The following is a 144179-nucleotide window of genomic DNA, read 5'->3' on the forward strand; positions in this document are numbered from 1 at the left end:
TGGATGACTATACTAGATACACTTGGACCTATTTCTTAGCTCACAAAAGTGATTGTTTCAAGTGTTTCTCTAAATTTTGTAAACTCACTCAAAACGAAAAAAGCTTCATGATTTCATCAATTCGGAGTGATCACGGTGGTGAATTTCAAAACCATGACTTTCAAAATTTTTGTGAAGTTAATGGATACAATCACAACTTCTCCACTCCGAGGAATCCTCAACAAAATAGAGTAGTTGAAAGAAAAAATAGAAACCCACAAGAAATGGCAAGAACGATGTTAAATGAACATAGTCTACCTAAGTATTTTTGGGCCGAAGCCGTGAATATGACTTGCTACATCATGAATAGGGTTCTAATAAGACCGTCCCTATCAAAAACTCCCTATGAATTATGGAATAACAAAAAACCAAATATTTTCTATTTTAAAGTTTTCGGTTGTAAATTCTTTATTTTGAATGAAAGGGATGCCTTAGGAAAATTTGATGCTAAATCCGATGAAGGCATCTTTCTTGGTTACTCTTCCGTTTCTAAGACTTTTCGGGTTTTAAACAAAAGAACCTTAGTAATAGAAAAATCTATCCATGTAGTTTTTAATGAAATTTCTGATTTAAAGAAAAATGATTTTGATGATGATCTTGGTTTTGATAATTTGAATTTAAATGAACCCCCTCCTCAAAATAGCAACTTGGATGCACCTTCTTCCGAAATTTCCTTACCTAAGGAATGGAAGTATATAGATGCTCATCCAAAGGAACTAATTATAGGAGAAACATCAAAAGGGGTTCAAATTCGTTCCTCTTTCAAGAATTTTTGTGCTAACACCGCCTTCCTTTCACAAATCGAACCTAAATGCATTGACGAGGCCTTAAAAGATGATTTTTGGGTTATTACAATGCAAGAGGAATTAAATCAATTTGAGAGGAATAAGGTATGGAAGCTTGTTCCTAGACCTAGTGACCATTTAGTCATTGGTACTAAATGGGTCTTTAGAAACAAGCAAGACGAAAATGGTATCATGGTTAGAAACAAAGCTAGATTAATGGCCAAAGGTTTCAACCAAGAAGAAGGTATCGATTACGAAGAAACCTTCGCTCCCGTGGCTCGATTAGAAGCCATAAGGATGCTCCTTGCCTATGCTAGTAGTAATAATTTTAAACTATTTCAAATGGATGTCAGAAGTGTCTTCTTGAATGGTTTTATTTCCGAAGAAGTATATGTCGAACAACCTCCCGGATTTGAAAATTCTCTTCTTCCTAATCATGTATTCAAATTGACTAAGGCTCTCTATGGCTTGAAACAAGCTCCTAGAGCTTGATATGAAAGGCTTAGTTCCTTTTTTATTTTAAATAATTTTACCAAAGGCAAGGTTGATACTATATTGTTTATCAAATATTTTGAAAATAATTTTCTTATTGTGCAAATTTATGTTGACGATATTATTTTTGGCTCTTCGGATGAATCACTATGTGAATCATTTGCCAAATGTATGAGTCATGAATTTGAAATAAGTTTAATGGGTGAATAAACTTTCTTTTTAGGATTACAAATCAAACAACTTAGTGATGGTATATTTCTTAACTAATCTAAATATACATTAGAATTGTTAAAACGATTTAACATGGATAACTCAAAAGCAATAAGCACCCCTATGAGTACTTGGACTAAGTTAGATATGGATGAAAATAGTGAAAATTTCGATCAAAAAATATATAGGGGAATGATAGGTAGTCTACTCTACCTCACCGCGACTAGACCAGATATTATGTTTAGTGTAGGACTTTGCGCTAGGTTTCAATCTAATCATAAATTTGTTGAATCTCATATTTTGATGATGAAACTACTTGATATATGTTTATGATTTAATTTGCGTTTTGAGTGACGTAGGATGCCTCGATCAGGATGAGACAATTAAAGCAGGAAAATCATGTTGTGCCGGAGGAACATGTCAGAAGATTGGACGTTGGGCCGGTGGATCGGTCGACGTATCGACAGAAGGCTTCGGGCAGTGGACTCGGGCATCGAGCCAAGAAGAGCGGGTATTGTGCCAAGGATATCGGAGTTGCGGAGTCAACTGGCCGATTGGGCAATAGGCTGCAGGAAAGGACGATGCGCCGAAGAATCGGACGAAGCGTCGAGGGACCAATGACATGCCGGACAACTTGGTTAATTGCTTAGGATTAATTGTCTCGATCGAAGTTTTTGTTTTAAGTGTGCAGGATTAACTACGATGAAAGTAAGACATGCAGCAGGAGTTGCGTCGGAGTCATGACAATGATCACGTTGGGAGTTCGAGAGCTCGACGGAAGTTCGGACAGTCGTCGGAGGTTTTGCGGGAACAAATCCGAGAAGTACAGAAGCTTGCCAAAGGAGCTCGTCAGAACTTGCCAAGTGGATCGTCGCAGTCCAGGAGTTTGCCGGAAGTCCGCAGGAGCATCACCGAGTGTTCATCGGATGATCGACGGAAGTTCGCCGGAAACTCGCCGAAAGAAGCGAGTGACGCACTGAAGCAAGCTGCAGAATATGTCTTAGGAAATAATCGTAGTTAGCACTTTGATTAAGTTAGAAATGGGAGGTGATCCCATTAGCTTAATCCTGGGGCAATTGGGCCCCTAAAGAACTCAAATTGGGTCGAATGGTTCAACCCATTCGGACCCAGGTTGCTGTGGGAGGTGCAACCGCCCAGGTAGGGAGGTAGCACCGCCCAGGCTATGTCTCCCAGCGAGACTGGGAGGTGCAACCGCCCCAGCCAAGAGGTGCAACCCCCAGGGCTCAGTCTCCGAGCGAGACTGGGCGGTGCAACCTCCTCTGTCAGGAGGTAGCACCGCCAAAGCTCAAGTTTCGAGCTCTGCCAGGCGGTGCAACCTCTCCAGTCAGGCGGTGCAACCGCCTGAGCTCAGTCTTTGAGCTCTGGCAGAGCGGTGCAACCGCCCCTGACAGAGAGGTGCAACCGCCTGGGCTCAGTCCTCGAGCTCTGCCAGGCGGTGCAACCTCTCCAGTCAGGAGGTGCAACCGCCTGATCCCGGAATTCCGGGATTTGATCGTTTTGAGCTCCAAATTTGAACTGGGTTGGGGCCTATAAATACCCCACCCATTCAGCACTGAAAGCACAGAACACACACTCGAAATCTTGCTATCTTTCTGTGTTTCTTAGAGCTCAAAACTGCTAGTTCTCCTCTTTCTATTCTTCAAGTTTGAGTTGTACAGAGAGGAGAGAAAACTTCTGTAAGGGTTGTCTCCTAAGCCCGCTAAAAGGAGTGAAACTGTAAAAGGGCAGTTGGCCTTCGCCTATTGAAGAAAGGCCTGTAGTTGACGTCGGTGACCTCGTCGGTGGAGGAAGCCAAAAGTGGAGTAGGTCAAGACTGACCGAACCACTCTAAATCTCTGGTTTGCTTTTATTTTCAGCACTTTATCATTACTGCAAACCTCCTACATAGCTACTGCTCTCTACGCTTTTACGAACAAGTTTCTAAGTTCTGATCTTTCTGAATCTGCATTTCGGTGTTTTCGTACGATCTTTACATTGCAGTTTACATTTACATTTTGATTCTATTTATAACTGCAAACTGTCTTCTACACTTTTACGAACGAGTGTCTAAGTTCAGATCTTTCCGAATCTGAGCTTAGACGTAAATTGCGCTTAGACGCAATCTGCGCTTAGACGCAAACTGCGCTTAGACGCAATCTGAGCTTAGACGCAAACTGCGCTTAGATGCAAACTGCGCTTAGACGCAATCTGCATTTAGACGCAAATTGCATTTAGACGCAAACTGCATTTAGACGCAAACTGCGTAAACTGCGCTTAGACACAAACTGTGTTTAGACGTAAACTGCACTTAATCATAAGTAATCTTAGAATCGGCTTTTGCATCAAAATAGTTTTTATCGAACGAACGCAGCTTTCGTTTTTAATCGCTGAAAGATTTTCGCTGCACTAATTCACCCCCCCCCCCTCTTAGTGCTCTCGATCCTAACAATTAGTATCAGAGCGAGGTTTTTCTCATTTCGGATTTACACCCGAGAGAAATGGCTCTTCATAGCTTTCAAGAGGGCTTTTCGGTCTTTCGTCCACCATTGTTTAACGGATTGGACTACACTTATTGGAAAACTCGAATGAGAGTTTTCTTGCTTTCTTTGAATTTGGATTTATGGAATATCGTTGAAAACGATTTTCAACTTCCCTCTAAACCGATGAACGAATGGTCGGATTTGGAGAAGAAGTATTTTTCTTTAAACGCAAAGGCTATGAATGCCTTATTTTGCGCTTTGGACAAAAATGAGTTCAATCGGATTTTTACGTGCGAATCGGCTTTTGACATTAGGCGAACACTTGAAATCACGCACGAGGGAACTAGTAGAGTCAAAGACTCGAAAGTTAACATTTTATTGCATGATTTTGAGCTTTTTCGAATGCAACCAAGCGAGACTATAGGCGACATGTACACCCGTTTCACGGATGTCGTCAATGGTTTAAGAGCTCTTGGCAAATGTTTTTCGAATTCTGAACTTGTGAACAAGATTTTGCGTTCTCTCTCTAAAAAGTGGGATTCAAAAGTAACGACTTTACAAGAAACAAAAGATTTAAATATTTTTCCACTTGAAGAACTAATTGGTTCATTGATCACATATGAAATGACGTGCAATGCACGTGAAGAACTTGAGAACCACCTTCCAAAGAACAGGAAGGATTTGGGACATAGAACATTTGAAGACCACTTGAGCATAAGCTCAAGTGATGGTGAACTTAAACTACAAATGAAACAAAAATTAAAAAGTAAAAAGAACGGAACTACTTGCTTTGAATGCAAGAAGAAGAACAAAAATTGGGATGAATCGAGCTCCTCCGAAGACGAGGAGAAAATCAACAAAGGCGAGGTGGCAAACTACGCCTTTACGCCTTTCGACGCTGAGGTAATCAAAATGCCTTTAATTTACTTTGAAATTACATGATGCTTTTCATAAAGCATTTTTTTTATTTTCTTGAAAATTGCATGTTTAATAATTTTATAATAAAAATACAAACAATTAGGAATCGTGCGTATCATTCTAGTAATTTTGAAAATAATCATGAAAATTGCATGTTTATGATAAACAAAATGATTTTGATTAAAAATACCTTATGAAATCATGCTATATGTGGTTGAGAAGTAATAATGTGTATCATGTTGATTTCCATTGTTATTTCTCGATTTTAAGTATATAAAATCATGTTTAATTTGAAGTTATGATTAATGAGTATATATTTTTGAAATTATGTATGATGATTCTTGATATTTATGGATTATCGATTTTCATGATAATAACAGTGGCTTTAAAAAAAAAAAAAATTGATGCATGTTTTCATAAATGAAAAGGCATGCTAACATGAAATCGACCACTTAAAATGAAACACTTAAAAAGGGAGAAAATATATTATCAATGAAATCATGAATCTGTTTATGTTATAAATTTTGTGAGCCATAAAAATTATTTTGATGATTTAAATTTGAAATGAGTTTTATCAAAATCATGATCTTGATTTATCAAATTGAATGAATTGAAAATGAATGATGATTTTTCTCTTGAATGATTGTGACTTGTATTCCTTGTATTCATGATATAATTTTTATGCAATTCTTTGTATTCATGAAATATTTATCTCATCACCCAATTATTTCTTTTCAATATTCCTCAAGTGATGATATGAATGCATGAGATATTCATGAATTTATTTTGATGTATGCAAATGAGAAGTTTCGATCATGCATGGTAGGATGCAATATGACAAATTAAGACCATGATGATTTGAAATATTTATGATTTGGAATGATGCATATGCTTTTTATTATGATAATGTATGATGTATCATGAATGCTTAAAAAATTAAATAAATAAATGTTTATATCATGTTAAATGGTTTTACATATTATGCATGATAAGCTATAGTGATGAGTGAAACAATGATTGAAATAATATGAATGATGATTTGGAATCATGCATATAATAATGAGTTTATATGTTTTGAAAATATGCATGTTTTAATTTGAAAATATAATGATGCACAAATGAGATTGATACTTACCTTTGTCATGATTTAAAAATTGATGTAAAGGGTTTTTCCCTTCTTTTTGACAATGACAAAAGGAGAGATAGCTAGCTTGCACAATTCAAGAAGAAAGAAAAAATTGCACTTCTCAAAAGAGAAGAAATTGCTATCTTGAACATCACCAAGAAGTGCTATCTTGCAAATCTTAAGACACACAAATGCAATCATGCAAAATTTGTAATTTTGCACATCATTAAAATTTATGATGCTTTGGTGATTATGCATGTTCTAAAATGTTATAAAATTCACTAGCTTGCATGATGTAGAACTTAGCTATATTGAACATCACCAAGGAATGCTATCTTGCCTATCTCAAGAAGCAAAAAGTTAACTTGCACATCTAGCAAAACTTATATTTCAAGAAGCAAGAGTTGCTTTCTTGAACATCTCAAAATTGCTAGCTTGCGGGCCTTAAAATGTAGAAATTTTTTGCTAGCTTGTATACGGTAAACTTGCTATCATACTACCATGATGATGAGCATGCCTTATCTTCATGATTATATTTGAAAAACTATGGCAAAAATATGTCCGAATGATTAAACGAGTTAAAATTATTTTTCGGACTTTTTTGATTGAATGATCAAATCACTTGATTGCAATAATGATTTTACACAATTACTTGCCATGATTACATGTTGGAAATTATGTGCTTGAATACAAAAATTTCCATGATAATAAGCATGTTTTACCTTCATGATTGTAATTGAATATCTCTAGTAAAACCGTGTCCGAATGTATGAAAGTGTCAAATTTCATTTTCGGATTTTCTTGATCCTAACAATTGGATTTTCTTGATACATTATCCTCTTCCGAACTTAACAAGCATATGTCATATCAAGTTTAATTCACATCATTGATTTTTGACATATGGAATCATCTAGCAAATGCACTTATCATGTGAAAAATATTTTTCGAGAAACATATTTGATGATTCCCTCTTATAAAAGGAAGATATTTTTACATACAAGGATTTGACTCACTTACATATCTTAATCCTTGCAAAAATGAAGTGTGCTTTAATATCTTATCGATTTGAACTTCACATATGGCTTTCCTCCTTCATGTAAAAAGATAACAAATAAAAAGGAAGAAGCAATAAAAGCTATCTCCATGTCATGTTTTCCTCGAGATGTTTGCATAATTGGTATCCTATCACTCACTGTTGGAAAATCACATGAACCAACTTATGGCATCGCACTTATATTTAAAATTTGCTTATATCGTTCTCCTTGTTGTTGATGACAAAGGGAGAGAAATATATAAATTGATACTATGAGTGCCATATTTGAAGAATATGAATAGATGTTATGAATGCCATATTATGATGAGATATCAAAAGCAGCATTCATATGAATAGGTGCTATGAATGTCATATCATGTTAAAAGATATCAAGAACTTGAATCACAATTTTACATGTTGATATCTTACCATTTAATAATAGCAAACTTGCATGATGGTAATAATAGATATTATGTTTTTCATGCAATGAGTTGAACCAATATCACAAACACTGGATTGTGGTACTTCTCCTTTTTGTTGATGACAAAGGGGGAGAAGTATGTTGATGACATGACATGTTATGCATAAGTTTATGATGACATGTTGCTTGGATTTTTGAATCCAAGAGTTTCTATCAATAGGGCATATTGATATGGGGAGTCTGTTTAAACTCTGGGAGTTAAGGTTAACTCCGTTTATGATGACATGTTGCTTAGATTTTTTAATCTAAGAGTTTCTATCAATATGGCATATTGATAGGGGGAGTTTGTTTAAACTCCGGGAGTTAAGGTTAACTCCGTCATCAAGTGGTTGTCATCATCAAAAAGGGGGAGATTGTTGAATCTCATATTTTGATGATGAAACTACTTGATATATGTTTATGATTTAATTTATGTTTTGAGTGACGCAGGATGCCTCGATCAGGATGAGACAATTAAAGCAGGAAAATCATGTTGTGCCGGAGGAACATGTCAGAAGATTGGACGTCGGGCCGGTGGATCGGACGACGTATCGACAGAAGGCTTCGGGCAGTGGACTCGAGCATCGAGCCAAGAAGAGCGGGTATTGTGCCAAGGATATCGGAGTTGCAGAGTCAATTGGCCAATTGGGCAATAGGTTATAGGAAAGGACGATGCGCCGAAGAATCGGACGAAGCGTCGAGGGACCAATGACATACCGGACAACTTGGTTAATTGCTTAGGATTAATTGTCTCAATCGAAGTTTTTGTTTTAAGTGTGCAGGATTAACTACGATGAAAGTAAGACATGCAGCAGGAGTTGCGCCGGAGTCATGACGATGATCACGTTGGGAGTTCGAGAGCTCGACGGAAGTTCGGACAGTCGTCGGAGGTTCTGCGGGAACAAATCCGAGAAGTCCAGAAGCTTGCCAAAGGAGCTCGTCGGAACTTGCCAAGTGGATCGTCACAGTCCAGGAGTTTGCCGGAAGTCTGCAGGAGCATCATCGAGTGTTCATCGGATGATCGACGGAAGTTCGCCGGAAACTCGCCGGAAGAAGCGAGTGACGCACCGAAGCAAGCTGCAGAATATGTCTTAGGAAATAATCGTAGTTAGCACTTTGATTAAGTTAGAAATGGGAGGTGATCCCATTAGCTTAATCCTGGGGCAATTGGGCCCCTGAAGAACTCAAATTGGGTCGAATGGTTCAACCCATTTGGACCCAGGTTGCTGTGGGAGGTGCAACCGCCCAGGCAGGGAGGTAGCACCGCCCAGGCTATGTCTCCCAGCGAGACTGGGAGGTGCAACTGCCCCAGCCAAGAGGTGCAACCGCCCAGGGCTCAGTCTCCGAGCGAGACTGGGCGGTGCAACCTCCTCTGTCAGGAGGTAGCACCACCAGAGCTCAAGTTTCGAGCTCTGCCAGGCGGTGCAACCTCTCTAGTCAGGCAGTGCAACCGCCTGAGCTTAGTCTTCGAGCTCTGGCAGAGCGGTGCAACCGCCCCTGACAAAGAGGTGCAACCGCCTGGGCTCAGTCCTCGAGCTCTGCCAGGTGGTGCAACCTCTCTAGTCAGGAGGTGCAACCGCCTAATCCCGGAATTCCGGGATTTGATCGTTTTGAGCTCCAAATTTGAACTGGGTTGGGGCCTATAAATACCCCACCCATTTAGCACTGAAAGCACAGAACACACACTCGAAATCTTGCTGTCTTTCTGTGTTTCTTAGAGCTCAAAACTGCTAGTTCTCCTCTTTCTATTCTTCAAGTTTGAGTTGTAAAGAGAGGAGAGAAAACTTCTGTAAGGGTTGTCTCCTAAGCCCGCCAAAAGGAGTGAAACTGTAAAAAGGCAGTTGGCCTTCGCCTATTGAAGGAAGGCCTCTAGTTGACGTCGGTGACCTCGTCGGTGGAGGAAGCCAAAAGTGGAGTAGGTCAAGACTGACCGAACCACTCTAAATCTCTGGTTTGCTTTTATTTTGAGCACTTTATCATTACTGCAAACCTCCTACATAGCTACTGCTCTCTACGCTTTTACGAACAAGTTTCTAAGTTCTGATCTTTCCGAATCTGCATTTCGGTGTTTTCATACGATCTTTACATTGCAGTTTACATTTATGTTTTGATTCTATTTATAACTGTAAACTGTCTTCTGCGCTTTTACGAACTTGTGTCTAAGTTCAGATCTTTCCGAATATGAGCTTAGACGTAAACTGCGCTTAGACGCAATCTGCGCTTAGACGCAAATTGCGCTTAGACGCAATCTGCGCTTAGACGCAAACTGCGCTTAGATGCAAACTGCGCTTAGACGCAATCTGCATTTAGACGCAAACTGCATTTAGACGCAAACTGCATTTAGACGCAAACTGCGTAAACTGCGCTTAGACGCAAACTGTGTTTAGACGTAAACTGCACTTAATCATAAGTAATCTTAGAATCGGCTTTTGCATCAAAATAGTTTTTATCGAACGAACGCAGCTTTCATTTTTAATCGCTGAAAGATTTCCGCTGCACTAATTCACCCCCCCCCCCTCTTAGTGCTCTCGATTCTAACAAAATTATCTCATCTTAAGAGTGTTAAAAGAATATTTAGGTATCTTAAAGTAACTCCAAATTTAGGATTGTGGTATCCAAAATCTGAAAAATTCGATTTAGTAGCTTATACAGATGCCGATTTTGGCAGATGCAGGATAGATAGAAAAAGTACATCCGGAACATGCTAATTTTTAGGACATGCACTTGTTTCTTGGACTTCCAAGAAACAAAATTCAGTTGCACTATCTACGGCGGAAGCCGAATACATTGCTGCAAGTGCATGCTGTGCACAAGTAGTTTGGATGAAAAATACATTAGAAGACTATAGAATTCAATTCAAAAACGTTCCCATAAAATTTGATAATACTAGTGTCATATGTCTTACCAAAAATCCAATTCAGCACTCTAGAACTAAGCATATCGATATTAAGCATCATTTCATACGCGATCATGTCCTTAACAATAATGTTGTTTTAGAATTTATTGACACAAAGCATCAATTGGCAGATATTTTTACAAAAGCCTTAAATGAAGATCAATTTGAATTCATTAGAAGGGAACTAGGCATATTAAATTGTCCCTAAAAATAAGCTTGTTTGAATGTATTTTCCGAAAAATGTCTCATCCTTTTCCGTTATTCTATGGATTTGACTTCATTATTCTCCTTCGATTCAAAATGACATATTGAAGTACAACTCATTATCTTAACCTATCTTGAGTCAAACACCTCTGAAAAAACAAAAAGGGGGGGGGGGAAGAAAATTTTTTTCTTCTTCTTCCGCAACATGCCAGCGGTGACACCGCCAAAACCGGCGGTAGCACCGCCTGAGCGCTCGGGCGCAAGGCGGTGGCACCGCTCGGTTTGGCGGTGGCACCGCCCAAGACACCCTATAAATATTTTTAGCAAATTTGAATGATTAATCTTATTGCTGGATTTTTTTTTTCTCTGTTGATTTGATGATCATAAATTGTGTGTTTCAAAGTCTCATCTCCTTTTTGTTGATGACAAAGGGGGAGAAAAGTGATGACTTGTACCATGTTGATAGCATGACTTATGTGAATTACAAAAGCTTGTGTGATATGAATGTCTTATATGCCTTGCAAAATCTTTGAGAATATCGCAAGTTTGATTGATCATATTGAAAGCATGCCTTACATCTATATCATGAAATTCATGTTGAAAATCTTTATCTCCTGTCGTAGTAAAAATTGTCTCTTATCATTCGACTTGAAAATGATTTTCATCGAAGTTTCGTATTTACTATTGCTTAATGAGAAAAACGATAAGTTCTACGGTTAGAACTTATCGGTTTATGCTTGAATTCAATGGGATGGAATTCAAGTGTTTTTATCTTCTCATAATATGGCATATAGATAGGGGGAGTTATGTTTAACTCCATCACCAATTGATTGTCATCATCAAAAAGGGGGAGATTGTTGAATCTCAGATTTTGATGATAAAATCAATTGATGGGTTAGTTGATCTAATTCATATTATTGAGTTAAGTGTACAGGATTAACTACGATAACCAGAAAACATAAAGCAAGAATACCGGAGTCAAGTTCGATGGACGTTTAAGAGACCGAAGAATCGTCGGAGATGCTGTCGGAACCAACCAAGAAGAAATCAGGAACCTGTCGGAATTTTCGGAAGTTCGCCGAAGAGATCGTTGGAGGTTCACAGAGATCATTGAGAAGGCTCGGCTACTCGTTAAAGTCATCACAAGATCGGGAGCTTGTTGGGAGTCCGTCGGAAGAAGTTCATCGGAAAGCTCGCTGGAACAAGACTCGACGTTCGCGGTTGAAAACTTGCTTAGGATGTTTTTAGTTATATAGTTCACATGTAATTAGGATTAGGATTAAGAGATAATCCTATATCCTGGTTAGAGGCCAATTGGGCTCAAAATTAGACTTGGTTTGGGCTAAATTTAGAGCCCAACCAGTGAACCGAAGGGTCTGGCGATGGCACCGCCTAGCACCCGAGAGCTAGGTGGTGGCACCGCTTGGCTGGGCGGTGGTACCGCCACTGACAGGCGGTGGCACCGCCAGCATTGGGAACCAAAGAGAATTCAAATTTTGGAGCCCAAATTTGAATCCTCTTAAGGCCTATAAATACCCCTCAAATCTCAGCTGAGATTATAACTTTTTGAGAAGCAATTCATTGAGAGAAAGGTCTTAGAAAAGTCTTAGCAAGTCTTATTTTCAATTTGCTAGAGTGTTCACCTCCTTCTTTCTTGCTGAAAATTTGTAAGAGTGTGAACCGCTTGTAAAAAATTGTAAGAAGGGTATTTGCCCTTCCCCTTCAAGAGATTTGCTAGTGGAAGGTGGGAGCCTCATCGAAGAGGGCCTCGCAAGTGGATGTAGGTCATTTGACCAAACCACTTTAAAATCGGCGTGATCTCTGGTTTGTATTTCATTATTGCTATTTACATTATGCAAACCTTCTTACATGCTTTATTTCCTTATTACCTTTGCTGCACAACTTTACGAATACGATTTCAAGTTAAGCACTTCCGAGTTCGATTTTTATCGTACGAAAGATTTGTCAAAATTGAAAGTTTTAATCCGCTGCACTAATTCACCCCCCCCTCTTAGTGCCGCTCTGATCCTAACATGTGTAATCTGTCCCATTAAATATGGGCGGATGTCTAATTGAATGACCCTCTTGGTTGCCGGCAAATGCCATCTCTCTTGGGTTTAAAACCAAATGAGAGTGAACCTTGCTCTAACACCAATTGTTAGGATCAAGAGCGGCACTAAGAGGGGGGTGAATTAGTGCAGTGGAAAACTTTCACGATTTCAAAAGACTTGTTTCGATTAAAACTAATTCCGACGAAAATGGTTTCGATTCAATCCATTTAGGAGAGAATTTGAACTTGAAAGCTTTCGTAAAATTAAAGCCAATCTTGAAAGGTGTTTACTTGAAAGCGTATGTAGGTGTAGTAAAAGCACAATAAGGAGGAAAGGCAGTTTGCTATAAAAGTAAATTACTCAAAGTAAATACAAACTGAGTTTTAGAGTGGTTCAGTCAATGTGACCTACATCAACTTTCGAATTCCTCCTCCGACGAGGTTATCGGCATCCACTAAAGACCTTCCTTTAATAGGTGAAGACCGAACACCTCTTTACAGCACTTTCTCCTTTTCTCGAGTTTAGGAGATGAACCCTTACAAGTCTCACTCCTCTTTCTTGGATGGTTACAATGCTAAGAGATGAAGGAGTAGAACTCTAACTTTTATAACACTTTAAGACTCAAGAACTCAAGATCAAGCCAATACTTTCATGCCTTTTCATGCAGAAAAGGGTGGGGTTTTTATAGGCCCCAATGGCTTCAAAAATAGAGCAAAAAAGTATCTAATCCCAGATTTCCAGAGTCCTGACAGTACCATCACCATTACTAGGCGGTACCACCATCTAACACCTGACATTGGGTAGTACTACCACTCAGTTTGGGCAATACCACTGCTTGACAAGGGCAGTATCACCACTGGCAACAATAACTGCCGGCGATACTACCACCTAGTCTGGGTGGTACTATCGCCCAGACCACTTGAGAGACTAGGTTTTCTGGGCGGTGCCACCATCGACCATATTTTTAGGGGCTGATTGGGGTGTTCAATCCAGGCCAAATCAGCCCTGTTAAGGCCCCAATTGGCCCCTAATTAAGTTAGTGGGATTATCTCCTAATCTTAACTTATTTTATGCTCTAACCACGACAATTAAGACATGTTTACTGCACTTCTTGTTTCGGTGCGTCAATTGCTCTTCCGACGAGCTTCCGATGTACTTCCGATGTACTTTCGGTGAACATCCGATGAACTCTCGGCAATACTCCGGTGGACTCCCAGCAAGCTCTTGGACTTTACAACGATCTTCTTGGCAAGTTCTGACGAGCTTCTTTGGCAAGCTCCTGGACTTCTCGGTTGGTTCTAGCAGAACTTCCGACGAATATCTGGACTTCCGATGAATTCTCGAACTGCCAACGTGATCTCGATCTTGACTCTAGCACAACACCTGCTTTATGTCTTACTGCTATCGTAGTTAATCCTGCACACTTTTCTCAACATATAGATTAGATCAAACAAATTACAATTGACTTCATCATCAAAATCCGAGATTCAACAATACTCATTAGTTGCAAGTGAATCTTCAAGAAAAAGATCTGAGTAGATGAAAAGGTAGAGACCTATAAAACAAGGCCAGTGGTTAAGGGATATCATCAAAGGCAAGGTGTCAACTATGACGAAACCTTCTCACCCGTAGCCATACTAAAATCCATCCGAATTCTATTGGCTATTGTAGCACACTATGATTATGAGATCTGGCAAATGGATATGAAAACCATGTTCCTTAATGACAACCTCAAGGAGGAGGTATATATGATATAGCCTGAGAGATTCATATCCAAGGACTGCCCAGATATGGTATGTAGTTTCTTAGGTCCATTTATGGACTGAAGCAAGGTTCCCGAAGTTGGACCATAAGATTTGATGAGGCAATCATATCTTATAACTTCATTAAGAACGAAGATGAGCCTTGCGTATATAGGAAGGTAAGTAGGTGCGCCATCACCTTCTTGGTGTTATATATGGATGACATCCTGATCATTGGTAATGATGTAGGAATTCTATCCACAATAAAGGCTTTGTTATCTAGACACTTTTCTATTAAGGACTTAGGAGAAATATCCTATATCTTGGAGATTCGGATCTATAGAGATAGATCCAAGATGATACTTGGCTTGTCCCAATCTAGGTACATAGACATCATTGTTAAAAGTTTTGACATAAAAAATTTTAAGAGAGGTCTCATATTGATGAGACATGAGATATCGCTTTCTAGGAGTATGTCTCTAAAGACTCATAAACAAAGGGCGAACATGGATAGGATACCCTATATCTCAACGATAGAGTCTATCATATATGCCATGCTATGTACCAGGCCTGATATAATGCATGCTCTAAATGTATCCTTAAGTATTTACGAAGGACTAAGGATCTTTTACTAGTATATAGAGATAGTAGCCTTAGGGTTGAAGGCTACACGGACTCAAGTTTTCAATCTAATGTTGATGAGAGCAAGTCAATTTCAAGGTATGTGTACACCCTAAATGAAGGAGCAGTATGCAGAAAGAGTTCCAAGCAAGATAGTACTGTTGACCCGACCATAGTGGTGGAGCAAATTGCTGTAACAGAGGTAACAAAGGAGGAGTTTGGATGAATAAGTTCATCGCAGATCTGGGAGTCGTGTTGAGCAGCAAGGAGCCGATTCCCTTATATTGTAATAACAACGGGGTGATTATTCAAGTGAAGGAACTTAGGTCTCATCAAAAGTCTAAGCACGTTCTGAGGAGGTTCCACCTAATCAGAGAGTTCATAACCTGAAGAGATATAGTAATGGAAAGAGTTTCATCCAAAGATAATATCACATATCCACTAACAAAGCCATTGTCTCATATTGTCTTTGAGCATCATAAAGATATGATGGGGATCAAACACATAGGTGATTGGCTTTAGGTCAAGTGGGAGATTGCTGGTTATAGGTGTCTTGCAAGCCAATCATATGAGTGATGGCATCTGTGACATGATATGCATTCTTTCTGCTTATTATATTATTTGATATTTTATCACTTTATATTACCAATTGCATGAATATATTACGATATCTATGGATCTATGCAATGGGAATCGGATCGCGATAAGATCACGATAATGAGACTGATTTGCCTTTAAAAACAAATCCTAAATAATCTCAGTCATAGGTTTCTCGAGAGGGATATCGCGATAACCGGACAGACAAGTGTACTATATAGCTATATATATGATGGAGGCAGCTAGTCTTATAGCTGCTCATGTCAGGACACTAGGGATACAGTTCAGGTGCTCATTGGAGAATGAGTTCACTAATTGATCCGCTCCTAGAATGCTGGATGGTTGATGATGTCTTATTGCAGACAGTGGTTCCGTAGTCCTAGTGGTGTATCTGGTCCTTAGACCTGAGACACCAAGGATGTCCTGTATGAGTACTCCACTCTTTGATACTGAATTTGTAGGTCTGAAGGTTCCAGATCTAGCACAACCGGTCATCGGGAGTGCTAGCCAACTTTACGATGGCTATTGAGTATCGATAGAGGATCATTCACTCTCGGTGTCATGAGAGTAATATCCCATATATTCTTGCTCAAACAAATCCCTAGCTAGGGTCATTCGAATTTAGAGAGAAAGAGTTCTCCGGAGAATCTGATTAGAGCGAGAGTTGAGTAGAAACTGTATGGGCTTGATATTACCATGCCCGGTATATGGTCTCTAGGATATTAGATGGATAAGGGACTATAGATACACAGTAACTAAGGATAGATAAGTCCAATGGATTGGATTCCCCTATATCATCTAGGGATTGCAGCGTAGTGGCCTAGTACATCCGTAGTCGATGAGTCGAGTGAATTATTATGGAAATAATAATTCACTGAGCCAGAAGGAGTTCTGATAGATATGACTTATGGCTATCTCGATATTAGGCCTAGAGGGCTACACACATATGGTAGACACTACGATGAGTAGACATTCGGATATGAGATATCCATCGGAGCTCCTATCTTATTGGATATCCAATTAGCCCATGAATTATTGGCTCCTATGGATGAGATCCAATAAGAGCCAATGATAGATTTTTGGATAGCGATCCATTAATCTAAGAGACTTGGGTATTTGGATGGAGCTTCAATACCTAATAGGATAAGATCCATTAGGGTTAAGTTGATAGGGGGATTCTATAAATAGGAGGGAATAAAAGGTTCATTGGTTAGAGCTTCTCTTGGTTGCCATCTCCTATTCTCCTCATCAGATAGCAAGCTTGGAGATTTGAGGAGCATCATCATAGCCCTATTGTGTGGATCACCGCTAGAGAAGAGGACTCTTGACCTCTATCATCCTCTTCTACATATTTGTAGGGATTCAAGGGTATACGATCTCCCTGGGTAAATCACAATCTTTCATATACGTAGTTTTCGATTTTACAGATTTTGCACACTAATCTTCGTATGACGATAAACATAATTTATGAGAAATTAGAGGATTTTTGTTCTTCTGCTGCACATGTGATGTTGCCCCTAGATTTCCCTACAATAGCTCTACCACCGATGGCGAAGCCATTAGACGACATCCTAGAGGCAATGGTTGCAGCAAACATGACTAACCCTACTGCTCCCATGACACCTCTATAGTGCTTGAGCTCTACCACTGTCGCACTAGCTATTGGTGTAGCTCTGGCTCCAACGAGCAACTATGACTTCCTCTTCCCCATCGTAGCAACCTACATTCATCTCTTCATCAAAGGCGATCGCTTGGCCCAATTTGCACTGATATGCTTCTCGACTATCGATCTCTCCCTTTGCCCCTAGTTCTCCAACACTAGTAGATTTCACAATCGATAGACGCCATCGCATCTACAGCGTCTGGTTGCCTATGGCGATAGCAATCCACAGTGGACTTCATGCCACCGCTGTCGCTTATTGCCAATAATTGCCACAAGCACCGCTCGCAGTGGAAGCCACCCTACTCCTACAAGCACCTTTATCCCATTGAGAGCTGCCTAGATCTACGAATATGAGAGCTTCTATACCCAAAGCCAGAGCACTTCTAGCATTCGACTTCACTACAAACAACAATGATGTTTCATGCCGCATTGTGAAACATAGACACCTGGCTTCATCTCTTGCTTCCATATCTCCAATAGTACTCCCATCACTATCGTTGTAGCCTTGATCTACTAGATCAGTTTGCTTCCTTCTTCAACAAAGCATTGGCAGAGTTCCTTCCTTGAGTTTCTGCTAGTCATAGGTGCCCTATAAGCCAATCATATGAGTGATGGCACGTTTTGTAGGGAAATATAGGGGCGACATCACAGGTGCAATGAAATAAAACAAAAATCCTAGATTTCCCAAAAGGTGTTCATCATTGTGCGAAGATTTATGTGTATAAACTTATGAAACTGAAAATCACATGTGAGATAGTTATGTTACATAGGGAGATCGTATATCCCTGAATTCCTACATATTTGTAGGAGAGTATCAAGGAGGTCAAGTGTCATCCTCTCTAGCGATGATCAACATGGCAAGGGCTATGAAGACGCTCCTCGAATCACTGCCCAAATCTCCACACCTATTATCTGAGAAGAAGAGAAGAGGAAAATAGGAGGTGGCTGCTAGTCATAAGTGTCCTACAAGCCAATCACGTGAAAAATGAAATGTGTGATATGACACACACTCTTTTTACTTATTATATTATTTGGTATTGTATCATTTTATATTACTTATTACATGAATATATATATATATATGTATATATATATATGTATATATATATGTATATGTATATATATGTATATGTATATATATATGTATATGTATATATATATATATATGTATATGTATGTATATATGTATGTATATGTGTATGTATATGTATATGTATATGTATATACACATATACATACACATATACATACATATATACATACATATACATATATATATATATATACATATACATATATATATACATATACATATATATACATATACATATATATATACATATATATATATATATATACATATATATATATATACATATATGTATATATATATATATATATATACATATATGTATATATATATATATACATATATGTATATATATATATATACATTGTGACGTCAATGGATCTGTGCAATGAGAATCAGATCATGATGAGATCATGATAATAAAACTGATTTGCCTTTAAACACATACCCTAAATAATTCCGGTCATAGGTTAATTGAGAGGGACATTGAGATAACTAGACAGACTGATATACTATATACATATCCATATGATGGAAGCAGTTGGTCTTATAGCTGCTCGTGTAGGGACACTAGGGATGCAAAGCAGGTGCTCATTGAAGAATGAGTTCATTGATTGATCCGCTCATTGAATGTTGTATGGTTGATGATGCCTTATTGTCTAACAACAATTCCATAGTCCAAATGGTGTATTTGATCCTTAGATTTGAGATACTAAAGATGTCCTATATGAGTACTCTATTCTTTGATACTAGACTTATATGCTTGGAAGTTCCAAATCTAGCACAACCGGTCATCAAGAGTGGTAGCTAATCTTACGAGCGCTATCAAGTATCAATAGAGAATCATCCACTCTCGATATTATAAGAAAAATATCTCATATATTCTCACTTAAACAAATCCCTAGCCAGAGTCATTCGAATTAAGAGAGAAATAGCCCTCCGGAAGAATTCAATTAGAGTGAGACTCGAGTAGAAACCGTATGGGCTTGATAGCACCATGCCTAGTATACGATCTCTGGGGTATTAGATGGATGAAGAACTATAGATATATAATAACTAAGGATAGACATGTCCAATAGATTGGATTCCCCTGTATCGTCTAGGGACTACGGTGTAGTGGCATAGTATGTTCATAGTCGATGAGTCGAGTGAATTATTATAGAGATAATAATTCACTAAGCCAAAAGGAGTTCTGACAGATATGACTCATAGCCAACTCAATATTGGGTCGAGAGGATTACACATATATGATAGGTGTTACGATGAGTAGAGGTTCAGATGTGAGATATCCGCTGGAACCCCTATCTTATTGGATATCAATAAGCCACTGAATTATTGGATCCTATGGATGAGATCCAATAAGAGACAATAAGAGATTATTGGGTAGAGACCTATTAATCTAAGAGACTTGGTAGTTCGATGGAGATCTAGTACCAAATATGGTAGGATCCATTAGGGTTAAGTTGATAAGGGGCCTCTATAAATAGGAGAGAACCAAAGGACCATGGGCTATGATATTTTTAGCTGCCACCTCCTTTTCTCCTCCCTCCCTCTCCTTCTTATACTGCAGCCCCTATTTGGTGCATGTGGACAGCAAGAAGGGGCAGCCCCTTCTTGATTGTGTGGTGTGCATGAGTAAGAGTTTTGGACAGCGATTTGAGGGGCGTCTCATAGCCTCTACCGTGTGGATCACTAGTAAAGAGGAGGGTATTTGAACTCCTTCATCTAATCCTATAGATCTGTAGAAATTTAGGAATATACAATCTCCCTAGGTAATTCTCTTATGTGTATTTTTTCGGTTTCGTTGGTTTTTTGCGCACCAACTTTTGCACGACGATAAGAAACCTTTTTCTGCGAGAATTCTAGGATTTTATTTTCTGTTCCTCTACTATGCATATGATGTCACCCCAGATTTCCCAACAATGGTATCAAAGCCAGGTTACTCATGCAAAAGATTGGTTTTTAAATTGCATGTGTTATGTTTAATCACGTTGAAATTATTTTGCACAATTACTGTAATTTTTTGTCATAGTTTTCAATTCTGTGCTGCACCTTTTCTTTATGTTAAGAGGTGTTTTAGAGAAGGCTTTTGATGTCAAATTTTTTTACACAAAAGGGGGAAGAAAGGGCAGCAACTGTTGCTACCCCTTGGATTGGCCGAAGGCTGCCTTGCTGCTCTTAACCTGTTGTATGGCAGCCTCTGCATCCAGGTTTCTTGGCTGTAGGGGGCACCATAGGTGGCTAGGGTTTCCTAGCCACCCAAGTGCCCTTGGCAGATAGGATTCCTAGCCGCATGGGGTAAGCAAGCAGCTAGGAAAGCTACCTTACAACTAGGGTTTCCTAGCTATGAGGGACTCCTTAGTGGCTAAGGTTTCCTAGCCACACATGGCAGCCTTGTGGCCTAGGATTCCTAGCTATAAGGGAGTCCTTAATGGTTGAGATTTCCTAGCCACTTAAGGAATTACTTGTAATTTTGGGGCACCCTATGGTAGGGTTCCCAAAATATTGTATAATAATTAATTAAATAATTTAATTAATTATTATAATTATTATCTAGTAGTACTACATGGTGATGATGTGTACATGTGATGTATGATATGGACGGATGATTATGGACCGTGTGATGTGTGTTGGAAAATCTAGGGGCGACATCACATACGTAGTGGAAGAACATAAAATAAAAACCCCAAATTTTCCAAAACGTGTTCATCGTCGTGCGTAGATTGGTGTGCAAAAAAATACGACACAAAAAACCATGTGTGAGATAGTTATATTACCTAGGGAGATTGTATATTCTTGAATCCATATAGATCTATTGGAGAGGATGAAGGAGGTCAAGCATCCTCCTCTCTAGCGGTGATCTACACAACAGGGCTACGACGATGCTCCTCAAATCTCCAAGCCTACTATCTGAGGAGGAGAAGGGGAGAGGAGAATAGGAGGTGGCTAGTAAGAAGCCTCAGCCTATGGGACTTTAGTTCCCTCCTATTTATAGAGGCCCCCAATTAATCCTAATGGATCCTACCTTATTGGGTACTAGATCTTCATTCAATTACCCAAGCCTCTTAGATTAGTGGGTCTCTACCCAATAATCTCTTATTAGCTCTTATTGGATCTCATCCATGGGATCCAATAATTCAGGGGCTTATTAGATATCTAATAAGATAGAGGCTCTAGAAGATATCTCATATCTGAACCTCTATTCGTCGTAATACCTACCATATGTGTGTGACTCTCAAGGCCCAATATTGAGCTGGCCGTGAGTCATACCTATCAGAACTCCTTCTGGCTTAGTGAATTATTATCTCCATAATAATTCGTTCAACTCATCGACTATGGATATATTAAGCCACTACGTCGTAGTCCCCAAACGATACAGGAGAATACAATCCTTTGAACCTATCTGTCCTTAGTTATCATATACTTATAGTCCCTTATCCATCTAATAATTCAAATACCATATATCGGGCATGGTGCTATTAGGCCCATACCGTTTCTCCTCGAGGCTCGCTCTAATCAGATTCTCCCGGAGAACTCTTTCTCTCTCCATCCGAATAACCTTGGCCAAGGATTTGTTTGAGTAAGAACACATATGATATTTCTCTTATGATATTAAGAGTGGATGATCCTTTATCGACACTCAATAGCCCTCGTAAGGTTAGCTGCCACTCCCAATAATCGGTTATACTAGATCTGGAACTTCTAAACCTATAAGTCTAGTATCAAAGAGTAAAGTACTCATACAAGACATCCTGAGTGTATTAAGTCTAAGGACCAGATATACTACTAGGACTATGGAATCGCTGTCTGAGAATAAGGCATCATCAACTATCTAGTATTCCTTGAGCAAATCAATCAATGAACTCATTCTCTAATGAGCACTTGCACTGTATCCTTAGTGTCCCCACATGAGTAGCTATGAGACTAGTTGTCTCTATCATATAGATAGGTATACAGCACACCAGTCTATCTAGTTATCTCAATGTTCCTCTCAAGTAACCTATGACCTAGATTATTTAGGGTCTGTGTTTAAAGACGAATCAGTCTCATTATCATGATCTCATCATGATATGATTCCCATCGCACAGATCCACATACATCACAATATATATGCATATATGCAACAATTAATATAAAGTGATAAAATACCAAAATATAATAAGTAAAAAGATTGAGTGTCAAGTCACACATATCATCACTCGCGTGATTGGCTTGCAGGGCACTTATGACTTGCAATGTGTGTGTATGTGTGATGTGATTATTATTATTATTGAGGCCTGCGAGCCTCCAAATTTATTCTCATTTATTGTTGGGCCTGCTTGCCTACGATTAAGTTATAATTATTTGAGGAGACGTAGTGGGAGCACGGAGGCCATAACGGAACCCACATGGCCGAGACGGACGATGGTAACTTATGGAGATGCATCGAGATGTCGACGAAACCAATGAGGACTAGATGGACGTTCACATCGCATGGAGATGCACCGCTACACACATAGATCTTGATATGAGTGATTGAGCCCACTTGCTTGGGCTTGATCACATTAGGCTATGGTCCATGATCATCTAGTGTGATTGCTCATGTGATGTGTGATTGTTTATACACCTAATAGATATGTATATATATTTGCATATGATGTAGATATATATTAAATATGTATGTGTATGGCACATCATATTAGGAGACTAAAAACAAAATCTCCTCTCTCGATAATATTAAGTGGTAAACGTGAGACAATTAGAATGACCCACATGGCCTTCCATCATTATAGGAAGAAATCGATTCCCGACAGAAGTTGAGTTGGTTGAGTCCCTCGAGGCTCACCTATATTATGATTCAAGATCTTCCCTATAAGATATAGAGATGTTATCGGTGACCTGAGTGCTAGTCATAGGTGCCTTGCAAGCCAATCATGTGAGTAATGACACATGTGACTTGACACGCAGTCTTTTTACTTATTATTATTATTTGGTATTTTATAACTTTATATTGCCTATTTCTTGAATATATTGTGATGTTCATGGATCTATGCAATGAGAATCAGATTATGATGAGATCACAATAATGAGACTAATTCACCTTTAAACACAGATCCCAAATAATCCTGGTCATAGGTTACTCGAGAGGGACATCGAGATAATCGGACAAACTGGTGTGCTGTATACCCATCCATATAATGAATGCAGTTGGTCTCATAGCTGCTCGTATGGGAACACTAAGAATACAGTATAGGTGTTCATTAGGGAATGAGTTCATTGATTGATTTGCTTACGGAATGCTGGAAGGTTGATAATGTCTTACTTTCAAACAGTGATTCTGTAGTCCTAGTGGTGTATCTGGTCCTTAGACTTGAGACACCAAGGATGTCATGTATGAGTACTACTCCATCCTTAGCACAACCGGCCATCGGGAGTAGTAGCCAACCTTACGAGGACTATTAAGTGTCGATTGAGGATCATCCACTCTTGGTGTCATGAGAGAAATGTCTCATATGTTCTTGCTTAGACAAATCCCTAGCCAGGGTCATTTTGATTAAGAGAGAAAGAGTTCTCCGAGATAATTTGATTAGAGGGAGACTCGAGTAGAAACCGTATGGGTCTGATAGCACCATGCCCGATATACGGTCTCTGGGATATTAGATAGATGAGGGACTATAGGTACATAATAAATAAGAATAGACAAGTCTAATGGATTGGATTCCCCTATATCGTTTGAGGACTGCAATGTAGTAACCTAGTACATCTGCAGTCGATGAGTCAAGTGAATTATTATGGAGATAATAAATCACTAAGCCAGAAGGAGTTCTGACAGGTATGACTTACGGCCATCTCGATATTGGGCCTATAGGGTCACACACATATGGTAGGCATTAAGATGAGTAGAGGTTCGAATATGAGATATTCGCTAGAGCCCCTATCTTATTGGATATCTAATAAGCTCCTGAATTATTGGATCATATGGATGAGATCCAATAAGAGCCAACGAGAGATTATTGAACAGAGATCCACTAATCTAAGATGCTTGGGTAGTTGGATGGAGATCCAATACCTAATAGGGCAAGATCCATTTAGGTAAGTTGATAGGGGACCTCTATAAATAAGAGGGAGCCAATGGTTTATAGGCTAGAGCCTTTTTGGGTTGCCTCTCCTATTCTCCTCCCCTTCTCCTCCTCAAATAGTAGGCTTAGAGTTTTGAGAAGTATCGTCGCAGCCTTGTTGTGTGGATCACTACTAGAGAGGAGGACGCTTGACCTTCTCCACCCTCTCCTAGAGATCTACAGGGATTCGGGGATATACGATCTCCCTAGGTAATACAATCTTTCATATACATAGTTTTAAGTTTCATTGTTTTTACACACCAATCTTCACACGATGACGAACACATCTTTTGGGAAATTAAAAATTTTATTTTTTACTATTCTTCCGCTACGAATGTGATGTTACCCCTAGATTACCCAACAGTGGTATCAGAGTCAGATTACCAATCTTTCGCACGAACAACCTGGCTTTGAACACACAAATGGAAAATTAGGAGATTTTATATTTTATGTTCTTCCGCTGCGCATGTGATGCCCCCTAGATTTTCCAACAGTGATATCAGAGCTAGGTTGTTTGTGCAAAAGATTGGTTTTGAACTACGTGTATTGTATTTTAGAAAGAGTTTTTGACGTCAAAATTTTTGATGCAAAAGATGAGAAAAAGGGGCATCAACTGTTGGTATCTAGGAGGTTGGTCGAAGGCTGCTTGCTGCCTTACCGAGAGCCTATTTAATGCTCTTGGCCTGGCCGAAATCAACATGATCGAGTGCAGTTCTCGGCCATGGCTGAATTGCCGCAAGTGGCTAGCGGCCTGCAACTGACTACTTGCGGGCAAAGGCACCTATAAAGGCGATGCCCCTGGGTAGAGGTGCCCGCGGGGTCAGCGATGCCTACGGGCAAAGGCTCTCGCGGGGGCAGCGGTGCTTACATGCATTGTGCTCACGATTAGAGGCATCACGAGGTAGCAGTGCCTACGGGCACTGTGCCCACGTGCAAAGGCACTGTGGGGCAACGGCGCCTACGAGTGCTGCGCCCACGAGCAACGCCCCTACCCCCCCCGTCGTAGAGGGCCACTACCAGCAGGGTGGCAGCGGCCGCAGCAAGTAAGCAAGAGAAGGGTTATGTTTTTTGGGCAAAAAGATAGTTTTGCCCCTATGAATTTTAGAAATTCTAGTTATGTACTTTTGTCCAAATTACAAAAATACCCTTCATAATTTGGAAAATTTCCTATATGTCCCCAATTCCAGAAAATAATAAAGAATTAAAAATTTTAATTGATTAGTATTATTATTATTATTTAGTAGTCCTAAATGATTATTATGTGTATATGTGATATATGATATGTGGATGGATGATCATGGACTATGTGATGTGTGTGTACTTGTGATTATTATTATTGGAGCTTGCTAGCCTCCATTCTATTTCTCGTTTATTATCAGGCCTGTATGCCTATAATTAAGTTGTAATCACATGAAGATGCGCAATAGGAGAGTGGAAGCGATAGTAGGACCTACTGTTGAATCTCGGATTTTCATGATATAATCAATTGGTGGGTTAATTGATCTAATCCATATTATTGAGTTAAGTGTGCAGGATTAACTACGATAACCAGAAAACATAAAGCAAGGATACCGGAGTCGAGCTCGATGGACGTTTAAGAGACTGAAGAATCATCGGAGATGCTGCCGGAACCAACCAAGAAGAAATCGGGAACGTGTCACAAGTTCGCCGAAGAAATCGTCGGAGGCTCGCGGAGATCACCGAGAAGGCTCGGCTACTCGTTAAAGTCATCACAAAGATTGGGAGCTTGCAGGGAGTCCGTCGGAAGAAATTCGTCGGAAAGCTCGCCGGAACAAGACTCGACGTTCGCGGTTAAAAAAAAAAACTTGCTTAGGATGTTCTTTTTGTGTTATGTAGTTCACCTGTAATTAGGATTAGGATTAAGAGATAATCCTATATCCTGGTTAGGGGCCAACTGGGCCCAAAGTCAAATTTGGTTTGGGCTAAAATTAAGCCAAACCAATGAATCGGAAAGCCAGGCGGTGGCACCGCCCAGCACCCGAGCGCTGGGCGGTGGCACCGCTTGGCTGGGCGGTGGAACCACCAGCACCGGGAACCCTAAGAGAATTCAAATTTTGGAGCCCAAAATTTGAATCCTCTTGAGGCCTATAAATACCCCTCAAATCTCAGCTGAGGTTACAACTTTTGAAAAGCATTTTGATTGAAAGAAAAGTCTTAGAAAGTCTTAGCAAGTCTTGTTTTCAATTTGCTAGAGAGTTCTCCTCCTCCTTTCTTATTGAAAATTTGTAAGAGGTTGAGCTGCTTGTAAAAGGTTGTAAGAGGGGTGTTTACCCTTCCATTTCAAGAGACTTGCTAGTGGAAGGTGGGAGCCTCATCGAAGAGGGGCCTCGCAAGTGGAGTAGGTCATTTGACCGAACCACTCTAAAAATCGGCGTAATCTCTGGTTTGCTTTTTATTATTATCATTTACATTACTGCAAATCTTCTTACTGCTTTAGTTCCTTATTACTCTTGCTGCGCAACTTCAAGAATACGCCTTCAAGTTAAATTTCTCAAGTTTCGTTCTTAACGTACAAAAGATTTTGATTAAAATCGAAGTTTTAATCCGCTGTACTAATTCACCCCCCCCTCTTAGTGCCGCTCCGATCCTAACAAGTGGTATCAGAGCTAGGTTATCTCTCATATTTGGTTTAATACCCAAGAGAGATGGCTTACTCCGGCATGCAAGAGGGCCATTCTATTGCACGACCACCTTTGTTTAATGGGTCGGATTACACATATTGGAAGACTCGCATGAGAATCTTCCTCATTTCTATGGACTTTGAGCTTTGGTCTATTGTCGAGAATGGATTTCAAAAATCTTCTCTTCCGATGAGCGAATGGGATGAATCGGAGAAGAAGGTTTTTGCTTTAAATGCAAAGGCTATGAATGCCTTGTTTTGTGCACTAGACAAAAACGAATTTAATCGTGTTTCAATGTGTGATTCGGCTTTTGATATTTGGAGAACTCTTGAGGTCACTCATGAAGGCACTAGCCGAGTGAAAGAGTCCAAAATCAACATCCTTGTGCACTCTTACGAACTTTTCCGAATGAAACCAAGTGAGTCCATCAGAGACATGTACACCCGGTTTACGGATGTCATCAATGGACTCAAAGCTCTTGGTGAAGATTTTACTAACTTTGAACTAGTAACTAAAATCTTAAGATCCCTCCCTAAAAGTTGGGATCCAAAAGTTACGGCCATTCAAGAGGCCAAAGACCTTAAAGCATTCCCTCTTGAAGAACTCATTGGGTCTCTAATGACCTACGAAATGACATGTCAAGCTCATGACGAACTCGAGAACCCCCTTCCAAAGAACAGGAAGGATATGGCACTCAAATCACAAGAAGACCACTTGAAAGGAACATCAAGTGATGAGGACAGTGACAATGACATTGCACTTTTGACTCAAAAGTTTAAAAAATATTTAAGAAAGAACAGATTTAAAAATAATACAAAAAATAAATTTGAACAAAAGAAGGACCAAGTGATTTGCTATGAATGCAAAAAACCGAGACACTATAAGAACGATTGTCCTCAAGCCAAAAAAAGAACATCAAAGAAGAAGGCATTCAAGGCAACGTGGGATGATTCAAGCGCATCCGAAGAAGAGGAGTCCAACACCGAGCAAGTTGCTCATTACGCGCTAATGGCGTTAGGAGAAGAGGTATGTGATTTATTTAATGAAGACTTATCTTTTGAAGAACTATCTATCGCTTTTCATGAATTATTTGATGAATGTAGAACTGTTAGCAAGAAGTTAAGTATCTTAAAGAAAGAGCATGCTTTGCTACAAGATAAGTTTGATAGTCTTCAAACTCCTCCATGCTCTAAGTGTGAGCACTTAGAAGCAATAAAAAATGAAAATTTGCTTCTTAAGGAAACCTTAAACAAGTTTAAGGTTGGTAGCAAAGATTAGATATGATCCTTGCACACAAGGGTCACATCGCAAATAGAAATGGAATTGGATTTGTAAAAGGATTATATCAAAATCCTACCACTTTCATAAAAGGACCTACATTACATGTTTCCTCTTATATGAAATGCAACTTTTGTTGCAAATCCGGACATATTGCCTACAAATGCCCATTTAGGAAAATTAGTTCACAAAAATTAATATGGGTTCCTAAAGGAACTATAAAGAATTCAATCATAAATAACAAAGTTAGTGGGTCAATTTTTGAGGCACCCAAAATCAAATGGGTACCTAAAAATCATCCTCTTTTGTAGACAAACCCACAAGCTAGGAGCAAGAGATGGTATCTCGATAGTGGATGCTCAAGACATATGACTGGAGATCCATCTCATTTCTCTATGCTCACTAGCAAAGAAGAAGGGTACGTTACCTTCGGAGACAACAACAAGGGCAAAATCATTGGTAAGGGAACTATTGGTAACAAATTTAATTTTTCCATTGATGATGTCTTACTAGTTGATGGATTGAAACATAATCTCTTGAGTATTAGTCAACTATGCGATAAAGGTTACATCGTTAGATTTGAATCAAATATGTGCATTATTGAAAAACCAAATCATAACATGACTATGATTGCTTTAAAACAAAATAATGTCTATACCATCAATCTTGATGAACTAAGTAATGAAATGTGCTTCTCCGCCGTAAATGATGATGCTTGGCTTTGGCATAGGAGATTAGGCCATGCAAGCATGAAAACAATATCTAAGATCTCATCTCAAGAATTAGTACGAGGAATTCCAAATATAAAGTTTATTAAGGACAAAGTATGCGATGCATGTCAACTAGGCAAACAAATAAAAACAAGCTTCAAACCAAAAAATCAAATTAGCACTACTAGACCATTACAATTGATCCATTTGGACTTATTTGGACCAATTGATACAACAAGTCTAGGTGGAAGCAAATATGCTTTTGTGATTGTGGATGACTACTCTAGATACACTTGGACCTATTTCTTAGCTCACAAAAGTGATTGCTTCAAGTGTTTCTCTAAATTTTGTAAACTCACTCAAAACGAAAAAGGCTTCATGATTTCATCAATTCGGAGTGATCACGGTGGTGAATTCCAAAATCGTGACTTTCAAAATTTTTGCGAAAGTAATGGGTACAATCACAACTTCTCAACTCCAAGAAATCCTCAACAAAATGGAGTAGTTGAAAGGAAAAATAGAAACCTACAAGAAATGGCAAGAACTATGTTGAATGAACATAGTTTACCTAAGTACTTTTGGGCCGAAGCCGTAAATACGGCTTGCTACATCATGAATAGAGTTCTAATAAGACCATCCTTATCCAAAACTCCATATGAATTATGGAATAACAAAAAACCAAACATCTCCTATTTTAAAGTTTTTGGTTGTAAATACTTTATTTTAAATGAAAGGGATGCTTTAGGAAAATTTGATGCTAAATCCGATGAAGGCATCTTTCTTGGTTACTCTTCCGTTTCTAAAGCTTTTCGAGTTTTTAATAAAAGAACTTTAGTAATTGAAGAGTCTATTCATGTAGTTTTTAATGAAATTTCCGATTTAAAGAAAAATGATTTTGATGATGATCTTGGTTTTGATAATTTGAATTTAAATGAACCCTCTCCTCAAAATAGCCATTTGAATGCATCTTCTTCCGAAATTTCTTTACCAAAAGAATGGAAGTATGTAGATGCTCATCCAAAAGAGCAAATTATAGGAGATACATCAAAAGGGGTTCAAACTCGTTCTTCTTTCAAAAATTTCTGTGCTAACGCCGCTTTCCTTTCTCAAATTGAACCTAAATGCATTGACGAAGCCTTAAAAGATGATTTTTGGATCATTGCAATGCAAGAAGAATTGAACCAATTTGAGAGGAATGAGGTATGGAAGCTTGTTCCTAGACCAAGTGACCACTTAGTCATAGGTACTAAGTGGGTCTTTAGAAACAAGCAAGACGAAAATGGTATCGTGGTTAGAAACAAGGCTAGATTAGTGGCCAAAGGTTTCAACCAAGAAGAAGGTATCGATTACGAAGAAACCTTCGCTCCCGTGGCTCGATTAGAAGCCATAAGGATGCTCCTTGCCTATGCTAGTAGTAATAATTTTAAACTATTTCAAATGGATGTTAAAAGTGCTTTCTTGAATGGCTTTATTTCCGAAGAAGTATTTGTCGAACAACCTCCTGGATTTGAAAATTCTCTTCTTCCTAATCATGTATTCAAATTGACTAAAGCTCTCTATGGCTTAAAACAAGCTCCTAGAGCTTGGTATGAAAGGCTTAGTTCCTTTCTTATTTTAAATAATTTTACCAAAGGCAAGGTTGATACTACATTGTTTATTAAACATTTTGAAAATAATTTTCTTATTGTGCAAATTTATGTTGACGATATTGTGTTTGGCTCTTCGGATGAATCACTATGTGAATCATTTGCCAAATGTATGAGTCTTGAATTTGAAATGAGTTAAATGGGTGAATTAACTTTCTTTTTGGGATTACAAATCAAACAACTTAGTGATGGTATATTTCTTAACCAATCCAAATATACATTAGAATTGTTAAAACGATTTAACATGGATAGTTCAAAAGCAATAAACACCCCTATGAGTACTGCGACTAAGTTAGATATGGATGAAAATGGTGAAAGTTTCGATCAAAAAACATATAGGGGAATGGTAGGTAGTCTACTCTACCTCACTGCGACTAGACCGGATATTATGTTTAGTGTAGGACTTTGCGCTAGGTTTCAATCTAATCCTAAATTATGTCATCTTAAGAGTGTTAAAAGAATATTTAGATATCTTAAAGGAACTCCAAATTTAGGATTGTGGTATCCAAAATCTGAAAAATTCGATCTAATAGCTTATGCAGATGCCGATTTTGGCGGATGCAGGATAGATAGAAAAAGTACATCCGGAACATGCCAATTTTTAGGACATGCACTTGTTTCTTGGACTTCCAAGAAACAAAATTCAGTCGCACTATCTACGGCGGAAGCCGAATACATTGCTGCAAGTGCATGTTGTGCACAAGTAATTTGAATGAAAAATACATTAGAAGACTATGGAATTCACCTTAAAAATATTCCCATAAAATGCGATAATACTAGTGCCATATGCCTTACTAAAAATCCAATTCAGCACTCTAGAACTAAGCACATCGACGTTAGGCATCATTTTATACGCAATCATGTTCGTAACAATGATGTTGTTCTAGAATTTATTGACACAAAGCATCAATTAGCAGATATATTTACAAAAGCCTTGAATGAAGACCAATTTGAATTCATACGAAGGGAATTAGGCATGCTAAATTGTCCCTAAAATGAACTTCACAAAAAGGACTCGTTCTTTTCCCTTCGTTTATGAATTTGAATTCTTCCTTCTTCAATTCAAAATGATCCATTAAAGTATAAATTATGATCTTGAGGGAAGAAGCTAAACAAAAAGGAAGGAAGAAAATTTTTTTTTTCTTTCTTTCTTTCCTCCGCGTGATGCCAGCGGTGGCACCGCCAAATCCGGCGGTTGCACCGACTGACGCTCGGGCGCCAGGCGGTGACACCGACCAGTTTGGCGGTGACACCGACCGAGTCACCCTTTTAACCCGAGGGGTTAGGGCAGGCGGTGACACCGCCCCCAACCCGAAGAAAGACCTCTCAAAACCCTCTCCCATTCCCTCTAAACCTCATTCTAATTCTTAGAAACATTGGAGAAGGATTCTTGGTGGTCCAAGCTTTCCATCTCTTAACATAATCTCCACGAGGTAACACTTGAAATCCCTCTTTTCTTTTCTCTTTCTCTTGCTTATTTTTCACAATTTCATCATCATGTTGTCTAGAAAATGGCTCCTAAGAGATCAAAAGGAATAAGGATTGAAGGAGATTCATATAACCATGACCTTTTTAGATCAAAAGAGGTAGCCCTTAGCTTTCCAAAATTTGAAACACGATGTGTCCATAAGGGAAAATACGTTGATTTGGATGAACTAGAGGACTTAGAACCCATTGGTGGTTTGCACACCTAGAAGCTCTATCTCTACTACAAATAGATGAACCAATCTATCCACGGTTAGTGAGATTGTTCTATGCCAACCTATATGAAGACAATGATAGCCTAAGCACTTACATTCTAGGAACACCCATTAGAATATTTGACAGCACCATTTGTGAGCTAATTGGCATAACTGAAAAAGATAGGGGATGTTATTTTAAAGGTAAATGGGACGTCAAAAAAATAGGAGCAACCTATTCCGAAGCCGTGAAAACAATTTTTGCAAATCCAAACCTTGACTTCCTACCCAAGAGCTGTGAACACTTAATGTCTTTCAACTCTAAAATTCTTCATCACATTATCACAAGCATCATATTCCCCAAACAATTTCATCTTGACGAAGTAAGTCAAATAGAGATAGGAACCATGTATTGGATTATGACCGGTCAGCATAATTGTTTTGGGTACTTGATTCACCAACACATGCAGGAAATTATGACTAAAGATACTATATTACCATATGGGAGGTTAATCACTAGAATTCTTCATGCCTATGACATTTGCATTCCACCCGATGAAGAATCTATTCAAAATGATCGATATAACATAATAAATAAAAATCTGCTGAAAAAACTTAGGTGCACTTTTAGCAATGGCATATGGGTTAGGCAGCCTAGAAGGACGGATCCAATTCCTACACCAATAGAACAACCCGAAACACCAATTCTTATGGGAAATGAATCTCCTCCTCCTAGTCCCTTTGGAGCAGCACCTTCAGCTCCTGTTTCCTCCACTGAAGATATCATTATGGCGGAGCTATCTCAGGTCAAATCACAGCAAGAACAAATTCAGAATCAACAAGTTGAAATTTTGAAGACACTACGACAGATGAATGAAAAAATAGATATCATGTATCAGCACTGTGGATTACCTCCTAAGGATTAAATTGATGTATCTTTTTATTCTGTTCTGTTTGCTTTTAAAAACAAGTTCATGTTTGTCATCGATTGTACGATAACTGATCTTTCCTTTAGATAACTACTGTCTTAATCTGCATAGATGATGATGTCTTTTGGATAAACTATTTCTGGCAAATTTGAATGATGAAATTTGATAAATGCTAAACCTTTTTCTATGATCATCAATTAGCTGGCTTGTCCCTTTTTGTTAATGACAAAGGGGGAGAAGTGATGACTTACACCAGAACGATAGCATGACTAATATGAATTACAAAAACTTGTGTGATATGAATGTCTTATATGACTTGCAAATCCTTGAAAATATCACAAGATTGATATCATGAAATTTATATTGAAAATCTTTATCTTCTGTCGTAGCAAAATTCGTCCCGTATCATTTAACTTATGATTTTCATCGAAGTTTCATACTTACTATTGTTTAATGAGGATAACGATAAAGTTCTACAATTAGAACTTATCGGGTTATGCTTGAATCCAATGGGATGGAATTCAAGTGTTTTTTTTTATCTTCTCATAATATGGCATATAGATAGGGGGAGTTATGTTTAACTCCGTCATCAATTGATTGTCATCATCAAAAAGGGGGAGATTGTTGAATCTCGGATTTTGATGATATAATCAATTGGTGGGTTAATTGATCTAATCCATATTATTGAGTTAAGTGTGCAGGATTAACTACGATAACCAGAAAACATAAAGCAAGGATACCGGAGTCGAGCTCGATGGACGTTTAAGAGACCGAAGAATCATCGGAGATGCTGCCGGAACCAACCAAGAAGAAATCGGGAACGTGTCACAAGTTCGCCGAAGAAATCGTCGGAGGCTCGCGGAGATCACCGAGAAGGCTCGGCTACTCGTTAAAGTCATCACAAATATTGGGAGCTTGCAAGGAGTCCGTCGGAAGAAGTTCGTCGGAAAGCTCGCCGGAACAAGACTCGACGTTCGCGGTTAAAAAAAAAAACTTGCTTAGGATGTTTTTTTTGTGTTATGTAGTTCACCTGTAATTAGGATTAGGATTAAAAGATAATCCTATATCCTGGTTAGGGGCCAACTGGGCCCAAAGTCAAATTTGGTTTGGGCTAAAATTAAGCCAAACCAATGAATCGGAAAGCCAAGCGGTGGCACCGCCTGGCTGGGCGGTGAAACCGCCCAGCACCCGAGCGCTGGCGGTGGCACCGCCTGGCTGGGTGGTGGAACCGCCAGCACCGGGAACCCTAAGAGAATTCAAATTTTGGAGCCCAAAATTTGAATCCTCTTGAGGCCTATAAATACCCCTTAAATCTCAGCTGAGGTTACAACTTTTGAAAAGCATTTTGATTGAAAGAAAAGTCTTAGAAAGTCTTAGCAAGTCTTGTTTTCAATTTGCTAGAGAGTTCTCCTCCTCCTTTCTTATTGAAAATTTGTAAGAGGTTGAGCTGCTTGTAAAAGGTTGTAAGAGGGGTATTTACCCTTCCATTTCAAGAGACTTGCTAGTGGAAGGTGGGAGCCTCATCGAAGAGGGGCCTCGCAAGTGGAGTAGGTCATTTGACCGAACCACTCTAAAAATCGGCGTAATCTCTGGTTTGCTTTTTATTATTGTCATTTACATTACTGCAAATCTTCTTACTGCTTTAGTTCCTTATTACTCTTGCTGCGCAACTTCAAGAATACGCCTTCAAGTTAAATTTCTCAAGTTTCGTTCTTAACGTACGAAAGATTTTGATTAAAATCGAAGTTTTAATCCGCTGCACTAATTCACCCCCCCCTCTTAGTGCCGCTCCGATCCTAACACCTACGAGACGAACGATCGTGATGCATGGAGATGCATCGAGATGCCAACAGAACCGATGAGGACAAGATGGACGATCATATGGTATAGAGATGTACTGTTGCACACATAGATCTTGATGTGAGTGATTAGGCCTACTAGCTCAAGCCTGATCATATTAGTCCATGATCATCTGGTGTGATTGCTCATGTGATATGTAATTGCTTATATACCTACTAGATATGTATATATATTTACATGCGATGTAGATATATATTAAATATGTATGTGTGTGACATGTCATATTAGGAGACCAAATTAAAATCCCCTCCCTTGATAATATTAAGTCGGTAAATGTGAGGCAATTAGATTGACCCACGTGGCCTTCCATCATTATAGGTAAGGATCGATTCTCGATGTAGGTTGAATTGGTCGAATCTCTCGACGCTCACCTATATCGCGATTTGCTATCTTGCCTATGGTATAGAGATGCCAATAGTGACCTAAGGACATGGTATGTTTGGTCGAGTCCCTTAAGGGTGTATCATCGAATCAGACTCATATTATAATGATAGTGTTAACTTAATTGGACATCATGGTTGGTCAAGTCCCTCGTGGCATACTTGATGTCAACTGCCTCACTGGTCCAAATTATACGGGTTGGCTCCGTAACTTGAGAATTGTTCTCACAACGGAGAAAATCGCGTACGTCCTTGATACAGTGATGCCAACGCCCGAGGAAGGGGCAAGCGAGGACGAGATCACTCGCTATGTGAAGTACATATATGACTCCACTCTTGCTCAGTATTGCCAGGCGGTGCAACCTCTCCAGTCAAGCGGTGCAACCGCCTGAGCTCTGTCTTCGAGCTCTGGCAGAGCGGTGCAACCGCCCCTGACAGAGAGGTGCAACCGCCTGGGCTTAGTCCTCGAGCTCTGCCAAGCGGTGCAACCTCTCCAGTCAGGAGGTGCAACCGCCTGATCCCGGAATTCCGGGATTTGATCGTTTTGAGCTCCAAATTTGAACTGGGTTGGGGCCTATAAATACCCACCCATTCAGCACTGAAAAGACATAGACCTACACCGAATTCTTAATCTTTTCTGTGATTCTAAGAGCTCAAATTTGTGTAAAGTCCAAAAGTTCTCCTCTTTCTGTTCTTCAAGTCTTGAGTTGTAAAGAGAGGAGAGAAAGGTTCTGTAAGGGTTGTCTCCTGAGCCCGTCAAAAGGAGTGAAACTGTAAAAGGGCAGTTGGCCTTCGCCTATTGAAGGAAGGCCTCTAGTTGACGTCGGTGACCTCGTCGGTGGAGGAAGCCAAAAGTGGAGTAGGTCAAGACTGACCGAACCACTCTAAATCTCTGGTTTGCTTTTATTTTGAGCACTTTATCATTACTGCAAACCTCCTACATAGTTACTGCTCTCTGCGCTTTTACGAACAAGTTTCTAAGTTCTGATCTTTCCGAATCTGCATTCAGACGTAAATCGGTGGTTTCATACGATCTTTACATTGTAGTTTACATTTATGTTTTGATTCTATTTATAACTACAAACTGTCTTCTGCGCTTTTACGAACGAGCTTCTTTGTAGTTTACGTTTACGTTTTGATTCCATTTATAACTGCAAACTGCCTTCTACGCTTTTACGAACGAGTGTCTAAGTTCATATCTTTCCGAATCTGAGTTTAGACGCAAACTGCGCTTAGACACAAACTGCGCTTAGACGCAAACTGCGCTTAGACGCAATCTAAGCTTAGACGCAAACTGCGCTTAGATGCAAACTGCGCTTAGACGTAATCTGCTTTTAGACGCAAACTACATTTAGACGCAAACTGCGTAAACTGCGCTTAGATGCAAATTGTGTTTAGACGTAAACCGCACTTAATCATAAGTAATCTTAGAATCGGCTTTTGCATCAAAATAGTTTTTATCGAACGAACGCAGCTTTCGTTTTTAATTGCTGAAAGATTTTCGCTGCACTAATTCACCCCCCCCCCCTCTTAGTGCTCTCGATCCTAACAATTGGTATCAGAGTGGGGTATTTCTCATTTCGGATTTACACCCGAGAGAAATGGCTCTTCAAGAGGGCTTTTCGGTCTTTCGTCCACCGTTCTTTAACGGATTGGACTACACTTATTGGAAAACTCGAATGAGAGTTTTCTTGATTTCTCTAAATCTGGATTTATGGAATATCGTTGAAAACGGTTTTCAACTTCCCTCTAAACCGATGAACGAATGGTCGGATTTAGAGAAGAAGTATTTTTCTTTAAACGCAAAGGCTATGAATGCCTTATTTTGCGCTTTGGACAAAAATGAGTTCAATCGGGTTTCTTTGTGCGAAACGGCTTTCGATATTTGGCGCACTCTTGAAATCACGCACGAGGGAACTAGTAGAGTCAAAGAGTCGGAAGTTAATATTTTACTGCATGATTTCGAGCTTTTTCGTATGAAACCAAGCGAAACCGTTGTTGACATGTACACCCGTTTTACGGATGTCGTCAATGGTTTAAAATCACTTGGTAAAAGCTTTTCGGATTTTGAACTCGTTAACAAAGTTTTGCGCTCACTTTCTAAAACTTGGGATTCAAAAGTAACTGCTATTCAAGAATCGAAAAACTTGAACCAATTTCCACTTGAAGAACTAATTGGTTCATTGATCACATATAAAATGACGTGCAATGCACGTGAAGAACTTGAGAACCACCTTCCAAAGAACAGGAAGGATTTGGGATATAGAACATTTGAACACCACTCGAGCATAAGCTCAAGTGATGGTGAACTTAAACTACAAATGAAACAAAAATTAAAAAGTAAAAAGAACGGAACTACTTGCTTTGAACGCAAGAAGAAGAACAAAAATTGAGATGAATCGAGCTCCTCCGAAGACGAGGAGAAAATCAACAAAGGCGAGGTGGCAAACTACGCCTTTACGCCTTTCGACGCTGAGGTAATCAAAATGCCTTTAATTTACTTTGAAATTACATGATGCTTAAAGCATTTTTCTTTTTTATTTAATTTTCTTGAAAATTACATGTTTAATAATTTTATAATGAAAATACAAACAATTAGGAATCATGCTTATCATTCTAGTAATTTTGAAAATAATCATGAAAATTGCATGTTTATGATAAACAAAATGATTTTGATTAAAAATACCTTATGAAATCATGCTATATGTGGTTGAGAAGTAATAATATATATCATGTTGATTTTCATTGTTATTTCTCGATTTTGAGTATATGAAATCATGTTTAATTTAAAGTTATCATTAATGAGTATATATTTTTGAAATTATGTATGATGATTCTTGATATTTATGGATTATCGATTTTCATGATAATAACAGTGGCTTTAAAAAAAAAAATGATGCATGTTTTCATAAATGAAAAGGCATGCTAACATGAAATCGACCACTTAAAATGAAACACTTAAAAAGGGGGAAAATATATTATCAATGAAATCATGAATCTATTTATGTTATAAATTTTGTGAGCCATAAAAATGATTTTGATGATTTAAATTTGAAATGAGTTTTATCAAAATCATGATCTTGATTTATCAAATTGAATGAATTAAAAAGGAATGATGATTTTTCTCTTGAATGATTGTGACTTGTATTCCTTGTATTCATGATATGATTTTTATGCAATTCTTTATACTCATGAAATATTTATCTCATCACCCAATTATTTCTTTTCAATATTCCTCAAGTGATGATATGAATGCATGAGATATTCATGAATTTATATTGATGTATGCAAATGAGAAGTTTCGATCATGCATGGTAGGATGCAATGTGACAAATTAATACCATGATGATTTGAAATATTTATGATTTGGAATGATGCATATGCTTTTTATTATGATAATGTATGATGTGTATCATGAATGTTTAAAAAAAAAAAAATTAAATAAATAAATGTTTATATCATGTTAGATGGTTTTACATATTATGCATGATAAGCTATAATGATGAGTGAAACAATGATTGAAATAATATGAATGATGATTTGGAATCATGCATATAATAATGAGTTTATATGTTTTGAAAATGTGCATGTTTTAATTTGAAAATATAATGATGCACAAATGAGATTGATACTAACCTTTGTCATGATTTAAAAGTTGATATAAAGGGTTTTTCCCTTCCTTTTGACAATGACAAAAGGGGAGATAGCTAGCTTGCACAATTCAAGAAGAAAGCAAAAATTACACTTCTCTAAAGAGAAGAAATTACTATCTTGAACATCACCAAGAAGTGCTATCTTGCAAATCTCAAGACACACAAATGCAATCATGCAAAATTTGTAATTTTGCACATCATTAAAATTTATGATGCTTTGGTGATTATGCATGTTCTAAAATGTTATAAAATTCACTAGCTTGCATGATGTAGAACTTAGCTATATTGAACATCACCAAGGAATGCTATCTTGCCAATCTCAAGAAGCAAAAAGTTAACTTGCACATCTAGTAAATCTTATATTTCAAGAAGCAAGAGTTGCTTTCTTGAACATCTCAAAATTGCTAGCTTGCGGGCCTTAAAATGTAGAAATTTTTTGCTAGCTTGTATATGGTAAACTTGCTATCATACTACCATGATGATGAGCATACCTTATCTTCATGATTATATTTGAAAAACTATGACAAAAATATGTCCGAATGATTAAACGAGTTAAAATTTTTTTTCGGACTTTTTTGATTGAATGATCAAATCACTTGATTGCAATAATGATTTTACACAATTACTTGCCATGATTACAAGTTGGAAATTATGTGCTTGAATACAAAAATTTCCATGATAATAAGCATGTTTTACCTTCATGATTGTAATTGAATATCTCTAGTAAAACCGTGTCCGAATGTATGAAAGTGTCAAATTTCATTTTCGGATTTTCTTGATCCTAACAATTGGATTTTCTTGATACATTATCCTCTTCCGAACTTAACAAGCATATGTCATATCAAGTTTAATTCACATCATTGATTTTTGACATATGGAATCATCTAGCAAATGCACTTATCATGTGAAAAATATTTTTCGAGAAACATATTTGATGATTCCCTCTTATAAAAGGAAGATATACAAGGATTTGACTCACTTACATATCTTAATCCTTGCAAAAATGAAGTGTGCTTTAACATCTTATCGATTTGAACTTCACATATGACTTTCCTCCTTCATGTAAAAAGATAACAAATAAAAAGGAAGAAGCAATAAAAGCTATCTCTATATCATGTTTTCCTCGAGATGTTTGCATAATTGGTATCCTATCACTCACTGTTGGAAAATGACATGAACCAACTTATGGCATCGCACTTATATTTAAAATTTGCTTATATCGTTCTCCTTGTTGTTGATGACAAAGGGGGAGAAATATATAAATTGATACTATGAGTGCCATATTTGAAGAATATGAATAGATGTCATGAATGCCATATTATGATGAGATATCAAAAGCAGCATTCATATGAATAAGTGCTATGAATGTCATATCATGTTAAGATATCAAGAACTTGAATCGCAATTTTATATATTGATATCTTACCATTTAATAATAGCAAACTTGCATGATGGTAACAATAGATATTATGTTTTTCATGCAATGAGTTAAACTTACATCACAAACACTTGATTGTGGTACTTCTCCTTTTTGTTGATGACAAAGGGGGAGAAGTATGTTGATGACATGACATGTTGCTTGGATTTTTGAATCCAAGAGTTTCTATCAATATGGCATATTGATAGGGGGAGTTTGTTTAAACTTCGGGAGTTAAGGTTAACTCCGTCATCAAGTGGTTGTCATCATCAAAAAGGGGAAGATTGTTGAATCTCGTATTTTGATGATGAAACTACTTGATATATGTTTATGATTTAATTTGCGTTTTGAGTGATGCAGGATGCCTCGATCAGGATGAGACAATTAAAGCAAGAAAATCATGTTGTGCCGGAGGAACATGTCAGAAGATTGGACGTCAGGCCGGTGGATCGGTCGACGTATCGACAGAAGGCTTCGGGCCGTGGACTCGGGCTTCGGGCCGTGGACTCGGGCATCGGGCCAAGAAGAGCGGGTATTGTGCCAAGGATATCGGAGTTGCGGAGTCAACAGGCCGATTGGGCAATAGGCTGCAGGAAAGGATGATGCGCCGAAGAATCGGACGAAGCGTCGAGGGACCAATGACATGCCGGACAACTTGGTTAATTGCTTAGGATTAATTGTCTCGATCGAAGTTTTTGCTTTAAGTGTGCAGGATTAACTACGATGAAAGTAAGACATGCAGTAGGAGTTGCGCCGGAGTCATGACAATGATCACGTTGGGAGTTCGAGAGCTCGACGGAAGTTCGGACAGTCATCGGAGGTTCTGCGGGAACAAATCCGAGAAGTCCAAAAGCTTGCCAAAGGAGCTCATCGGAACTTGCCAAGTGGATCGTCGCAGTCCAGGAGTTTGTCGGAAGTCCGCAGGAGCATCACCGAGGGTTCATCGGATGATCGACGGAAGTTCGCCGGAAACTCGCCGGAAGAAGCGAGTGACGCACCGAAGCAAGCTGCAGAATATGTCTTAGGAAATAATCGTAGTTAGCACTTTGATTAAGTTAGAAATGGGAGGTGATCCCATTAGCTTAATCTTGGGGCAATTGGGCCCCTGAAGAACTCAAATTGGGTCGAATGGTTCAACCCATTCGGACCCAGGTTGCTGTGGGAGGTGCAACCACCCAGGCAGGGAGGTAGCACCGCCCAGGCTATGTCTCCTAGCGAGACTGGGCAGTGCAACCACCCCAGCCAAGAGGTGCAACCGCCCAGGGCTCAGTCTCCGAGCGAAATTGGGCGGTGCAACCTCCTCTATCAGGAGGTAGCACCGCCAGAGCTCAAGTTTCGAGCTCTGCCAAGCGATGCAACCTCTCCAGTCAGGCGGTGCAACCGCCTGATCTCGGTCTTTGAGCTTTGGCAGAGCGGTGCAACCGCCCCTAACAGAGAGGTACAACCGCCTGGGCTCAGTCCTCGAGCTCTGCCAGGCGGTGCAACCTCTCCAGTCAGGAGGTGCAACCGCCTGATCCCGGAATTCCGGGATTTGATCGTTTTGAGCTCCAAATTTGAACTGGGTTGGGGCCTATAAATACCCCATCCATTCAGCACTGAAAAGACATAGACCTACACCGAATTCTTGATCTTTTCTGTAATTCTAAGAGCTCAAATTTGTGTAAAGTCCAAAAGTTCTCCTCTTTCTGTTCTTCAAGTCTTGAGTTGTAAAGAGAGGAGAGAAAGGTTCTGTAAGGGTTGTCTCCTGAGCCCGTCAAAAGGAGTGAAACTGTAAAAGGGCAGTTGGCCTTCGCCTATTGAAGGAAGGCCTCTAGTTGACGTCAGTGACCTCGTCGGTGGAGGAAGCCAAAAGTGGAGTAGGTCAAGACTGACCGAACCACTCTAAATCTCTGGTTTGCTTTTATTTTGAGCACTTTATCATTACTGCAAACCTCCTACATAGTTACTGCTCTCTGCACTTTTACGAACAAGTTTCTAAGTTCTGATCTTTTCGAATCTGCATTCAGACGTAAATCGGTGGTTTCATACGATCTTTACATTGCAGTTTACATTTATGTTTTGATTCTATTTATAACTGCAAACTGTCTTCTGCGCTTTTACGAATGAGCTTCTTTGCAGTTTACGTTTACGTTTTGATTCCATTTATAACTGCAAACTACCTTCTGCACTTTTACGAACGAGTGTCTAAGTTCAGATCTTTCCAAATCTGAGTTTAGACGCAAACTGCGCTTAGACGCAATCTGCGCTTAGACGCAAACTGCGCTTAGACGCAAACTGCGCTTAGATGCAAACTGCGCTTAGACGCAATCTGCTTTTAGATGCAAACTACATTTAGACGCAAACTGCATTTAGACGCAAACTGCGTAAACTGCGCTTAGACGCAAACTGTGTTTAGACGTAAACTGCACTTAATCATAAGTAATCTTAGAATCGGCTTTTGCATCAAAATAGTTTTTATCGAACGAACGCAGCTTTCGTTTTTAATTGCTGAAAGATTTCCGCTGCACTAATTCACCCCCCCCCCCCTCTTAGTGCTCTCGATCCTAACAAATGGTACCACCCAGACTGGGTGGTGGTATCGATGGCAGTTAATGCTACCAATGGTGGTAATGCCCCTATCAGGCGGTGGTATCGCCCAGTGGCAGGCGATAGTACCGCTCAGTAATGGCGGTGGTACCGCTAGTACCCCAAAATCCGAGGATGTGATACTTTTAGGCTCCAATTGTAAAGCCAATGGGGCCTATAAATACCTCACCCTTTTCTGCATAAAAGGGTACGAAAGTATTGGCATAATCTTGAGTCTTTGAAGTGTTAAAAGTGTTGTAAAAGTGCTAGAGTACTCCTCCCTTTCTAAGTTTTGAGATCATTCAAGAGAGGTGTGAGACTTGTAAGGGTTATCTCCTAAACCCGTGAAAAGGAGAAAGCACTGTAAAAGGTGGTTGGTATTTGCTTATTGAAGGAAGGCCATTAGTGGACGCCGGTGACCTCAACGGAGGAGAAATCCGAAAGTGGATGTAGGTCACAACGACCGAACCACTCTAAATTCTGGTTTGCATTTCGTCTTAAGCAATTTACCGTTCTTACAAGCTACTTTACCTTCTTACTGCTTTCTCTATGCACTCATATACTTTCAAGTTAAAATCTTTATGAAATGATTTTCATCGGAATCGTTTTTTATCGAAACAAGGACTTTTGAAAGGGGTAATTTTTTCGCTGTACTAATTCACCCCCCCTCTTAGTGCTGCTCTTGATCCTAACATATACCATATGATATATGGAAAGAAAAGAAGCCCGATCTTAAAATAGTTAAGATTTGGGTTGTCTTGCCCACGTTAAAAGACACAACCCCGATAAGTTAGAATCGAGGACGGAGCGGTGCAAGTTCATGGGATACCCCAAGGAAACTTATAGGTATTATTTCTATTATCCCGATGACCAAAAGGTCTTTGTAGCCAAGAGAGTGGTGTTCCTTGAGAAGGAACATATTCTTGGCGGAGATAGTGGTAGCTTGATAGCGTTGAGTAAGGTTGGAGAACCTAGCTCAAGCACCACTCCACATCCAAAGCCTATTCAAGTACCTAGCGCACAAGTTTTGACTTTACGTAGGTCCGATAGAGTATCACATCCTCCTGAGAAATATGTGGGACATATTGGAGGAGAGGATGTTGAGGATATTGATCCTCAGACCTACGAGGAGGCTATTATGAGTATAGACTCTGGGAAGTGACGAGAAGCCATGAATTCTGAGATGGATTTCATGTATTCCAATAAGGTTTAGAACCTAGTTGATGCACCCGAGGGTATTATACCCATCGATTGCAAGTGGATCTTCAAGAAGAAGATCGGAGTAGATAGAAAGGTAGAGGAACATGTTAGAAGAACATGTTAGAAGATTGGACGTTGAGCCGGTGGATCGGTCGACGTATCGACAGAAGGCTTCGGGCCGTAGATTCGGCCATCGGGCCAAGAAGAGTGGATATTATGCCAAGGATATCGGAGTTACGAAGTCAACTGGCCAATTGGGCAATAGGCCACAGGAGAGGACGATGCGCCAAAGAATCGGACGAAGCGTCGAGGGACCAATGACATGCCGGACAACTTGATTAATGCTTAGTATTAATTGTCTAGATCGAAGTTTGTTTTACATGTGTAGGATTAACTACGATAGAAGTAAGACATGCAGCATGAGTTACGCCGGAGTCAAGACCATGATCACGTTGGGAGTTCGAGAGTTCGACGGAAGTCCGGATAGTCGTTGGAGGTTCTGTGGGAACAAATCCGAGAAGTCCAGGAGCTTGCCAAAGAAGCTCATCGGAACTGGCCAAGTAGATCATTGCAAGTCCAGGAGTTTGCCGGAAGTCCGCCAGAGCATCGCCGAATGTTTGTCGGATGTTCGCCGGAAGTTTGCCGGAAGCTCATCGGAAGAAGCAATTGACGCATCGGAGCAAGTTGCAGTAAATGTCTTAAGAAATATCGTAGTTAGCATATAGATTAAGTTAAGAATAAGAGGTGATCCCATTAACTTAATTTGGGGGCAATTGGGCCCTTAACAGACCCAAATTGAGCCGAATGGATCAGCCCATTCGGACCCAAAATTCCTGTCAGGCGGTGGCACTACCCAGGAGCTCAGTCTCCCAGGAAAGCTAGGTGGTGCAACCACCCAGGTCAAGTGGTAGTACCGCTTGGGCTTAGTCTCCGAGCGAGACTAGGCGGTAGTACCGCCCCTATCAGACGATGGTACCGCCTGAGCTAGGTCTCCAAGAGGGTACCACCCAATTATGGTGGAAGTACCATCAGGACCCCGGAAATCCGGGATATGACATATTTGAGCTCCAAATTCAAATCAGTTGGGGCCTATATAAACCCCACCCTTTCCTACATGAAAGGGCAACCAAAAGGAACCGAAAGCTTGATCTTACTCTGTGATTTTAGAGCTAAAAAATGTTGTAAAGGCCAAAAGTTCTCCTCCCTCTTTTCTTCCAAGTTTTGATCATTCAAGAGAGGAGTGAAAATTCTGTAAGGGTTGTCTCCTAAACCCATCAAAAGGAGTGAAACTGTAAAAGGGTGGTTGGCCTTCGCCTATTGAAGGAAGGCCTCTAGTAGACGCTGGTGACCTCGTCGGAGGAGGAAGCCAAAAGTGGATGTAGGTTAAGATTGACCGAACCACTCTAAAATTGTGGTGCTCTCTGGTTTGCATTTCTTCTTGCTGCTTACCTTACTGTAAACCTCCATATGTGCTTTACTTCCTTATTACTTTTACTGCACTCCTTTATGAACTCTCTTTCAAGTTAAGTTTCCGAAAACGGTTTTTCGCTGCACTAATTCACCAAACCCCCCCCCGCCCCTCTTAGTGCTTTTGATCCTAACAAACCCGAGGACCAAAAAGTCTTTGTAGCCAAGAGGGCAGTGATCCTTGAGAAGGAACACATTCTTGGTAGAGATAGTGGGAGCATGATAAAGTTAAGGTTGAAGATCCTAGCTCAATTATCATTACGCAGCTCGAATCTATTCAAGTACCTAGCACACAAGTTCTAACTTTATGTATGTCTGATAGAGTACCCCATCCTCCTAAAAGATATGTGGGATATATCAAAGGAGAGGATGTTGATGATATTGATTCTTAGGCCTACGATGAGGCTATTACGAGTATAGACTTCGGAAAGTGGCAAGAAGCCATAAATTCTGAGATAGATTCCATATACTCCAATAATGTTTAGAACTTAATTGATGTTCAAAAAGAAGATCAGAGTAGATGAAAAAGTAGAGATCTATAAAGCAAGGCTAGTGACTAAGGGGCATCGTTAAAGGTAAGGTGTTGATTATGACGAAACTTTCTCACCCGTAACTATGCTAAAATATATCTGAATTTTATTGGCTATTGCAACACACTATGATTATAAGATCTGGTAAATGGATGTAAAAATCATATTACTCAACGGCAACCTCGAGGAGGAGGTGTATATGATACATCATAAGAAATTCGTGTCCAAATAAAGTCTAGATAAGATGTACAAATTACTTAGGTCCATCTATAGACTAAAGCAAGCTTCCTGAAGTTAGAACATAAGATTTGATGAGGTGATCAGATCTTATGACTTTGTTAAGAATGAAGATGTGTCTTGTGTATACAGGAAGGTAAGTTGGAGGGCTATCACCTTTTTAGTATTGTATGTGGATGACATCCTGATCATTAGAAATGATATATGAATGTTCTCTACAATAAAAACTTGGCTATCTAGATATTTCACCATGAAAGACTTAGGGGAAGCATCCTATATCTTGGGGATTTATATCTATAGAGATAAATCCAAGAGGATGCTTGGCTTATCCCAATCCAGGTATATAGACACCATTGTCAAAAGGTTTGGTATAAAAAATTCCAATAGATGTCTTATATCGATGAGACATGAGATATCGCTTTCTAGGAGTATGTTCCTAAAGACTCCTGAAGAAAGGGCAGACATAGATAGGATATCTTATGTCTCAATAATAGGGTTTATCATGTATGTTATGCTATGTATTAGGCTTGATATAACATATGCTCTGAGTGTCACGAGCAAATATCAAGCAGATCTAGGCTTGGAGCACTAGAAAGAAATAAAGTGTATCCTTAAGTATTGAGAAGGACTAAGGATCTTTTATTGGTATATAAAGAAAGTGGCCTTAGGGAGGGTTACACGGACTCGAGTTTTCACTCCGATGCCGATGATAGCAAGTCTAATTCAGGGTATATGTTCACCCTAAATGGAGGAGCAGTATGCTGGAAGAGTTCCAAGCAAGATACTATTATTGACTCGACCATAGAGGCAGAGTACATTACTGTGGCAAAAACAACAAAGGAGGGAGTCTGGATAAAGAAGTTCATCATAGATCTAGGAGTCGTGCTAGGTAGAGATGAGTTGATTCACTTATATTGCGATAACTACGAGGCAATTGCTCAAGCGAGAGAACTCAGTTCTCATCAGAAGTATTTTGAGGAGGTTTCAACTTATTAAAGAGATTGTGACCCGAGGATATGTAGCAGTAGAAAGAGTTCTATCCAAAGATAACATTGTAGAATCACTAATAAACCCATTGTCTTAAATTATCTTTGAGTGTCACAAGCGTCTGATGGGGATCAAACACATAGTGATTAGCTTTAGGTCAAGTGGAAGATTACTAGTCATAAGTGCCCTACAAGCCAATCACGTGAGTGATGACACATATGATATGATACGTACTCTTTTTACTTATTATTTATTTAATATTTTTCTCACTTTATATTGTATATTGCATGTATTATGATGTTAATGGATTTGTCTAATAAAAATCATATCATTATGAGATCACGATAATGAAACTGATTCACCTTTAAACATAGACTCTAAATAATCCCAATTATAGGTCATTTGAGAAGGACATCGAGATAACCAGATAGACTAGTATACTATATACTGGTCCGAGGTGGCTAGTCTCATAATTGTTCATGTGGGGACACTAGGGATATCGCATAGGTGCTCATTAGAGAATGAATTCATTAATTGATCCGCTCGTAAAATGCTGGATGATTGATGATACCTCATTGTCAAACAATAATTCCATCATCCTATTAGTGTATCTGATTATTAGATTTGAGACACCAAAGATGTCTTGTATTAGTACTACACTCTTTGATACCGAACTTATAGTAGACCTGAAAGTTTCATATCTAGCATAGCTAGTCATCAGGAGTCACAGCCAACCTTACGAGGGCTATCGAGTGTCGATAGAGGATCATCCTCTCTTAGTGTCATGAGAGGAATATCTTATATATTCTTGCTCAAACAAATCCCTAGCTAGGGTCATTCAGATTGAGAGAGAAAGAGTTATTCAAGAGAATCTGATTAGAGCGAAAGTCAAGTAAAAACCGTATAGTCTTGACAATACTATGCCCGGAATATGGTTTTTAAGATATTAAATGGATGAGGGACTATAGATACATGGTAATTGAGGACAGATAGGTCCAATAGATTGAATTCCCCCATATCGTTTGGGAACTATACGTAGTAACCTAGTACGTCCGTAATTGATAAGTCGAGTGAATTATTATTGAGATAATAATTCACTAAGCCAAAAGGAGTTCTGATATGTATGGCTAATGGCCAACTCGGTATTGGGCCTAAAGGGTCATACACATATGATAAGTGTTACGATGAGTAAAGGTTCGGATATGAGATATCCGTCGAAGCCTCTATCTTATTAGATATTCAATAAGCTTCTGAATTATTGGATTATACAAATAAAATTTAATAAATATTAATAAAAAATTATTTGATAGAAACTCAAAAACTTACCTCCTTTAATATGATCTATAGCTTTGTTTCCGAGTGGTACTTGCCATGTCCCACTCTCACCACAGCAAACTAAGTTTGTCTATCCATTGTGACTCTTATGTCAAGCTGTACGTATCTCTAATACCATTGATAAAAGTTAATGTACGTAAGTATTTCAGATAAGTGATTCGTGATTAATGGTATGATTCACTATTGTTATAGAATAGTGTAGCGAAAGGCTTAGTAAAAAAGAAGGGTATATAATAGTATGGAGTCATTACCATGCTAGAGATTGATCGTCACATCATCATTGTTTAAAACCATTAGCATGAATGACTGAAAACCAAATAAATAGTAATACAATTAGGATAACATCATCATAGAGTATCACGAGAGATCTGACTATGACTATAAAAAGTATGCATGAATACGATTAGAAGTGAAAAAAATTATAATACTATCCTGATAAAGTGTTATACTGTATTATCTTTCATTAATTTAGATTAAACATTTCAAATTAATATTTTATACTTATAAATTATTATTGTTGGGATTGACAGTTTGAAATTATTGAATCATGTTAAATCTCTTCAATTTTTTTTTTTTTTTAATATCCTCTCCCCCCCCCCCCCCCCCCCCCCCCCCCCCCCCCCCCCCACATCAATTATTTGTTCAATTATTGCATTTGGTTGGATGGTGACACCACCACCGGCAAAGCTCCCATCTCCGTACCACCGTACCATAGGATCCTCCAGCGGAGCCCACTTTCTCATCCTTCATTGGTCTTCTACATAATCAGATGACTTGGGCATTAATCATTCCAGCTTCAGCTAGCGGCACCCGTTATTTACACCGAGACATGCAGCCGGAAACACTCGTTTTATGTTCACATATTATATCCCGTGGGTGTACTTTCGTTACATTGTTTATCGTTTGAGAGCGTTGACTGCTGCTTGTATCTTTCTCCTGTTCTTTTCTCTGAAAAGTTTACCCGAGTAGGAAAGGGAGGACATGCTCGACGACTTCGCTGTGCTCCTCATGCTATGTCTTGTACTACGACAAGAAGACGGATCTGAGTTAATACAAGTCCTCCTCTTTCGTCGATACAACTCATGTGATTTCTAGTTTTACGACAAGAAGACGGATCTGAGTTAATACAAGTCCTCCTCTTTCGTCGATACAACTCATGTGATTTCTAGTTTTACGACAGGAAGACGGATCTGAGTTAATACAAGTCCTCTTTCGTCGATACAACTCATGTGATTTCTAGTTTTACAACAAGAAGATGTTTTGGAACTGGAACCAGCCCTCACTGAACCGATTGTTTTGGCTTCAGAATCGACGTTTTGATTTTTCAAAATCAGATTTGAACTGCTAATTTTTTTAATTACAAATAATTTAAAATATGATAAATTTATAATTTTATTTTTAAAATTTTAAAAATATATTTATAACTATAATGAGTGTAATAACATTAAAAAAAAGTTGATATAAAATAAAAAAATTATAAAATTTTTAATCACTTTCGATATTGGATATTTCGATTATCTCTTTAGTTGATATATTGAATCGAAAGTCATAATCTTCACGGATGATCTCTTAATTTTGTTTAAACATCTAGATTCGAACGTTGATGCATATTTGATCTTCAATTGCTTTGGGAACTGAGTTTTTTCTGTGTTGTATCCTCTCGTGTGGAATGCTTACTCGGACATAAAAGTTGTTAAAATTTCTCTTATAATCATCATAAAAATTAAAAATATACTTATATATATCGTGTTCATCATTCAAAAATAGAAAACTCTATACTTATAATAATGCTATCACCAAACTTACGAAAAGTTGTTAAATAAATATCAAGCTCAGGGTTTGAGCTTGATAATCCTCTTGGTTTTTTCTATTTTATATTAATAATTTATAATCTTTGCAAAGTTTCAAAGATGGTTTTTGTCTACTATAAAGTTTGTGACCAATTCTATAAGTTTGAAAGGTATTTATAAGTTTCTCAAAGGTTTTTTTTTTTAAATGCCCTTAAAACTAGGTGCTATTTAGCTATTGGAAGGGGCAATTTTATTTTATTTTTAGTTTTTATATTTTAATTGCGAAATGATTTGGATACACTTAAAATTGTGAAATAGTTTTTTATATGTTGGGAAGGACAAATTGATCATTTATCTCTCGAATTTCTAGGCCAACCCCATTTGAGCCATTGGACTGTTGGGCCGACCATTTGAGCCCTAATGGTTTGGTCAAGCCCAACATTGATTGACCCTTTTTTTTTTTTTTTTTCTTTAAACTGTGAAACCGATGAATTCGATTTCCAAAACTTCGGGACTGCTGACTCCAATTTGTCAAACTTAGAAATCACAACTAAACTGTCCGAGACACCGATTCTAGTTCGATTTGAAACCGATGAACGGATTGGATTCCGGTTCAAACCAAACTGCCAATCGTGATCATACATACACACCTAAGCGGATCTGATGGAGGTGCAGAATTGGACAGCTGCTGGAGTCAGTGTTAGCATGAGCATTAGGCCCCATCAGTCAAAATCATCATCTTTCTTCAACCCGGTCTACTAACACCACTAGATTGATTTGAGATATTCATTACATTTTTTTATTAGCTACAGGATGTGGTATATAAAGATCTTCAATTGTATGTACAACCAATGAAATTATAGAATGGCTTTGATTCAAACACCATGATACTGATGATACCAATCGCCGTATGATGCTGATGATACCAATCATGATAGTGGGCATGGATATCCAGCCATTGCTTTCGTTGCGTCAGAATGCTTTGTGCTTGAATAACCGGACGGACTTCCTTCGTGATTTGATACTAATTCTCTGAATGCAACTACGTTTGACCCCTTTGCTGCAAGACATAGCCTTTTCAGATCTCAGCCAATTCTTCAAGGCCTTTCTCAGTGTTCCTCATCACACAAGTGTCGAGTCTCAATTCACCGAAAAGATTGGTGGAATACACACATTATAGACAAATTGTTCATCTCTTGACAGACTATATAGATATCTGGTGACGTTTCATGACAAATCGTCTTTCTACATGGTGCTTTGTCTTTCTCCATTGATTCCATGATATCTGGTGACATTTCATGACAAATCGTCTTTCTACATGGTGCTTTGTCTTTCTCCATTGATTCCATGAATCAAATTCATGAAAGCTCAAGACAGCCGAATAAAAGAGTCAAAAAAGAAAATTGGTGTCAACTGATTTGTTTTCCAGCAAATGAAGAAAATAGTATCCAACATAATTATCTCCCGAAATCCATGGCACGATCCTAATCATGTAAGCGCACACCATCCTTCTTCAGATTATTCTCCGAGTGGCAAAAGCATTGATAAAACTGAGTCTGCATTATAAGTAGGATTAACAAGTCACTGGCAGAAATCCTGTAGGCTGAAGCAAGTTAATTAACCCGACATTAGAAACCGGGGAAGAAGAAGAGGGGACAAAAGGAGCCACAAATAAGCCCAAAGTAGTCACTAACTCACAATTCTGGCCATTAGAATGGACCAAGCTAAAGCCCTTTCGTCAAACATTTGTTTACATAAAAGGAGAAAAATAAACAGATGCAACTTTCATAGTCACTCGATTTCAAATCTTTATACAGAAACATAATAAGCACATCACACTAAATTTCCATTCGATATGAGAAAAATTAAACTAAAAAAAGAGTCGTTCATACAGTTATTCAAAGATAGTGAACCTTAAGAACGTTGGAACAAGGTATTTCCAATGATGTTTGGTGGGGAACTTTCACTTTCACTTGGTTCTCACAATCTCTGATCACCCTGTAATGTCATCAGCAGATAATTTGAGCAGTGAATTATAAGAACTTTCGAAAAAAAAGGGTTTACGGGCCTTTATAGTGGTCCACTCTGACCCCATCGCCGTTTTCTGGCAGGTCTTTGCTGCTTAACTTCATCTGTTACAGCTGCGACATCATGCTGCAACTTCAGACTCCTCTCTACTCGTTTTGGAGCAATTGGTTCTTTGAATCTCTCTAGACGTTTTTTCATTTTTGCCAGTGTCTCCAGTATGCGCTTGTTGTAGTATCCCCCACTGGTGTCACTATCTGTGGTGGATTCTATGGATTGTTTGTTTTTCTCCTCTAAATGAACCGACAAGATAGGTTTAACTGCCATGGGAATTTGATCCTTTGTTGATGAGCCAACCACTTGGTCATCAGGTTCTTCAATGAGCTGGCCCTCCTCGATTTCATCATCTTCATGATTTTGTGGGATTGATTTCTTGTCCTGGCATTTCTTCATGGTGTGGTCATCTGGGTTGTCTCTATCAAAGTCTCTAACTGCATCCAAACTAACTGCATGTTGATGACTTCTTTTGAGTTTTGAGATACATGAAGCAACCCCTTGCCGACAAGCCCTTTTTCTAGGCCTGGAACTCCTGGCCTTTTTATCTCCTTGATGTTGTGAGTTACTCTGCCTCCCAGTTTTACTTGTATCTAGATTGCCTTGTCTAAGGTGCTACAGCCAGTAAAGATCAACACTTCCATCAGAAAATGCCAATAAGTGACATTACTGGAATCTAATAGCTAAAGAATGTACGAGAAACATGAGCATTCTCTTAATTATCTCCAGTCTTAATCTAGACAGACAATTTGATGATAAATATCCAATGAAAAGCAAGTCCAAGGAGGTAAGAGATAGTCGCACTATTCTAGTTCAAGATCAATGCCACTAATATCTGACTATGAGGTATCAGTAGCCTCCATTGATCATTCATTTCCCATGTATCCATGAAGCTAAATCTACAGAGATATGGCTAAGCTTGTAATATCAAAAAATAAAATAAAACAGGTTACAAAGATCCAGCAAAATAAGCTCGATCAATCGCATGCAGAAAATAAAATGAACTGATGACGCACCTGAAAAAAAGAAAATATCTTATATGTTATGACAAAAATATCATCTTCTTAGGAGCATAAATAAAAGTCAAAAAATTGTGTCACTTCCCATAATGTTCCCCACCATTGAAAAAAAAAAAAAAGGCATATGCACATATACTAAGGATGAACTAAAATTTGTCTAATAGAGTCAAAAAGAGAACATCCAGAAAGAAATGAGCTCAGGCATCAGAAAATTGCACAGATGCTTTTAGGAGCCACCACATCTTTATTATGAGATGATTTAACCAAGCTAAGGTACTAGCTTTGGATAGATTAACTAACCAAATGACATTTATTTTTTTAATATTGAACACTCTTAATGATCAAAACTCAAAAGTCTGTTCATAAGAAATTCTATAAAATGTCTTATGGAAAAGAATTTTTTTAAATACACCTAATCATCTCTAAATCTTAGAATAGAAAGCAGATGCAAGACAAACAATTTCATCTGAAACACCATGACTGACATAGACTTTGTGCAACACAATCAATATCAAAGTATCTTAATACAAGCTAGCTAATCTACTCCATAATACATGACCATATATTCAGTAGCATCCTTTAACCTAGAATCATCAGTAAGTTTCTAATTGCAATACCAGGAATGTCCACTTAAGCACAATAAGTTTGAGACAACATGACAATCTAGAAGGCTTACAATACTGGATTCAAATCTTGACCATAGAGATGGGTTCAGTCCAGTTTTTACAGGTCCAATGGCTGACCTATACGAAAACCACCGGCAAGCGTGCTGCCTAGTACTTGTACTCCACCCTGTCTTTTCCTTCTAATTTTCATTTCTTATTCTCTTTTTCTTCCTATTATTCTGCTGCTATGTTCCTCCTACCTATCGCATCGCTGCCTCCTACCTATCACAGTTACTCTTCTACGTCCTCTTTTAGCACCTCTCTTTTCCTTTCTGCCAATCCAACCTATACTAAATATACTATGAGCTGGTACCACACCAATCTGATTGCCAAACAGATTCTTTCATTCATGGTTACAAATTTCCATTAAAACAGTTTTTTAATTTCCTAAGAAAAACTGCAGATTTTGTTGTGGCATGAGCAACTATATTTTGTAAATGGTCAATCTAACCCAAGCTACTCAAGTTTGTTCCATCATGCATGCTTCTGCAAGATCTTCCATTCATCTTTTACTAACAAGATTTTTCTTCAACACAAATAAGAAAACTATAAAATTCTGCTAGTTCACTAGTTTTCTCAATAAGTGACATTAAATAAAAATCTAAACAAAACTAACTAATGTGTAAGGAGAACTAAGATTGAAGTGATCAATAAGAACAAGGACATACAACAAGGAACATCCACAACTGTTTGCTAAATGTCTAGTGGAATTATTCTTATAGAGAATGAGTAGATAGAGACACTTGGAAGCAATAGAGCTATTTCTTGTTCATAATAGATTATGGGCAAAAACAAAGAAAACATACTTTGTCAATCACATGATATCACACATGAGCTGACATAGATATGTCTGGAAAACGAAAAAAAGAGCATACGAGATAAAGTATCGATAGTCTAAGAACTTGAAGTTGCATTAGAGAAGACTGACTAAGGCTTTCAATCTCAGTTTGCCATCAGATTTTTTGGAAGAATTATTGCATTTTAAGGAGAGTAGCATGTCCACAGAATTGGGTTTATATTCTAGAAAATCTAAAACTTAGGAAGAATTTCGGGCACTTGCCACTGTTGGACAGGCTAGAAAAAAGACAACATAATCTGACAGAATTTCTTTGTGTAGGAGTTCTGATCCCAGAGATAAATAAATCTTTCTCCCAGTTTGTTGATCTCATGAAACATGTATACAGTATCACTAGCATCAATGTCAAGTTTAATGGTGTATAAGATGACAATGTTGGATTGAGCATTTGAAATAACAATTTTTTTAATCTAGCTCCAGGAAATAATTAGAGTTTGTTGACTATTCAGAAATCAAACAGTAGAAAAGATGTCTGGAACAGTATGCAGAACAGAGATGGCAACTTTAGATCCAGTGCCTGCATGGGAATTGGCCTCCTCCACGTGGGATTAGATTTAGCTCTTAATTTTGATAAAGAAAACTGGTCCATACTTGATTGCTACAGGCAAAAAAGACATCATCTTGCTACCTTCTCAATATCAAATATGTTTTATGGGTGACAAGCTTAAGAGGGTAATGACCACAAAGTACATATTATGAGATGAACTGCCATAATGCATAAGTGTATCATAGCAACAGCTACATCTTTTTTCACTTAGTATGCAATAATTCCTCCAAATTTTGCACTTGAACATGATAACTACGAAAATCAGAAATACATTAATATATTGGACAATCCACATAATCCAGGATGATTTTATTGAAATCCTTTAAATAGAATGACAGTATTGAACTTGATTGTACCTTCAGAGTTCATATAGAAAAAGAAATGAAAGAATTATAAAGATAAAGCAGGCATGAACGTTTTATCTGAATACCAGCCAGAGATTACAAGATGATGTCACACCACATTAAGCCATAAACTTCGAACCAGGGTTTGTCATATTTGTGCCAGTCCATAGTCAAACGGAATCGGACCCGGTCGGTGTTGACATATCAACACACCTTACACTAGGACATACCGTAGTACCAAGATGGTAGCCGACGGGTAGACAAGCGCCGAACAGGCTGACAAACTAATGGCTGTGAGCTGACGGGCTGATGATGGCAAGTGGACGGGCCAGCAGCGTGCAGTGGCAGGCGACATGAGGGAGGCAAGCACGAAAGGCAAGAGAAATCATGACAGTGAGGTGGCAAGGGGTAACCCTAATAAGAAAAACAAAAATAAACAAATTGGACTTCCTACTCGCTCCAAGCGATAAGCCAAGCAAGTATTAGACCTGAGTTGTCTGAAAAGAGGTGGTTTGCATCCCAGTTTATGACCAAATTGGCAAATACCGGCTGCAGTGTGCCAGTCCATACGGAATGACAAACCTTGCTTTAAACTACGTGTAATAAAGACTACTATTAGAGTTTGTATAGATAATAGAAAAAGAAAAAGATCAAAGACTGGGCTTTAGGTTTGTTTAACTTTAAATGATTTCAGAACTTCACCAGTTGAAGCCATTCATTGAAGGAAAGGCTTTTCTTGAAAATGCACTTCCTTTTAGCCAGTTTTGTCTACCAAGCATTGTAACTTCTACTTCAGGTGTAAGTCTACTTCTGGAAGGCCACTTTCATCAAAAGAAACAAGATAACAAATAAGAAAACTGTTTAGCATTATTCAGACAGCCAAAGAATATCAATATAAGCACTATTTAGCTGAAAGAAATCAATTTAAATGGGTGGTTCCAGGAGAGTTTTAGGAAAACCTAAAAAGACTTATCAGAAAAGATGAAAAAGGGATGATGGGCCTTTGTTTGAGTAGTCATATAGCCCTCAACAGAGGTTAACAGAGAGAAAAGAATCAATGTAGCCAACCTAGATAGTTCATAGTTACAGCTTTCTCTTGTATGATTCTCCAAAGATCAAGCAGTAACAAAGACTTCTTCCTAAGGAGAATGAAATGTCAAATGTATAAGTTACACAATGTGTATGAATGTAAAATTCCTATATCAGCCAAATTAAACAAATGATAGTCAAACCAGCTTGGGCTTAGGAAAGGAACACAAACCAACCTCTAACAATGGTTAATAGTGGCTCCTGCCTCAACATAATGTGACCACTGCAACATGGATGCCACTATTCTGACAACACACTGTATATTGGATGTCAGTAAGAAATTATCTGCTTAGTTCCATTAGCTAAAGTCATTATCAATTTTGTTTTCCCTGTAATCCCATCTAAAATGGGTAAATCAAACCACATTACTACCCATTAAAATGTCGATTTCTTGATTAATGATTTTGGCATGTCCATGCTGAGTTCCAGCATGTTTCATCCATGATGCAAGTTTCATTCAAGGCATGTTCTTAATACCAAAACTAGAATCCAGGATGATAACAATCTGGATTTTTAAAGTAGATTAATGGCATCCAGACAACAGAAAGAAGTCAGATCCAGTTACCTATTTCTAGAGCATGCACTCCTTTATGATCGAACTAAACTAGTGATTTAAAAAGCGTTAGGCGCCAAGGTCCCAAAGCGCCCGAGGCTCGAGCAAGCACTCTGAAATATTAAAATATAAAAAATATATAATACAATTGATAAAAAGAGATTAACAGTGCTAAAATCTAAATATGATCTATTATATGATAGCAGTAGTTAACAATCTACTGTTAACAATATTTAATCTACTATTAACAATAGTTAAGAGAGGAGAAAAGAGTCAACAGTGGAAAGTGAGGAAGGAGAGGGCGGGGTGATGGAGAAACTTTTAGAGGATGGCGGCGGTGGAGGAAGCTGCAAACGGCAGCAACAGCAACGGAGGAAGCTTCGAACAACAGCGATGTTGAGTCTTGATCGAAATCGTTTAGAGTCTAATTGAGTTGGTTTTGGGTCGTAACCATGCCAACTTGATTAGGAGTCTATTGGGCCTGAACCAGGGCTGAATTAGGCCTGTTGAAAGGTCAGTTCAGTAACCTATAGTTGGGCTGGGCGTTGGCACCGCCAAACTATCAAGCAGTGGTACCGCCCAGGCAGGTGGTGGTATTGCCAGAGCCCTGGTTCCCAAGCTTTGTCAAGCGGTAGTACCGCCCGGCACAAGCGATAGTACCACCAGTACCCCGAAAACTCGAGGATTTGAATTTTTGACTGCATTTTTGAAGTCATTTGGGGTCTATAAATTTCCCACTCATGCTTGCTTGATAAAGCAAGAAATGAGCAATAATTCTTGAGGATAAAAGTGTTGCAAACTCTCTTAAAAAAGTATTGAGTCTCTTCCTCCTTGAGTTTAGAAGATATATTGAGGTGTGAGATCTTTTGTAAAAGAGGGGTGTGAAGGTTCTCTCCTAAGCCCGTGAAAATGAGAAAGGTTGTAACAAGGGTAGTTGATCTTTGCCCGTTGAAAATAAAATCAGTAGTGAAAGCCAGTGGCATTGAAAAAAGAGGAATCAGGAGTGGACGTAGGTCTGGACGACCGAACCATTATAATCGGTTTGTATTTCTTCTCTTGTCTTGATTTACTATTACATACTGTTTTATTTACTAAGCAATCCTTACTCGTACTTTTTGTTAATCACATTTCCGATATGGATTTATCGATTGAACTTTCAAATCAAAATTTTATTTCAAAAGCACTAATTCAACCACACACACCCCCCCCCCCCCACCCTCCCCCTCCTCCTCCTTAGTGCGTTTACGATCCTAACAATTAATATCAGAGCTTGATTCTCTCAATTGGTTTAACACCCAAGAGAAATTAAATGGCTTCTTCTGACAATCAAGAGGGTCACTCTATCACTCATCCTCCTATGTTTAATGGGACGGACTATACGTATTGGAAAACACAAATGCAAATTTTCTTGCTTTCTATGAATTTTGATTTATAAAAAATTATTGAGTTTAATTTTCAAACATTCTCTAAACCAATGAATGAATGAAATGATCTTGAGAAGAAAACATTTTCTTTAAATGCTAAAGCTATGAACATTTTATTTTGTGCTTTAGACAAAAATAAGTTTAATCGTGTTTTTACATATGAAACTGTACATGATATTTGGCACACATTTAAAGTTACTCATAAAGGCATAAATAGAATAAAATAATCTAAGATTAATCTTTTGGTACATAATTACGAATTATTTAGAATAAAACCAAACGAAACCATTGGTGACATGTACACCTGTTTTATGGATATTGTCAATGATTTGAAAGCCCTTGGTAAATGTTATACTAATCTTGAATTGGTTAATAAAATTTTAAGATCTCTTCTAAAAAGTTGGGATCCAAAGGTAACTGTAGTTCAAGAAGCAAAAGACTTGAATAATTTTCCTCTTGAAGAACTTATAGGATTATTAATGACCTATGAAATAACTTGCAAGACATATAACGAACAAGAAAAAAACTTTCCAAATAACATGAAGGATATTACACTTAGAACCAAAGAAGATCACTCGAGCGAAAGCTGAAGTAATGATGATGACGTAGCACTCTTTACAAAAAGATTTAAAAAGTTTATAAAAAAGAATAAGATTAATTCTACAAAACGAGAATCTAAGAATAAAAAATGAACTTAAAAGGGATACAATAATTTGTTATGAATGCAAAAAGTCAGGGCACTTTAAAAATAAGTGTCCACAACTAAAGAAGCTGCCAAAAAAAAAGAAAACATTCAAGGCAACATGAGATGAATCAAGTGCATCAGAGACGAAGAGCAAACCAATGAAGACGAAATGACGAATTACGCATTGATGGCCTTCAACTACGAGGTATGTGACTCACTTGAAATCTACTTATCTTATGATGAATTACTTGATACATTTCATAATTTATATGATGAACTTAAAATAATTGGTAAGAAATATAAATTGCTAAAAAAGGATCATGTATCTCTCTTTGTAAATTTGATAAATTGAAAAATGAGTATAACAATTGTTTGTTAACATCTTGCACTAAATGTGAAGAGTTAGAGTCATTCAAAAAGGAAAATATATTATTACAACAAACATTAGAAAATTTTAAAATTGAAAACATGATTCTTACTAACAAAGGTTATGCACATAAAAAGGAGGGAATCGACTTTATAAATAGTAACACTCAACAAAAGCTAACAAAATTCATAAAAGGACCCACACTTAATGTTCTCCCTAAAGATAAATGTAATTTTTGTGGAAGATTTGGTCACTATGCTTATACATGTTCTTTTAAAAAATATGACTCTCATAAATTAGTTTGGGTTCCTAGAGGAACCATAAATGATTTGATGCCAAAAGTCAAGAAAGGTAGATCTAACCATGAAGAACCCAAAGTTAAATGGGTACCTAGAACAAACCTATCCTTCTTATAAGTATATCTTTAAACAAAAGGTAAGAGATTGTATCATGATAGTGGATGCTCAAAGCACATGACCAGATATCCAACACATTTTTCAAAGCTCACTAGCCGAGATGGAGGATATCACTTTTGGAGACAACAATAAAAGGATAAAATATTAAATTTAAATCTAATGCTTGCATACCAAATAAGAATAATTCTATGAATGCTTTAAGAAGCAATAACGTTTATCTTGATGATTTTCGTGATGAAGTTTCCTTTTCGATTTTAAACGATGATGTATGGCCTTAGCATATGAGATTAGGTCATGCACTTGTTTCTTGATCTTCCAAGAAACAAAATTCTGTTGCATTATCTACGACCGAGGCTGAATATGTAGCGACAAGCGCATGCTGTGCACAAGTAATTTGGATGAAGAATACCTTGGAAGATTATGGACTTTACTTGAAAAACATCCCTATAAAATATGATAATACTAGTGCAATTTGTTTAACAAAGAACCCTATTCAATACTCTAGAACTAAACATATTGATATTAGACATCATTTAATTAGGGATCATATTAATCATTATGATATATCTTCATATTTCATTGACATAAAACATCAACTAGTAGATATTTTTACTAAACCATTGAATGAGGAACAATTCGATTTTATTAAAAGAGAATTAGGCATGTTGAATCCTTCAAATACATGAATTCTTCTTATATGATTTTTTTTAGGGATTCATTCAAATGGATCATTATCTTAATTTCTTGTTGTTTATATATTCATGACTTTATTACCCCATCATCAAATTGATCTCTCACGACTTGAACTTATTTTTTATATTAATATCCTTATGTGATATCAAAATAGTTGTACAATTGAAACATTGATGTAAATAAAGAGAAATAGCACCATGAATCCATGATATCCTTGATATCCTTCTCTTCTTTTTTATGATGACAAAAGGGGAGAGAGAAGTAGTAGCTTGCACATTTCAAAGAAAAGTAAAAACTTGCACATTTCTTCTTTTTGTTGATGACAAAGGGGGAGAAGTCGACTATACTCTTTGATGACATGAAAAAATTATTATGTTTTAACTTATGATATTTTAACTTATGATGATGATGTTTTGTGTAATGATTAGTTTGACATGTTGACTAAAACGATGTAAATCACTATAATTTATGATTAAAATTGTTTCGACTTGAATTCAAAGAGTGGCATTGAAAGGTTATCATTTTTTGAATTCGAGTTCATTTCAAAATGACATATAGACAATAGGAGTTTAGTTAAAACACCATCATCAATTGGATGTCATCATCAAAAAGGGGGAGATTGTTGAATCCCGAATTTTGATGATAAAATCAATTGATGAGTTTATGGACTAATATACGTTTGAGATAAGTGACACAGGAGAAACTTCGATCATGAACCATCGAAAGGCAAATTGTTGAAGCACGAGAATCAGACATTGGGCCGGAGAGCATCATATCCAAGATTGGACATCGGGACGGAGGATTGGTCGACATGCCGGAGGATGGACTTCGTGCAATAAGTTCGGGCATCGGGGAGGAAGGGTTGGGTATTACGCCAAGAAGATCGGATGTTATAGGAGGTCAACATGTCGATGGATCAGGCAATACGCCGAAAGAAAGGACGATATGTTGGAGTTTCGGACGAAGTGCCTGATGAACATATGACACACCGGACAACGTGCTGAAGGCTTCATGATTGTAATTAGAGTTGATGAGTCTTGATCGAAGTCGTTTAGAGTCTAATTGAATTGGTTTTGGGGCCTAACAATGCCAACTTGATTAGGAGTATATTAGGCCTGAACCAAGACTGAATTAGGCCTGTTGAAAGATCAATTCAATAACTAGAGTTGGGCTGGGTGGTGGTACCGCTAGAGCCTAGGTTCCCAAGCTATCAAGCGGTCGTACCGCTTAGGCAAGCGGTGGTATTGCTAGACTGTCAAGCGATAGTACTGCCTAGGAAAGCGGTGGTACCGCTAGAGCCCTAGTTCCCAAGCTTTGTCAAGCGGTAGTACCTACCGCCCGACGTAGGAGGTAGTATCGCCAGTACCCCGAAAACCCAAGGATTTGAATTTTTTGCTCTATTTTTTAAGTCATTTGAGGTCTATAAATGCCTCACTCATGCTTACTTAATGAAACAAGAAAGGAGCAAGAATTCTTAAGGATAAAAGTGTTGTAAACTCTCTTGAAAAAATGTTGAGTTTCTTCCTTCTTGAGTTTAGAGGATATACTAAGGAGGTGTGAGGTCTTTTGTAAAAGAAGAGTGTGAAGGTTCTCTCCTAAGCCTGTGAAAAGGAGAAAGGGTTATAACAAGGATAGTTGATCTTTGCCCGTTGAAAAGAATATCAATAGTGAAAGCCGATGGCCTCGAGGGGAGAGGACATTGTGGGCATTTTTTCTCTTAGTGCCTTTACGATCCTAATAGTGGCTTTACGATCCTAATAGTGGCAACGGCGACGAAAGATGCAAACGATGACATCGTGAGCAAAGGAAGCTTCAGATGTGTCCGTTAGTGGCAGAAGAAGCTAAGGTCCTCTCCCTCGATGGTGGAAGGAGCTGTATATGGAAGCTTCAGATGGGGAAATTGCACACGAAAGCTACACCTCCGGACTCGTATGTTGGCGGCAAAGGAAGCGTTGGTCCTGTGCGTCGGCAATGGAGGGAGCGATAGAGACGCGACGAACGCAGAGGTTGCGCTAGGGTTGCTCAAGGCCGTGCGAGGGGGTGCGGTGGGTGGGTTTTACAAGTAAGATAACTTTATGTAGCTTAATTCAATCGAACCAACTAGCTACTGTTGAACCAAATCATAGGAGCTAGGTTTCAATCAGGCGCTTGCCTGAGGCACTCGACGCCTGGGTTTGGGCGAGCGCCCAACTGATGCTTCACTATGCGGTGCTCGGACCTCGCCTCGCCTCACCTGAGCGACTATTTAAACCACTGAGCCAAACTCAATCTTAACTCCAAAAATTTGAGCTAAACTAAACCTGCTTATGATTTACTGATTTAAAAGACTGCTGATGACTTAAACCTGATATAAACATATGCATGAGGCTAATCTTGTCAATAACTCAACAAAAAGAGTCAAAATCTCATCTTTCTTTTATTCAATGTATAAGTAACTTTCTCTACAGGAAACTAATTCCATCAACTAGTATGAACTATATAATTATCATGCATATACTACCTACCTATTTGATTTTCAAGCTTTGCCAATCCAAATAAAATTTTTAAAAGTGATTTATTCATTTCAAACTCATCCACAACAAGCAAATTCTATTGAGTTATGCCTAAAGCTGAGAACAACTTGCTTATTCATCCAACAGCTATATCACAAGTATAAACTGTCTCTTTAAGGAACAAATATTTTGAAAACAAGATCTGCTAATTTACTGGCACCAAAGAATCATAGAGTGGGTTCTCTAAAAATTTTTCAACAAGAGCAACGAATTAAAAAGACTGAGATCAAAGATGACAATTGACAACATCTTACATATTTAAAGCAAGCTGTGGAACAATATCTGTTCCTAGGCATACCAAAAAAGCTACAACCAATGAAGGGAAGGGTATAAAAAGATAATAGATTATTACTTTCTACAAAAAAACATATACAGGCAAAAACTTCATCATTCAGTTTTAAGGTCCAGAACTAATCAGAATTATCAAACGCACAAATTACTATCACAACAAGGAACAAATAACAATTGAAAGTAATCAGAAAAAAAAATGTCAAAGGATGCATAATATACATGTACTTATAATTACTTGTCTGACGAGTCTGAAAAAAAAAAACACTAGATGAGAAGGAAGATTGCTAGTGTGAGATACACAGTAACATCACTATCTGAGGTCGCAAGAGGATATAATAATGGTCAAAGCATAGTCAGAAAATAACTGGAAGTACACTTTGATGGTTGTCTGAAGGGATATTTATTATTTTTTATATTTAGTGCAAATATAGTGTCATCATTCAATTTGGATAACCACGTGGGGAATATATTAGATTATAGGTCATGGATGACTACATTTTGATGATAAAACCTCCACTAAGTTAAAGATTAGTTTATTGCGGTCAATATTTTCGTTCCCGTCTACTTCTCTAATTGTCCTTCATGTTGATCATAACTATAAGCTTTATATTATTCTCAGGATGATGACATAACATGCAGGAAAGGTGGCTTACAAGTACAGTAGTTTGCTATGAGCAATAAATAACTAGAAGAAAAAATTATTGCTCTTACAGCAATTTCAATAACTATGCCATGATAGTAATCTTTTAACAGTGCTAATATCAACCATAGGATTAAAATTTGAATCCTGTACCAATACCATTCGACAACCAGACCGGTATAGTACCAACACCAGTACGAAGTGTCAGTGTCGGTTGGTACTAGTCTATACTGACAAAGACTAGCAGAGGAGAAAAAGGAGCCAGAGAGGTACCATGCAGCAAAGGAGAGTCAATGTGAGACTGTAAGCTTCCACCCGGTATAGCTAAAAATTAGCAAGCTTACTGCCCGATAAACCAAGTGTGATAAACTTACAGGGGAAAAAACTCTGTTTCAAACTGGTCCGAGTGAAATTGCTCAGTTCACATACTGTTTCAACAATCAGAACAATAAAAACTGGACCATACTAACCAGTATGCCGAGATTTGGATACATGATCCCAATGACATTCAAGATAGTTATAGACTTATAGCTGACAAAGATCCAAACTTTTGGTAGCAAGCTCTTGGAATCGAATTATGCCTTCATCTTAAATTACTTCACTCAATCAAATTTTTCAAAAAGTTAAATTAATTTCAAGGTGCTAAATAATTTAGTTTGTGAAGATCTTGATTATTGGTAACAAGATCTTCGGATTAAATCACACCATTACATTTAGTTACTGACATAATTCTTGAATGTACTGGCTTGACTTAGATGATAAAGACCTTGAAAGCAAGATCCCAAGAACAAATCCTACCTTCACCTTCGATATCCTACCAGTTTTTCTTACAAAGTCTAGCGGTCTGCATTATCCAATAAACAACGTTTCAAAACTCGGTTTGGTATTGATACTAGTCCTTGGATGGGACCAGATGGCAGTGATATCACACTGTGTGCCAATATGCCCCCATGCCAACAGGTACAGGCTTGGTTATGGGAGAATTGTATGGCAGAGAAAAAGAGAAAGAAATGGGGAGGAGGGAGAGGAGGCAAACAAGGATGCGGCGGAGGAGGAGCGGATGATGCATACACCAATATGAGACAAAAGAGACGATGGCGACTCAACTGGGAGGAGACAATGATGACAATGCAGAGAGGAGGAATAAGAGAGAGAGAAAGAGACAGGACCAGAGAGAAAGTGAGAAGAAAAAAAGGAAAATATTTGAGAGTTGTTATTGCCAAAAATTGAAAAAATTCCAATACCAAGTAGTAAGACTGCCATTCAATCTGATAGCATTAAGCCCAATATGGTGAACTTACCGGATGGTACACCTATACCGAACCAAATTGGGGAAGACCACTTGATATATGTCTCGACCTGTAAATATAAGCTCATACCATTTTTAAACCATGCTCATAACAAATTCTACAATTATAAAGAGGCGCTCTAATGTTCATGGTGTAAGTCATCATCTACAATGATTTAAAAAGCGCTAGGTGCCAAAAGGCGTCAAGGTCCAAAAACGTCTGAGGCGCTAGGCGCTCGTCTAGGCACTCGCACGAGCGAAGCGAGATGCTAAAATATAAAAATATATAATATAATTAATAAATATAATTATTTAAATAAAAATATGATATTAAATTAAAAAAATCTTATAAAATCACAATATCACATTTAAAAAAATCTCAAAATTCAAAACAATAACAATAATTTCAAATAAATAAAAATTAATAGTATTAAAATCAAAATAATATATTATTAATCTAATAAATAAAAAAATATTGTTACTAGTATACAGTTAACAGTATACTATTAATATACTGTTAACAGTATACTATCGAGTCGATGTGAGAAGAGGTAGCAGCGAGCAACGACAGCAGGAGCGGGAGCGAGAGAGGCGAGCGACAATAGTGGCAGCGGCAACGGTAGCAGCGAGAAGCGACGAGCGACGATAGTGGCAACGGCAACGGGAGCGAGAGCAACGAGCGACGATAGTGGCAGCGGCAGCGATAGCAGCGAGCAGCGGTAGCGACAGCGACAGCGGGAGCAGCGATAGTGGCAGTAGTAGCAACGACAGCAGTAGCAGCGACAGTGATAGCAGTAGCAGTGATCAGCGGGATCAGCGGGAGAGGGAGCGGCAAGCGGCGACAGTGGCAGCAGTAGCAGCGAGTAGCGACAACGGGAGCGACAGCGGCGAGCGGGGCTAGGGTTGGGAAGTCGCGAGAGGAAGGCTGATATTGGTGCTTTAGTTGGTTCGATTGAACCAACTAAAGCACCGGAGACCGAACCAGACCTAAAACGCTAGTTCGGTCGCCTGGTTTAACCTGGGCGCGCGCCCGGCGCTTGGGCTCGGGCGAGCGCCCAAGCACCTCTTTGAAGTGCGCCGCCTAGAAATGAAGCGAGGCGCTCGGGCCTCGCCTTGCCTCGCCCGAGCGCCTAGACGAGCGCCCGAGAGCCTATTGAAATCACTGATCATTTATCATGAACTTGGAGCTTAGTCAATAAATTGTTTGCGGCCACTTTTTGAACCTTCAACTAGAATTAAGATCACATATAAACATTGGTCTATATCACCATCCATTATTTGGATCTAACCCACTATTCGTATCATCCTCTATGCGACGTACACTTACAGTCTAACATTGGTTGGAACGGATTATTCCATGTATGACAAAGATTGTCATTTCCATCATAATAGTGGAATAAAGGTTTGGTTAGAAACTATATAGTCTCAACTAAGGATTTAAATCTTGGTTTGGTACTGGTGTGGTAATCTAAATTGAATCAATATGATTCCTAATATACATACCAAGCAGTATAACCCAAAAGAAAGATAAAAGAATAATAGCAACAACTACCAAACCATTATGGTCTGTAACTGGACCATGGTCGGACCAGTGAATACAAGTTAGTGCAATGCAACTCACATTGACAAAAACATGTAGTTTCAACCACTTACCATAATAAAGGTCATAATAATAAAGTGGGTACTCTCAATCTCCTCGGTTTATTATCTTTTAATTTTACTTACCAAAAACAAAAGGTCATAATAAAAATCACTTACTCCAATTCTTAGCTCGAATAATTGTGGATCATAATCGAGACTGAGGATGTACAATTTAATTTCCCCATGATCTAATAGGTCATCCTAGAATCATCCTATAACAAAGAACAATATTCGAATCAGGCCATCTCAAACAATAGTATCATTTTTTTATGGAAGGTCCAGTCCAAGATGCTTCCACCATTGACATGAGTCAATTTTGTCATCCATACCAAATTCCTTGCTTAACAACCTTCCTTGATTTATGTGTTACAATCAAGGATTCCTGTACCATGGACCCGAGTCAAATTATATTGCACCAAGGAAATATCAGCCTGACCAATGTGAGAGGTGTCAACACATAGCTAGTCCAACTTTGACCTTTGATGGCCAACATAAGAGTATCTCAACTGGCACAACATTATAACAAGTCATGCCCTAAGGATATTGGTAATGCCCATCTGCCACGGCACATGAAATGCTAATCCTTGATCACCCCCCAAGTCCTAAAGTGCCTGAGACCTTCACCTTGCTAAAGATCATCCATCACATCCAATTCACTAAAGACTTAGTGTATGGATTAGTTCAATAGTGATCAACTAGGTAAATGTTGTCCTTAGTTGTTCTCCTCTTTATTTCTTTCCTCTCACTTCTTTTTCCCCCAAGTAATATCAGCACAACCCAAAGAAAAATCGGTATGCCATGTCTAGAATATAACCAAAGGGACAGTATTAGTATAAAATCTAAATGGTGAAAATCATAACAAGAAAAGAATAATTTGTCCACAAAAAATAGCAGGATTGCAAATCGACAAAAGTTAGAAAGACAATTACCCACATTAATTAGCAGGAATGCAACTCCACAAGAGCAGAATTAAGGAATCCTATTTCCCTTTTTGTATGAACACTCATAGACAGGAAAACCAGAAATAAAATGAGAGGCGGTAAACGATGTCAGCAAATTAACATGAAAATGAAAAACACAATTCAAAAAATATCCAGAATGATCTTAACAGCAGCTTAAATGATATATTGCTCCACTCCAGTGTTTGGCATGCAAAATTTAAAAAGAAATTATCATCAAAAAAAGAAAAAAGGTTTTGAGTTGCATATGGAGTTTATTGCAATCTTATAAAACAATAGGAACACAATGGTACTGCAGTATTGTTTCAGTTTTCTTAACTGGAAGGGCACAAAATGTAAGAGCAGCAAGGAGATCAGAAGGATCAAATCACAGAGGACCATGAGGTTGCAGAAGTCAACTAGGACTTCTACACTTAAACAAGTGGTAAGTGGACAGTTTCTTGTGAATCAATGAGTTCACAATTTGAAATACCTTAATTAATAAAACAGCATAATGATGAAAACAAGATGGGGGATGACATATGAAGATTTTGTTAATCTACAGTGTGTGGGGAGTTCATTATTAGACACACGACCACTGCAACACAATAATGAAAAACAGGACCCAGGTTTTCTGTCTCAGCAGGCATGTGACTGTTCCACAGCATAGTCAGATACCTTGCAAAAACCATCCATGTAATATTTGCTAACAGGATAATCAGAATCTGAAAAAAGATATACAAGCAGAAAACATATCTAAGTGTAATATGTTTGCAGCAATCAATAATAATACAGTACAATTATTACATTAGATACTGCCACTGAAAATAAAACTGACCAATGTTGATCAAAGACATGACTTGACATACTAGCGGTCATAATATTCCAGACCAACTTTTTCACTAATGAAAAAAATTCAACACAGCCTAGCTATTTATGGTGATTAGAATCAGAAAGGCAACTAGTTAGTTAGTGGACATCACAAGATGAGTTATCTATCAGACAGCTTTCTTGCTTTCATTTACCAGTCAATAAACACTGATAAACAGCATACCCAGTGCACGAGACTCCCGCCAATGCGGGGTCTAGGGAGGGTCAGCCTTACATTTAAACCAGTCGATAAACACTCATGAATAAAAGAAACACATATATAATACATATAAACACACCCACAGATGCAGAAGTGTATACACACATAATACGGGTCTCTCGATGACCACTGCAAACATCACTTATTTTCTTCAAAATAATAAGGCATGAAACATCTACCATCCACTGTCCTAACACTTTTTCTTATGACACAACCCTATTGAGCCTGAGATTTATTCACATCTATCATTTTCTTTTAAATATCAAACACATATAAAGAGTTACTTCTATAAAGATGGACTCATGGACATACAAAAACCAGCAATAAATCAAATCATAGTTGAGCTGCCTGAGAAGTAGTCAAGATCTGCATATCCCTAATGATTTCCTGTGCTTTGTATAAAGTCAACATCAGTAGCAAGATTCTACTACTGTACAACAAAACTTTAATATCAGACCATGAATAATTATGTGACTGTCTCAACTTTCTACATAACTAAGTACATTTCTGCTTCTCTCAAGTCAACATAATTTAAAGGATAAAAGCTACTAAGGAAAAAAATTTTATAATAAAAGTTAAGAAACTCATCAACTCCAAATTCCTAACTGTATTTATAATCAGGACTATAAACATGGTGATCATTTTATAGTAGGAAGACAATCCTCAAAACAAAAGATAAAAAGATCAAATTGTAAATGTCTAATCAAATTAACAAATATAGCATAAACCTATTGCATGAAGTCCTCATCCACAATGCCACATTTAGAGATCTAAAAAATAAATGTAATATAAATAGAATCATTCTCGTGCAGTAAAAAAAGTAAAACTTTATACTTTGTGTTTTAACAGCTAGCTCAATAATAAATTGACACACCAAAATTCACTGAGTGCAGATGATTTTTACACATTCTTTTTCGAGAAATAAAAAAACTTGAGCAAGAACATGATATTTTATATCTCAAGGAAATCAGCTTAAAAAAAGCATATTCATAAGTTTTTATGGTTTGATGATCTTACTATAGCACTTTAAACCTGCAATTATTCTTTACCTTCTCAAAAGTGCATAAAGTGTATTTTCTGAAACTAGACACTTATGGCTCAAAAAGCCAAATGAACTTCAGAGATAGATGATCTATGAATTAGTGCGAACAAAAGCAACTCCCACAACATACACATATTCACAGACAAGGAAACGGAACCAATTTTGAGCTCTCCCTTTCAGTTCCTATTGATCGCTATAAGCAGAGTGATGTCTCATACCAGATGACTGGTCTGACACAATGTTCAACAAAAACATCTAATTAAGCTATAAACAAGCACATAAAATCAAGTCTGAAACAGAATAACTAATAGCCTTCAGTTACCAATACCAGAAATCATCAAGAAGCAATCAGTATCAACTAAGCATGTCAGGCTGACAGAAAAAAACAATAGACAACCAGCATCAAGGATTTATTGCAAATGCTTAAATGTATGCTAAAACAATCTGAAGCGATGACAATAAAATAAACATGTAGCAAAACGAATGATCAGGTATATCATAAAGACATATGACGATAGATTATAGTTCTAACCATTGCCATAACATCAAATTTTATACAAGAAAGATGAGTCAATTTCAGAAAACAAAACTAGAATTAAAGTTGGCCATAAATCAGCTAAGAAGTAATTTTCAATTATTAATACAAACTCACGACAGGAAATCAAGAAATTTGTTATCAGAATGGAAAAGCTGTAACAAGTGGCAACATCTAATGCAAAATTCTAATGTTGGTTTTAAATTTCATGGTTTATGCCTCTGGTCCATATCAACGGATGATGTACTAGCAATATCAAACATATAGTGCTAACATTTCTTTTTAGTTTGTTGTATTGGTGTACCAAGATGCACCATAGGTACCAATCTGATAGATTTCCAATTCAGGCACCAACACTGGTATTTTTAAACCTTGATTATGACATTTTAATGAAAGAATAATAATTCTACTTGATGGACCAAGTGATCTCTAATTCCCTCTGAACTTGCTAAATTTTTTTTTCCAAAAGAAAGACATAACTCCCTAATCAAATAACACCTCATATGCATCAAGTGAATGCCTAGATGACTAAAATAACTTCTAAAAAAAGCAAAAAGAAATTTCATTGGTCATCACCCATCATATTAAAAGATTAATAGCTTCAAGGTTAAGGCTGCAATCACAGTTGTCATAGCTCAAAAGCTGGTTCAGACTTGCATCCTGAAAATTTTCAGGCTTGAAATGTGGAAAGCTTTAAGAACATATTCATGGTTTGTAAACGAAACATGTGGAGAAAAAGACTGGCTCATCTAATTACAAGTTATTGCATTCTTCTCCAGGTAAATAAAAGACATGTAAAAGAGAAGCTGCCCAATGGTATAATGGCAGATATATTCAAAATGATACAAGTACACTGATACAAAGAATAAGCCTTGGCTTCCCCAAGTTTTACCTTTCTTTTCAAACCATTCAAATGCAAATTAACAGCCTCCTGGTGCTCTAAGGTTCCCAGCTCATGTCTTCTCTTATCAAAATTGTCCAAAACCAATCTATTATATTCCTTTGACAGAGGTGCAGCAGATTCTTCGGCAAATATTTTCTTTCTATCATTAACCAATACATCATCATCACTGTAACTAGTTGCATACTGGTTAACATGACTTTTCTCATTTCTTGAATTCTTTGCACATTTAAAGGATCCTTCATTAGTAGACAAGCCAACTTGTTCTCGATGCTCAAGCCAGATTTCATCATTAGAACAAAGTTGTCGCGTAGTCAATGGACTGAACTCGAACTCCACATTCACATCAGAATATAAACCCCTTTCATCCATTCTATATTCATTAGAGAAAAGTTTGATATCATTTTTATATGATGAATGGCCATGATAGTTGCCATTTGGAAAATGATTTCCATATCCCTTATTTCTACTATGTCTATCTCTGACAACAAGAGATTGTTTCTGGTCAACATATTCTCTTGGTGAAATGGCACCATGCAGATCTCTTTGATGCGGTATTGCATCATGTTCAATATACCAATTTGATATGTCCATCTCGCTACAGGAGCTTGTGTCATTGTATCTTCTTTTTGAGTTTCTTATTTCTGTGGCAGGGAGTGGTACATGTCCATCAGATTTGTGATAGAGGCTTCCCCCTTCCCTAATAAAGTTAGCTACAGGTCTTCTTTGCACTACATGCAAATTCTGTTCTCTATATCTGTGCTGAATTGTGTTTACATCACGTCCATCTTTGATCCTAAAATGATCCTGAACCACTTTTCTCTTCTGATGCCATAAAAATGGGTCCTTTTCCAAGAAAATTGTATTATATTTTAAAATGGATTCATTAGAATCCTCACAAGCATCACTTACTATCTCTCTCTCATCATGATACCATCTATGAAAGTGGTCTTCAAAAGCTGTTCCATTCTCCTCTGATGCAACACTTTTTGGACGAGAACAATCTCCCGCCACCAAGTGTCTCTTGTGATTGGTATCATGATTTCCCTTCCTCTGAGATGCTCTGGTAGAAGATTTTACACTCAAATGCTTTTCAGCATATATTCTGCTCTTATAATTTCTTGATTTTCTTCTTTCATAATCAAAAGACGAATATCCCCCAACATCTAGATCAGAATCATGTTTCCCTTCCCTTGTCCTACTGCCCACTCCAAAAGTATCAATGCCATTCTGGCTTGTCCTATAAGACAGGACAGAAGCTTCTTCACAAGACGCAGAAGCAACCATGCAGTCAAGTCTACTTCCAATATGATCTCTGTAATAATTTGGAGAGAGGTTAAGACAATCACTGTTACACTTCCAATCTTTTTCCTTTGACTTTATAATGTTGCTTCTGGAACCATTTGAATAATAACAAGAAGATTTGCTTGATTCTCGTGATCTGGTGACTGCATTCATAGGAAATTTTTTCACGAAACTATGCATCTTCTTTGAACAATCCAAGTCCTTGGATGCTTTATAATGGCTGTCAGAGTCTGAAGAACCTGAATTGTTATTAGCTTGAATAGCAGAATGAGATGCAGCTTTATGTTTAGAGCCATTTGCACTCGAAGGATCCTCTGTGTCATCAATCTTGTGGCGTAGTTTGGTCACAACTGCCTCAGTAGTTGCCTTGGAATTTGTTTCCGGTGTCTTGGGAGAGGACAAAATAGCAGGACCTACTAGGCCATCTAGGTTTAGGCACAACATACTGCATGCAAGGAAAAGAGAATATAGTAACCTTTTATGACATTGAAAAATGCAAGTTAACAGTTTTGATTACCTTCACTTTTTAAGTTTTAAACAACTCTGACAGTAAACAAATCAGGAACTAGTAGAACCAGGAAAATAAACTGTTACTAAAAGATAATCTGCCACGGATAAGACTCTGAATGCATGAAATGACAATTTTAAGTAATAAGCCTCGTGTGAAGTTGTGCACCATTTTTCTGTCACATACACCATGGCATTCAAATAAGATAAGTATGAATTTTTTCAACTTAAAAACCTACAATTAAAGATAGATCTTAAAAAAGTAAAGATAGGGTAGTTGGAAATTCTTGGGATCCCTTCTAAGGACAAGAAGCTTCGGGCAGAGGATGCTAGGTGGATTATGATTTGTTGTACACTTCAAAAACCACACACGTTATAAATGGTTCTCGAAAAGCATGGAAGAGGGTCGTACAACAAGGAGGATGCCTCATCGCATTCCTCCTTATATTGGTCACATATTCCTTGCACAAAATTTTACATGCAGCCAGAAATCTCTTTAAAGGAATAGAGATAACATATCTATAAGTTCACATAATAACCTAGAGTTCACAGACACATTTTATGCCCATGGCAGATCGAACCAAAAATATGCAAAAATTTATTGTTTTGAGCAAAGACTGTTATACCATGCCGATCGGTGGTATCAGTACATGGGCAGACAGGTACATACCAGTCAATATCGGCATACCATATGTCAATATCATGGTACGTACCGGTTTTCAAAACAAGACTGCAAAATGATTGGAAATTCACAAAAATACTTTTATGTTTCTTATACAAAGTTAATGGTAATTTTAATATATTTAATTAAGAATATAGTGTATATGAGGTATAAATGAATGCATAAGGCTGTGATTAACCCTAAACACCCAAATTTGGGCCTAAATGTAAGACAATAGGCCATATTGGGAGTAACACAAGAGAATAATCTTAACCATGTTTAATCTTTGTAAATATACATTAATACACCTCTAATTATATGAAATAATGAATAAAACATAGAAAGAAGCTAACTACCTTCAAATTGGAGAGAAATTTCACTAGATCCTAAATCAATAGTTCAATTAGCACTAGTCGCTGATTAGGAACCTTAATCACAAGCAAAAGTGTGAGAAAGAGTGAGAAAGAGAGTGAATGAGAGTGAGTGAAAGCGGGGGAAGGAAGGGATTTAAAGCACCAATGGTCAATTTGACCACCAGGGTCAAACTTGACCAAATTTGTGTTGGTATTGATCAAATTTCAACCAGTATCAACCCATATTAGCCAATACAGCATGAGTTTCAACTGTATCAACTGATATATCACCCATACTGGTCAATACCTAACCCTTTTCTGTGTACTGCCCAAAACAGGCTGGTCTGTGTACCGATTAATATACTGGTCAGTTGGCGGACCAATACAAACTACCTATTTTGTACTGTTTCGAGCGATACGTCAAACATTGGTTTTGAATACATTTCAAGTCTATTAATAAAATCCAAAAAGTCAATTATTTCTGACATTCAAGGGATAAAACAAGATGCAACTCTTGGTTAGCTACTTAATTGTATGTTAAGCTTGCTACCCTTTGAATACAAGAATATTCCACCCTCCTCAAATCAACCTAAGAAGAATGGTCTAGAAACAAGAAATTAGATTGTTGGAGAGGTTCCCTTCTTATGATAAAAAAGAGTGATTGTAAATTCCCTACCCTCTAAATGAGATGTTCCAAGCAACCAAAGTAGGTAATATTAGAACTTGAAAGGATTAAAAGGCATTTTCATATCAAGAGAAGAAAAGAGGTAGATGGTGGACTTAAACCCATGGCTTAGAGCAAAAGCTGTAAGCCTAGGCGAAAAGGATTCTTAGTTAAACTTGCTAGTCATAGGTGCCCTGCAAGCCAATCATGTGAGTGATGGCACGTGTGATATGACACGCAGTCTTTTTGCTTATTATGACATTTTCTCATTTTATATTGCTTGATGCATCAATATATTGTGATGTCCATAGATCTGTGCAATGAAAATCAGATCGTGATTAAATCACGATAATGAGACCAATTCACCTTTAAACATAGACCCTAAATAATCATAGTCATAGGTTACTCGAGAAGGACATCGAGATAACCGAACAGACTGGTGTGTTGTATACCCGTCTATATGATGGAGGTGGCTGGTTTCACAGCTGCTCGTGTGGGGACACTAAGGCTATAGTGCAGGTGCTCATTGAAGAATGAGTTCACTGATTGATCCACTCACAGAATGCTAGATAGTTGATACCTCATTATCAAATAGTGATTCCGTCGTCCCAATGGTGTACCTGATACTTAGACTTGAGACACCAAGAATGTCCTATATGAGTACTCCACTCTTTGATACCGAACTTATAGGTTTGGAAGTTTCAGATCTAGCATAACCGATTATCGGGAGTAACAGTCAATCTTACAAAGGCTATTGAGTGTCAATAGAGGATCATCCGCTCTCGATATCATGAGAGGAATATCTCATGTGTTCTTGCTTAGATAAATCCTTGGCTCATTCGAATTGAGGGAGATAGAGTTCTCAGGAAAAATCCGATTAGAGCGAGATTTGAGGAGAAACCGTATGGGCCTAACAGCACCATGCTCGGCATATAGTCTCTAGGATATTAGATGGATGAGGAACTATAGGTATACGGTAATTGAGGATAGATAAGTCCAAAGGATTAAATTTCCCCGTATCGTCTAGGGACTGCGGCGTAGTGGTCTAGTACGTCCGTAGTCAATGAGTCGAGTGAATTATTATGGAGATAATAATTCACTGAGCTAAAATGAATTATAACAGATATGACTCACAGCCAACTATATATTGAGCCTAAAGGGTCACACACATATGATAAGTGTTGCGACGAGTAGAGGTTCGAATATAAGATATCCGTCAGAGCCTCTATCTTATTGGATATCCATTAAGCTCTTGAATTATTGGATCTTATAGATGAAATCTAATAAAATATTATTGGGTAGAGACCCACTAATCTATGAGGCTTCGGCAATTAGATAGAGATTCAATACCTAATAGGGCAGGATCCATCAAGGTTAAGTTAACAGGGAGCCTCTGTAAATAGGAGAGAACCAAAGGGCAATAGGCTAGGCTTCTTGGTTGCCACCTCCTATTCTCCTCTCCCCTTCTTCTCAACCAACAGGTGTGGAGATTTTGCGTCAACACAACTATCTCACACGTAGTTTTCAGTTTTATGAGTTTTTACATACCAATCTTCGCACAACGATGAACACCTTTTGGGAAATTTAGGATTTTTATTTTTATGTTCTTTTGTTGTGCATGTGATGCCGCCCCTAGATTTCCCGACAGTAATATCAGAACCAGGTTGTTCATGCGAAAGATTGCTTTTGAACTGCTTGTGTTATGTTTTAAAAAGGCTTTTGATGTCAAAATTATTGACGCAAAAGGCAAGAGAGGGCAGCAACTATTGTTGCCCTCATAGGTTGGCTAATGGCTGCTTGTAGCCTTGTCCGACAACTTACGGGCCGCAGGCAGGCAGTCGCACAAGCGACGCCTACGGGCACCTGCCCGCAGAAGGGCTAGCCCGCAAAGGGGGCGCCGCAAGCGGGTGAGCCACCTACGCCCATCGCTCGCGAGCAGAAACGCCCGAGGGGGCAACACCACCTGCGGGGCAAGGGCGGCCACTGGTAGAGTGGCGACGGCCACAATGCAGCAAAGCAGGTAAGGGGATTAGGGCTTTTTGGGAGAAAATAACAATTTTCCCCCTAAGAATTTCAAAAATTTTAAGGTCTATCCTTTTGGTCCAAATTACCTAAAGACCCTTCACAATTCAAAAAATTCCCTATATGTCCTAAATTTCAGAAAAAATATTAGTTATTAAAAGGTTTAATTAACTATTATTATTTATCTAATAGTCCTATATATTGATATGTACATGTGATGTATGATGTAGACAGATGATCATGGACCGTGTGATGTATGTGTGTGATGTGATCATTATTATTATTATTATTATTGAGGCCTACAAGTCTATTTTTCTCGTTTATTATCGGTCCTACGTGCTTGTGAATCAAGGTATACAGTTTCAAATGATACCGCCCAGTACGGGCGGTACGTACCGGTTTGACAGTAAACCGGTACGCGGACGGATGATCAGGTGCAACGGGAGCATGGAAGCGATAGCGGGACCCACGACGCCAAGACGGACAATCGCGACGCATAGAGATGCGTCGAGATACCGACGGAACCGATGAGGACGAGATAGACGATCACAAGGCATGGAGATGCACCGATGCATACATAGATCGTGATGTGAGTGATTGGGCCCACTGGCTCGGGCCTGATCACATTAGGTTGTGGTCCATGATCATCTGGTGTGATTGCTCATGTGATGTGTAATTACTTATACACCTAGTAGATATGTATATATATTTGCAAGCGATGTAGATATATATTAAATATGTGTGACACATTATAAGAGACCGAATCAAAATCTCCTCTCTCGATAATATTAAGTCGATAAACGTAAAGGAATTAGATTGACTCACGTGGCCTTCCATCGTTATAGGTAAAAATCAATTCCCGACGTAGGTTGAGTTGGCCAAGTCCCTCGAGGCTCACCTATATCGCGATTCGATATCTTGCCTACGACATAGAGATGTCACCGATGACCTGAGGACATGGTATGCTTAGTCGAGTCCCTCGAGGGCATATCATCGAATCAGACTCATCTTATAACGATGGTGATGACTTAACCAAACATCATGGTTGGTTGAGTACCTCGAGGCCATGGTGGTTCGGAGGTCGAACAGGACAAAAATCACAAGGCGTTGTGATGGGCAAGACTTGCCTACCTTTACGGGCATAGCATGATTGTTTGAGTCCCTCGAGGTTACGTTAAGACGCTGATTGGATCCCAATCCCCACTAGGGATATGACGGGAGTCTCCGATTCACATACCGAAGGGAGTTGTGTGTTTCACGAGAAAATAATGGGAGTAGATTAAGATAAAAGTCCTTATCTTAATTGTTTATTTTTACAAAATCTATACGTTATCTCTACTGCATCTTTATTTTTATAAATATGTCGCTTTCAAATCTCTTACGTGGCATACTTGATGTCAACCGCCTCACTGGTCCAAATTATACGGATTGACTCTACAACTTAAGAATTGTTCTCCCGACGGAGAAAATCGCGTACGTCCTTGATACAATGATTCCTACACCCGAGGAAGGGGTAAGCGAGGATGAGATCGCTCGTTACGTGAAGTATATAGATGACTCCACTCTTGCTTAGTGTTACATGTTGGGCTCCATGACTCCTGAGTTACAAAGACAACATGAAAAAATGGATGTCAGATCCACTCTCCTGCATCTCCGCAAATTGTTTGAGGAACAGGGAAGGACTCAGCTATATGAGATATTCAAGAGTCTCTTTCGTGCTAGGGTGATTGAGAGGACACCGGTTCAGAACCATGTCCTAAAGATGATTCAGTGGATAAAGAAACTCACAGGTCTAGGAATGGTCCTATAGGATGACCTATGTGTGAACCTTGTGCTTCAGTCCCTACCAAATTCCTTTTCTCGATTCATAATGAATTTTAATATGAACAAGCTTGAGGTGACTCTCCCTGAACTCCTCAATATGTTGAGGGAGGTAGAGAACAATATCAAGAAGGAGAAGCCAGTTCTCTATGCTGGTAAGACCAGAAAGAAAAGGAAGGCAAAAAAGTCCCTTAAGAAGAGCAAAGGCAAGGGCAGATCGAGTAAAGCAAAGGTTGCTAAGAAGGACCCCGTAAAGGACAAAAGCCAGTGCTTCCACTACGGCAAATATGGGCACTAGAAGAGGAACTGCAAAGAGTACCTTGCAGAAAAGATGAAACAAAAGCTTGTAAAAACTTCAGGTACATTCATGATCAAGTCTCCATTTGTCAAACTCTTATGATAACTCATGGGTATTGAATACCGATAGTGCTTGTCACATCAGCAATTCATTGTAGGTTCTGGCAAGACCTAGGAGATTGGTGAGAGACGAGATGGATCTCAAGATGGGCAATGGAACAAAAGTTACTACAGTAACCGTTGGCAAGGTCACCCTACATCTGCTTGGTGGAGCTATTATTGCATTGGATGCATGCTATTTTGTTCCTTCTATTATCAAAAACATTATTTTCATTTCATGTTCGACAGTCGATGGATATAAATTAGTTTTTAAGAACAATAGTTGTTCAATATTATTAGATGATAAGATCATCACGAAAGGAACATTGCATAATGGTTTGTTAATGCTAGACATTGCTCCACATATCATAAATGTGAATCTACGAGGAAACGAGATAACGTGAACAATGCATACTTGTAGCATTGTAGGCTCGATCATATCAATGAGGGAAGAATTCAAAAGTTACTTAAGGATTGATACATATATCCATTCGACTATGAGTCATATACAACTTGTAAGCCTTGCCTTCACGAAAAACTGACCAATTCTCCATTTAGTGGAACTAGAGAGAGAGTCACTGAGTTGTTGGAACTCATACAGAATGATGTATATGGTCCCATGTCAACTCATGTCATAGGTGGTTACTCCTACTTCATTACTTTTATTGACGATTTCTAAAGGTGTGGACATGTGTACTTGATGAAGTACAAGTCCGAGGCCTTTGAAAAATTTAGGGAGTATAAGAATGAAGTGGAGAACTAGACTAGAAAAAGTATCAAGACTCTGTGATTAGATCGAGAAGGTGAGTACTTGAGTACAGAGTTCACCCAGTTTCTCAAGGACCATGAGATTTTGTCCCAATGGACACCTCCTTATACACATTAGCTCAATGGTATATCCGAGAGGAGGAATCACACACTGTTAGACATGGTGCAATCCATGATGAGTTTCGCCGACCTACCCATCTCATTCAGGAGATACACCCTACAGACCGCAGCTTACCTTTTGAACAGAATTCCAACTAAGTCGATAGTTTTTACTCCATATGAGATATGAAAAAGGAAAAAACTGGATATTAAGGTTATTAAGATTTGGGGCTGCCTTGCTCACGATAAAAGACACAACCCCGATAAGTTGGAATCCAGGATGGAGCAGTGCAAGTTCATGGGATACCCCAAAGAAACTTGTGGGTATTATTTCTATCACCTCGAGGACCAAAAGATCTTTACAATCAAGAGAGCAATGTTCCTTGAGAAAGAACACATTCTTAGTGGAGATAATGAGAGTGCGATAGAGTTGAGTAAGGTTGGAGAACCTAGCTCAAACATCATTCCACAACCAGAGTCTGTTCAGTTACCTAGCACACAAGTTCCAACTTTACGTAGGTTCGGTAGAGTACCCCATCCTCCTGAGAGATATGTGGAATATATCATCGGAGAGGATGTTGAGGATATTGATACTCAGACCTACGAGAAGGTGTTAGAACCCTTGCAGATTCTAAACTTGGGGTTGATCTCTTTAGGGGATCGGCCTCCTTGGAACTCTATAGGGGTTCCTCCCTCCAAGTTGCTGCTCAAAGGCGGCAGAAAAGATTCATCTATTGCTTATCAAAAGAGAAGGAATACATGGCTATTTATAGGGCTTCTAAACCCTAACTCCTAATAGGACTCCTACTCAAGACTCCTATTCCCTTACAACTCCTAATTCTTCTCTAAGAAAAAACCTCCTACATGAATGTCCCTCTCAATTAGGACTCTCCTAGCTAGAGTCCTAACAGAATGTCCCTCTCAATTAGGACTCTCCCTCTCGATTAGGACTCTCCTAGCTAGAGTCCTAACAGAATGTCCCTCTCAATTAGGACTCTCCTAGCTAGAGTCCTAACAGACCCGCCCTCTTCAAATCAGCCTTGTCCTCAAGGCTGAGATTCCATGAACCCAGGGAACCGGGTCTTCAGCTCCTCATATGGTTCCCATGTTGACACGGACTTAGCTGGATTTGCCTAAGTCGTGCGGCACCCTTGCGTGTCCGTCCGCAAAGGTCAGCCTCCCCGAAGCCTCCCATTGTCCCTTAGGACCAACAAAAGAGAGAACGGGTTAGAGAGAACGCCTCAATCGGGATCCACAAGCAAACATCTCCGAAAAACACTTCATAGACAATGCAAATTACAAACAGACTTTACAAGCTCTGAATAGTGGCACAACAAAGGGTAAAATGGTCCATTACAGACCGAAAAGCTCTCGCACGTGTCCACATGACACAACCATTATTTACAAGCCTAAAGAGACCACCAACCCAACTAAAATGAGACTATTATGCCTTCGGCCGCCCCTCTACATGTTGTACAAGGCATGAATATGCCAAAAGACACGGACATGCATAAGCATTACATCAAACACCCTGTTTCGAAGTTTGTCCGTGACATTCTCCCCCACTTATCCCTTCGACGTCCTCGTCGAAGCCTTTGTGAACACTGCAACTCTTCGCCTTTGCTGAGTCTTCAATCTTCTGCTCCAGCTGCAATGCGCCATCTGGCTCCCAGCTGCTCTCCGCTGCTGTTTTTGAGTAGTCGAACCTTTGATCCGCCATGCTGCTTCAACTCGCCAATGACTCTGACTCTGGTGTGGGGTTGGCTGAGTTGTGTTGATCCTCGTTGATTCCTGCGGATCCACCAAATGAAGGAAAAGACCATTCTTACTGCGCCAGTTTCTCAAAATTTCCACATGCTGCTTGAACTGGGTGGATGCTTGTTGGAGCTTTAACGAGCATCGCCTCACAAACTTCTGAAGTTTTGGGTCCTTCCTCCACAAAATCTGCTCATTGACTCTTCTTTCAGTTAGTTGTCACATCCAAGTAGGTTCGCATCACTTCCGCTTTCGATTGGCATTTCGTTGGGAAATGAAGCGGACAATCTACTCTCAGTAGCACTGATCACCGTTGGTGAGGATTTGACAACTATTATCTTCCATTATCCTCGAAGGGTCTTTGAACTTGTACAGAGCTCCTCTGCTGGATAAATAAGAGAACTGGGGTACTCGGTTTCGCCCATTCTCTTAAGAGTTGAGAAGGCAAAGATTACTTGACTTCGCCCGCCTCCTCGAGGTTGTACTTCATGCATCGAGCTGGTTACTGGCCTTCGCCTGCTCTTTGCTCACACTTCTGAAGTACTTGAAGTGTTTGCACTCCTTGCGTTGAGTTAGCTACTGTGATTCACCTTCTCAATGCCATTGAACTTCTGGAATGCAGGAAGTTTTCACCCCAACTTGGAGTAATTCTCTGATAGATGAGGTCGCCTCTGGGATTGTACCGTCTTCTCCATCAACCCTGCCGCCTACTCCACTGAGTAGCAAAGGTACAGCACCGCGTACTGCCTTCCTTGGTCGTGCACTCTTGCATGACCCGAAGTCCTTCACTTACGGCTATCTTGATGAGAAACTTGTTGACACCAGTCTTACGAAGTTTCTTGGCCTCTGCCCTTCAGCCTTGTCTCGGTACTTGGAGATTGCCTCTGCATGCTCCACCTCCTCGTCCCCTTTCACGACCAAGCGCTCTCCCTCCGTGAGAGCAAGGGATCAATGACTTTCACGGAAGTCCTGCCTCTGCGGTACCATGGCGCTGCCATGCCCATGGCCCTACTATCCGTCTCCTCGCATCTGTATCCCTTTTCTTCACGATCAGTAGATATGTCTCCGTGGCACTCCTCTGAGTCCACCTCCATTCTGACTGATGCTTGATTTTGGGTAGCTAAGTCCCTCTGGACTCGTCGTCGCTTCCTCGCCCCTTTCGACCTCTTGCTTCAACACCTCTGTGTTCTCCAAGCAGTCTGTTTGGTCGATGGAAAGACAGACTGCAACTCCCATGCATGGCCTCTGCCATCACATTGTAGGGTTTACACCGATTCTGTTCTTCTTAGCTTCCTTGGTAGCAACGTTCGCTTACTAGACCTTGTCCCCTAACTTGTCGGGCTCCCTTAAGCGAATATGAGCTCTGGAGCAGTCCAACTCTCCAGCTGCTTCGATCATACCTCTGCATGATCAAGTTCCTCCCATGGAACTCACTGGTACTTGCATTCGAACTTCTCCCTTGGTGGAACCCAGCCCCCATATGCTGATGACCAAGGCTTTCATCCGAAGCAAAATTCGATGCACGCACGGAAGACCCGCCTCTGCGGTACCATGGCCTTCACTCCTTGAATCCATAGCCCTTCTTGTCGTCGTGTTGTTCACCGAAGTGGAGCTCCCAGTAGCTCCCGATCATACCTCCATATGATCTAGTCCCTCCCGGGACTATGTCGTGTGTGTCGCATTGCCACGAACTGTTCCACCACGATCCGCTGCACCATGTCGCCTCCTGGTGACATCTCCATTGCATTCTGATCCTTGTGGAATAAACTCGAATTGTGAACCCTCCATGTGTGGCCTCTGCCAATACATCGCAGGGTCTCCTCCACCTTCGATTTTGTTCGCTCATTTGGCAATCGACCTTCATCCACCCACTCTTGGGTCACACCTAAATGAAGCACCGCTCTAGGACAGTCCGTCGCCTAGTAGCTCCCGAAGTCCACCGACTTCACTGTAATTTGTGCACCATTGTCTGGATCCTGCGCCTCTGCCCCTACCAGCACAATCTCCGCTGCGCATCGCTTCCTTCATAGCAACTCGAATGGCAACACTGTGGCATATTCTTCAAGAGTACCCGCCTCTATGTCCTCTTGCCCCGTGCTGAGGCCTTCTGAACCCAACTTCGCCTCCGCAAATTGAGTCGCCTTAGTTCCTCCATCAAATGCTTCTTCGAGATAAGGTGCATGTGCCCCGAAGCTCCCTTCGTCTTTGGCACCATGCAAGATGAGTCCGCTCCGTCAGAATGAAGGACCCATGGAACAACATGATCCTACTATTGCCTCTGCAAGAGTTCATGTCCTTGACCTCTGTCTAAGGAAAGCACTGTGACTCTGCTCCACGTTCCAACTTCTATGCTGGCTCCCTTCATGCGGCTTGGATACTTCGCCAAGTTACACCCAAGTTGCTCCGCTCCTCGTTTTTGCATTGAGTCGATGGTGGCCCTCGTGCCCACCATTCCACGGGTCAACCCTCCCTTGAGTCCGATCTCCACATCGACTCCAAGTGTGCCTTCATTTAAGTTGCTTTAGGTCGCTCCCCCACTTGATCTCGCAATGCATCCACCAATGCATTCTCTCGAGCGAGATCATGCGACAACTCCTCGCCGCTTGCTCAGTCCATCGAGCTTCGTGGAGTTGTTGTTTGTTGAGGTACTCCTCCTCAACATGTGAGGTCCGTCTCACATGATTCTCCCTCTGGAGAGCCGGGACTTATCCCTCCTGGATAACTATCCCGTTGGAGCAACATCTCTCTTCGTTTCGGAGACCACCATCCCCTTGGACTACTCCGATCTGCTGAACAAACTGTGCACTATTCTGCCTCCTGCAAACGCACTTGCTAGATTGCGACTCCATGTCAATACAGCCCCCGCTGCACCCCTCAAGGCCTAGCAACATGCTGAACTCGTTGCACACTTTAGCCTCCGACGGACGTATCCTTCACATGCCGAAGAGAAAGTTTCAATGCTCCATGGCGCCGAGTTTCGGTCGCCTTGGGATGGCCACGAACATTCCGTCGTCCACATACAAGCCCATGCATGAGTACCAAATTCTTCGAATTAGCAATTCCCCTCACCTCTGTGAGCTTTGCATAACTCTTTTGGTCGTTGAGCAACTCATTCCACCTTGCATGGTCTCATTCTTGCCAAGCGCCTCGCTTGCCTAGAGCACCATCAAGTATAGTTGTCAACGTTGAGCCGTAGCTCAAACTCAGCCATCCCAACCTTTGTGCGCTCCAAATCCTTCCAAGCTTGCCTGTTCTCGTGGTGCCTCTTGCACGAAGGGTTGGCCATTCCTCTGAATGCCAATCTCAGATGCCCGCTCCTCTGAGCGACTCTTTTCCCTACATCTCCATGCCCGTTTTCCCTCAAACGGTCGCGCGTGTGCTGACTGCCCTCAACGCAGCCCCGCTAGGTCCCCCACGTTTGCATGTCAAGTGTTTCTATGAGTGCTTGTCCCGCTCTGATACCATATGACACGGACTTAGCTGGATTTGCCTAAGTCGTGCGGCACCCTTGCGTGTCCGTCCGCAAAGGTCAGCCTCCCCGAAGCCTCCCATTGTCCCTTAGGACCAACAAAAGAGAGAACGGGTTAGAGAGAACGCCTCAATCGGGATCCACAAGCAAACATCTCCGAAAAACACTTCATAGACAATGCAAATTACAAACAGACTTTACAAGCTCTGAACAGTGGCACAACAAAGGGTAAAATGGTCCATTACAGACCGAAAAGCTCTCGCACGTGTCCACATGACACAACCTTTATTTACAAGCCTAAAGAGGCCACCAACCCAACTAAAATGGGACTATTATGCCTTCGGCCGCCCCTCTACATGTTGTACAAGGCATGAATATGCCAAAAGACACAGACATACATAAGCATTACATCAAACACCCTGTTTCGAAGTTTGTCCGTGACAATGTGGTGTCTTCAAGTGGTAGATTATTCCAATGCACTAGTACTTCAGTAGAGGGATGTCGGCGACGCATCACGATCCTGCGATCGAGGATGGCTTGTGGTTGGGCTTGAATAACTTCATCCTCAGTTGTGTTGGGCAATTAGATCTGAGGTGACTCGTGTTCTCCCAACTTGGGCTTTAGGCATGATACGTGGAAGACAGGGTGAATTTTGGCATCCTCAGGTAATTTAAGTCTGTACGCCAATGCTCCAATACGCTCTGTGATCTGATAGGGCCCATAAAAACGTGGGGATAGCTTCATGGAGGCTCGAGTGTTGATAGAGAGTTGCTTGTATGGTTGTAGGCAAAGATAAACCCAATCTCCTACTGAAAATTCTCTTTCACCGCTAAAAATGAGGATGCTTGACCTCCTTTTATCCTCTCTCATAGATCTGTAGGAATTCACGGATATACGATCTCCCTAGGTAACACAACTATCTCACACGTGGTTTTCAGTTTCACGAGTTTTTGCACACCAATCTTCATACAACGATAAACACCTTTTGGGAAATTTGGGATTTTTGTTTTTATGTTTTTCCGCTGCATATGTGATGTCGCCCATTGATTTCCCTACAAAACTATCTTATAGAAATTAGTATACATAAGTTCATAGTGGTAATGCCTTTATTCTAAATTCAATTTACAATGAATAAAGCTAATGAGGCACAATAACTGATGACAAGTTGATTGAGAAACAACTATTGGAAACCAAAGCAATGGAAAGAAGGCTCAAAACCATATGAGAGATCGAAAATTAGTTCCATCAAAGTTGAATTGAATCTAGTTTGAGTACCTTAATTACTGAATCATATTAAGTTTTAGGAAAGACTACTCTATTTTCATAGCATTTCTGATGAATTTTAGCGATGTTTCAATTGCATCCATATTTCATTATATTATAAAAAATATAGGTCTTCAACCTATCATTTTCCTTTGAGAAAAAATATGAATTCTACAACCAAACCTAACAAAGTAGAGTCAATAAACTCTTTCCCTCATTCTTTCATCACTTTACAAATCCAAAGGCCAACATAAATTCATTAAAAATATGTAACATATATTATGCAGCCATAGACATCTTAATATAAAAATATATATTTAGAGGAGCATAAATAATAACATAAGGAGATATTCTGGAATATGAAACAAATGGTACAGAATACAAGAAAAGTTTAAATTTCATTATTTGAATAGTGACGCGTGATAGAAAAGCATGGTTAAAGAAAATTATGATAATACAAGAAACACATGATTGGTAAGAGCTACTTAAAGGATATTTCCAGATCTTGACATCAAATATTAGAACTAAAAGATAATTACTTAACATCTGAGCAACAATTTCATATGTCCCAAACATAATATTTTTAAAGCATGCATTCTGTAGTTGTTGAAGTTTTTACTGAAATTGCTTAAAAGAAAGAGGAAGAACAAAAGCAAAGATGCATGCTCCAATGAGCCAAATTTGAGAATATAGCCACCCTTCTAAAACTCAATCTGAGACTTAACAAAGATCAAAAGATCTTGGTTGGTTACTATTATTTGATTGGTTTGCTAACATTTATTCGAGTTGGTTTTATCACATCGTCTGGTAAATTACAATTACACCTATCACTTTTCATTTCAACACATACCCTAGTCATAGCATTTTAAAACACTAATATATGTACTCATTCCAAACCAGTGATTTAAAAAGCGTTAGGCGTCAAAAGACGTCAAGGTCCAAAAATGCTCGAGGCGCTAGGCGCTCACCCGAGTGAAACGAGGTGCTAAAATATAAAAATATATAATATAATTAATAAATATAATTATTTAAATAAAAATATGATATTAAATTAAAAAAATCTTACAAAATCACAATATCACATTAACAAAGAATCTCAAAATTCAAAACAATAACAATAATTTCAAATAAATAGAAATCAGGAGTATTAAAATCAAAATAATATATTATTAATCTAATAAATAAAAAAATATTATTACTAATATACAGTTAACAGTATACTGTTAATATACTGTTAACAGTATACTATCGAGTCGATGTGAGAAGAGGTAGCAGCGAGCAACGGCAGCGGGAGCGAGAGTGGGAGCGGGAGAGGCAAGCGACAACAGTGGTAGCGGTAGCGGTAACAGCGAGAAGCGACAGCGGAAGCGGGAGCAACGAGCGACAACGGTGGCAGCGGCAGCGGCAGCGATAGCAGCGAGCAGCGACAGCGGGAGCGACGAGCGGCGATAGTGGCAGCGGCAACAACAGCGATAGCGGCAAGTAGCGACAGCGACAGCGAGAGCGGGAGTGGCGAGTGGCGATAGTGGCAACGGTAGCAACGAGCAGCGGCAGTGGTAGCAACGAGCAACGGCAACGGTAGCAGCGAACAGCAGGAGCGAGAGCGACGACAACGGCAGCAGTAGCAGCGAGCAGCAGCAACGGTAGCAGCGAGCCGCAGAAGCGGGAGCGGCGATAGCAGCAGCGGTAGCAGCGAGCAACGGGAGCGAGAGCGGCAAGCAACGGGAGTGGGAGCAGGAGCGACGACAGTGGCAGCAGCAAAGACAACGGTAGCAGCAAGCTAGCGGCAACGACGAGCAGGGTTAGGGTTGGGAAGTCGCAAGAGGAAGGCTAATATCGGTGCTTTAGTTACGCCTGGGCTCGGGCGAGCACCCAGGCGACGCCTCTTTAAAGCGCGCCGCCTGAAAATGAAGCAAGGCCCTCAGGCCTCGCCTTGCCTCGCCTAAGCACCTAGGCTAGGCGAGCGCTCGAGTGCCTATTGAAATCACTGTTCCAAACACTATAGAACAAGAAGATATGATGCCCATAAAAAATGAGGCACCAAGGAGATGAATCAGAAAGGCATCAACTTTCTAGAATCTAATTTAGTTAACTATATTTATCATGATAATTTCCATCTGAATACTTCAGTCCTTTTTCATATTGTAGGGAATGATTCTTCTCCCATCCTTTTATGTTTAGTAATTCATAAGAATCAAAAGACCAGCATCATGAGAGAACTTACAAAAAAACCATTAATTTCCTATGTACAATTGACGAAACTCAAAATATAAAAGTTTAGAAAAATTACCCATTAGTATACCCATTATCATATATTGGTTTTGGTTCCAAGTAAACTCTATCTTGCTTTTCTGAATTTCTTGATTCTTCTGCTAACCCATCCTCTATAGATTCCTCCATGGTCACCTAAGCCACAAAAAGTAACAAAGTTAGATTTTGATTTAACATGCTAAACAACAGAATCAAGAACATACTTGAATAACCACAGAGTCCCTATGTCTCGGTCGCCTTGTATCCATTGATGGAATGCGTTCACCAATACCATGTTCAACCTGAATTGCTCTACCTTTACTCTGCAAGCATATAAATGTAATTAGAACATGCAAAACAGTACAAAGATGCAATAAGTGCATGATTGAGTAAACTATCAAATGAAAATGAACCAAAATGGAAACAGAAGTTCAGTTTCAACAGACCATCTCAAGCCTTGTTAATCCCTTGTCAAGATTGTCCATGGCGTAAGGAACTCTTTCTCCATTTACAAATTGAACAGAGTCACTTGCATCATTAACTGTAGATGGCCTTTGCTCAAGTTTAAGTACCTGACTCAACCTTGATGATTCATCAACAGAAAATTGGGTAGACATTTTAGCTTGCTGCCTGATCTGGTCCTGAAAATATGGTTTCGATTATACTGACATAGATAGGCAGTGTAAAAACAAAAAAAAACACAACAATGACAAGAAGTACCAAGTTCTGACAGTAGGTTTTCCAACTCTCCTCATTAAGGTCAAAATTAAAATAATCTGTTATATCCACACCCTGTTGCCTCCAGGGTTTCTGTTCAAATGCTTCAATATTAATGTCAAAAATGGACCTAAAGAAAGCCAACCAAGATCTTCATGTCAGAAATGATAAAATGTACCAAGGAAAACAAAAACAAGAGCCACGTTGTGCCCAACATGGATGCCAACAAATACAAAGTTATAGATGCAATAGAATATAAATGGTAGATAAAATTGCACATAGTGGGCCTGATGCGTCTAAAAAAGAACAGGCGGTGATCATCATATGGTTAAATAAAAAGCACTTGCTCATTTCTTGGTAAGACAACAAAAATTCAAGTGCTATGTTTTTCATACCAATTAAGAAGGAAGATGTGCATATAGCTTGTATTGATTCCAAAACTATGATAAAGTTTCAACATATTTGTTACAGTTGATTTTAGACAAGAAAAGAGTATCTAGTAGTTACTGATGATATAAAGAATTGGATTATAAGAAGCATGCAGAAAGCTTTCCATAACTAAAGTGTTACACCAAGAATTGATTTTAAGTCTTATATTTTCACATTAGTAATTGATAAACTTCCTATTCACACTAAAGATGGACCTGCATGGCTGATGATATTGCTGACCAACTGGAGTTAGCTGGAATTAATTCTGAACTTGAATTATGGAAACAAATAAGAATATTAGGAGTTTCAGATTAAGTAGGAGTAAGTCTAAAAATATACGATATTAGTAATGAGAGAGAACATTAAATAGAATTGAGGGTATACTTAAGATAGATAAATAAAACTCTTCCAAGTAAAACTTTTAAGGAGAAATTTGATAAAAACATTGCTCATAGGAGTGATAACAAGGCAATTAAAGAGTAGAAGGGTATTGAAATTTGAAATTTGAAATTTTTCTGTCATCATCACGTGCCTCTTAAATTTTAAGGAAAAGTTATATAAAATAGTTTTACAGCCAACCATACTTTAAGTTTATGGATTAAGAAACTGTACAGTTAGGAAAATATTGTGGTAAACTAAGCAATGCATCTGAATTGAAAATATTGAGGTGAACGTATGGTGTGTTATAATCATAAAACAAAAATATTTTGATCATGAACAATTAGGTACTCAGATACGGATAAATGGAGTAATTGTTCACAAAGACTATTTACATTTGCAAAATGCAAACATAAGATCCATCTTAGGCAGAGATTAAAATAAGATAAAATAATTTAAGAGAGACATGTTCACTTGGCTAAACAACATTAGTCAATTAGGACTAATGGTGTGAAGATAGATAAAAAGAAGCTAAATATAAACTTAATAAAAATTACAAAAAGAACTTTGATTGCCTTTACTTTGCTTCGGATACTATCCTACACAGCTCAGTGTCAAAAAAAATCCATGTAGTCAACCTCACATAAGTAGAATAATTATAATTGTTGTACCTAAAATATCTCTCAGCAGTCAAAATGCAAAACAAACCTTTTTCTAGGCAAAGAAAAATGACACCCAGTTTGGGCTGCAGGAGAGATGCATGAATTGCAGGACGTAGAAACCCCTGAGGATGATGCCATAAGCTGATCCCATTCACCTCTCTCAGACAATGAAGTTAATAATTTATTATGAAATCCTCCCATATGTGATCCAACACACTAGGAAATGAAAAAAAAAAATCAAACATAAATATGTAGAGGATAAAACTTGTGAAGATGATTCGGAAACTAGCAAACGAACATACCAAACTATTAATGTAGAGTTAAACAAAAGAATGATAATCGACAAAAAGATTATTAGATAAGAGAAAAGAAAAGTGAAACCTATAGTTTAGCATGTGTATTTTGCCAAGAAGAGGCAAGGCACAATCTTGCCCTTAGTACATATGACTCCCTTAGTACATATGACTCATATGTACACAACAAATAATCATCATGAGTCATCTCAAGAAAAACTTAGGCCACAGTCCACCTGAACCAGTCATCACATATATAATAAGCTCTTATGAGGAGGGAGGGATAGAAGTAGAGAAGGGGGATACTTGAAAGCTAAGACAAATATGAAGATTTCATGGTTAGTTAAATGACCTAGAATTCCATATGCCACCTAAAGAGAGCAAATCAGGAATAAGGGTTGCTTTGAAATTTGACCTTCTGTTATTAGATCATAAAGGGACCAACGCCTTCAGGCTTTCTTGTTCGTCTGGGGGGTTGCCAGAGACTCAAAGTCATAATCCAAATGATGATAAAAAATTAATCTATTGGAAGACTAGGACAAGATTTAATCTCATAAAGACTTTCATTGTCAATTTTTTCTCTCAATTTTTAACAGAAGTGAATCACAAATGAGGGAACAGAAAAACATCTTGGACTAAAACAGGAAAACAGCAGCTATACTGAACACCACCTGAACGTAAACAATAAACCTCAAAATTATCATGCTAGCAATTTAAGATCGACATACCCAGCCATTACAGACAACCTTTGGCACACCAACTCTTTCTGCACTTCTTTGCTTCAGCTCATCCACATTGGACAACCGTTCACCGTGTTTCCGGCTATTATTCTGATGATGTTCGGAGCCAGTAACAATCACCAAATCCTCGTCCTCATCCTCTTCTTCTTCACACCATGCTACTCCCATCCCACCGTTACATCTCTCTGAGGTCGGTAAGTTAGAACCGTCCTCTTCGTTCAAAACTATGTGGAGTTCGTCTTCACTCTCACTATCATCCGCCTCCAAATCCAAATCCCGGCCCGCATGACAACCCATCTGCCTCTCACCCGCCTCACCAGCTCGTTCATCCGCGCAGCACTCCTCGCTCGTAGAATCGAACTCCTTTGCCGAGTGCGATTCACCGATGGCAGTGATCCCGGCGTTCACCTGGTCATCGAGGCCGGCATAAAGGTCCCCGAAATCATCCTCCTCCGAATCCATCGCACTCTATCGGACCGATTGAATTACGAAAACTGGAATACCCTTACGTCAATCCAAAAGATCGAGGGACGTTTGGCTTCGAATAGACAGGAAGAGACGGGGTTGATATATCTGGCAAGCTCCGTCGCCGCAGAGAGCGAAGGACCCGAACCCTAACTTGGTCGATCGATCGATCTCCTCCGGCGTTAGGGTTGGGTCGGGATTGCGAGCTCGTGTTCTCGTGGGCCGAGAGATGTGGCACGATGGCTGCTACTGGCTACGCCAACATAGATAATTATTTTTTATTATTTATTTATTTTATAGGACCGACGGGAAGATAGTTACGGCTTGAAGTTACGACATACGGTATTATCCCACATCAAGAATGTCACCGTACCGATCCAATTGAAATACCTCGGCTGCCTCAGGCAAATGCTTAATGGAAAGCACCCACATTTAAACCCCGCCAGGTTCGTATTCCCACTTGTATTGCCTCGTCTATGCGTAAAAGTGGAAAGAGCGAATGAGTAGGGGAATAGAATAGGACTCTTTTTCATCATAATCACAAAAGTTTCGTATTCGGACAAACTCTGATCCAATTTGATCTCATTCGATGATTAATTATGTAAATATGAGACGTCAATTGACTAAGTAAAGTTCTTGATGATAATAAGATCTTGAAATCTAATCTCAATTTCGTCATTTGGTCTTTGTAAAAAAAAGAAAAATACAAATTTACATGGTAATTTTGCAATGTGACAAGTGTTTTCCAACATAATAATTTGTGAAATTAATAGTTTTTTGGAATCGAATTTGACTAGTATATCATCGTTAGTAAGATTTTGGTATTGAATCCCGCATGCACACCTTACTTTTATTGTTTCTCCTACCCATTTAACTTCAAGCAGTATTTTTAGAACATCAAGTTGAATCACATAATCATAGGAAAAATCTTATTGCTTCTTTGCTCTTAACAGGAACACCGTAAATATTGTAACAAGTGACAATAATCTCTATGATGAAAGTGAGCATATTGAATACACTAGAAAAAATTACAACCCAGGAGTTGAGCTTTTAAAAGCTGATATCATAGAAAATGCAGCTAAAGAAGGTGACAGATGCGTACGCCTTCAGTACCTCATCATAGATGATCGATAGGTGTGAACGGCACAGCTTTGGTTTTGGAAACCCAATATCCAATGAAAACGGTAAGGCAGAAGGAGACTACAGATAGGAGCAAAGCGAAGACAGTTACAGCATCCCATGAGCCAGAGGAAGATACCCGAGAGACGGATGGTCCTGACACTGATGCAGCTTCCAATGTCAACCAATTGCAGCTTGCAGAGTAGTGCTGAGACTTGCTCCATGGATTTCCATCGGTTGGGTACCAGAAAGCAACAGCCACCTTGCTGGACTGGCCGATAGTGAATTGAACATCCTGCAACCAAATTCGTGAACTTTCTGTTCATTTGTGATAACATATCACCATCAGAATTTGAGCCTCAAAGAGATAGAACTTTCAATTTACCTGTTGAAGACGATCCATTGTCCTTAATGGTCTGGAGAACTCAAAAGAGTAGGTGCCTTTCTGACCACGTTTTCCAAACGGACTATCCTCTTCGATGAAGCCTGAGGAGAGATACCAAATAAGGAGGAAGGCTGAAACAAATTCCCCATGAAGCATCCAAAAGGCATGTTGATGTGTGGGCCTCGTGAAAGAGGGCAAATAAATCATTTCTCTTTTCAGATGTAGGTAATCGACTCATTTGTCATTCGAGAGCAACACACTGTTTGGGGAGTTTCTTGAGGAGCCAAAATGTTTTCCAATAAAGAGAGTAAATAAGATAAGAGTAGTATCAAGGATAAACTATACTATGGGAGCATTTTGCAAAACAGGACCTTATACAGAATAAATTACAACAAACAAATCATGCCATCCTTAGAAAAGATACCTGTAATCAATGTTTGAACTTGGAATGATCTGTCTTATGAAAAAGCTAATCGAAAAAATTGTAAACAACTGTAAACAACAAAAATAGGAACAACCAATACATAGACCATAAAGCACTAAATCATAGTTGATATAAGATAATAGGTAAGAGCAATCATCATATTCTTACAACTTCTACTTCTGAGCAAGGTTTTTAATTTCAAATAATACCGCTCGTACCAGGCGGTATGTATCAGTCCGCCAGCAAACTGGTATGCGGACCGCTCACTACCGGACAGTACTGTCGATTAGAGTTGTCTCCGCTCTATTACCATCTTAAATCTGTCAGTGACGATCGATTTCGATAGTCACCACCCGCTACCGGGTGGTATTAGCCGAGGGAGAAGAAAAGGAAAACCTGGAGATTCGGCACCACTCTCCCTAGACGATCCCGATCCGTCGCCGCCCACCCTCGTCGGACGCCACAAAAGATGTCGCCTCCTCCTCGTCTAAGGCGATGAGGCTTTGGTGTCATCGTCGACCTCTCATCCATGCGAGGAGGGAAGAAGCCTCGGCAACGTCGCGAAGAGAAGAAACCGAGCGTCATCGAGGCAGCGTTTCTTCTGCCCACGCAGGCAGAAGAAACGAGGTGACGAGGCGGTGTTGTCGCCTCATCGCCCTTTTTTATGCGGGGAGAAGGAACCTTGATTTCCTCTCCCCATGCGGGTAGAAACCGAGCACGCATTTTTTTTTTTTTTTTTGTACGGGGAGGTTTATTCTCCCCACACAAGCAGAAACCGAGCGACGTCGTCCTTTTTTTTTTTTTTGCTGGGGAAGAAGGAAATGTCGATTTCTTCTCCCCAGCGGGCAAAAACCGAGCGACACCATCGAGGCGACGTCATCTTTTCTTCTTTTTTTTTGCGTGGGGACCCCACGTGGGCAGAAACCGAGCATGAGAAGTACCAAGGCGACGTCGGTTTTTTTTTTTACTATATATATATATATATATATATATATACCGAATGGTATACCAAAATATACCACTCGGTATACTGTACCATACCGTACTGAGCTAAGCTCAATACTCCACTATGATACGAAATTATAATCCTTGCTTCTGAGATTCAAAATTTAGTAGATGACCGATCAATCAAGAATTGAGAATAGCCATAAGTTAAGGAATTGTAACATAATACCAGGCGGCCTCAAAAGGTGATATGTTACTGTATCATAATAACCCAATCATCTTATAAGGTGGATATGCTAAATAACCATTAACCACTACCTTGCACCTATTGACATCAACATTCATTAGCTCCAATCTCAAGATATTGTGTCCTTTGCTCTAACAAAGGTAATGTCATATTGCTGCTATAGGCTGTTTGTAAAGATATAAATCCTACAAATGAACTAACCCATCAACAATGTGAGAACTTCAATGATTATTTGATGCAACACTAAATTAGTACATTCTTTTATCAATGGGCATCTATGGCAAGTCATTCTTTTGTTAAGAATTTTTTACACTGGAATCGCTTTCCTTACAAGGATTTTCATGTTTATAAGCCTAGATAATTCTTAAGTTACTTCATGCTTCACAGGCTCTTCTGATCCATATACAGCGGTCAGAAAAATATGCAGTTCTATTGGTATTACTTTAAGCATACTCAACTTTCACATTACTAAACATGAAGTAGAGACCCGAGCATATTAAACTCTAAACAGGACACTGGTTTTTATGATATTTGTGCATGAACTGTCAGGTTGCTCCATTACCATGAATTCACATTAAGTTTTGTTTTGTTCTCATTTCAGTAATATTTTGAAAATCACACCATCTTGGGCTCTCTCTAATTAGTCGAGTTCTCTTCAAGAATCTCTGTTCTTCAATATCCGAAAAAGACGTTATTTGAGATACATAAGGTAATCATAAAATTCCACAAAACTCAAATAAAGGTAATCATCATTACAATGTGACTCAATTAGCCTAATTATTGGCAAAAGGTTGATGCTAATGGGTGGTTTCACAGGATAGAAATCTTAGAACATGAGCAGCAAAATTCATAAATTATGCCATTATGGGTCTTTGTCAGGGATTATCAACCTAAAGATAAGTTGATTGAAACTGAATATGCACCAGAAGAAATATAAAATTACACCAGGGACTATTCTTTTCTACTCAGAGAAGCAAGAATAATCATCAAATAAACCACTGTTGCCAGAATTTCAAGTAGGTATTGTTTGAATTCAAGATCCATTCTGAGCAAGTACTTTTAGGGAAAAAAAATATAAAGAATTTTGACTTGATCGATAACTTAAATTTTTAGGACTTTTTGCACCTGTTTATTATCATTATGTTTTTCAGCAGTCAAGAACTATGAATGTCACTGTCCACATGTAACAAAAGATTGTACCTTTAGGAAGTCCAAAAAGGAGAACTTAGGTCTTAGTATATCATCAGCAACAGATGAATGGCCAATGGATTTCCTCATCAGGGACCTCTATCGGTAGGCCTCATTAGTTTAATACCAAAATCATGTTCTTAGTTACATAAGATTCTCATAACAGCAAATGCGCATCAAAAGATTGATTATAAGTTTAGACTAGAAATTAAATCAGTTTGTCAAATCTATAAGAAAATAGGCAATCAGTGTATCATACTTGAACCAGATATTAGAGAACTGTGCCACCAAGCTCCTTTCCAATCATTTTGAGCATTTGAAATATGTCCTGAGGACACAATGACAAGTTAGTAAAGCTTGTTCCAAAATTCCAACATAAATTTGCAAAATGTTAAAACTGAAATGGAAGCAAGAGAAAAAGGACATATATTTAATTTAACAACAATGTACTGAGACATGCTCATTGTGCTGGCTCCAACCAATATTGACTCTGGGAAGAATCAATTTATGCAGGTACCTTAACTACAAGTAGAAATGCTATTTCATGACCCAACTCTTGGTCATCCAAGTTGCAAACAAACCATGATGCCAAGGCTTGACCAACATAGAGATAACACAAAAGGTATAAACAAGAAATATCAACTTTTTCAAGCAACCTTTAAGGCACCATTTGGTATGGAAACTTCATGAAATTTCCTATGATATACCATGAATTTAGTCAAACAAATTTAGAACCCCACCCAAGAATCTCCACCCTGCAAATCCTATAATTAGTCAGTATCCAAATCCCACCCTTCAAATTCCATACTCTGAAACTCATTTGGCAAGAGAAGTACACAAGATTTTAAAGAAATCACTTCCTAAATCACACCATCTAAGTTCCATCCTCTACATCCTAGAACTGAATTTCAGAGGTACAATTTGCCAATCCCAACATATAACTCTCCTAACGACAAAAAAATTTGACCAATATGTGAGATTTGGAGAATTTCATACTTGAAATCTGAACAATTCAAATTTTGGAAAACCATAGGGCTCTCTTAACAGATAAATGACTATATAGAGCAGAGGGACATAGTTTGTGCAGTGAACAAGCACAAAGAAGGGAGTAAAAAGAATAAATACAGTAAAATGGTGACTGCTAGCAAATTTTGTGCTCAAAGCATGCCTCAGCATATATCAAATGGCAATTGAGGCCGTTGCTTTAAGAGAGGTCCAGACAGAAGAAACATTTACAATAAAAAAGATCATGCTTTAAATTAAGATAAGCAATGTAAGAAGTAAGATTACCGGAAGGTCCTATCCCGTCAAGGTAACGGCAGTGTGGATTCCAAGCATACACATCAACCAGGTGCCCAAAACTGTCATAAAATTAGCAATAGGATGCAAGGTTTTAGTATATACTACTTTGACAAACTACCTTGCAGCAGAAAGACAAGGATCTCAATTTACCTATCATTTCCATTTCCTTTCCTGTTGTCTACAACATTGCCACCATATAATCGTCCAGGAATAGCATTTCCAATTGAAAAATGCATAATGTCTACTTCATGACCACGGCAGCTTTTTTCAGTGCATGTACCAGGTAAGTTCGAACATCCTCCCATCTAAAGAAACAAAGTGATTTCTCCATTTTACAAGAAACAGACAAAAACAAGATCAAACAAGGATAGGTAGAGGTACCTAGCAATGTAAATATCTGACAAATGTGCAATATTAACAAAAGGTCAGAATACAAGTTATGCACTAATATAAGCCCAAAAAGGATAGATATCAATGAATGTTTCTTGTCTCATATGAAATACAAGTAATCGGAGTGAGGAGCACTAGAAGACCTTACATTTTGATATGTAGCATTTTCCCCAACTTGAAACATAAGAGCAACAGAAGGACACTTATAATCATCACTGGTTTTCAAAAGAAAAGAAGAAACAAAAAAAGAGTTATTCAACTATAAAATTGAACTATCACATATTCCATGAAGAATAGCAATCATATAGTACAGCTCAGCAGGAAGTTAACTTAAGAAATGGCAAACGAGTTCAAGCAGTTGTGTAGTTGACAAAGCAAGGTAAACCAATGATTATTAGTTCCAAAGCACAATACCAAACATTAGTTGCAGCAGCAGTAGAACTACCAAAACTATGGTCAAAATCAGAGCAGGTGACACAAAATTAATAGTCAAATATAAGTTTATTGTTTAGCTTTGTTAGGTCAAGTTGATATCTGCATAAGCCTAGGATTGTGTCACGTTGAGTCAAGATCCACGAACTATATCCAGATTCAATGTATTTGGAAATATTTTTGTTAAAGAAAAAGTCCTACTGTGAAGATTTTTTTATGCAGGACCAAATAGAAGGCCTGTAATGCGGTCAAGTCTGCTATTTCTGACATATTATTTATGACCACAAAAAACATGTAAGGACTCTCCTCAGGAAATAACACACCAAATTAATCCAATTTTGTAGAAAAGAACCAAAACAATATGATTGATTGGTTGTGACATCAGCACATAATTTAATATAGAAAACTATGAGTACAAGAAAGAACAGAGAATATAAGAAGATAAACACTACATGACACTGATACTTTTACACAGGAGCCATGTCACTTTAGTGCACATGGGACACCAGTCTTGGGTAAATGGTATTTGGATCTCACTAGACCAGATTGAGTCTTCTTTAAGTCCTGTGTGATACCAAGACAAGATTAAGATTTCTATTATTCCAGTATCTTCTGGTGGATTTTCGTCCTATTTTGTAATTGTAATAAATATGTCTAGATTCATTGTATGATTGTATCTATAACCTATTCTTTTTTACATAAGAATAGATTTCCATTTGGGGAAGTTATTATTTTTTAAGACTTCTCAAAGTTATTATTTTCTAAGACTTCTCAATCTATAGATATATGCTTATATGATCTGAGAAAGTTCTAAGTTGACTGTAACTTCCTCATGCAACCCTTCTTGTTCCATGCTTAGGACCAATAGTAAATTATAAAAAAAAAGCTAACAGTAAGCAGGCACAAGTACGTTTTGACCAGTCATATTGCCCTAACTAGAGTTCAACGGAAAGGAAAAAAATCCACATAGTCAAACCCAAAAAACTACAATATTTTGGCTTGTATTATTGTTGTTGAGGATTCCTTCCTGCAGAGGTTGTAAGTCTATTTTAGTTAGACTAAGATGCTTATCTTTCTCTCACTTGTTTTCGTTTGGACTATGATTTTATTAGATAGGTATTTCTTTTCTTTTTTTTCCTGAGTTAACAGGCCTATTATTATAAATAAGAATCATTATTGAGTTTTGGATATATGTTATGGAGGTGATAAATAAGCTAGGAGTTTTATTAAGACTATTTGGATATGGTTGTTTATTCTTGTACTTTTTTCCTTAATCTCCCATTACACTTCCATTCCCTATCTGGAGAGAATACATAAGTATGTTTGGTTGTCGAGGCTTTAGATCAAGGATTCCAACACCGAATGATACCGCCCGGTAGCAGGTGGTACCGTTGATCTTGTCACATCCTGAATTTTTTTTTTTTTTTTCCACACAGGCCAAATAGGTAAACATCACTTTATTCATCATCTATAACCATTTATTACAATTCATTTATTCATCAAATTACAAATAGAAAAGTAAACATAGTGATGTTAACTTCAAGAGTCATCCTAGTGGCTCTACCTAGCGGTAGAGGAAGGTCCGCTCTCCACTGGAATCCGATTTAGTACTAGAGAGAGGCTGCTCTGAAAATCAAAAACAAAGAAAATTCAGCAACGCTGAGTAGAAACCCCAAAAGTCAAATCAAGATAAATACATGACCAAAATTCAATCAATCATCCCATTGGCGTATATCAAATACCCGAAGGAGCACTCCCCCAACAGCGGATGGAGAGGCTTTATCCTACGGGATGAGTTTGTGTTCTCCCAACAGCGGATGGAGACAAACTCATATCACATTCCCAACAGCGGATGGAGTGGTGTCCCACACCCGCCAAAGTGGGGACACGTTCCTCCCAACAGCGGATGGAGGAACCGTCCAGCCGCCACGTCTGACGGCCTGCTAATCCCCAAAGGGAATCGCCCTACCTGCCCTTGGTAGGGAAATAACATAATCTCACACTAGTCATGTCCATATAGGGATGAAATAACACATTTAAACATTTCTTTCAAATATCATCAATACCAAATAATACAAATTAGCCCTCAATTGACTTGAACTCTAGTTCAATTGGTCCAATTGAACTCAATTTACTAGGACCTAACTGAACCGATCTATAATCCTTATTTAACTGGTCTGGAACCACCCTAGACTAGTATAATTTGGATTAGATTAGGTTCAATTTAGGTTAAACTAACTTGAATAAGTCAATCAATTTGGAATCACCCTGAATTGATCTAGACTAATCAAGCCTAGTTTAGTTCAATCAATACTTGGGCTCAAATCCAACAATAATATTGAGCTAGATCAAGCCAGCTCATCTACTAGTCATGTGCATTATACATGACTGGGCATGCATCACACAAAGCTGGCCCAGCCTTGGCCCATGGACTGGTCATGTGCATCGCATGTGACCGCCCATGATGGTTAGGCTGGGTTAGCCTACGAGCCAAGGCCTAATCCGTGGGTTGGGCCTGGCCTACGGGCTGGGCCTGGTCTACTGATTAGGCCTAGCCAATAGGCTGTGGCCTGACCTATGGGTTGGGCCTGGCCTGTGAGCAATTTCAATCCAAATAATATATAATTTCATACCGCAACATATATTCATTAGCAATATAAATAAAAAACATAATAACGCATTGAATGATAGACAAGGAGATAAGCTTTAAAACAAAGAAATAACATTCTAATTTAAATGGAAATCATAATTCATTAAAAGACATAAACTTTAATATAATGAAATAACCTTCTAAATTCACATAAAAATCATGATTTCAATACATATAAAATTTCAACATATTCTAGTCAAATTCTAAATCATTCAGAATAGCATATTCTAAATTTCAAATTAATGAATATCACAAAAGATTTTAGATAACATATTTTAATCTAATAATATTTTAATCTAAATAAGATTAAAGATAAACAGTAATATTAGGAAATATTAGATAAAACATATAAATTTTTTTTTAACATCTTTAAATCTACAATAAAAACTTAATCATGGGTCAACATTATACAAGTGATTACTTTAATGTAATAATAAAAAAATTTAACATTTAAAGAATTGATAAATATTTTTCAAACTACAAGCTTTCAACATTCAAAGAATCAAAATAAAAACTAAAACTTTTAAATTTAAGAAAGGCAGGGAAACCTACCTCTTGTCAACAGGGTGTAACTCCTCATTCTCTTGTCAACAGGGTGTAACTCCTCGTTCTCTTATCAACAGGATGTAACTCCTCGTTCCTCCCGCTGCCAGGCTCGACTAGGTGAGGAACGAAGGAGAGAAATCCCTCCCTTTAAATAGGAGGAGGTGAGCCTCTATTAAGGGAAATAAATTTTAATTTTCGTATTTATTTAATATAAATTATTTCTATTTAATATACTAACAAATATGATATTATCATATTTGGAATACTTACTAGTTATTTCCTTAATTCATATCAACAAACAAGGAAGTAGATTAAGATTTCCTTAAATTATAATAACAAGTAAGGAAAGAAAATCAATTCCTAACTTAAATATTTGATGTGATTACATTTCTCCTCTCCTATAGGAAATTTGGTCCCCAAATTTAGCTTACCTTAATAAAATAGATGAGGATACTGCTCTCGCATATCTTCTTCTCTTTCCTATGTTGCCTCTTGGTCTGAATGGTGTTGCCAACAAATCTTTACCAAAGGTATAATTTTGTTCCTTAGAACATATTCTTTTCATTCCAAGATCTGGGTTGGTTGTTCTCTAAAAGTGGCATCATCTCGTAGTTGTAGAGGTTGGTAAGATATGACATGTGATGGATCCCTGATATATCTTCGAAGCATTGACACATGGAATACATCATGGATGCTAGCCAAAGTCGGGGGAAATGCCAATTTGTATGCTACAGGCCCAACCTTTTGTAAGATCTCAAATGGGCCAATAAATCTTGGGGCTAACTTTCCCCTTTGACCAAACCTCATAACTCCTTTGGTTGGTGACACCTTTAAGAAGACGTGCTCACCAACTTCGAACTCTAGATCTCTTCGCCTTCGATCTCTAGATCTCTTCGCCTTCGATCTGCATAACTTTTTTGACGACTTTGAGCTGTTAATAATCTTTGGCGTATAATTCGAATATTATCAGCATCTTTTTGAATTAATTGAGGCCCCAAAAGCTTCCGTTCTCCCACCTCATCCCAATATACAGGTGATCTGCACTTTCTTCCATAAAGAGCTTCAAATGGAGCCATCTGTATGCTAGAGTGGTAATTATTATTATAAGAAAACTCAATTAGATGCAAGTGCATATCCCAACTCCCACCAAGGTCTAAAGCACACGCTCTTAAGAGATCTTCAAGAGTTTGTATTGTCCTTTCAGATTGGCCATCAGTTTGGGGGTGAAAAGCTGTACTAAATTTTAACTGCGTGCCCAAAGATTTTTGTAGACTTCCCCAAAATTTAGAGGTGAATCTTGGATCTCTATCTGAGATAATGCTAACTGGCACCCCATGATATCGAATAATTTTCTTAATATATAAGCTTGCTAGTTTATCCAATGAATACTTTTTGTTAATAGGAAGGAAGTGAGCAGATTTAGTAAGTCTGTCTACTATTACCCAAATTCCGTCATATCCTTTCACAGTCTTGGGTAATCCTATCACAAAATCCATAGTGACTTGCTGCCACTTCCATTCAGGAATTGAAATCCTTTGCAACTTTCCCGCAGGTACTCGATGTTCTATCTTCACCTGTTAACATATCAGACATTTAGAGACAAACTCTGCTATATCTCTCTTCATACCACGCCACCAATAGTTTTGGCATAAATCTCGATACATCTTAGTAGTCCCGGGATGGATATTAAATTTTGATCTATGTGCTTCCTCTAATAATTGCATCTTTACTGGATGGCTTTCGGGAACACAAAGTCGATTGTGGAATGTAATAGAACCATCTTCGGCTTGGAGGAATTCAGGTCTAGATCCTTGAGCTATTTCCTTAACTATCATTTGAAGATATGTATTTTCCTTTTGACTTTCTTTAACTTTTTCCACCAAAAATGATTGTGCCATCAAACACACAAGAAAACCTTTATTTGTCTCCGATAAAAGTTTAAGTTTTAAGTCTGCTAACTCCGTCATCATAGAATTCCTTTGAATATTCATATAGGCTACAAGACTGTAGGTATTTCTGCTTAAGGCATCAGCAACTACATTAGCTTTCCTAGGATGGTAGTTGATATTAAAATCATAATCCTTTAGAAAGTCCAACCACCTTCTTTGTCTCATATTTAAATCTTTCTGTGTGAAAATATATTTGAGACTCTTATTTATGATCTGTGAAGATTTCGAAAGTCTGTCCATATAGATAATGCCTCCAAATTTTCAGTGCAAAAATGATAGCTGCTAGTTCTAAGTCATGAGTAGGATAGTTCTTTTCATGAGGCTTTAATTGCCTCGATGCATAAGCAACTACCCTCTCGTTTTACATTAGAACGCAACCAAGCCCTTGTAGTGAGGCATCACTATACACTACAAAACCTTCTCCCCCTGAAGGAATCACCAAGATAGGAGCACTGGTTAATTTCTTCTTCAATTCTTGAAAACTTTGTTGACATTTATCATCCCACATAAATTTTATATTCTTTTGTGTCAACTTAGTCAATGGTGCTGCTATTTTTGAAAAGCCTTCTACGAATCTTCTATAGTATCCAGCCAAACCTAAGAAGCTTCTAATCTCTGAAACATTAGAAGGCTGCTTCCATTTTATCACAGCTTCAATTTTGTGAGGGTCAACAGATATACCAGCGCTCGAAATTACATGACCGAGAAACATAATTTCATTGAGCCAAAAGTTACACTTACTTAACTTGGCATATAGTTTCTCTCGCCTTAGGACTTCCAGAACTGTCTTAAGATGGTGTTCATGCTCTGCTATGCTTTTGGAGTAGATCAAGATATCATCAATAAACACAATTACAAATTTATCAAGATAAGGGTGGAACACTCTATTTATGAGATCCATGAAGGCAGCTGGTGCATTTGTGAGTCCAAAAGGCATTACTAAGAATTCATAATGACCATATCTTGTTCTAAAGGCAGTTTTCTGTATGTCTCCTTCCCTTATCTTTAGTTGATGATACCCGGATCTCAAATCAATCTTTGAGTATACTTGAGTACCTTGAAGTTGATCAAACAGGTCATCTATTCGAGGAAGAGGATATTTATTCTTTATGGTCACTTGGTTGAGTTGTCTATAATCGATGCATAGTCGCATAGATCCATCTTTCTTCTTCACAAATAGGACAGGGGCACCCCAAGGTGATACACTAGGTCGAATAAAACCCTTGTCCAAAAGCTCTTGGATCTGTTTCTTTAACTCCTCCAACTCAACTGGTGCCATTCTATACGGAGGTTTAGAAATAGGTGCAGTACCAGGTAGAAGATCAATTGTAAATTCAATCTGTCTATTTGGTGGCAGTGCAAGTAGATCTTCAGGAAAAACATCTGGAAAATCCCGTACAATGGGGATGTCCTTTAATACTGGCTTCTTAGATTCTTCTCCAGAAATAAAGGCCAAGTATCCTTGACATCCCTTCAGTAATAGTTGGGTAGCACTTAAGGCTGAAATAATAGAAGGGAACTTTTCTTAAATCCCAATGAACTTGAAAGGTGGTTGATCTAGAGGTGAGAAAGTAACAATCTTCCGAAAACAATCGACACTTGCATGGTATGCGGAAAGCCAGTCCATACCCAAGATAGCATCGAAATCTTGAAATTCTAGTAGAATAAGATCTACTAGCAAATCATGACTTTCAATTGTAATAACACAGTTTCTATATATTTGATCAACTATCAAAGAGTTTCCAACTGGTGTTACTACCATTAATGTATTATTCATTGTCTCACGATTCTTATGCAGTTTCATAGCAAAATAAGGTGATATAAAAGAATGTGTAGAACTAGAATCAATAAGCACAGATGCTGGCATACCACAGAGTGTGATGATACCTTTAATAATAGATCCCGAGGCTTCAGCATCTTGATGAGTCAGTGCATAGACTCTTGCCTGTCCTTCCTCTCTGGGTCGTAGCTGTTGTTGTCCAGTTGTTTGGGGTGGAGCTCGGTGTTGATGTTGCTTCCGTGGGCAATCCTTCGACATGTGCCCCGGTTGTTGACAATAAAAACATACGCGTTGTCCCATGGGGCATGAGGTGGAAACATGATCTGTCTTCCCACAGAAATAACATCTTATAACAACTTGATTGCTAGGAGCTCCTGCTTGTTGATGCCCGAACTGTTTGCCTTTTCCTTTCTTTGAGGGTCCAGAATGTGATCCCCCATACGTAAATGGTGCAGCACTAAAAGGTTGCTTTCGATCCTTTGCTTGTTGTAATTCATTATCTAATTTCTCTACCACCAAAGCTCGATTTAACACTTCAGCATATGTTGGTAAAATCAGTACTGCAACAGACTTTCTAATTGATGATCGAAGTCCCCTCTCAAAATGACGAGCTCTTTGACTTTCATTAAAAGCAATATATGGAGAGAACTGAGCCAACTCAGTGAAATGATGATCATATTCCATTACAGTTCTATTTCCTTGGTGGATGCTAAGGAACTCTTGTTGTTTCTCAAAGCGAACTGAATCAGGAAAGAACTGCTCATAAAATGCATCTTTAAACTGCTCCCAAGTTACTACATTACCTCCTGCCTCTAACATCCTCCTTTTTGAGGTCCACCAAGTGTCTGCCTTCCCTTCCAAAATGAAAGAAGCGAAAGTCACTTTCTGATTTTCCCTACATTCGATAGCTTCGAATGTCTTTTCCACTTGACGAATCCAACGTTCAGCAAAGATTGGATCTGGCTTGCCTTCAAAAATTGGTGGTCCCAATCTCTTAAAGTGATCTAAAGTATTATTCCTACCCCGTGGAATTTCATCTCGTTCCTCCTGACGCTCAAAGTATCCTCTAATAGCATTGAGGACTCCGTGTACGTCATCTTGAGCATTGACGGGTGCTGGGGCATGAGGGGCATTCTGCGAAGTCGGAGAAGCTGGCCCATAATTAGTGACAGGTGTACGGGAGGACTGGGTTTGCTCTACGATGCGTGGAGCTTCCAAGTTATTATTTGTTTGAACACCTCTTCGAGTGCGTACACCAGTAGCATTGCGACCATGAGCACCCCAAGTGACAGGACCACTAATCTCTGGAATTGGCTTCATTACTCCTATAATAGGTTAAAGATAATCATTGGTTAAAGTCAATCATGGGACCTAATACACCTACAGGCCCTAGACCATGCTCTGATACCATAAAAAGATGTCACATCCTGAATTTTTTTTTTTTTTTCCACACAGGCCAAATAGGTAAACATTACTTTATTCATCATCTATAACCATTTATTACAATTCATTTATTCATCAAATTACAAATAGAAAAGTAAATATAGTGATGTTAGCTTCAAGAGTCATCCTAGTGGCTCTACCTAGCGGTAGAGGAAGGTCCGCTCTCCACTGGAATCCGATTTAGTACTAGAGGGAGGCTGCTCTGAAAATCAAAAACAAAGAAAATTCAGCAACGCTGAGTAGGAACCCCAAAAGTCAAATCAAGATAAATACATGATCAAAATTCAATCAATCATCCCATTGGCGTATATCAAATACCCGAAGGAGCACTCCCCCAACAGCGGATGGAGAGGCTTTATCCTACGGGATGAGTTTGTGTTCTCCCAACAGCGGATGGAGGCAAACTCATATCACACTCCCAACAGCGGATGGAGTGGTGTCCCACACCCGCCAAAGTGGGGACACGTTCCTCCCAACAACGGATGGAGGAACCGTCCAGCCGCCACGTCTGACGGCCCGCTAATCCCCGAAGGGAATCGCCCTACCTGCCCTTGGCAGGGAAATAACATAATCTCACACTAGTCATGTCCATATAGGGATGAAATAACACATTTAAACATTTCTTTCAAATATCATCAATACCAAATAATACAAATTAGCCCTCAATTGACTTGAACTCTAGTTCAATTGGTCCAATTGAACTCAATTTACTAGGACCTAACTGAACCGATCTATAATCCTTATTTAACTGGTCTGGAACCACCCTAGACTAGTATAATTTGGATTAGATTAGGTTCAATTTAGGTTAAACTAACTTGAATAAGTCAATCAATTTGGAATCACCCTAAATTGATCTAGACTAATCAAGCCTAGTTTAGTTCAATCAATACTTTGGCTCAAATCCAACAATAATATTGAGCTAGATCAAGCCAGCTCATCTACTAGTCATGTGCATTATACATGACTGGGCATGCATCACACAAAGCTGGCCCAGCCTTGGCCCATGGACTGGTCATGTGCATCGCATGCGACCGCCCATGATGGTTAGGCTGGGTTAGCCTACGGGCCAAGGCCTAATCCGTGGGTTGGGCCTGGCCTACGGGCTGGGCCTGGTCTACTGATTAGGCCTAGCCAATAGGCTGTGGCCTGACCTATGGGTTGGGCCTGGCCTGTGAGCAATTTCAATCCAAATAATATATAATTTCATACCGCAACATATATTCATTAGCAATATAAATAAAAAACATAATAACGCATTGAATGATAGACAAGGAGATAAGCTTTAAAACAAAGAAATAACATTCTAATTTAAATGGAAATCATAATTCATTAAAAGACATAAACTTTAATATAATAAAATAACCTTCTAAATTCACATAAAAATCATGATTTCAATACATATAAAATTTCAACATATTCTAGTCAAATTCTAAATCATTCAGAATAGCATATTCTAAATTTCAAATTAATGAATATCACAAAAGATTTTAGATAACATATTTTAATCTAATAATATTTTAATCTAAATAAGATTAAAGATAAACAGTAATATTAGGAAATATTAGATAAAACATATAAATTTTTTTTTAACATCTTTAAATCTACAATAAAAACTTAATCATGGGTCAACATTATACAAGTGATTACTTTAATGTAATAATAAAAAAATTTAACATTTAAAGAATTGATAAATATTTTTCAAACTACAAGCTTTCAACATTCAAAGAATCAAAATAAAAACTAAAACTTTTAAATTTAAGAAAGGCAGGGAAACCTACCTTTTGTCAACAGGGTGTAACTCCTCATTCTCTTGTCAACAGGGTGTAACTCCTCGTTCTCTTGTCAACAGGGTGTAACTCCTCGTCCTCCTGCTGCCAGGCTCGACTAGGTGAGGAACGAAGGAGAGAAATCCCTCCCTTTAAATAGGAGGAGGTGAGCCTCTATTAAGGGAAATAAATTTTAATTTTCGTATTTATTTAATATAAATTATTTCCATTTAATATACTAACAAATATGATATCATCATATTTGGAATACTTACTAATTATTTCCTTAATTCATATCAACAAACAAGGAAGTAGATTAAGATTTCCTTAAATTATAATAACAAGTAAGGAAAGAAAATCAATTCCTAACTTAAATATTTGATGTGATTACAGATCTAGCCCCGTATCGGACGATACGGGGTTATATCGAGCGGTAACAGTCGATATTTTGAACGTTACCGCCCGAAACAGGTCGGTAATAGTCGATTTCGACCGTTGCCACCCGCTACTGGGTAGTATCAGCCTGGCTGTGGTAAGGGAAAAGAAGCGTCGAGGGAGAAGAGGGAGAAGGCGCTCGAAGAAGAGGGAGAAATGGGAGAACCTCGATGCTTCCCAATCCAGCGCCACCCTCCCTCGACGATCTCGATCCAGGAGATAACGGAGAGGTGACGGCTCGGCTTCTTCTTCACTGCGTTCTTCGTCGAAGGCCGGAGATGCCTACGGCCCTCATCGCGTTATTCGTCGAAGGCCTGAGACGTCTACAACCTTCGACGCCTTCACCGAACACCGTAAATGAGCGATCTTCTCCTTGTTTGACGAGTTGAGGAGAAGAAAAGGAGGCGACATTGTTGAGGCAACATATGCCTCCTTTTTATTTTTTATATTATTTTTATATCTTTATATGTTGATTTTTATATTTTTTATATTATATATATATATATATATATATATATATATATATATATATATATATATATATATATATATATATATCGAGCAAACCGTTCGATTCGCCCATATCTTACCGTATTGAGCAAAGCTCGAAACGTCGATACGGTACGAAATGACGAACCTTACTTTAGATAGCAAGAATTATAAACAAAATAAAATTTTGTAAGAAAAAAACTTTTTTGTTACTTAGTGAAATGACAAATCACAAGAAAAAAAGTAATAAAAGAAGAAAATCAAACAATAAACAGACCATATATATCAACCAAGACATAGTAACTAGTAACTATTAAGTACATTGAGAGCTATTGGTAAGTTGTGTAGTTAAGCCCAAATAATTAGAATATTATGGCTTGCATTATTGTTGTTGAAGATTCCTTTCTCTAGAGGTCATAAGTTTATTTTTTTTAGACTAAGATGCCGATCTTTCTCTCACTTGTTTTCGGTTGGATTAGGATTTCATTAGATAGGTATTTCTTTTTTTTTAATTGTTAGCTTAAGTGTTAACGGACCTATTATTATAAATAAGAATCATTATTTGAGTTTTGGATATATGTTGTGGAGGTGATGAATAAAGTTAAAGAGTTTTATTAAGGCTACTTGGATATGGTTGTTTATTCTTGTACATTTTTCCTTAATCTCCCATTACACTTCCATTCCCTATCAGAAGAGAAGACATGTGTATGTTTGGTGGTCATGGCTTTAGATAGCAAGAATTATATGCAAAATAAAATACTGTAAGAAAAAAATATTATTTTTAGTGAAATAATGAATCACAAGAAAAAGGTAATAAACAGAAGAAAAATAAATAATAAGCAGACCATATATATCAACCAAGCTACAATAAGTATTAAGTACATTGAGAGCTATTGGTAAGTTATGTGCACCAAAATTCACTTACCCTGTAGAATATGTATACTCTCCTTCAACTTGTAGCATGAAGAAAATGTTTCGCCCATCATGCAAAGCCTATAGATTGATTCACAGGTACATCAAATAAAATAAAAAAACAAAAGTATAAAAGCAATGCTGATATGATATTGTTAGATTACAGCATAGACATGAAGAATCAACCGCTATAAACAAAATTAAGAAAAGGTTCTCTTATCTTCAATAGCAATATGTTTTAAGTGCTTAAAATTAATTACTCATTTTCTAACATATACCAAGTTCCTTTTATAGAAGCCCCACAATGATTCATCTAGGTCTATGTCACAACAATTACATGTTATAAAATTTCAATAACTAAACCATAAACCTGAAATCCAGAATTCCTATTTAAAGAAAACAACCAAGACATAGCCACTTCTTCAAGACATAAAATGACATCAACAACAACAAAACCGCAAATCTCAACTATTTGACGTCAGCTACATGGTATCGCGATTAAGATATGTAAAAAATCATATGTTTAGTTAAACTTAATATATTTAAATATTTATTTATAGTTTCTACTAAGATCTTTTTAAGTCTTCCTTTATCTCTCCTCTTATCACTAACATTAATCATTTCACTTCTTCTAACTATCGCATTCATAAGTCTCCTAAGCACATGCCAAAACCATCTTAAATATTATTTTCTCATTTTATCCTCTATCGAAATCACGCCTAATTGTTCATGAATAAAAATATTTTTTTCTTATTTTTCCAACTAATTCTACACATTCATCTTAATATTCTCATCTCAATAACATAAACTTTTTGTGTATATTATTTTTTAACTATCTAACATTAAAAACCATAAAGCATTGCCGATCTCACGGTTGTCTTATAATTTTTTTTAAATCTTAAAAGTATCCGATGATTACATAAAAATTCCAATATCCCTCGTCATTTTAACCATCATATTTTTACAATATGAAAAATATCTGCATCAATCTCTTCATCTCGTTGATTAATCAATCCTAAATACCTAAAATTTTTATTTAAAGGAACTTATTGTCCATCTAACTAAAACTATATTCTCCTATTTATTCCTCGTATTACAAAAATTGCATCTCATATATTTAGTTTTGGTCCTACTTAATTTAAAACTTTTAGTTTCTAAAAATTTCCTCCATAATTCAAGTTTATAATTAATTTCACTTAGACTCCCACGAATTAAAATAATATCATCAACAAATAACATACATCAGAAAGGTTTATCTTGTAAATGATTAGTAAGTTAATTCGTTATCAATATGAAAGGGAAGGTACTTAATGCAGATCCTTAATGTGATCTTATACTAATAGGGAACTAACTTTACACACTCTTTATAGTTCTAACACCAGTACCTACATTATCATACATATCTTTAATAACATCAATATAATTAGAAGATACACTTTTCTTTTCTAAAATCCACCATAATAAATCTCTAGGAACTCTATTATAAGTATTCTCTATATCAATAAAAACCATATACAAATCTTTCTTTTTCTCTCTATATTTTTTTATTAATTGTCTTAATAAATAAATAGTTTCTATAGTTGATCTTCTAAGCATAAAACCAAATTGATTTTTGGATATATTTGGTTTAAGTCCTATCCTTCTTTTGATGATTTTTTTCCTAAGTTTTATAGTATGACTCATGATTTTATTTCTTCTATAATTAGAACAGTTTTGAGTGTTGCCCTTATTCTTGTAAATTGACACTAAAAATTTTTTTCTCCATTTATCAGGCATCTTTATGAATATCATAAGTTTGTTAAATAAACAAGTTAACTAAATTATTTTCTTGTCCCATAAACTATTCCAGGCTTCAAAAGAATAACCATCAAGTCTCATACTCTTAGTTATTTTCATCTTTTTTAATACATCTTTTACTTCACTAGCTCTAGTATTACAAACAAATCTATGGATATTAAATCTACCACGATTATTTATCATTAAAGCTAAGTCCTACATGGAATGTTTATTAAATAATTTATAAAAATAAATTATAGATACAATATTACATCGTATATTACTGGCACGACATAAAAATCTTGTAAATTAGCACAAAATAAATTATAGATACAAGAATCCCTATTTAAGACATAAAATGAAATCCACCATAATGATTTTTACTAATTTAGATACAAGATTACAGAAAAAAAAACAAGAATATAATAAGTGAAGTTCATCCTTTTATTTTCACCAAATACCCTAAAAAGAATTTATTTAATCATATATCATCTTTATAATGAAAAAAATTCACATTAAAGAAAAAAAAATTAGTAGTCATGAATTATCACATGAGTAACAACCTTGGCTAACTATTTTCCCCATCTAATCTAACAGCATATAAAGAACCAATGACCTGACAAGCATGATGGATATTTTCCTTTACAACTGATATTAAGTTCTAATGGTTCAGGCCTAGAAATTAGGCTATTGGGAATTGAAATTATTGTTTACTATTCTAATAGGACCTCTCTCTTCTCAAGGTTTTATTCTTTTGTAGTTGTGACATTATTCTAAAGGTAAAAGGCATGGTGTTAAAAACTAGATTGTACCAACTACTAACAAGCAAATACTATGTTAGAACCCTAGCGGATTCTAAGCTTGGGGTTGATCTCTTTAAGGGATCGGCCTCCTTGGAACTCTATAGGGGTTCCTTCCTCCAAGTTGCTGCTCAAAGGCTGCTAAAAAGATTCATCTATTGCTTATCAAAAGATGATGAATACATGACTATTTATAGGGCTTCTAAACCCTAACTCCTAATAGGACTCCTACTCAAGATTCCTACTTCTAACCAATTCCTAATAAGACTCGTACTCTATGAAGCAACCTCCCAACTAACCCTAACCCTAGCCGGCCTCTTCACCTCTTTAATAGGGGTCGGCTAGGTAGGTTTTACATGAATGCCCCTTTCAATAAAATTCAATTAGGACTCTCCTAGCTAGAGTCCTAACAAACCCGCTATCTTCAAATCAGCCTTGTCCTCGAGGCTGACGATCCATGAATTCTGGGAATTTAATCTTCAAGTCGTCATAACTCTCCCAAGTGGCATCTTCTGCTGGTAGGTTCGCCCACTGTATTAGCACTTCAGTAGTGGGTCGTCGTCGTCGAGTCACGATCCATCGATCAATATTGGCAATCGACTAGGTCTGAGTTCTCCTTTGGTAGTCATATTTGGTAGATGGCTTTGGGTTGTCTCGTTTTGTCCCAGCTTGAGCTTTAAACACGACACATGGAAGACTGGATAGATTCGGGAGCTAGCGGGTAAGTCCAATCTGTATACTACCGCTCCGATGCGCTCTAAAATTTGGTAGGGTCCATAGAACCGATGTGAAAGCTTCATAGATGCTCTGGTCTGGATTGATGTTTGCTTATATAGCTGGAGCCGTAGGAAGACTCAATCTCCTACTGAAAATTCTCTTTCGCCTTTGTGTTGATCATATTATTGTTTCATCCTTGCATGGGCTGCAGTGAGATTATCTTTTAGTAACTTCAACATTTTGTCTTTGTCCTGTAGTTCTCTGTCTACTTGTTCTACTTTAGAGGTACTCAATATATATTTTAGGATCATAGGGGGAGGTCGGCCATACATAACCTCATAGGGAGTACATTGTGTGGATGAATGATAAGTTGTATTATACCACCACTCGGCCCAGGGAAGCCACTTTGGACAGAAAAAACGCAGTAGCAAGATCAAACAAACTGTGCTATGCGGTTGGAATTCTGTAGTGCATCTTTCGTCATAGAGATAAAAACTTTGCGACGAAAAGTTTATGCAGCAATATAGGAACGATTTTTTTAGATTTTTGAATAAGGATAACTAAATTGCAGCAGTAGTAAAGTAGAAAACCAGAACCTATTGCAATTCACGGGGAGATCAAAGGATGATCCACGATGGTGGAGATGATGGCGGAATTCGATAACGATCTTTTAAGCAATTATGGGAATTTCTTTGGGCGGCTGTGGAGGGCTGATGGATAGCTGGATTTTTGAATAAGGATAACTAAGTTGCAGCAACAGTAAGGTAGGAAACCAGAACCTGTTGCAATTCACAAGGAGATCAAAGGATGATCCATGGTAATAGAGATCATGGTGGAATTTGGCGACGACCTTTTAAGCAATTGTGGGAATTGCTTTGGGCGGCTGTGGAGGGCTAATGGATGGCTGGATTTTTGAATAAGGATAACTAAATTACAGCAGCAATAAGGTAGGAAACCAGAACCTGTTGTAATTCACGAGGGGATCAAAGGATGATCCGCGATGGTGGAGATGACGGCGGAATTCGGCGACGACCTTTTAAGCAATTGTGGGAATTGCTTTGGGCGACTGTGGAGGGCTGATGGATGGCTGTGGAAGGGCAGCGAGACGCCAAGAACACTGCTCTAATACCAAGTGTTAGAACCCTAGCGAATTCTATGCTTGGGGTTGATCTCTTTAGGGGATCGGCCTCCTTGGAACTCTATAGGGGTTCCTTCCTTCAAGTTGCTGCTAAAAAGATTCATATATTGCTTGTGAAAAGAGGATGAATACATGACTATTTATAGGGCTTCTAAACCCTAACTCCTAATAGGACTCCTACTCAAGATTCCTAATAAGACTCCTACTTTAGAAGCAACCTCCCAACTAACCCTAACCCTAGTCGACCTCTTCACCTCTTTAATAGGGATCGGCTAGGTAGGTTTTACATGAATGCCCCTTTCATTAAAATTCAATTATGGCTCTCCTAGCTAAGGTCCTAACATACTACATTGTGAGTCAAGGATGACTCATCAAACAACATCCTCAATCATCAATGATATCCTCCTCGACGCATTGAAACTACTATTGTTTATTATGAATATTTCTAAAGCAAAATTTGAAATTTAAAATGTGCATATTTTGAGGAAGCTGACAATGTCCGATTAGCGAATCAACAATGGCTCATGGTTTTACTTATACGCATCCTGATCTTTCCTTGGGATTTCACCTACATTTTGGGCATCAATCTTTCATGAGCTTTGGTACTTGTAAAATTTTCTTCTCTAAGAAAAAAAAGGAAATCTAGCATGTTCAACTCGGTAGATCTAAACACGAGAAAACAAAACTATGAACACATCAAGAAAAAGATTAGTACAACATTACTTTTTCACCAAACTTATTAATGCCTGTACAAAAAGGGATGGACTAATGTACAAGACTTGCGCCAATATCGATATAGGAGAAGACATACTAAGATTTTTATAGAATACTGAAAAAATTATAGTCTTGTATAGAATACAGAATAGTCTCAAGTGTATAGCTGTTCACTAGGTTTTTCAGGTTTCTTCCATAATAGGCTAAAATAAGAGACTATTTTCTCAAAGAGAACTTTCTGTTGGAAACAATTCTACAAAAGATCCTTTGTTTTAAAAAACTGCAGAGAGGAGCATTCAACAAGTCTCGTCTTTTCACGGTTAATGAATCCAAGCTGTGCCAAAAAGGAAAAAATCAGCTTATTTGCATTTTTTTTTTTTTTTGCTTTTTGATAACTTGACAATCAAAATCAAGTTCATCCGAAAGGAAGTGTTGATGCAAATAAATTTTGCAAAACTAAACAACATTTTCAGAGGTACAGTCCCTCAACCAGTTGCTACAGATAATTACTGCTAACTCTATCCGTATTATAACTAATGTCGTGGACAACCTCGCATACACATCCTGACATACAGGAGAGGGAGTCAAACTTTCATTGCAATGGAAAACTTGTCACCTTTTAGACTAAAAGGGCATTTTTCTTGCTTGAGTTTCAGACTAAACTTGAGCAGATAGAAGGATAACAAACTGGATGGGCTAGGCATGGTGATATTTTTCACAAATTGATGAAAAGATACACGACAATAGAAACTTCAGGGATTCATGCAAAGCTCCTGGTTCATCTCTAAGATGATAGAATCCAGTCCTCATTCTCCTCTTCTTTAAGTTAGCTCAAATAATATGCATTAACAGATCCTTCTAGGTTCATATTTCTAACTAGTAGGTCTACCACTTCTTTGAATTCAAGATACATTTGTAAAGATAACTGAACTCCCATATCCCCACATGGACATCCTTTAGCATACCAATGCGAAGGCTCAAAAAGGTTACCAAGTCAATCACAAACAGTAGCAAATCCTAGTATACAATAACTTCTCACACGTTGAAGACATCAAGCAACAGTGGTTTATCGACATTTATTTTCGGTATCCTTCGTATGGCTCTGACACACATATCCATGACATGCTACACATGCTTCATATAACTTCTAATTTAGATTTTGCTTATAATACTTTCATAATTCCCATTTCCTGTAATGAATTCATCATGGTCGTAGATCAAGCAGGCATTGGTCCAAGATCTCGTTGGCTAAAAGATTACAGCAGCCAAAATGCATATACAACTTCAATCTGCAGCTTACCGAAGTCAGTTAAGAGTTACACTCGTTGATCCACGAAAAAGAGCGAAAAATTAGGAAAACAATTGTAACCTTGTAGTGAGAAAAACGAAAGCCTCACCTTGACGGTCATCGGGCCGCCACCATAGGCCTTATCCTCATCGAAATCGAGGGCGGGGAGGAGGGCGAGCTGTGGCCCAGCAACATCGGCCCAGTCTTCGGCGCGTCCGTCGACGGTAACGATTCCGGGCCGGAATTCGGCGTCGACTCGGACGTCGGGGCTCTGTTCGCAGCTCGACTCGTCCTCCTCCTCGTCGTGCTCGTGGGCGCCGCCAAGCCGGATCGTCGAGGAGAGAAATAAGACCGCGAGAAGCAGCAGCAGGAGCAGGGGCAGCGGTCGCAGCATGGCCGCACGGCGAGGAATCGGGACGGAGACAGCGCGGAATCGAGTAATTTGGTAATTCCCATCGAGTTGGGACAAAATCAAGCAATTACTGAACCAGAATAAAGGACACAAATAGAGAAGGTTTTATATCTAATTTTATTTTTCATTTTAAAACCAAATAACATTATTAAAATATTATAAAGTTTATTTCTAATTCTAGGGAGGAGCAATCTTATTTTCCCAACGTGTATATGGTGGTGATATGATACTTGTTAAAAGTGGTCTACGCAATTAAATGCCAATTACAGTTAAAATATTAACTAAGTCATTTAAATTGGGTAAAAATTTGAACTCTTTTTCATATCTTCTTCTAATTTATATGTAAATATATATTAATTTATATATATATATATATATATATATATATATATATACACATATATATGCACATATATATATATATACATATATATATATAACATTAAATTATAAGAAAAAGTTAGTTCTGGTAAGATACAGATTGTCAATATATATATATATATATATATAAGTAAATGATCATATTCATTGCATCTAAAACTATGTCTCAGTAACGTTGAAGCATTATAATCTCAGTTTTTCATCATTTCAGCATCCATTTTGCATTTATTTTTACTTTACGTATATGTGGGCAAGACAAATAGTTGCGGAGGCAAAGAGTTATAACTAGTTGATATGGCTAATATTGAAGGTAGATATTGTTAAAATTGAAAGTCATCTACACTGCACGAAGAGTTTATAACTGATACACACTTTATGCTATAAAAGATGATAACATTTTTGGAAATATTTTTCATTCCAAGGATATTCCCTTACAACCTCATGAATAAGATAATCTCAATTTGAAAATATTTTTTTATTCTCGTGTTGGGCTTTTCATGAACTTAGCATTCTAAGTAGTTTCATCATGCATATCTCCAATACTAGTTTTGCATATAATGCTTGGGACATAAATGACTTATTCCCATAGAATCATCTTTAATAATCAGCAATGATTCGGTATTCATAAAATAGCCTACGTGAAATAAAAAAGTTCATTTTATTCCTTAATATGAATTGTTAATACTAACACTACAGGAGAACAATATCCAAAGTAGTTTACCGAAGATTCAATATAAATAACAATTTTTTGCTTGTTCATTATAATTATTATCAATTAAAGGATTGATAGTTTTAAATATGTTAAATATTAAAGGTGTTAATTAGCTTAATTTATAAAGAATTTGATAATTCATTGTTTTTACCTAACATATCACAAACCAACTAATATATGTATATATATATATATATATATACATATATATACATATATACATATATACATATACATATATATATATATATATGTATATGTATATATGTATATACATATACATATATAAATACATATATACATATATACATATATACATATATATGTATATGTATATGTATATATGTATATACATATACATATATACATATACATATATATGTATATATGTATATATGTATATGTATATAAATGTATATGTATATGTATATATGTATATATATATTTATATATATATATATATATATGTATATACATATATACATATATATATAAATATATGTATATATATATGTATATACATATATACAGATATATATATGTGTGTATATACAAATATATATGTGTATATATATATACATATATATATGTGTATATATACATATATACATATATACATATATACATATATATTTTCAAACTAGCACTACTGCTTGCCCGTGCCTTTGCCCTAGGTCGATGAACTGTAGTTAGTAGGGTTCCACTGGAGCTCACAGGTTTGAGTGCTAATGCCTTTCCCCGCTCTAGCTCAAAGTACTTAATTTCATATTGAGAGTCTCCCAAAAAATACGAGTATCTTTGCGTGCTTGCTGGGTTTTACCTTGTACATAAAGCAACTTAGACCACGAGGAATATGCTTAGCTATGCTTAGCGCAGTCTAATATGAATATAACTCAAAACTAATATCAGAGATTAACAAAACAGAGCACTTAAGTAAAAATCATATATGCCCGAAACCATAAGTAAGCTAACTATGGGCAGCCCTCACTAACGCGAGCTTATGTGGCTTGTTCCCCGAAACTAAACACTAAGTAAAATGGAACTGCTCCTAATACTAAGCTAAGTCAGAGAATTACCCAGGAATATGAAACAACACTTATATAAAAAGGTTATGGAAAGCAATAAGTTCGTTTTGAAGGAAAGCAAAATAGTAGTCATATGTCCGCTCTTAGCTCTTATATCAAATTATCAGAATATTGGATTTTATTATATTCTTCACTATGCATGTAAGAGTGTTGTATATTTGAATAGTAATGTTACTGCAGACGTTGCACTTGCTGGAGGACATAGGCAAGAAGCACCGTGCATAGAATTCAAATAATCTACAACCGCACTGCTTTCCTTAGTAGCATCATAATTAGAGCTTTCCTTAGTAGCATCATATGGCTCTGCTCCACCTATTACTGCTGGCTTTAAGAACGAATGAATAGGCGCACCCCTTGAAATAAAGTAAAAGAATACTAGCATATCGGCACTCAACTTTAGGAACTCAGCTAAGCATCCCAACGCTAGACTTGCTGGAAGGACAGAAGTGGAGGGAGTAAGGTACCCTAAATAAAGGACAGAGAAATAGGAATGGAATAAAGGACAGAGACATAGGCAACTGAGCGCAGCTTATTAAGGGACATAGGCAGCCGAACCTTTAACAAACCTTTAACTAGACTTGATAAGGTAGAGGCCCCCTTTACTGTTTTTAAGAATTACTCCTTTGTGCGCCGTTACTTCTTCTTTCGACTAAGCTTGTTCCATTGCTTGTTCATGTTCCGTAGCTTCTTTATACTAAGCTTGTTCCGTTGCTTATTCATGTTCTTTCTGTAGCTTCTTATAGTTCAGTTGCCGTTGTGCTTACGTTTGTTGTGCAAAGGACGCTTCTGATCAATAGGAATCTGCTTCCTCCATTTTACAAGGACGAACTCTCAGGGTGGGTGCGTTCACTTGTTTGTTAGTTACCCTTGCTTGGTATCCTTACTCCTTACTCTGAGGCGGAGACACCGTTATCCATACTTACTCATTGGGGAGAATTGGAAAGAATTCATTCTAGTAGGCGTAGGGGAGCTTACGGGCCAGTGGGTGAAGTAACAAGTCCCTAAACTCACTGCGTTGCTTTGCTTTTGCTTTCTTACTTAACTTGTTTACTGCTTCCTTTAATCACTCACATTAGATTATGGGCGCCTCCTTTTCTAACCCGCTTAATTAGTAGTTGTTCCCCGAACACAATCAATAAGAAAAGACGGATTTCTTCCCTTGCTTATTGAAACCTCTCAGCATTCCTGCTTTGCGCTTTTGATTCCTTTACACTGTAGAGAAGAGAAGGCAGGAGAGGAGATAATGATGCTATATATCTGTGTCTGAAATTATAGAACATCAGTATAAGAAAGAAAAGAAAGAAAAGAAAGAAAGAACAAATTCTCAGTATAAGAAATGAGATAACAAGCAAACACACAATGGAACAAGAGCTTCGTAAGCGAACGGAAGGCCTTGTGCTAATGCTTTGTTGAGTGTAGAAAGATGTCGTGTGTCAGAAGGAGTTCAACAGTTTTCAGTTATCGACGCCACTACGGGTGCATTCTTCCCCTGCTCCCGGCACAACTGCTAAGAGCGAAAGTAAGGAAATGCAGTTTGAAAGCGAGGCACTAAAGTTTGGAAGTCAGATTTGATATTAGCAGCTTAAGAGTCCGGCTTGAGGACATTGGGTGTATCCTACCGTGACACGAGTGTCTTGTCTACTTGTTGGATCCTTACTTGCTAGTGAAATAATCAAACACTCTCCGATAGAATGGAACTATCACTAACAAGGCGGACGCTTCGACAAAAGGGAATCAATAATATAACAAGGAATTCCTCTACTAGCTCCTATTCCTTAGTTCCTTACTTTTCTTTGACTTATGAGTTTTCGGGTTCAACTAGATTTTATCGGGCTTAGGCTCGTTCCTTGCACCCGGGCGTTTAGTCTGATCTGTCAAGGCAAATACCATAATAGCAGGTAATGTGGCACGACTAATAGTAGTCTAGTAATCAGTAGAAGAGTGAATGGCAGGAAAGTTATAATGGCTAGCCAAGGGAACAAAGAAAGAAATGAATGAACTAAGCAGTATGGGAGCGAAACTTAAACTACTATAGTCACTGTCCCTCTCCTCTCGGATTGGATACTCAGAATAGTGTTACTAAATACTAATAATAGATATGTGGACTAATTAGAATGAACCGCGGAACTAGAAGAATGGAACTTACCGAGTCATAATTCAACGAGGGGGCAGAATTCTATCACTACCAACGATACTTTAATATAGAACCCACGCTTTGACTACTATTGCTAACAAGGCAACAGTCGCTGCTAACAAGGCAACAGTCGCTGCTTATGGGAACTCAATTACCACTAGTAAGCATCGAACTCGAAACTATGACTTCAATCAAGCATTGGGCCTAACCCGGTAATTACACTGCTGCTAACGAGACTTTCACTCCTAATATAGAATCCTAACTCCTATAGCAACAGACGCCCACTTAACGAAAAAAAAAAGACAGAATAAACCTTTTACAATAGAAGAATTGAACACAGTATTACAAGAATATAGATAGTATGATAGTAGCGTACCTAGAATACACTCGGAATGAAACTCATTAGTCTAACTCTTTCTTCTAGGGTTAAAGAAAACAACCAATAGGAGCAAGGATGAAAATGAAGAAAATGAACTACTCTATCAAGAGCGAGGATACAATTAGTAATAAGGAAAGTTAGAACCGAACTAGAGAGTGGGGAGACTAATGCTAACATTCAGAATAAATATAAATATATATATATACATATATAAATGTATTTATATATATATATATACATATATATATGTATATACATATGTATATACATATATATATATGTATATATATAAAATGTCTGAATAATTAGTCATAACATAAAATTTTAATCATCTGCCACTATTTGTGTGGTAGTGAACCCATTTTATGTGTACTAAATGAGATACATCTTGTGGATTCTAGGGTTTCAGTATCTATCAAATTAGTTACAAATCCAGAACGAGGAATAATTTATTTTCATCAGAAATTTCAGAGAATTAAGATAAACAAGGAGATGCATTTGTTAGGTTCTAGTCTTTTCAATCCAATAAATACTTAAGTTTAAAAATAAATGCTCACATTCAACACAATCAACTCCATTCAACAAGTGGAAAGATATTATAGAATTCAAAGACAAAGTAGGTCGCTGCTAAAATCAACTGAAAATACAAAAAACAAATATTCTATTTTCCCTTTGAAAGAAAAGGGAAGAAAAACGGATGATATGTAAAACCATTTTGGCAATATAATTATCATGAGAAACACCAGGTGCTAACATCATCCTTGGGTTCTTCTGAGGGTCAACCCACGACCACCCAAAGCCCCAGCTTGTCCTTTTCAAAATATATGATCCACAGAGGGCATCCAAAAGCAAATGCAAGCCCATTGGTTAATCCTTGGACCCATCTGATCCAAATAATCAGGAAAAATAATAACATGTTATGTCTATAAATTAAATGTGGCTATGATAACAACAAAAGAGCGGACCGTCATGTCACATGGACGGGTCCAAACGGCTGACACGTATTGGTCCGGGAGTGAATCATTAACCAGGGAACACTGATCGACCCTGTTTTGGGTGGTCCCATCCGACGTATTAAAGAAGAAGAAAAAAAAAAAAAAGGTTATGTTCGTGAGTGCTGGACGCCCAGCTCTCGTCACCCGTTTTGCTTTCCTCCTCCTCCTCCTTGTATGAATTAAACGAAGAAGATAGAAAGATAAAAATTGTAAAAGAAACTATAAAATGTATAAGATATAATTGACAAATACATTTGATAGTGAACTCTTGATAGCTATTTATACATACTCAGCAGGGAGGTTATACATATTCAGCAGGGAGGATTTTTCTCAACTACTTAGAGATTTCCTCAACTGCCTTGAGGAAATCTTATCTACTTATCATGAGCTTCCATCAAGGATGCCGATTTTGGACCGATGAGATGAAAATGGTTTCCGAGCGAGAGGCTTTGTGAGTGAGTCTGCTAGTTGATCAGCTGTATGTACGTGAGAAACACGGAGTTGATGTCTGACAACTTGATCTCGCACGAAGTGGAAGTCGATGGCAATGTGTTTCATGCGGGAATGGAACACTGGATTGGTACATAAGTAGGTAGCACCAATATTGTCACAATATATTGTAGGAATAACCGTGGAGTTGATGTTGAGTTCCTTGAGCAGGTTTGTGACCCAATTGAGTTCAACAGCGGTGGTGGCGATGGCACGGTATTTAGCTTCAGTTGTAGATCGTGCAACCGTCTTTTATTTTTTAGAACTCCAACTGATTGGAGTGGCTCCAAGAAAGACAATGTATCCTGACGTAGATGTTCTATCATCAAAGTTCCCTGCCCAATTAGCATCAGCAAAGGCATGAAGATAGAGTGAAGTATTTTTGTGAAGAAAAATGCCATAATTAAGAGTCCCTTTAAGATACCGCAAAATTCGTTTGACCGCAGACCAATGCATAGTAGATGGTCGATGCATGAATTGTGATAATTTATTGACGGCAAATGAAATATCTGGACACGTGAGAGCCAAGTACTGTAAGGAGCCAAGGACTTGTCGATATTGAGTCGAATCTGTAGCAGGACTTCCATCACATAATTTAAGTGATTCACTGATAGAGAGAGGAGTTGTAACCTCTTTCGCATCCTGCATGTTTGTCTTTGATAATAAATCTTGAATATACTTTCTTTGTGATAGGAAGAGACCTGAAGATGTAAATGTTGCTTCCACTCCCAGAAAGTAGCTTAAAGTTCCTAGATCTTTGAGGGAGAAGCGATCGACCAAGTTCTTTAGAAATGCTTGAGTCTTCAAAGGATCATTTCCTGTGACAATAATATCATCCACATATACTAAAAGATATATTATGCTTCCATTCTGCTGGCAAATGAATAACGAGGTATCAGACTTGGAATTGATGAAGCCAATTGAGGTCAAAAACGAGCCAAGCTCGTTATACCAAGCCCTTGGAGCTTGACGAAGTCTATAAATAGTTTTTTGAAGTTTGCAGACATGCCTCAGAAATTAAGGATGAACGAAACCAGGAGGTTGCTGCATAAAGACATCTTCAGTAAGTGACCCTTGTAAAAAGGCATTGTTAACATCCAATTGTCGTATATGCCAGCCCTTTGAGATGGCCAAACTCAAGATAAGACGGATTGTTGTGGGTTTAACAACGGGACTAAATGTCTCTGTGAAGTCGACACCAGGTCGTTGATGAAACCCTTTGGCGACTAGACGTGCTTTATATCTGGCAACGGATCCGTCTGGGTTCCGCTTAATTCGAAAGACCCATTTACACCCGATGATATTTTGTGTGTGATGAAAGGGTACTAAGGTCCATGTAGAGTTGTGGAGGAGAGCATCATATTCGTCACACATGATTTTACGCCAATGAGAAGATTTTTGGGCTTGAGTGATTGTAGTGGGTTCACTAGCCTCAGTGGAGGAACCTGTTATAGCATGTAAGTCAAGGACCTGACGTGGTTTGAAAATACCACTTTTGGAGCGTGTTGTCATTGGATGTCTAGGGGGAATGGAAGTGGTAGATTGTGTTGGTGGTATAGCCGAGGGTGAGTCATTGTCATGGACCGGGCCAACCGTCGGCACAACAATATCACTAGGTCTAAGAGAAGGTAAAGCCAGTGGCAATATTGCCGAGAGTATTACCTCATTAATAGGGGAAACTTGTGAGGAAGGAAGCGGAGAAATAGAGGGAGTGAGAAGCTGTTGAACAGGAGTAATAGTAGTATGCGGATCTTGAGGGTAAGGACTGGACTGTGTCATTGGAGGTTCGTGTGAAGAGATCGGAGGGATATTCCAGTGATGTATGTTTATCGGAGTAGCTTGCATGGTAGGATTATTTTGAAAAGGAAAGACAGACTCCTCAAAAATAACATGACATGATATAAAGATTTTTTTAGTTTGGGGTTCATAACATCGAAAAGCATTATGCTCAAGGGAGTAGCCTATAAAAGTGCAAGGCTTAGATCGTGGTGTTAGCTTATGTGACGCATAGGGACGGAGCCATGGATAACATAAACAACCAAAAACTTTGAGTTTATGAAGGTTTGGAAGCTTGTGGAATAATTTTTCAAATGGTGACTGGTATTGTAAGACTGGAGTGAGCATACGATTAATGAGATAAACTGCAGTTTGAAAGGCTACTGACAAAAAAGGTGGTGGCATGGAAGCTTGATGTAGAAGGGAGAGACCATTTTCAACAATATGCCGATGTTTACGTTCGGCAGAGCCAACCAATTGGGGAGTATGTGGGGGTGACTTGAGGTGTTGTATACCACAAGCAGAGAGACAAGATGTGAGGGCTTGATATTCGCCTCCACCATCAGAGTAAACCGTTTTAATGGAAGATTGAAAAAAATTTTCGACCAACTTTCGAAAGTTGGTAAATACTATGGAAACATCAGACTTATGGTGGAGAGAATATAACCATGTGTACTTAGTAAAATAATCTACAAAAATGATATAAAAACAAAACTTGTCAAAAGAAGGAATTGGGGCAGGGCCCCATACGTCAGTATAAATGATTTCAAATGGTTTAGAGCAAGAAATGGAGGTTGTCCCAAAAGGCAGTTTATGACTTTTATTGCAAAGACAAGCATCACAATGATTGATAGTGCTATTGATTTTCAAGGTAGGAAGATAATAACGAGAAAGTAATTTTTGCTGGATAAAAGGGGAGGGATGACTAAGACGACGATGCCATACATCAACCGGAGCTGCGATTGAAGAGTGAGCAGTAGGAAGGGTAATTTGCGAAGCGGATGGCCACTCATAAATGTTATCTTTGTTCTGGCCCTGGACCAAGGATGCCCCCGTGCTCAAATCCTTGACAAGAAAAAAGTTAAGAAAGAATTCAATTGAGGTATTATTTTGTTTACAGAATTGAGAAACAGAAATGAGGTTTCTTTTAATGTTAGGTGCACACATAACATCATCGAGTGTAAAAGTTGTGGTAAGTGATAAGATGTAAAGATATAGGAGGGAGAGAGGAGGAGAAAAGCAAATCAATGCGCTGCAGAGGAGGCTGCAACGATGAAGCTGCAGTGATGAACTGCAGAGGAGGCTGCAATGCGATGCAGAATGCAGGAGAGATTGTTGCAGCGAGGTGGGAGAAATCTCTGCAGCTTGCAGCGATTTCTGCAGCGATGCTGGAGAAATCTGCAAGGATGGAGATAGTTGCAGTAATGCAGTGTTGGAGTTTGGTGGCCGGAAGAGCGGCGGAGTTGTCAGCGGAAGACTTCGGTTGGTAAGGGAGCAGCAGCCGGCGGTAGAAACAAAGGCCGTGACTGTGCTTCCTTTAGGAGCGTTGCCCACGGATCTGATATTAGCAGCTGCAAGTGCTGCAGTAGGCGTCGCCACGAGAGGGATGGTAGAGCGGCTGCTCTGATACCATGATAAGAGGCGGTGGACTCCGGTCGGGAAGCAGTTGTGAGGAGTCAAACAACGAGAAGAGGGTTTGCTTCTCTGATACCATGATAAGAATTAAACGAAGAAGATAGAAAAATAGAAATTGTAAAAGAAACTATGAAATGTATAAGATGTAATTGGCTAATACATTTGATAGTGAGCTCTTGATAGCTATTTATACACACTCAGCAGGGAGGTTATACATATTCAGCAGGGAGGATTTTTCTCAACTACTTAGAGATTTCCTCAACTGCCTTCAGAAAATCTTATCTACTTATCACTCCTCGTCCTTTCTTTCCTCACTGCCGCCTCTCTTCTTTCTCTTCCTTCTCCTCTTCCTCCGCCACCTCCTCTTTTCTTCTTTCCTTCTTCCTTTTTCTTTCTCCAATTACTCCATCACCTCTTTCTCTTCTCCTTATTCTTCTTCCTCTCCATATGTCGGTGCTTGAGTATCAACTAGTAAGTCCAATGCTCAAAATGTCATTCCTTAACCTAAAAAAAAAAAAAATACCAACTTACAATATTGTTTTCCACAGCTGACACCTATTAGGAGAACGACTAAAATGCAGCACACCTGAAACTTTGTATTATTTAAAGACAATTTTAGCCACAAATGTTTTTACCGTGCTTAAAAATATAGAGTAAATATATGATCAAGAACTTAAAATACCTAATAATTATGGTTAAACCTGTAATCAATAACAAGAACAATAAGCCAATATTTTTCCTTTTCTGTGCATATTTGACTAGCAAAGAGGGGTTAATGCACGCATGTTTTCATAATAACAGAAAAAACATAGTGAAGCAAGAATTGTGACGCACTCTTACAACTGTTGTTGAAAGTGAAACATTAGATTTTTATATCGGATTAAAAAAATAATTTTATATGGTTAAAAATCAAGAGAGAAAAAAATTTATTAGAATAATCAGATTAAATATTTTACTTTCATAAGTATATAAGGATTGAAAGTATAGAAATCAAAATATTAAAAATAATTAACTACAAAAGATAATCTATAAATAACTCTCATTTCATCCTATTTTTTAAAATTTATTTCTTTAGTCACGTATATGGGGACAAGACAAGTAACTATGGAGGCAAAGAGTTCTATTTAATTACTAGTTAGTTAAGTAGTATCCTCAACTGTGGAGGCAAAGAGTTCCATTTAATTACTAGTTAGTAGTTAAGTAGTATCCTCGTTGACCACTTGCAGTGGACAATAGGAAATTGATTTAAAAGATATTATGTTGTCACATTATCAATAATAGTTATGTATATATATAATAACCAATTAAGAAAAGTGACGTTAGGTGAACTCGAAATATTTAAATTTGTTTTTATCAAACTTTATTAGTATCAGCATAAAAATCATCCTTATATTTTTATTATAGAAAAAAATTAATACTAAAATTTGGAATCAAATAATAATATATCACATTTACGATACATATCTTTTGATGTCATTCATAAAGCTTTTATCTGATCTATGGGCACACCATTTTCAGACCTAAAGGCTATAGTAAAACTGATGTACACGAAGAATTAAACTCGTCTTCTCCTCTCTTTCTATCCTTCGTAGGATTACTATGAGCAATGAATTTAGGAAAAAAAAAAAAGATAAGAGAAGATCTATAATCATTTATTAATTAGTTTATATTTTTGAATCTCGGATTTTGATGATGAAATAAATTAGTAAATTGTTTGATCTAATCCATATATTGAGAAAAGTGTATCGAGTTAACTACAATAGCAGTAAGGCATAAAGCAGATGTTGGGCTGGAATCAAGATCGAGAGTTTGTCAGAAGTCCGAACGTTCATCGGAAGTTCTGTCGGAATTAATTGAGAAGTCCAGAAGCTTGCCAAAGAAGCTCATCGGAACTCGCCAAGAATATCGTCATAAAGTCCAGGAGCTTACTAGGAGACCATTGGAACATGCCGAGAGATTGTCAGAAGTTCGTCGGAAGAACGCTGGAAGCTCGTCGGAAGAACAATTGACATACCGAACTAAGATTACTTAGTTAATGTCTTAAATTATTGTAGTTAGACTTTAAGTTGAGTTAGGATTAGGAGGCAATCCCACTAACTCAGTTAGGGACCAATTAGGCCCTTAACAGGACTGAATTGGGTTAGTTGAATAGCCCATTTAGCACCTGAAGTCACGGCTGGTGGTGGCATGGCGTAGTGACTCAGTCTCCCAAGTGGTCTGGGTGGTGGTACCATCGACAGTTAATGCTGTCAGGCGGTGGTACTGCTAGAGCTTGGTCTCCGAGCTCTGTCATGCGATCGTATCGCCTAGACTGGGCAGTGGTACCGCCTAGTGTTAGAGTGTCAGGCGGTGGTACCACCCATAATAGTGGTAGTACCACCAATACCTCGAAATCTGGGGATATGACACTTTTTGGCTCAAATTCTGAAGTCATTGGAGCCTATAAATATCTCACCCTTTTCTACATTAAAGGGCAACAAAAGTGCAATCAAAGTGTTGAAAAATTCTAAGTGTTGGGGTGTTAAAAGTATTGTAAAAGTGAGAAGAGTTCTCCTCCTCTCTCTCCTTATATTTGTAATCATTCAAGAGAGGTGTGAGACTTGTAAAGATTATCTCCTAAACCTATGAAAATGAGAAAGTATTGTAAAGAAGTGGTTGGTCTTTGTCTATTGAAGGAAGATCATTAGTGGACACAGGTGTAACATCCCTCACTTTTTAAAAATTTATAAGGACTTATTTGTAAATATAAGGATTTTTTTAATAATTCTTTAGTACTAAATATTATATATATATATATATATATATATATATATATATATATATATATATTGAAAGTATTGTGAGGGATCAAAATGTGAATCTCATTAATTGGAGGTGATTTGTGAAAGATTCACACTAAAAAAATAAAATAAAATAAAATAAAATAAAACGGAGTACTTGTGGCATTAGCAAGGATGAGCCACTTGTATTTATTCTAAAGATGACATCTAAACCTCCATGCATGCTTGCCACCTCACTATTTTAGCATGAGCCAAACCTAAGTAATTTAAGGCATAATTAAGGGAAACTTTGTAGCCAACGTAATTTGAGAAGAGGAGAAGGAATTGAAGAAGAAGAAGTTTTATCTTGGATTAAGGCTTTGCATCAATTCCCCCATATTTGGAAATTAAAACTTTTTAAGGCAAGTGTTCTAACCTATCCTAGAGATAAATTTTGATCCTTTTTTTCACCTTGATTTTGAGAAAATTGAAAGATTGTGGCTGCATGTAAGATATCTATGCCGTTTATACATCAAATGTTGAATTTAGAATTTTTCAAATTTTAACCTTTCAGTACTCGTGTGATCATAACTTTTTACACTAAATTTGGATTGAGGAAAAACCTCTTCGTATAGACTTATAGAGCTTTCATTTGATATAAAAAAATTAAAAGATTTGGAGTAAATTTACCTATCCAAACATATGAATGAAAAGACCTCATGTATTCGGTAAAACAGATACTACACCTTCTGACCTTCTATTACTAAATTGCTCATAACTCTCTAGTAAAAATTCTGAATTATACAAAACTTAGTTCTTTGGAAACTAGATTCATATATCTTTCTTTTGACACCTAATTTGGAAATTTTAAAGTATGTTTGTCTTCTAAAACATCTGTTTAAATTGATTCTATCAATTCTATAAAATAGAGATGATCAATTCTAACATTCTATTACTAAATTGCTCATAACTCTCTAATGAAAATTTTGAATTATACAAAAGTTAGTTCTTTAGAAACTAAATTCACATATCTTTCTTTTGACACCTAATTTAAAAATTTTGAAGTATATTTGTCTTCTAAAACATATATTTAAATTGATTATATCAATTCTACAAAATAGAGATGATTAATTCTGACCTTCCGTTACTCTATTCGTTATAACTTCTTGTTAGGAACTAAAAAAAAAAAAATTACAAATCTAAGTTCATCTGAAAATAGATTGATAAAGCTTTCCAATGACACCTATTTTTAGTGAATTGGAGTATGCTTGGTCACTCAAACAAATCAGGAAATGTACCATTCGAATTCTGTCAGAATTAAAAACTTTGTTTAGTTTTGCCTATTCAATTTTCATTCTATTGGAAATTTGATTTCTGCTAAATTCTTCTTCAATTGAGCTTTATATTAGTTCTTTGAAATTCTTGTATTGTTTATCCTGAAATTATTATATGTTTAAAATTTATTATGTAATGCTTTGTTTGTATTTCCTTGTTTGATAAAGGTACACGCATATCTTCATTGTTCCGCATGTGCTTCCGATATGTGCCAATGTTATTGTTCATACTATCCTTTTGTACTCTGTTGTCTTATGGGATATTGTGAACCTTTACTAGAAATGGTAAAGGGAGTTATGCATAGAGCCCGCGATGCTCTGTTGGCCCCCATTGACTTCACTCAGATGTGGGTAGATGGAGCTCCCAGATGTGGGAGACTTATACTTAGTGGTCATCTTGAAATAAATGAATCACATTATGTATATGGTCCCACAGCGCCCTCTATGTTTTTGATATGATATCCAAAGCTTTGCTTATGAGTTTATATTTATGCTTTGGATAAAAATAGAATGCATGCTACATAAAAAATGATATACAAGCTTGTGTTTATTATTCGGTTCACTTGTTATATTTTGAAGTGTTTCGTATGTCATTGTTATGCTCCCAAACACTCTTACGCCTTTGATATGCACCTAAATGCTTCATGTACCATTTGATACATGCCTAAATGCTTCTTTTGTCAATGAAATACTCTAATTTCTGTTCTCTTATTATTATGTCTAACGCCTATTTTCGAATGAGGTAACCCTTTATGATTTTTATATCAAATGAGATGATTTCAAATGAACACTGGTATTTCTGCTTTTGTTATCTTGATACTAAGTCTGCTTGAACGTCTCCTATCGCCATGGATACGTTAGTCGCTTGCTGAGCTCTATATGCTCACCCCGTTGCTATATAAATTTTTTAGGGTAGCTTGTCACGCATTGAAAAGCTGGAATTTGGTTGAAGCAGTGAAAGGCTAGAAGACTTTTGGGCTAACCTTTATTGGTTGATGGGTTTTTGTTGTATATTATACTTTACTTCTAATGTAATGTTAAGGATATGTTGATACTTATGTGTTGTAAAAGTTTAAAGGACCACTCATGTTTATGGAATGATATGTTTAAATTATATAAGGATAAGAACTCATGGTAAATAATTATCTTTTTATGATTGTATATATTTCTATGATTATGGATTTGTGTTGTGGTTGATGTTTAGTTGAGTTGCCTTTGGATTTTATGAATCTCTGAGTGAAGTGGAGTATGATTTATATAACGTACAGGTTTATGAATTGTGAATATTGATTTGAATGGTTCTTAGTATCATCAAATTGTTAGATTGGATCCTGGATTGAATTGACGATGAATTTTGATATTATTGATTTTAGATAGGGTCACACCTCCTGAATGCGATAATTCAGGGGGCGTGGCAAGAGTTGGTATCAAAGCGTGATTTGAGGATTTCTAACAATTTTGATATACTAGATGTGTAATAAATTTTGAGGTTTAGTGATTTCTATTTAGAGACTGGTCATAAGTTTTCTTTTGCTATGTTTAGGAAGCAAGGATGACGAGATCATTTGGTTCTCCTGTTACATCTACTTCTAATCAATTGAGTGGAATTATAAAAACTCTAGAGGTTATGACATAAGTAATGTAATAACAAGTCCGACAAGGAAGAAATGATGAAACGGGGAATTCAAACCAGACTGAGTTGGGAATTGAACAGTTTAAGAAGCTTAGTCCTCCTAGTTTTAGTGGTGAGCTTGATCCAATAGTAGCAGAATAATGGATGATGCTGATAGAGAAAATATTTGATGTTTTAAATTGTCCAGATAATAAGAAGGTTTCTCTTACTACCTTCATGCTAGAGGATTTCTGAAGCTCGATCTTGCTACCTTCATGCTAGAAGGAGAGGCTGAGCACTGATGGCAAACCATGAAGAGGATTTCTGAAGCTCGATAGGAGCCAATCACTTAGAAGGTATTTACAGAAAAGTTCAATGATAAATATTTTTCAGATTGTATCAGAGAGCAAAAAGAATTAGAGTTCTTGAATCTCATCCAGGGAAATTTGATAGTAGCCAAATATGAGTCTAAATTTACTAAGCTCTCTAGATTTGCCATGCATATGATTGATGATGAATATAGGAAAGCAAGAAAATTTGAAAGAGGACTAAGGCCGACAATAAGAAGCCAGATATCAGCTTTAAAACTCCAAGTATATACTGATGTAGTAGAAAGAGCTTTCACACTTGAAAATTACTTGGAGGAGATCTAAGAAATCAGGGACAAGAACAACAAGGATAAGTTTGTTGGTAAAAGTAAGAGAGGAAATGAAGTAGAAAGAAGTAACAAGAGGGTAAAGATACCTAGATTTGAGAAAGGAACTCTATCACAAAGAACTCTATCGTGTCCAAAATGTGGACGTAATCATGAAACAAGTGAGTATTTTCGGGTGACTGGAGCCTGTTTTGCCTACGGAAAGTTAGATCATAAAGTCAGAGACTGCCCACTAAACAAGAAGAAAAAGCCACTAACCCCTAAGCCAACAGCCCATGCTAGAGTATATGCTATCACATAACATGATTCCAAAGCCTCTAAATCAATGGTTGAAGGTATTCTACATGTTTCTAATATAAATGCAAAAGTTTTGTTTGATCCTGGTTCCAACTTATCTTTTGTTTCACAATATTTTGCTTGTCACTTGGGCATTCAACCTAAATCACTGGATTATTTGCTACACGTTACTAGGGTATTCCTTGACTACAAATCTGGTTTATCCATCTTATTTGATTTCTATCGGAGAACATGAACTCCTTGTCGATTTGATACTCCTAGAAATCCAAGGTTTTGATATTATACTGGGCAAGGATTGGTTATCTTCCTATCATGCTAGTATTGATTGCTATACAAAAATAATTACTTTCTGCATACCAAATCAGCCTATCTTCTACTTTGAGGGTATTAGGCATGATTTGCCTCTTTACTTAATATCGATACTTCAAACTCAATGCCTTACGCATAAGGGATGTTTTTGTTATGTTATATGTGTAAAGGAACATTCAGAAAAGGAAGCTCACCTAAATGAAATTTTCGTGGCTAAAGAGTTCCCTTATGTATTCCCAAAGGATTTGCTTGGACTACCTCCAAACAAGGAAGGTGAATTTGTTATCGATTTAGTCCCTAAGACAGCCTCAATATCTAAGCCTCCTTATAGAATAGCACCACTCGGGCTCGAGGAATTGAAGAAGCAAATACAAGAGTTGTTAGATAAGGGTTTCATTCAACCCAACGTCTCACCGTGAGGGTGCTCCAATGCTATTAGTTAAGAAGAAGGATGGGACGTTGAGACTTTGTATTGATTATAGACAGTTGAATCAGGTGACCATCAAAAACAAGTATCCCCTACCCAGGATTGATGACTTGTTTGATCAATTATAGGGTGCACAAATATTCTCCAAGATTGACCTAAGATCAGGTTACTATCAATTGAAGGTCAAGAAGGAGGATATTCCAAAAACAGCCTTTAGAACTCGATATGGTCACTACGAATTTTTAGTAATGCCTTTTGGCTCGACTAATGCTCCTGTAGATTTTATGGAACTGATGAATAGAATATTTCAGCCACTCTTAGATGATTGTGTAATCGTATTCATTGATGATATATTAGTATATTCAAGGAGTAATCAAGAGCATGATAAACACTTGAGAGATGTATTATCTATACTAAGAGAAAAGAAGCTGTATGTAGAGTTCAGCAAATATGAATTTTGGTTGAAGGAAATTACTTTCTTAGGCCACGTGATTTCAGGAAAGGGTATATCTATTAATCCAAAGAAGGTGGAAGCAGTAGTTAATTGGGAAGTGCCAACAAATGTAATATAAGTTAGAAGTTTCTTGGGCATGGCAGGTTATTACAAGAGATTTATAGAGGGATTTTCTCAAATTGCTCATCCCCTCACCAAATTGACTCAAAAGAATGTGAATTTTGAATGGAGTGGTGATTGTGAGCAAAGTTTTCAAGAATTAAAAAGAAGATTGACTAGTGCCCCCATTCTCACTATTTCGAGTGGTAATAAAGGATTTGTAGTTTATACTGATGCTTCAGGAAAGGGCCTTGGATGTGTTTTGATGCAAGAAGGGAAAGTAATTGCTTATGCTTCAAGGCAGCTAAAGAATTATGAATTGAATTATCCAACTCATGATTTAGAATTGGCAGCAATCATCTTTGCTCTAAAGATTTGGAGATATTACTTGTATGGGCGGACATTTGATATCTTTACTGATCATAAGATTCTAAAGTACATTTTTACACAAAAGGAGTTAAATATGAGGCAGCGAAGATGGATAGAATTTCTAAAGGATTATGATTGTACCATCCGTTATCACCTAGGTAAAGCAAATGTTATAGTTGATGCACTTAGTAGAAAATCTATAAGTTTTATGGCTAGTCTGATTATGAAACAATGGAAGCTATTAGAAAGAAATTATGATTCGAATGTAATGAGGAAAGGGCAAGACTCAATAATATTGATGGCCTCTATCCAGGTGCAAACTGATCTCATTCAATAAATTAAAGAAGGACAACTACGAGATCCACATTTAATATACTTGAGGAATGAAGTTGAAAAAGGATTGAAGTTGAATTTTCAAATTTCAGGTGAGATTTGGGATAGAATATGTGTTCCAATGACCCAGATATCAAGAACCAAATCTTGAACGAAGGTCACAATTTAAAGTACACAATGCATCCTGGTAGCATGAAAATATATAGAGATCTCCAAAGTCATTATTAGTGGAAAGGCATGAAGAAGGAGATTGCAATATATGTTTCAAGGTGTTTGATATGTCAGCAAATCAAAGCAGAACACCAGAGACCTGGAGGTTTATTACAGCCCTTAGATATTCCTGAATAGAAATGGGAATGCATTACTATAGACTTTATTTCAGGACTACCCAGAACCTCTAGAAAGCATTATGCTATTTGGGTCATTATCGATAGGTAAACCAAATATGCACATTTCTTACCAATCAATATGACTTATTCTCTTGATAGGCTTACAGATTTGTATGTTGATGAAATAGTAAGACTTCATGGTGTCCCGAAGGAGATCATCTCGGATGAAGACTCAAGATTTCTTTCTAGATTGTGGAGGAGATTACAAGATTCTATGGGCACCAAAGTAAAGTTTAGCACTGCCTATCACCCTTAGACTTGTTAGTGTAAACAACTTTATGCCGTGGCCTCGGGGCCGACGCGGCTTGGTCAGGGGTCCGAATGACGGGGATCTCGTGCAGCGTCCCTCGAGGTCTCTCCGTGGCCGATCACGGCGGTCGGTCGGGAAGGGTTCACCGTTCCCTTCGGGCAAGAACTCCTCACATGCGCGTTCGGTGGGGACCTTCGGCTTCGCACCTGCACAAAGGTTGGGTCGGAAGCTCGGCCCGACCCCTCCGACGATCAAGTCAGTGGATGCGGAGGGGATTTCTGTATGAAGGAGTGCTCTCCCTTTTCATTTAGAACTTTGGGGTATTTATAGGTAAGTTTAGTGTTACCTGATGTGCTTGCCTGCAGGGGCAGGACCGTACCTCTGATGGCGTCTGACATTGCCGTTGGCGTTGCGTGGAGAACCGAACTGCCGTAGGGTATGGGCAAGCCTCGGTCGTCGTCCTCCTTTGCCTCGGTCAAGCGTGCAGGCTCAGGCGACGATGAAGTCATTGTTTGAGAGCGGGTGACGTCGGCGCACATCGAGTAGGCATTATTGCCCTTCTCCTCGGGCAGAGTGTCGTCCAGGCGTGGGTGACGTTGTGGCGCATCATGTCGCCATTATTACCCTCATCATATTCCTCCCCCGAAAGGAGCTATGCATCGGTTGTTGCAAAAAAAGGGGGGAGTCCGAGGCATGGCTTCAGCCTCCGGTACCATGGTAATCTCAGGTGATATGAGGTCAAGCACGTCTCGGGCGGGCAAGCCGCGCCGAGGAGGTGGTCTTCGAGCGACATGAGACCGAGAAGCACACCTCGGGCGCGCGGGACGCGCCGCGCAGGTGTGGTCTCGGGGGGCATAGAGCCGAGGAGCACGACGTAGGCGGGCAGGCCGCGTAGGTATGGCCTCGGGCAACATGTGGCCGAGGAGCACGACGCAGGCGAGCTGGCCGCGCAGGTGTGGTCTCGGGCAACATGCGGCTGAGGAGCACGACGTAGGCGGGCTGGCCGCGCAGGTGTGGTCTCGGGGGGCATGGTGCCGAGGAGCACGACGCAGGCGGGCAGGCCGTGCAAGTGTGGTCTCGGGCAACATGCAGCCGAGGAGCACGCCGCAGGCGGGCAGGCCGCGCAGGTATGGCCTCGGGCAACATGTGGCCGAGGAGCACGACGCAGGCGAGTTGGCCGTGCAGGTGTGGTCTCGGGCAACATGCGGCCGAGGAGAATGACGTAGGCGGGCTGGCCACGCAGGTGTGGCCTCGGGCAACATGTGGCCGAGGAGCACGACACAGGCGGGCAGGCCGCACAGGTGTGGTCTCGGGGGGCATGCGACCGAGGAGCACGACGCAAGCGGGCAGGCCGCGCAAGTGTGGTCTCGAGCAACATGTAGCCGAGGAGCCACTTGGTATGCAATTAGCAATCCACCGCCCAGCGACACGGAGACGCGGGAAGACGGATTGCTTCCTAGGGAAGTTGAAGGGGTCGTCACTTTCGGGAGTCGCTAGTTTTCAAGGCCGATAAGATGAGTGCTTTAGGATTCGCGCCATGCGTCGGTGGGTTGCCACGTCAGACTGTATTTATGGCGAAGTGATGTCCCGTCTCCCTGACGCAACCTGCTCTGGGAGAGGAAGGGTTATCGTTTTGGCGGGATCTGGCCTTCAAATAGGGTGCAGTCGGTTTACCGCACGCCTTGTTACTTGCATTTGTTCGATTGTCTCCCCGGGCGTTCGGTTTAGCACCCATCGGCCGTCCCACTCCCCTTTCTAAGACTTGGTAAGGATGGCTCCTCCTCCTTTGTCTTCCTCGCCTTCCATTTCTGGGGGTGTCGTAGAGAAGGCGTTGCCAGCGAGCCCCCACTTATCGTCCGACGAGAAGGCTGCTCGAGCCCTTGAGTCGTTAATGTGGCCGCATGATCTCGACTCCATTGTGAGCGAGTCGTCACTCGGCCATCTCCGGGGTTACTATGGTATCCCGGAGGAATTTTCTCTCATCGCCCCGGAGCCGGGGCAACGAGCGTACGACCCTATCCCAAAGGGTTTCGCCCTGACCTTGGATGCCTTTGAGGCTGGGTTGCGCCTCCCTCTTCACCCAGTCATAAGTTCTTGCGTCTCATGGTGGCGCATTTCTCCTTCTCAGATGGCGCCGAACTCCTGGCGCTATCTAGTGGCGTTTTTAGGGGAGTGTCATTACGCGAATGTTACCCCGAGCCGGGCCCTCTTTCTTTCCTGCTTCCGTCTCTCAAAGGGGTCGGGGGGTTATTATCTGTCCGCCCGACCGGGCTTCCGGGTTAGTGGGGCTCCTTCCAGCAATAAAGGGTGGAAGGAGCATTTCTTCTACGTATGCCATCCAGAGGGCTGGAGCTTCGGGCTCCGGTGAGCGGCACGTGTGATCGACAATACCGCCCCAGCCCTAAACAGCGAGGAGCGCAAGGCCCTTCAAAGGCTTAAGGAGATCCTTCCAGCCTCCCGCGTCATCCGGGAGATGACCAAGGCATGGCTGGTCGAGGCGGGTCTGAGCCCGATGCCTCGAGGTATGCCTTTAGCGGATAGTGGCAGGGTTTTGAGTTTTTGGGATCCTAATTTTTGTCTACATCCATATGCAGAGATGGTGAACCTCATTGCTGTGCGTGGGGGGCGGTCCTCGTCGACCTCTTCGCCGCGTCCTCCGGTCGACCCGGGTATCAGCACAAAAGAGGTGCCGGTGTAGATTGAGGCCGGCCGTCCTCGGAAAAAGGCCAAGATCGCCGCCACGAAGAAACCAAATCCACCGGCGACTCGACCAAGGGAGGTCGCGGTTGAACCGGGTGTGCACAACCGGTGACGGGGGCTCGGCCGTGAGGAGGCAGGGCCAAGCAACGTGGGGGCAAGGAAGGCACCCCGAGAGCCCTCCATCCGCGATTTGTGTCGTCTCCCGGTGGGGGCGCAGAACGAGTCTTACCAGGCTCGTGTGATGGGTGAGCTTCCAGAGGGCCGACCCTCCGACCCGCCGGAGGCCCGGTGGGCGGGACTGACCCGCGGGACCCGGGTGTGGGCAGACGGGGAGGCTGCGGCCGAGTTTGTCCGAGGCGGGCTTCACCCCGACATGGCTCGGGAGCTGTACACCATGCACTCGAACGTTCTGCTTGGTAAATCCATCAAGTCGTTGCTGTGGGTAAGTGTCCCACCCTTGGACCTTCACTTATGTTCGGGAGGCTTTTGTCCTCACGTTTTGTTTATTATTTATTTTTTCAGGGTCAGCATTATACTATGGTGTTGGCGGACCGCGTGCGCGACGCAGGTCGGGCCCTCGGCATCCTGTGTGACCATAATGCCGAGCTGCATAGGAAGATTGAGGAGGTGCACGCCGGAGCGGCCCCAGAGGCGGTCGCAGCGACTGAGCAGCGCTCCTCAGAGCTGGAGGCGAAGGTGACACGCCTTGAATATGAGGCGACGGGGGCCGACCAGCACATCTCAACGCTGGAAGCGGAGGTCCTACGCCTCAAGTCTGAGGTGAAGGTGGCCGGTGAGCAATACGAAGGGCTCCAGGGGGTCATAAAGGTGGCTCGAGCCAAGGCACGTCTGGCCCGGAATGAGGCGGCCGCCCTTACAAAGAAACTAGAGGGGGCCCAAGCCGAGGTGAAGGCTGCCTCTAAGGCCCTAGCCACCAAACGGGACCTACGGCCAGAAAAGGACAAGAAGCTAATCGAGGACTATAAACAGTCCTCGGGCTTCCAGCTTGGGCTAGTCCGATCGGGGCAGATCACGTATGAATACGGGTACCGGATCGCTCTGGCCGATGCAGGACGCGCCACCCCGGACTGGAGGTCGAAGAGAACCCCTTCGCCTCACTCCCTGAGGACCGAGACGTGGACATGCCGGACGAGGTCCCCTTTGATGATAGCGTTGAGGGCTCTAGTGGCTAGGGATACTTGTAAAAAGTCCTGGTTGGTCCAACGTCGGTCCAGTCTTATAATCTGACTTAAATTTAAATAGAAAGTTTTTGTTCGGACTTCTACTTTGCTTTTGACTATACAAAAACTTCTTGAGGTTCTGGACGTTCCACGTTCTCGGCAAAGGAAAACAAAGGAAAATTTTTCTTCTTGTGGCTCGCCCGACTTCTTCTTCTCCCCGTAGATGGACAACTTCTCTTAGACGAAAAACTTCTTCCCTTAAACGAAAAATTTCTTAAGGTTCTGGACGTTCCACATTCTCGGCAAGGAAGAACCGTCCATTGTCGCGAGCCGATATGTACCCGGCCGGATTACCTCGACGACCCGATAAGGTCCCTCCCATTTGGGGGCCATCTTCCCCCTCGCTCGGGTCGGGTCTCTGACCTCGGTCTTGCTTAGGACTAGGTTGTTTAACGTAATTGGTCGGGGTCGTACCTTCCGGTTGTAGACCCTTGCGATGGCTCTTTTATAAGAGAGGGCCTTCAAGTATGCATCGGCACGTCGCTCCTCGAGCATGTCAAGGCTGGCTCGAAGTCCTTCGTTCGTGACTCTCTCGTCATAGTTTCTTGTCCGAAGGGTGGGAATAGCTACCTTAGGCGGTAGGACAACTTCGGTTCCGAACATGAGGCTGTAGGGGGACTCTCCAGTCGTGGTTTTGGGGGTGGTGCGTAATGACCATAAGATGCTCGGGAGTTCGTCCGCCCAAGCCGATCGAGCTGCAGACACTCTTCTTTTGAGCCCGTCTAGAATGGACCGATTGGTTACCTCCGCTAGCCCGTTCGTTTGAGGGTGAGCCACCGAGTTGAACTTTAGCTGGATTCCGTGGCTTGCACAGAACTCCCGGAACCTTCTACCGGCGAACTGGGGCCCATTATCTGTAATGATGGTTCTGGGCAAGCCGAACCGAGTCACCAGGTTCCTCCATATGAGCTTCTTAATTTGACGCTCTATGATCGTCGCTAGTGGCTCGGCTTCAACCCACTTTGAGAAATAATCGACTCCCACGACGATATATCTCCGCTGTCCCAAGGCTGGCGGGAAAGGTCCGAGCAGGTCCAAACCCCACTGCGTGAACGGCCATGCGCAATCGATGGGGGTGAGTGGGACCGCGGGCTGCCAGGGCGTGCAGGCGAGTTCTTGGCACGAACTGCACCGCTGCATGTAGGCCTTCGCGTCCCGGCACATGGTCGGCTAGTAGTAACCTTGGCGAAGTATTTTGTGCGCTAGGGTTCACCCGCCGATGTGCTCCCCACAGAGCCCTTCGTGGACCTCAACCAGAACCGTCCGAGCTTCATCGGGCTCCAAGCACCGTACGAGGGGGTATGTGAAGGATCGCTTATAGAGCCGTCTGCCCACCTCAGAATACCACGCATGTGTACGACGCAGGCGCCGAGCCGTAGCCTCGTCGGGGGGAAGAGTCCCGTCCCGCTTGAAGCATAGCAATTCTTGTGCCCACGTGATTGGGGTGCCGCCCGAGGCCGCAGCTGCGATTTCAATGGCCCGGGCAGGGAGCTCCTCGACCTTGGGCCAGGCTTCGGAGGCTGGCTCCGACGCTAGCTTAGCTAGCGCGTCAGCTCGCTCGTTCTCTCCCCTCGAGACATTAGATAATGTAAAATGAGGGAACTTGGCGGTCAGGTTCTTTACCTGTGCCAGATACTTCGCCATGATTGGGTCCTGAGCCTCGTATCCGTTGCTGAGTTGCTCGGCTACCAGCTGCGAGTCGGTGAGGACGTGTATGGCGACCACTTGCATTTCGAGGGCCAACCTGAGTCCTGCTAGGAGCGCCTCGTATTCCGCCTCGTTGTTAGTGGCTTGGAACCCGAAGTGGAGGGAGTGCTCGAACGAGCGCCCGTCGGGAGCTAGCAGCACCAGCCCTGCGCCGGTGCCCTTTGAGTTGGCCGATCCATCCACATGCAGAACCCATACTTCAGGAGGTTGCTCGAGATTCGTGCCCCAAATCTGGGTCAATTCTGCGATGAAGTCGGCCACAGACTGGGCTTTGATGGCAGTTCTTGGCACGTATCGTACGTCATGCTCACCGAGCTCCACCGGCCCATTTGAGGAGACGTCCTGCAATATCAAATTTAGACAAGACCTACCGTAGCGGTTGGTCGGTGTCGACCTCCACTGGGTGGGCCTGGAAGTAGGGGCGCAGCTTCCGGGCTGATAGCACAAGTGCCAGCGCTAGTTTCTCAATCGGTGGGTATCGTTCCTCGAGCCCGTTTAGGACATGGCTGATGTAGTAGACCGGTAGCTGCTCGTCGGAATTTTCTTTGACCAGAACAGAACTGACTGCGTGTTGGGAGGCAGCCAGGTAGAGGCCGAGCTTCTCCCCGGGAGAGACTGAGGCAAGTCGGGGGAGGCTGGCCAAGTGTTGCTTTATTTATTTGAAGGCTTCCTCGCATTCGGCCGTCCATTGAAAATTCTTCGGGTTCTTCAGCGCCTTGAAGAAGGGGAGGCAGCGATCACCCGATCGGGCAAGGAAGCGAGACAGGGCGACGAGTCTCCCGTTGAGGCGTTTCAGGTCCTTGATCGTCCGAGGTGACTGCATGTTGATGACCGCCTGGACCTTTTCCGGGTTGGTGTCAATTCCTCTTTCATGTATGATAAACCCGAGGAACTTTCCTGAGGTGACGCCGAAGGCACATTTCGCGGGG

At 38.9% G+C, this 144179-nt stretch overlaps 3 protein-coding genes across 5 annotated transcripts in view; all 3 read right to left on the bottom strand.

Moving 5' to 3' along the window:
- Positions 1 to 52525: 52525 nt before the first annotated feature.
- LOC135629403 (uncharacterized) lies at positions 52526 to 93725 on the bottom strand. 3 transcript variants are annotated; one of them, XM_065136711.1, is made up of 8 exons: positions 93006 to 93725; positions 92031 to 92200; positions 90519 to 90645; positions 90245 to 90433; positions 90023 to 90121; positions 89839 to 89954; positions 72457 to 74215; positions 52526 to 53504 (listed from the first exon to the last, which is right to left on the bottom strand). In XM_065136711.1, exons 1-8 carry the CDS (start codon positions 93477 to 93479, stop codon positions 52881 to 52883), a joined length of 3558 nt encoding a protein of 1185 aa, XP_064992783.1. In that variant the 5' UTR covers positions 93480 to 93725; the 3' UTR covers positions 52526 to 52880. The 3 variants fall into 3 exon arrangements, with proteins under 3 accessions (XP_064992783.1, XP_064992782.1, XP_064992784.1); XM_065136710.1 differs by having other exon boundaries at positions 90245 to 90439; XM_065136712.1 differs by lacking the exon at positions 92031 to 92200 and having other exon boundaries at positions 90245 to 90439; positions 93006 to 93144.
- A 659-nt stretch (positions 93726 to 94384) lies between these two features.
- Positions 94385 to 118790, bottom strand: LOC135629405 (uncharacterized). Its single transcript, XM_065136713.1, has 8 exons — positions 118427 to 118790; positions 111898 to 111965; positions 99631 to 99697; positions 99243 to 99397; positions 99081 to 99151; positions 98050 to 98118; positions 94987 to 95087; positions 94385 to 94896 (listed from the first exon to the last, which is right to left on the bottom strand). Exons 1-8 carry the CDS (start codon positions 118709 to 118711, stop codon positions 94600 to 94602), a joined length of 1113 nt encoding a protein of 370 aa, XP_064992785.1. The 5' UTR covers positions 118712 to 118790; the 3' UTR covers positions 94385 to 94599.
- Positions 118791 to 142752: 23962 nt separating this feature from the next.
- Positions 142753 to 144179, bottom strand: part of LOC135629221 (uncharacterized) — a 1717-nt gene continuing 290 nt past the window's right edge. Inside the window, exons 1-3 of the mRNA XM_065136415.1 lie at positions 143926 to 144179; positions 143645 to 143814; positions 142753 to 143592 (exon numbers count right to left, since the gene is read on the bottom strand). The exon at positions 143926 to 144179 is cut by the window's right edge and continues 290 nt beyond it. Coding sequence (XP_064992487.1) covers positions 142753 to 143592; positions 143645 to 143814; positions 143926 to 144179 — 1264 coding nt within the window. The remainder of the gene's footprint in view (positions 143593 to 143644; positions 143815 to 143925) is intronic.

Source organism: Musa acuminata, chromosome BXJ3-1 (genome assembly GCF_036884655.1).
Source record: "Musa acuminata AAA Group cultivar baxijiao chromosome BXJ3-1, Cavendish_Baxijiao_AAA, whole genome shotgun sequence".
NCBI lineage: Eukaryota > Viridiplantae > Streptophyta > Magnoliopsida > Zingiberales > Musaceae > Musa > Musa acuminata.

What these genes read in the sequence shown, in the direction of transcription:
- LOC135629403 (XM_065136710.1), bottom strand. Translation starts at nt 93,479, where the DNA reads ATGGATTCGGAGGAGGATGATTTCGGGGACCTTTATGCCGGCCTCGAT. An exon ending in TTTTCTTTGCCTAGAAAAAG is followed by an intron (nt 90,646 to 92,030) that starts GTTTGTTTTGCA and finishes GGCTTTCTTTAG; the next exon opens with GTCCATTTTTGACATTAATA. An exon ending in AAACCTACTGTCAGAACTTG is followed by an intron (nt 90,440 to 90,518) that starts GTACTTCTTGTC and finishes CCATATTTTCAG; the next exon opens with GACCAGATCAGGCAGCAAGC.
- LOC135629405 (XM_065136713.1), bottom strand. Translation starts at nt 118,711, where the DNA reads ATGCTGCGACCGCTGCCCCTGCTCCTGCTGCTGCTTCTCGCGGTCTTA. An exon ending in GAGTATACATATTCTACAGG is followed by an intron (nt 99,698 to 111,897) that starts GTAAGTGAATTT and finishes TTTGAAAACCAG; the next exon opens with TGATGATTATAAGTGTCCTT. An exon ending in CAATGGATCGTCTTCAACAG is followed by an intron (nt 94,897 to 94,986) that starts GTAAATTGAAAG and finishes ATTTGGTTGCAG; the next exon opens with GATGTTCAATTCACTATCGG.